Source organism: Saccoglossus kowalevskii, chromosome 6 (assembly GCF_978046115.1).
Source record: "Saccoglossus kowalevskii chromosome 6, keSacKowa6.1, whole genome shotgun sequence".
Classification (NCBI taxonomy): Eukaryota; Metazoa; Hemichordata; class Enteropneusta; family Harrimaniidae; genus Saccoglossus; species Saccoglossus kowalevskii.
In genome coordinates, this window is record NC_140646.1 from 38956531 (window position 1) to 39100709 (window position 144179).

The window sequence follows — 144179 nt, forward strand, 5'->3', positions numbered from 1 at the left end:
GCCTGACAACCATCATGGTGAAAACAATATTTTGGGATGGTTGTTGACACCCCCCTGAACAGTGTAACAAGATTACTCCTGCATATGCAACATATTTAAATTTTGTTGTTTAGGATTTCTTCAAAGTTAAGTTTGTGCTGTTTTCTCGATTTTAGCTATTTTCATCGGCCTTTTAATCAGCATTTCACAGCAGCTCGCGCAGAGCCCATAGAAATACATGGTAGAGTGGTGTACATCTTAAATAACAACGTGGAGCGTCTTGTGACTTAGCTCCTCCTCGAAGATTTTGATAGCTTGGCCAAGCGCATTGAAGAAAGAAGCAATATGATTGGCTGTTTGTAAACCGATTCTAAACTGTGAGGGCATTGTCATATACACATGGTCCTAACGAAATACTTCAAGGTGATAGTGGAGTGCTTTGCCGGGACATTCACCTTGAAAATTCAAGATGACATTGTAGGGCTAAGTAGGGATGCAATGTGATAAGGCTTATAACCTGTGATGACCATTTAGTTCCATTTATTTATGATGGGCGAGATACACTGAATCCAGTAAATGAATGGAATTCTGTTACACTGGTTACAAGGTAAATTCACAGCTATATATATGTTATAATTTATAGAGGTACCATATTTAATAATACCCCTTAATTAAAATGGTGATACATTTTTGGGATATATATATTTAATTGGAATATGTATTTATATCCATTACATAAAAGATAACAATATTTAAGGACAGGCTGATAAATCATAACCTTGTATAGGTTCATTGTTTGCAGTTCAGTCCATGGTTAGTTGATTTGTGATGAATATATATTCATTTTTGGATATATTATAAGTGGTATATATTATACAAATGTAATCTAGAGCAGTACAAAATGAACCTGATATGAGATACACCCCCCCCTCCCTCACAATGCAACATGTCAACACAGTAGTATTTTCTCCCTAATTCCTGGTACAATGTACAATCTGACATCAACAACACTGCTGGCAACTGCAAACAACATGCACAGCATATAGCATAGGGCATCAAATACACTCATCAACAGGAACTGCACGAAATGTCCCAAAGATGGCAGCTTGTATCAACATTCTTGCATAAGTTTGGCTATGAAGCATTTATTCTTTGTTTTGGGGATGTCTGGAGAAAAGGGGAGGATGTGGCATGTTTTATCACCAAAATCATTGTTTATTACTCATGCAACATTGCATGACATGGTATCAACATCACTCATGGTAACCGGAACAACATCACTCATGATAACCTCGAACAACATCACTTCTGGTAACCTGGAACAACATTACTTCTGGTAACCTGAACAACATCACTCATGGTAACCTGGGACAACATCATTTCGGGTAACCTGAACAACATCACTTCTGGTAACCTGGAACAACATTACTTCTGTTAACCTGGAACAACATCACTTCTGGTAACCTGGAACAACATCACTCATGGTAACCTGGAACAACATCACTTCTGGTAACCTGGAACGACATCATTTCTGGTAACCTGGAACAACATCACTCATGGTAACCTGGAACGACATCACTATTGGTAACCTGTTACGACATCACTTTTGGTAACCTGGAATAACATCACTTCTGGTAACCTGGAACAACATCACTTCTGGTAACCTGGAACAACATCACTTCTGGTAACCTGGAACAACATCACTTCTGGTAACCTGGAACAACATCACTTCTGGTAACCTGGAACAACATCACTTCTGGTAACCTGGAACAACATCACTCATGGTAACCTGGAACAACATCACTCATGGTAACCTGGAACAACATCACTTCTGGTAACCTGGAACAGCATCACTTCTGGTAACCTGGAACAACATCACTTCTGGTAACCTGGAACAACATCATTTCTGGTAACCTGGAACATCATCATTTCTGGTAACCTGGAACAACATCACTCATGATAACCTGGAACAACATCACTTCTGGTAACCTGGAAAAACATCACTTCTGGTAACCTGGAACAACATCACTTCTGGTAACCTGGAACAACATCACTTCTGGTAACCTAGAACAACATCACTCATGGTAACCTGGAACAACATCATTCCTGGTAACCTGAAACAACATCACTCATGGTAACCTGGAACAACATCACTTCTGATAACCTGGAACAACATCACTTCTGATAACCTGGAACAACATCACTTCTGGTAACCTGGAACAACATCATTACTGGTAACCTGGAACAACATCACTCATGGTAACCTGGAACATCATCACTTTTGGTAACCTACACGATGTGGTATCAAGCATTGCTGCAAACATCACAGCAACAACATAGTCTTTATTCAGTATTGCACGATAACGTCTTCAATTCATCATGATAAAGTTAGTTTTACAATGAACTGCAATGAAACCAGTCAAAGTCATGATTAATACACCTGGTATTTGAGAAAACCTGTGATGACAATTTTATAATATACTCTGCTCACAGAATGGAATCAAGTTATCAATTAATTTGTTCAACAAACAGAGATCATGTATACAAATAACAATGAACAGAAGCCTTGGATATTCACACAAGATAACAATTGACTGAATTAACATTACAAAGCAGCAAAGCATATTACATATTCAACATGTGCAGTAATATCTTTAGCACCATGTTTGAAATGGTTCCTAAATCGTGTATGCAATAAATAAGTTATGAGTCCTGGCATTACTTTAGAAAAACTTAGAAACTCTAAAAAACATTTTGTCTGTGTAGGGGGGTTGATTTCACCGTGTAAACATTTGATAGATCATTAGAATGCCAGGAACCTGGCAAACCAGCAAATAAATACTGCGAGCTAGAAGTCAAGACCCCCCCCCCATTCTCGCACAGAAACTGATGGCGTTAACTGATCTATTCATGTACCGTACTTGTCAAACTGTGTACAATCAAACACATTGGATAAAGAAAGATAATGATAAATATCTTAACCTTGACTGTTTTCCCCACAGATCCTAATAATTTTTACATTGTAAATTTTAATGGTACATAATTAATATTGTAATAAAATCAGCGTATTTTTTGTGACCATTTCTGTTTTTTCATTGTAATAGTGTTGATATAATATTCCCCCCAAATCTGGCACATGGTGACATAAAATTGTCTTTTGCATAATGGTTAATGCTGAGTGGCCATCTCCCTAAACAACAGGATTTGAGTTGAGTACCCTGGGTGCTAAGTTGGATGAGTACAGTAAAACTGTTTGAATGCATGCAGAACAATGACACTTAGAATAAAACACCTACAGATTAAACAAGAATACCTATAAATTCTGAGACTGGATCTTTTCCATCTTCACTTCTGAGAGTACCAGTGATATCCTCATTCTCAATAATAGGTAAAAATAACTGTACAAACTCAGAGGTATACGGTGGAGCAATCATATCAAGTACCTGCCAATGAATGGATAAACATATATTTGTTTGAATCCACATGTGATAGAAAATACTGGTTTAAAAATATGTTTTTTGGCCGATTGTTTTTTTAACATATTGAGGTCCCAAGCTTTTAAATGTCATAAACAAGACATGCCTGTGAAACTGTTGATGATACGCCAAATGATAAATGTAGATTTTGGTGTTTTGGGACAAAACTGGCCAGCAGCCAGTCAAAGACCAACCAAACAAAAAACAAATCAATATATATCGATTATGCTAAATTTTAACATAATTAGAAATGATGTAAAACACAAATAGCGGTATGTACCGATGCACGGACGGATGGATGGATGGATGGATGGATGGATGCTTACATATGCACATGCCATTAATTTTCACAGGTATTTACTTTCAGTAAATGATATTAAAGATTTGCCAAACAATGAGATCAATTTTACATGTTCATGTGGATTTACTTTTTATTGGATTTTGCTTATCAGCATAACTAAAAATCTGTGAATAATTTTCTGGATGATGCAGCTGTCAGGGTAACGGTCATCATCGGATTGGTATGATACAGTAAGTTGAGAAGTAACATCCAATAAGATTGGAGGACATGCATCTGATATTAGATGAAATGAGATCTCATTATGAGTGAGAGAGACATAAGACCATTTTTTCTTCCTCAAATAGTGATCCATTCTATCACATCAGCATTTCCACTGCTCCCCTGATCTACATAGCCATGGTGATTGGAAGAGTGAACACGATGACAACGTAATTCAAGTGGGCATTGTTCTGGTAACCTGAACAACAGGTGAAACGTATAATGTTCTAAAATTGGTATTTTATATAAGCAGTAAATCTTTTCTCAAGAATTCAGTCATCAAAGTGTATATAACTTTGGTCAAAGTTTTTCATTACATTGGTCATTGTGACAGCATGTAACGGACCACTATGTGACTGGTTTCACATTGGTAACTCTTTTGGCATTGAGTCTATCATGTATATTGTTCATATTATGTTATTTCTATAGGATCAGTGATTTGCTGTTGAACAATGGCAGAGTGCAGCTGAATACAAATGTTCCATATATGGTAATACTACTGTAGCTATAAAATGATGTACATACTTCTGTAACAAAGTGTCTTATAAGTGAGATATCTGTATCTTGTTTCTCCACACATTTCTTGATATATTGTACTACATATACCACATATCCTCTGCTTAATAAGTGCACCATTCTATCCAGTACTGTTTTCTTCAGTTCCAACTGTTGTACAATAAGAAAATAATATGAGGTCATCACGAGAATACTGCAAAGTATGCACAAAGGCAGTATGGTGATCATATTAGCTGACGTGTTGCAGAGTTGCCTAAGTGCATACTTTCTGGTATTCTCATGATTATTTATATACATCTTTTTTCTGCTTGTAGTAATAATTCATTGAGAGTTATAGCCCGAAATGATGAAAACATTTTGCGCTATGTGAACGTTTGGATGTGTGATTCAGCTATAGCGCGTTCAATGCAAACAAATGAAAACTAGGTTTGTATACTTCTAAAAACAGTTGTAATAATTTTTGTAATTTCTAATAAAAGAGCAAACATGGATAAACATTGACACAAACATTGAAAATGCTAAATGATGGACAAATTCATAAAAAAGAAATGAGATGAGATGGATGGATGAATGGATGAATGGACTGCACCCTTTACATCATAGCTGTACTGTAAAATGTGTATTAGAAGCCACAGTTTATATTAAAATGGTACAAAGCAACAGAGGGGGTGTGGCTTCTATTAGATCTACACAAATGAGAAATTGTGATTTTTTGGTTCTCAATTGTTCAAAAAGATTGGGTGCGACTTCTATTCAGGATGCAGCTTCTAATACAGACTTGACGGTACTATGGTATGATTGGGGGGTACGATACAATAAGATAGTCTCTTACCTCAAGTAATACATCAAGATCTGGATAAATTTTTTCAAATAAATCTTTGAGTAGTTGTAAGACAGTGTCATGGTGCAGAGGATGACAGTTACTAACCTGTAAGTAAGACACTATGTTTTTGCTGTTGTTTCATACGAATTTAATGTTAGATTTATTAAATATGTATTTTAAGTTTAAAACCTCACTTCAGTGGTTGTTTTTTCAGTCACTATTTCCTAACTGTGAGCAATGTGACAACAAATTTCTTAACTGTGATGTCTTGCTATAAGGACTCCAGTGATATGTTCATTACAACTTCCTGTCTTAACCCTTTGCACACCATAGATACTTTGTTGCAACAATGTTGCAGGGCCCATTACTAATTTGCATATTTGTACTCCCATTACCCAAGACTTTTTACCAATTCAGTGTGAGCCAGGTAGGTTGACATGTACACAGGGAAAAGAAGACTAGGACACTGTAGTTTCATTTCATTTAAAAAAAAAACACATTTTATTTACAATTCACATGGTTTCTAATTTATGATAACACCGAAATAGGCACTCATTTCATCTCTGTCGGTTTCAGACCAATGCCGGTCTACGCGCCCGGTAGCTTCCTGTCTATGTCTAGCGTATTTATTTGTTTCCCCGACCAACAAATCCAAAAAATCGTCCGTAAAATATAATTTAAAAAAATCCAGTGGTTCCCCGTCGAAACCAACACCATGTCTTGGTCCTGAAAACTGGTCGTCATGTGCTGGAATGTTCACGTCGGTCCTTTCATTTGACCAGATGTTTGGTGTATCGGCGATGTCATCGGATTCACAGTCAATTCGTCCCAATTCACATTCGTCCCAACACATTCGTCCCACAAGTCGATTCGTCCCAATTCACATTCGTCCCACAAGTCGATTCGTTCCAATTCACATTCGTCCCATTTCACATTCGTTCATTTTTTTTAATTTTTGGTCAGCGATACGATCTTGAGCAGGGTCAATTTCTATGCCAACTGTTACTGACACGCTAACTAATAACTCCACGTTGCGTGTACGGTGTATTTGTATTTATTAACTAATAACTATGTTGCATGTGCGGTGTATTTGTATTTATTAACTAAAAACTTGTACGTTGCGTGTACGGTGTATTTGTATTTATTAACTAATAACTTGTACGTTGCATGTACGATGTATTTGTATTTATTAACTAATAACTTGTACGTTGCGTGTACGGTGTATTTGTATTTATTAACTAATAACTTGTACGTTGCATGTACGATGTATTTGTATTTATTAACTAATAACTTGTACGTTGCATGTGCAATGTATTTGTATTTGTTAACTAATAACTTGTATGTTGCGTGTACAATGTATTTGTATTTATTAACTAATAACTTGTACGTTGCACGTACGGTGTATTTGTATTTATTAACTAATAACTCTACGTTGCACGTACGGTGTATTTGTTTATAACGTCGGCAAAAACAAAATTGCATAATGAACAATTACGCATGCCAGTGCATGACGTGTACGTGAACAGTTCGTTGTTTGGATGTGTTTGTGCTTATTTGGCGAGTTAGTAGTGGGCTAACCTTAAATCTGACGAATCGATCAACTTGTGGGACGAATCGACTTTGGGACGAATCGACTTGTGGGACGAATCGACTTGTGGGACAAATCGACTTTGGGACGAATCAACTTGTGGGACGAATCGACTTTGGGACGAATTAACTTGTGGGACGAATCGACTTGGGACGAATGTGATTTGGGACGAATCGACCGTCCCCCATGTCATCGGCATCAGAGTCAGAGTCACTGTCGGCATCGGCATTCAGCAAGTCTAACAGTTCATTAGAATCGATGTCACTGCCACTGCCACAGTTGGTATTTTGGCATAGCAATTCATATCTCAATCTCCCTTCGTCTATTTCTTCCACTGTAAAGCCTTCAAACTCAGTGTCTGAATCAGACTCATCGAAAAATCTCAGAATTGCGTCACGATCAGTTTGCGATGACAGCTCCGAGTCGGCCGGTTGTTGTGGCATCCCGGTACTGGGGCCCGCAGTCTGCTGTTCGCTCACAGTTTGGAAATTCATCACTGAGTTAAAACTTTAAACGTATCACACAAATAGTTGTGAATAATTGCATAAAAAATCCAAAAATACTCTACAGGAATTTAATTCGTTCGATTACAAGTCAGCTGGGTTTACAAACAAATGCAAATACGCAGTGGAGGTCAACTGAATGATCGTGTCTGTCAACCACTGAAAAACCTTGCATATTCCCGCCACAGTCAAATTAGTGTGTAATTTATTCATATATTCGGAAGAAGTATTCCTTATTTGGCAGGATTCTTTATTAGGAATATACATATGGAACAGTAGGGCGGGAATTACCGGGGCAACGACACAGTGATCGTGTATAAATATTCAAACCAACGGTAATTGATGACAGTGTCGTTTGGCCTACAGAGGTCATTGGATATTCCCGTTTAAAACCCCCATTTTAAAGCGATATTTGAACACTGTGAATGAAAAAAATACATGGATATCCAGTGGAAATACAACAGAGGCGAAATAAGGACTTGCAGTGAAAAATAGCAACGAAACTGGGATGCCTTTTTTACGGAACCAGCGACTACGGCAATTTTCACGTGTTGACCTCTGCTGGCACGCAAGACTGATTGCGATGACAGTCGATGATTTTTCGACATTAAAAACTCGCCGACAAGGAAAAACAACATTTTATATAGGTAATTTATTTAAATAATGTTTCCAGTTCAGATGAATATAAATTTTATATGTATTATGCGTTTATTTCGGATAAAAACTGCGGTAGAATAAATGAACTTTCACCAAACATTCCGCTGTGTTTGTTTATTTATGCAAATTGTCACAGCTCTTCACAGACACCGTCCGAAAAACCCGTTGTACAAGAAAAGTACGAGGACAATTCGTATATAATTTTCAGTCTGAACGTACCTGTATTTCTAATTATTTTCATCAACAATTTATTTTTTCATGCAAAGATCATGGGAGATCAGAATCAACTTCTGTTTCAATCTATGAAATACCGGCCGTTTACGGCCGCATTGGGATTTTGACAGTGCATTAACAGGTGGCCTTTTACGGCAGAATTGGGTTATCTTTGGTCAGAAATAAGCGGCCGTATATGGCCGCATTGGGGCGCAAAGGGTTAAGGACCCCAATGCAATATTCAATGTGAATACCTGGCTCAAAATACCCAAATCAAATCAAATTAGCTGCGACTATCTGGTTTGAGAACTCCAATGCAATATTCACTGTGACTCCCATACCCAAGGAATCCAATGAAATATTTGTACACATTTCAAATACTAGTTATTTATATTTCTTTCATCATTGTTAAATTTCAGGCTATAGTAAAAAAAAAAATGAACCGTATTTACTTCGTCTAACAGTGCAAGATGTAGTGGTGTGTGGTCAGTCATCCTTTGGAAATAACCAGGGTCTGCTACTGTTTGTTTAACCCAAAACAAGACACCTACAGCAACTATGGGATACCTAGACAAAAATAAGATACCATATTCACTCTATTAGAAGTGAATCACCAATAGAAGCACACATAAATTAACAAGCAGCCAGTCGGCTGAGATAGCTCATTACTAAATGAACAAATCTGAGAGAGGTCCACATGTAGTACCTATATATGTAATATCAAAGCAATTGGACTTGCGGTTTTCAACATGAAGTCGAAAATATCACTTTTTATCAAAAATGGCAAAAATATTAAGCAAAATTAGAGAATTGAAAACATCATCATGAAATGAACAAATCTGAGAGAGGTTCACATGTAGTACCTATATATGTAATATCAAAGCAATTGGACTTGTGGTTTTTAACAAGAAGTCGAAAATATCACTTTTTACCAAAAATGACAGAAATATTCACCAAAATTAGAGAATTAAAGATATCATTACAATATGAACAAATCTGAGAGAAGTGCACATGTAGTACCTATATATGTAATATCAAAGCAATCGGACTTGTGGTTTTTAACAAGAAGTCGAAAATATCACTTTTTACCAAAAATGACAAAAATATTCACCAAAATTAGAGAATTGAAGATATCAACATGAAATGAACAAACCTAAGAGAGGTCTACCCAAGGTACATATACACCAAGTATCAAAGCATTCAGGCTTGTAGTTTTCAAGAAGAAGTCGAAAAAGTAAAACATTGACACGGACGACGGAGACGGACAATCACTCATATGATAAGCTCCGCTCGACAGTTCTTGCATTGAGCTAAACATACCTTATACACTGATAAAGTACTTGTATTTCTGCTGTCAATTCCTGAGCGCCTTTACTTTCATTACAACATAAATGATGTACTCTTTCTATAGCCTGTGATGTAGCTTTTAATTCATCTTTATTGATGGAGAGTCTCCTTCCCTACAAACACATACAGTACTATTTTAATGGACATAAATATATCAGACCCAGAATAAAGCCAAACAGATTCCAAAACTCAATGTTGGCACATGTTTTTAAAATTGTGTTTATTTTTAAAAATGAATTTTTCTCTAATCTTGAAAAAAGCTGCACACAATTTCAACAGATGCCCATGATGACTAGAAACATGAATAGTTTTTGTCTTGGCCTTCTAAGATAACAATTTTGACTATACTTAAACTATCCAACATTTAAGTTTAAACTCAGCACAAAAATTCAAATGATAGTGCACACTAAATCTGCATGTTATATACACATTACACCTAGGGAAAGGAAACTCTTTATGATATTTTGGCACAACCTGCTTGTATAATAGATAGAAAGTGCATGAGAGATAAATTATGAAGTGCCAATGACATAATATATCAATATGGAAGTGATGACATATATATATTAATGAGTTAGATGAGAGAACAACTCACTTGTTGCCAAGACTCATGTACACAGACAGCATATGCCAAGACGTAGACATATTTACTGCGATGTTCTGGATTCACTTTAGCTCCAGGTTTAAATAAAGAATGTATAAAAATAATAAGCAACTGAGGTATTCTTATCAGCTCCACTGGTGGTGGATCAGGACTACTGTACATCTTGAATAACTACAGGGTGAAAACAAATCAGAAGTTGTCATTAATGAGTAACATAATCAGCAACTTTAAGGATTGTAGTTGTTTGCTCACCATGTGTTTGAAGTTTTCATCTGATTAGCAATTCAATTACATACGCTTACATTTCATTCTATAATATATGCAAAATAAATTATGATTTTGATTTTGATTTTAGAGATAAATTTGCAGCCTTGTAGAATTTTCATAGCCCAAATGCCATCTATGACTGTAAGACTTTTGAAATTTTTACGAATACTAGATTAGTGGAAATGGTATGCCTTACATATAGGACAGTCTGCACATGCGAGTTCTCATGGTAATGTACTGACATCATGGACACAGCCAACCATTGATGACATAGAATTCTGTGTTACCTACATAGTTACATAGTAACTCACTACTGCCTAGAATTCTCCGGGCTCGAAGTCATAATCATGTAACTCAGGAGGGCTGTTACTCGCCTCTCAATTTCTATTCAATCAAAAATTTACACTTACAACTGTTATATCAGCTGGGTTGAGTGCATGTCTTGACAACATAGAAGCAATGGCCTGACAGGCTCTAGGATAGGCAGCTGCATTCGTTAGAGACAAACTTAATGAATCAACATCATATCCTCTATAAAAATACAAAAATCCAGATGTCACAAAACTTGCGTGTGCATAAGAATATTGTTGATTGTGTATTTATAGAACAATCATTTCATCACTTTGTCTCGGCAGTATTCATGCTACAAGCTAAAAAATGTTAAACTTGTCACGAGTTTTGACTGAGCAGATGGTCTACAATTTGACTATTATGTAACAATAGCAGCTAATTCACTTCAATGACTGTGATATATAATTTGGACCCATTTTGAAGAGAAATGACACAAGACATAACAGAAATATACAACTCTTGTGTAATATATTTATATATACCGGTACCACATATTTATTTATTTTTAAAACAGAATCGAGTTTTATTGTTTTGTCAATGCTTGCTGCAATATGGATTGGTCCACAGTGGGTGAACCCCAGCTGCCACAGACCACCCGTTTAGTCAAATGAAAAATTGTCAGTGATTCAGTGAGCAAGTGGCTGCTTGAAAACTTCTGAGAGTTGTGAAAAGACAAGAGTAGTGCTGACTAGCAAGAGACAAGACATGATTCAATATCATTAGCTTTGTCATCTGATACTCCTATACAACATGGTCTAAAACTGTAGGACTTAAATCACTGCCTAGCACATACAAGATTCTGAAGCAGCTCTGAGTCAACACCAATATTGTTATGACCAGTCATTTATACGACTTTGTTTGTCTCAGTTTAACACATCCTATGCTGAAGTCCATCAGAAATATCTGAGAATATTGTATGAGTGAAAAGTACACATTTCAAACTCAATATGTCTGGTATAAAACTGATGTTGGTTTAGTAAAATATCTGCATATTTCTTGTCTTATGTGATTGATATTGTTGTGCATTCATTCCAGAGACATCATAATGCAGCCATTGAGCACTTACTTTTCAGATGCTGATTTCTGTACTTCTTCACTAATTCTCCTAATAACAGAGCCAGCTTGTGGATCAATACCCAATATCTGCAGTAGTGCTTGACAGTATAAATAGGTATGTTCACCATGACATACCATTTTCTAGACAGTGAAGATAAAATCAAAGAGACTTTAGAAAAAAAACCTTATAATCAAAGGGTATTCCAGGCAAAGATTGAAGCAATGAGCAGATATTAAATTTCGTCAAAAATGCTTAAACTATACTTATACAAATTTAAAATTTGGCTGATTATTATGCAAATTAAGTAATAAATATGCATGGTTTTCAAATCAAAACTTATTAGATTTATTGATTAACCAAGAGCAACAATGTACCAAGTTTCATTGAATTCTGATGAGTGGTTGAGATAGCTGAATACTGGCTAATTATGCAAATTAAGCAATATTCACAGATTACATGTACATAGGGTTCAAACCCCAGATGTTTGACAGTATCGTTGAAGATTTAATTTAGTGAAAATATGGAATGAGTGAGGTTATTCAAGGAGGTGAAAACATGTGCTGAAAATATACCTGAACGCTAGAAAAAACACATTGGAATGAATGCAAATAAATATTTTCACAGACTCACTCATTTGTTCAGTCTGTCTTGCGAGTTGTGTGATCATCTCAAAATTCACACGACTTCAATTGAATCACGCTAGTTGCATACACGTATCTTAAAAATCCTTAGGACTACAATACCTAAATCAGTATTAGAATTAAACATATTCTTGACTAAGTAGGATCAATACATGACCTCTACTTACAGTGAATTCAGGCAGCTGCTTGTCAAATTCTTCAGCTCCTTCTAGTAATTTAACTACTGAAGTCCTCAAAACCCGAGAGAATATTTCAACTTGATGGCAGGCTGTAGAGATGTTTGCAATTTCACCTTGATAACCAGCATCTGAAATAATCTGTAAGTATGAAAGTGATTAGTCCAATAATTTCAGAGAAGTATACATTTTTAGATTGGCCAATAAACATAATATAATGATTTCTCAGAAATAGATGCAAAATTCTACAAAGAAAGTGCAATGATTTCATGGGTAGCCAACTATTTCTGTAGAAATTTCACAGTGCATCCAACAGTGATAAGAAACATAATACCTTTATTGTAAAATTCAGCATGAGGCAGTCTGGATATTGTTCAGCTAGTTTATAAAACAATGATCTCCAGGTCTGATGTTGAATCATGTTCTCCAACCAAGAGGGGGTCTGTAAAAGATATGAAAAACAAGTCATTGAAAATGACACAGTCCCAGTTAATTTTTGAAATTTCTCTTTGTGCTCGTCATATTAAAGTGGAGGGGTTATCGTGAGCATGTCCTTGAAACTTGAGTCTCAAGTGGCGTATACAACAGATTGTTTATTTACATAAAATTCGAACATGTGTTGTGTGACGACTCCTCCAGTTTAAGACATAGCAAAGAAAAACATAGATCACAAGTGAAAGCATGTCCAAGTTATAACATTTTAAACAAACAAGATGGCCGCCAGTCGGCCAAATTTGATCAAATTGCAAATTGAATTGACATGTACATGTATCCATTTATGACATGCTAAATATCAATGAAAATGATACATGGATGACAGAGATAAAGTAATATGGCCACAAATAAAAACAGCCGTTATTCGGCCATCTTTGATCTGATTATGAAACAAAATGACATATATGATGTATGTGCCAAATACGAATGAAAATGGTACATAAATCTTGGAAATACATGTATAGTAGTAAGGCCAAAAAGCATCCTGTCGGCTGAGATAGCTCTGCTGTTAGCAATGCACATTTCAACAAGTCATTGAAAGTGACACAATCCCCGTTAAATTTTTAAAAGTTCTCTTTGTGCTCGTCATATTAAAGCGGAGGGGTTGTCGTGAGCGTGTCCTGGAAACTTGAGTTGCAAGTGGCGTATACAACAGATTGTTTATTTACATCAAAACACGTGTTCCACGTAGTAGTAATATGGCCAAAAATAAAAACAGTCGTTATTCGGCCATCTTTGATCTGATTATGAAACACACTGATGTGTATGATGTATGTGCCAAATAGGAATGAAAATGGTACATAACTTGTGAAAATATAGTAGTAAGGCCAAAAAGTCAGATGGCTGTCAATCGGCCATCCTTGACCAGATTTTGAAACAAATTGTCAGACATGCATCCTAACATGTATAAAGTATATGTGCCAAATTTGAATGAAAACTGACAAAGCACGTCCAAGATACAGCATAAAAAAAAAAAACAAGATGCCTGCCAGTCGACCGACCATCTTTGATCCAATTGCGAAATAAATCGTCATGGACATGTATCCTAACATGTATAATCTATGTACCAAGTTTGAATGACAACTGACAAAGCAAGTCCAAAATACAACATTTTCAAAAAACAAGATCAGGATGGACGCACAGACGCACGGACGGAGACCGAATTATAAGTACCCGTTTTCGAACTTCGTCCGAACGGGGACTAAAAAATACTGCAACTCAGACAAGTAAATAGCCATTACATTAACCAAACACCAAAGTCAATATTTGAAGTTGTTTTTCCATATTTTTTTTCTAAACTTTTGATGGACAGCTGTAACCCATGTGAAATTATTTTAATTTGGTTCAAAATTAACAGAAAAATACATAAAATGTTGCACCAAAAATTTGGTGAAAAAAATGATGGTGTTTGAGAGTTAATGGCAAACAGAGTAGTATATAAGCACATAATTGAATATAACCAAAGACATAAGATGTATTTGATATAACATTGGTAGAGAATTGAGATGAATGATTTGTGGGTTATGCAACTGGTTTATCGTATTCATCTGACAGATAACCCTGGGTGATGTTTTTGATATTGGGTCATATTTTGGGAGATCACCAAAACATTCATCCTAATATTGTTTTGTACAAACAACTATTTTCAGCTCTATGTGAGGCATCAACATAGATCAATTTTCTTATACAGTAATTTGATCAACACTTGGTACCGTAAAAACTATTAATTTGCAGACTCTTCTAATTCGCAAACTAGAATCAATGACAAATTTAATTCACGCTCTAACTTTTTATGCAAAACATAGCATGGATATTATTATTGTTAAAGGCCCAATTCACTTGCCCCGGGCAAGTGTGAATTAGAGGTGCGGCTATGCTAATGAGTGTTGTTAATCACTTGCATAGCCTATGACGCATCCTGTTTCAGCGGTCCAACATGTGACTTTGATTGACAGTAGTTAATTATTCAAGATTAGTAGAGCGTCCCTTTCCCTGGTTCGTGTTATTGACTTTTATCTGCCAAAATCTCAGTTTGTACACTATTTATTGTCATAAATACCACACACAGTCACTGCTGTGATATTTATAGTCACATACATCCACTTCAGCACGACATAATCGACCTGTAAGTTCGAGAAAACGCGTTTTTTACCGGAGCTTGGCTCGAGCTGTTTAATACAGCGTGACAAGCAAGGAAATAATCCCTATTGTTTAGGAGCGTATTTATAGTATACCTGGGCCTTTAAGCGATTTGAAAAAAAAAATGTGTTGTAAAACATAACCTTCTGATGTATGTCACCCCAGAGATCGCAACACATCAGTGACGATTTCAACAAAATGTGAACTTCAAACTTTTTCACTCACAACATACGTACATGTAACTATAGGGATGTGGCAAGGATAAAAGTGCGTCAAAGCAATGAAATAGATCAGAACATTTCCTCAGTTAGTGTGGATATATGGATGCCATGAGTGAGCCGCTGCATGAATTCACATCTTTGATTGGATAGCTGCTCGACCTTGTAGTGCCACTAAAAACTCGCCAAATCAACAAAGATTTCAGTAGAGTAATTTTGAATTTCAGTTTGCATCTTAAATTACTCAAACAAAGAACTATTTTTTTAGCATAACATGGATGTCACAGCACTATTTTTTGGCAGAATTGAATACTTTCTACAAAGCTCCATTGTTGTGCACATGGATTTCTCACTGAATCTGTCGATGCTGACTTGTATCCTATTTATTCACGGTCTTGAATTATTTTTTTCTAGTATTGTTTTTGCGGCACAAAAACATCATCCATGTCAGTGCTGAAACTACCATGGGCGATCTTACAGATAATTATTGTATATAATGAGCAATTTGGGTGATCCTCTCATATGCTTGTCGATAGATTGACATCTCATCTTGTAGTTTCATTCACCAAGCCAAAATTGGTGATTCACACAATATTTTGCACAATATTTAATTCTAGTTCAGATATTAGCTTCATTCTTTAGTGATCCACTGGCCAGAATACTGATCTAAGGAGTTTTTAGAGTGATCAACAGAGTTCCCTGTAATCACCATAGATACTATGGCGATATTACTCTGACTAAAAAGCATGTTATATAAACCATGTGAAATTTAGATATATAGTTCATTTTTTCATAATCTCATCACATTGCGATAACATAATAGTGACTATTTAAACATAATAGTGACTATTTAAAAATAATTACCTCTCCTTCATCACTGAATATAGAATCAGCTTTTTTAGGATCAAAGTGCTTTACAATCAATGTTTTCAAGTGTTTTTCCACCATTTGTTGAACCTCAACAGCATTAACACCTGTAATGGAGAACATTTCACCTCTTAGTTACACGAATCAAGATTTCAGGTTAGGGTTAGGGTTACTGCAAATTGTCATGACACTTGTTTAATTGAATTGCTGTATTTGTTATCAGTATAGATGAGCAGATATTTACCAAGTCTCTGTTTCAAGAAAATTTTCAAATGTATGAATCAGGACTAGGTAACACATGTGGTTGTGGAAGTCTGTAGTCATTCACACATTTTCAACACTATCCAGTGCTAGCACTCAACATCCAAAATTGTGTCTTAGTAAAAGAAAATTTATACACTTAATACAGTGAAAATATGTCCTAAAATGATAGGTTGATTACTTACTGTGTCAACAAATTCTTACAATCAGCATAAAATATTTAAGTAATGTCCAATCAATGATACACAATTAATTTAAAGACACTAAACATTGCTGAAAAATTTTTGACATTTTAACTTTTATTTTTTACTAGACACATTTGACAATGAATAATATCACATTCATAGCAAGACATGTATCAACCTCCAGTAATGGTTACTCATTCCACTAAGTTTTAAAAAAATCTAAAAATAGTTAGCAGTTAGTCATCTTTGATGTGTGTCATGTATGTATGTCTGGAATAGAATTGGTCAAAAATAAAACAGATGCCAGTCTGCCATTTTGAGTAAACTTTGCTAATTAATGGTCAATTCTTTCACCGAGTTTGAAAAATATTAGACAATGCATGACTGAAAATCTGGTTTTAACAACAAATTGTCAGCAGTCAGCCATCTTTGAACGAATGACAAAATTTATGTATGTGCAGATATATACCATGATGTACTGCAGTAATTCAGAAGCTCACCAGACCTGCTAGTATTTTTTTCAAAATGTCCCAATTTTTGTTCAAACAATTCGGACAAAAAGCCCAAACTTTTTCTGTTAAATTTACAGTTTTACAAGCAAAATATGACAAATAATTAGAAATACAACCTGACACTAATTGGCATTTGGGAGAAAATGTTCCAAGCTAATTTTGAGTCAGGACATGTACAAGATTATGTCTGGAATGGAATTTGTCAAAAATAAAATGGTCACTGCCTATAATAGTAGTTCACGCATAATTTAGGTAAATGCATTTATTGTATGTGTTACTAATATAGTATGTAATGTAATTAGTTTGTAAGAGTAAAAGTGAAACAGTTGCTGTACAATGTGGTACGTGGTGAACACGATTGGAAACATTTAATTTATTATAATATATTGCTATGATTGTTGTGACTACATGACTTAGCCATAGCTCCAATAACTGGCGGCATGTCTGCCTATGGTACCAACCTGTTGATATGAGCCACTCTGCAAAAAGATTAACAGTCTGGGCAACAGCTGTATAGTTATCAGATAATAATTCCACTACCTGTTCTGGGGCACCACCAGCTCGGAAATATCTATAGACAACAAAGAACTCTATAGTGACTTTCCAACTTATAGAATTTTACATTACATATTTTGGGTTTTGCAATACAAACAAGCAGCCTATCGGCTGAGATAGCTCCGCTGTTAGCAATGCACATTTCAATTAAAGAACTGAAGACATCATTAGAAAATGAACAATATGTATAGTATCAAAGCAATCGGACTTACAGTTTTTAACAAGAAGTCGAAAATATCCCTTTCTACCAAAAATGACAAAAATATTCACCAAAATTAGAGAATTTAAGATATCATCACGAAATGAACAAATCTGAGAAAGGTCTACATGTAGTATCTATATATGTAATATCAAAGCAATTGAACTTTTGGTTTTTTAACAAGTCGAAAATATCACTTTTTACCAAAAATGACAAAAATATTCGCCAAAATTAGAGAATTGAAGATATCATCACAAAATGAACAAATCTGAGAGAGGTCCACATGTAGTACCTATATATGTAATTTCAAAGCAATCGGACTTACAGTTTTTAACAAGAAGTCAAAAATATCATTTTTTACCAAAAATGACAAAAATATTCACCAAAATTAGAGAATTGAAGATATCACTACAAAATGAACAAATGTGAGAGAGGTCCACATATAGTACCTATATATTTAATATCAAAACAATTGGACTTGTGGTTTTTAACAAGAAGTCGAAAATATCACTTTTTACCAAAAATGACAAAAATATTCACCAAAATTAGAGAATTGAAGATATCATCATGAAATGAACAAATCTGAGAGAGGTCTACCCAAGGTACATATACACGAAGTATCAAAGCATTCATGCTTGTTGTTTTCAAGAAGAAGTTGAAAAGTAAAACATTGACACGGACGACGACGACCGCCGACGACGAACGACGCCAACGAACAATCACTCATATGATAAGCTCCGCTCGATGAAGTCGACCGCGGAGCTAAATATACCTTCAAAATACTGAGAATATAAATAATTTGCCATAAACAATTTATGTCTGAAATGTTAGTGTTATAGTTGATGAGATATGGTAAACAATACATTTTCAAAGTTTGGTGAGCTAGCTATTTAGGTTTGATGCGAATATCGTCTGTGGCGAATTTCAAAAATATTTTAAACTTGTATGTATTTATATTCCAGAATATTAGAATTGCAATCTGCAATCACCATAATGCAATGTAAATATGAGAACCATTATGACCTTAGCTGTATAAATATAATCACTAAACAAGTGAAAATAATATTAACAGTAATGTTGGTTCAAAGATAAATAAAACTGAAATGAGTCGGCCATTTTTAATCTGAACTTGAAACAATGCATGTTAATATGTGCGACATTATGTATAATGTAACTGTAAAGTTTGATTGCAATCAGTAAAGGCATGTCTGAGACATGGCCATAGAACAGAATTTGTTAATACTAAATTTCTGTTTAAATTTTTGTTGTTTCATGTTATTTCAAGTTTGAACAATATTTGTCTATGTATGACCTTTGTAAATCTTTAAAGACACCAGGCTCCATTATATAATCTTTACTGGAAAAATTATCCAAGCATTCCTGCTGTATCAAGGCATCATTCTGTTCCTGATCTTGCTCATCTAGATAACTACCGGAAACCTAACAGATAAGAACAATCACAAAGGTACAATTAATTTAAAATACCAGCACATACAAACTAAACCAAAGCCTTTCCTTGTGGCCATGAGTTGATCATGCTTTTCTGTTTGCAGTGCTGCATATTGCAAATAAAACTAAAAAGTGAAATTGTTTTGTTATGTATTATTTGTTCAAATATATCTTTTGCATCAGTCATTTCGGTCATACGTTGTGCCGAAGGCAGACTTTCATGCCAGTGTCTTATACTAGTATATTAAAACACCATATATTTGTTTTCTTTTACTAATAACTAATGTGTTCAAGAAACATAATTTATTTTTGTTAGCTAATATGACAAATTAATCAGCAAATCATATTTTAAAGAAAATGATTATATGCTATTTATATTATTTCAGTATGACGTTTGGCAACATGATAGTTACATGTATGTTATAAAGCATATGAACAGCTATCTTCTGCACAATGTATAGCCGAAAAGTCAGAGGCCAGAAATGCAGGCAGAAAGTTTTGTGATATGCATATGAAGTAACATATGTCATAAATGCAACAGTAGATCAGAAGTTTCCTGGCAATTGTCGAAAATTATTTGTAGATTATTTTGTGTTTTCTGATAAACTACATGAACATGACCTATATCACAAAATAAAAATTTGAGATTGGTTGCAATAACAGGCTTCCTTTTAAATTGATCTTGCCACTGCATCTGAGCACACTGCAAATATTTAGGCAGAGCTCCAGAAGGAGTACCTACACTTTATGCAAATTTTTTAAAATTATGCTAATTTATTCATGACGTAGCAGTTTCTGTGCTCATGAATATTCATTAATTTGTGGCTCAATACATTTTAAAAGGGGCGATATATTATTTTTGGGGGAAGAGTTAGAAAGGGGGATTAGCAATCCTTAGGGGGTCAATACAAAAGAAGGGACCCATTTGGAGAGCAGCCATGCTCCTCGTGTCTGTTGTTGCACGTGACCTACAGCTGTCAACAGTGTTCGTTCTTCGACGACTTCGACTGGCTTCCATGTGGGGTAGTATTCTTGTGTTCTGTTTTCCTGACTTGAGTTTTTGAAACCGCTGTTTATGTTTTTAACGTCTTTCATGTCTTTTGTAGGAGCGTCCAATCCTTGATTCGAACTTGCGATCTTTGAGTTCCCAGCGCACTGTCTTGTCCACTGTACCACGAGTGTCTTCACACAGGAGTTTGGATTTAAGTCCTACTCATAGGAGCACTGTCTTCACTAGCATTCAAAAATCTAACTAAACATACTGGATTCGAACCAGCGATCGCTCACATTGCTGACATAGTACAAATCAACTGAGCTATGTGGGTAGTCATGCAAATTAAATAATTTGTTGTCATATTTAGCTTTATTGCCAAATGGTGTTTGCGAGAAAAAGATGGGCAGGCAAGGGAATTGAACCCAGGTCCTCCTGATCACTATGTAAAGAACTGACCCACAAGACCACAATGGATTAACTGGATGTGTTTGCATTTGATAAGACTATATAGTGTGTATATATATAGAAATACAACATATTTCTATTATTGAGTTACAATTGTCCAAAAAAATTGCCAATTTTGTGTTTTTACTTGTGTAAACTATATGCATGCCATAACCCGTTAGTGTACATCTTGCCAATTGGGTGTTTGCCATTTGCGTTGCCCATACCTGACCCGACCCTAACCCTAATGTCAAGACACGTTCCTGTTAATAATTCCGTTGCCCATACCTGACCCGACCCTAACCCTAATGCCAAGACACGTTCCTGTTTATAATTGCTCAATAATGATACTCTGTTGTGCACTGTCTGCGGGTACTGTAAAATGACTAATTTTCATTGGGTTTAATTTTCACTGATTTACCATTTCAGGCATATTAAGTGGGTTTTAAATTCACGGTTTCGTCATTTAGATAATGTGTTCTATGCTAAATTGTACATATTCACTGTGTTTTAATTTAGCGCATTTTCCAGTCAGCGAAATAAGCTAAATTAAAACCCAGTGAATAATTACCCCATTTACAGTAAGTTGCATTGATGTCAACTGATTAAACAAGTCGCATTTAAGTAATTTCCACTATTAACAAGTGGTTAAATTGTGACAATAAATGTGTGGACAAATATTTGAGATTAATTTTGGTGTAGACAACTCTCGTTTAATTATTTTACACCATTACAAGTTGTTAAATTGAGAGAATAAATGTCTCAACAAATATTAAATACTTAGTTTGATGTAAACAACTCACGTTTGATTAATTCCCACAATTACAGGTTGTTAAATTGAAAGAATAAATGTGCGGACAAATATTTTAGACTTATTTTGGTGTAGACAGCTCTCGTTTAATTATTTTACACAATTCCAAGTTGTTAAATTGAGAGAATAAATGTATGGACAAATATTTTAGACTTATTTTGGTGTAGACAGCTCTCGTTTAATTATTTTACACCATTACAAGTTGTTAAATTGAGAGAATAAGTGTGCGGACAAATATTTTAGACTTATTTTGGTGTAGACAGCTCTCGTTTGATTAATTCCCACAATTACAAGTTGTTAAATTGAGAGAATAAATGTACGGACAAATATTTTAGACTTATTTTGGTGTAGACAGCTATCGTTTAATTATTTTACACCATTACAAGTTGTTAAATTGAGAGAATAAATGTATGGACAAATATTTTAGACTTATTTTGGTGTAGACAACTCTCGTTTAATTATTTTACACCATTACAAGTTGTTAACGTGAGAGAATAAATGTATGGACAAATATTTTAGACTTATTTTGGTGTCTACAGCTCTCGTTTAATTATTTTACACCATTACAAGTTGTTAAATTGAGAGAATAAATGTGCGGACAAATATTTTAGACTTATTTTGGTGTAGACAGCTCTCGTTTAATTATTTTACACCATTACAAGTTGTTAACGTGAGAGAATAAATGTATGGACAAATATTTTAGACTTATTTTGGTGTCTACAGCTCTCGTTTAATTATTTTACACCATTACAAGTTGTTAAATTGAGAGAATAAATGTGCGGACAAATATTTTAGACTTATTTTGGTGTAGACAGCTCTCGTTTAATTATTTTACACCATTACAAGTTGTTAAATTGAGAGAATAAATGTGCGGACAAATATTTTAGACTTATTTTGGTGTAGACAACTCTCGTTTAATTATTTTACACCATTACAAGTTGTTAAATTGAGAGAATAAATGTGTGGACAAGTATTTGAAACTTATTTTGGTGTAGACAACTCTCATTTGATTAATTCCAACAATTACAAGTTCTTAAATTGACAGAATGAATGTATGGACAAATATTGACCATTATATTTGTGAGTAAATACCTGTTGTTTAATTAATTTCCACCTCTACAAGGTTGAGAGAATAAATGTGTCGACAAATATTTGATACTTATTTAGGTGTAAGAACTCGTGTTTGACCAACTTCCACCATTGCAAGTTGTTAAAATAATGAAATAAATATACTGGTATCATTGGATATTTGATTTAATTGTGAAACTTTCTAACAAAATGTTAACTGCTGGCTTCGAACCCTCAATCAACAATTCCGCAGACACGGTATAAATTCCACAACACCACAGAAGATATTCGTCTGTTGCCTGAATTGTTTTCGTAATATAGGGAACGCCATCGACACTTTAACAAAACTTACCTTGACTTGGGTCTTGTTTATCTCTTGTCACAATCTGGAAACTGTTGAACAAATTGCGCGTCGTCCAGTTTAAGACGTTAGTTATTTTATTATTTATTCATTCAGTTTTGTATGGTGGAGTTTTGTGAGGTTTATTATTTTTTTGCGACGTTCTTTGTTTACTTGTTTACGGTTTGAGAGATTTCAGTTTATTTGATTTACGTTTTTACGGTAGCTCTGAGCGGGACTCGAACCCACTGTCTTTTCAAGCTAATTTTGTTTTATTTTGATGGCACGCTTGTGTACCACGCCACGACGTTGGTCGTTAAGTGGTGTTCATTTTTCTAACTACTCCAGTGTTCCGATGAGTTGAACGGAAAAGCCAAAACGATTGCTGGTTTCTGATTGCTTCGGTTCTGGTGAGTGTGTATCTAGTGTGATTCGAACCCATGTCGTTTGTATTGGGCGTTTTTTTATTTCCCATGTTGGCTACGCCGTAATATGCAACCAGTTCCCCGTTTTATTGTGATTTTGAGTGTTTAATGATGTCTTCCTCACCCGTAACGCCATGACCCAGTTTCAACCACACGGCCATTTTGCAACACAGTTCGTGACCCTCGGCGTCACCCGACTGACTGTATGAGCGTTCTGTTCAACTGTTAAGCTAGGATTTATTACCGTTATTATCATTATATTGTCACGTGATTTGTTTTACCTTATGTGTAATGTCTTAAGTATCTTTATTGTAATTTGTATATACCAATTCGTATATACCGAGGAAACGACCCCGATTGAAGGTCATGTATTTTATGACGTCACCAATTCGTGTGTAGGTACTGCTTCTAGATCTGTGCCAATATTTAACACACATTTAACAGGTAACCCAAATCAGAATTCAATACAGTAAAGCATAACAGGATTTTAGGTTGTCTAGAAAAAAATTCAGCATTTGACGCGCATAATTTACAAATACGGTGTTTACTGAAATACGTTCTTGGCGTAATTTCGTTCATTGACACTTTTGATGGCGTTTGTACAAACCAAAGACAATAATGTCTTTGTATGAACTTGCTGTAATGAAATCATGCTTATTAACACCATGGGAAGGAAAGCAGCTTTGTGATTGGTCAACATTGTGCGTTTGAATGCTCACTTTTGAATATTCGCGATTTACAAAAAAAAAATAAAAAAACATTTTTCGTGTGTAAATTTTTATAACAAATACGTCAATATTGAAATCCGAATGGCGACCGAATCTGTGAATCGACTATATATGCTACAATTCCAGACGCTTTATAGCTTTACCTCATTTTCGTCATCCCAATTACTGTATTCATTGTATTCACCGTATAATTCGTCGTCCATCCTCTCAATTATTCTCCAAAATTACCAATATTGTCTTGAAGGAGTGAAAATTTCAACATAAGACAACACTCGTGTTGAAGTTTCTCATCAACAACTCTAAGTTCAGAGGTCATGGAAATCCAATCAAAAGAGGCTTTTCTTTTATTCATTGCTCCAATACGCGTTTTGTGATAGGCCAATTGTCAACGTGCCCTCTACGTACATGTGTACGTACACTCATCGTCGGTGTTGTTGTGTTTGAGTTGATTCTGTTCCTGATCTGATTTTCTATCTGCGAAATCCTCCACGTAATACGCCGCAATCATGGTAAGTTTTACTACAAACGATTGTTAGATATACATACTATTACTTCCAATGTCAATTTTTGGAAAAATTATTAATTTACAACGGATGTTTGAATGCAAATTCGTGTGACTGTGTATTTGTGAAAGTAAACGATGGCTTCACTATACACTGGCTTTGTTGATATACTTGTATTTTCGTAAAATGCGGGTATAATCAGCATTTTCCTTCTCTGGATGTTTTGCTAAAAGGGCAGTGTTCATCTTCGGGTTCTGACCTTAATAATGATCATTTTTAAATATATATACAAACCACTATTTACAATACTAGGGGAATCTTAGAACCTTGTCGCTTATTGCTACTCATTTTCTGCCAAGTTTCTCGCCATTCATTCGCCACTACAAATGAATACAACCCTGAAGTAATTTATTGAGCTGCTTTAGAAAGGGGAGATGATTTAACAAAGTTAGGTTGGTGTAACTGTAGGTATGAACACATAAATGCTTGGAAGTTTGCAAGAGCCTGTATAAAAAAAAAAAAACTGTATTGAACGTTCGTCGGAGTAGAGCAAACAATGGCTTAAGTGAATAAAAGTTAGTTTCTTTTCGGAAAAGATTTGGCCAGTAAAACAGTTATGGATGGTACATACAAGAAACAGGCTGGTATAAACAAATGTTGATCAAATGTTATCACCATACAGGTGAATGTATTGAGATCAACCTGCAATAAAACAGTTCCAGTGGGTGCAACAAGAAAAATTGCCAGCTTTATTCAGTGTGTTTAGAGGACAGTATTATCGCACATTGGTGTGTGGACAGTTAGGTCACCATTATATTTAGAGTGACCTCAGACCACTATTAAATTATTGGTCTGAGGAGTGACCTAACTCTACACAAGGGCATTTATTGTCCATTGTAAATAACAGCAATCTTATTAATTGGAGTGAGAACATGAGAGTAAGATTGATTGAATGCTAAATGAATTGCATCCTCATTGATTCCGGTAACACTTTTACAATGAAGAAACCGAAATGATCACAATAACATGCACATTTTATTACAATATTATTTACATTATTTACCATCAGAATTTACAGTGTAAAATTATTAAGTCAAAATCAAGAAATTCATCAGTATTTTTGTTGTTTTCGATTATACGTAAACAATTTCTGCCATGATGTTATTAAAAGATAGTATTTGTAGAGTGAAAAAGAAAGGTTCCTAGTATACCACAGTACATGATGTAATGAAGATTTTTTTATAATCTTAGTTGGAGGCATATGGTGGCATTAAAATGTATGAATTTAAAACAGATCTATTAGATTATCTGTAATCGGAATAACATCAATTTACTGTCATATTCAGTGTCAGAAATTTATCTTTATATTATCTGTTCATTCATTGTACTTTTCACTTTTTCAGACGGTGGGCAAGAGTTCCAAGATGTTGCAACACATCAACTTTCGGATGAGGATAGCCATTCAAGATGGCCGGATATTTATTGGGACTTTTCTTGCATTTGATAAACACATGAATCTCATACTTGGAGATTGTGAAGAATTCAGAAAAATTAAACCAAAAAACACAAAGCAACCGGAAAGAGAGGAGAAAAGAGTTTTAGGACTTGTTTTATTGAGAGGGGAACATTTAGTATCTATGACAGTTGAAGGACCTCCCCCTGCGGTGGTAAGTTTATACACTATAAAGAATTGACTGCTACACATTGCATTTTGCTAGTACTGCTATGGCTTGTCTGCTATGTTCTTTCCAGAATTGCAGGTAATTTGCATACTATACGATTCGAATATTTTGATTGAAATAATTAAATTAATGACCTATTGTGATAAAACGGTATAAGTGGTTGTTATCGGTGTTTACCATTTTTTCTCTTTGACTATTAAAAGTATCAGCAGTAATGTAAATGACAGGTGTTTTTTTGATCTAAATATGATGCATTTCAATGTTGTATCATACAATAAATGCAATTATTTAGTTTATTTAGACCTCTAATAGAGCAAATACAGTAAGTGTTCTATTATATGGTATAGTCACATGTGCGCAAATTATCAGTTGAATCGTAAGAGATAAGTTTATGCAATAAAGATTGAAGTCGCAGTTTCCTGTGATTTTATGGGATTTAAATTCACTTTATTCCATTAGCATAAGGTCCAAACTTCTTTGATCTTTGTTTGTATAAAGCTTTAATGCAGGTTATCGACACACATAATTTTTGCTCTTAGAGTATTTTGGAGGTTATTAGATTATGGCTCCTGGAAACCAGACACACCTAATCTGTGATCTAGTTTCAACTTGTTATTCAGAATTCTCAGGACTAGTCAAAAACGTTGAAAACGAGTGACTTCATTTTACTGGCATAAATAATGCGAAATGTAATTGATCAATGATTGTATGTATTCATATATATGTGCAATACTTACAGGAAGGTTTACCCAGAGTACCAATCCCTGGTGCTGCTCCTGGTCCTGGCATGGGTCGTGCAGCAGGGAGAGGTGTACCAGCACCATCATCACATGCGCCAGCGGGACTGTCTGGTCCAGTCAGGGGAATAGGTGGCCCATCACAACAGATTATGACACCACAAGGCAGGGGTGCAGCATTATGTAAGTTCAATTTATCTAGTCTTGTGACTGCCTGCTAATGCCTGCTCACTGAATTTCATATTCCAGCTGAGCAGTTGATGTTCAATATGTCTTTCTAAATCTATACAAGAGTTATAGCCTTACGTGGTGGCACAGTCATCATTTTGCACTGAAGAGTTGCATGTGTAGGAATACTGTAAAATACTGTATTTTCACATGGAATTAATTTTCGCTGAAGGAATGATTCAGTGAATATTAAATCCAGCGAATATATCTGTTCCTCTATATTTTACATTCAACTCATCAAAAATCAGTGAAAATGAATTCCATACAAAACACTAAAACAAATCTTTTCACCGAAAAATAATTACAGCAAAAGTATTTTACAGTAGTACATTTTGGGTGTTTCAGTACAGAATGTGGTACTTGTATTGCATATTTTGCTACTCGCTAATATTTTCTTGAATTCCGCAAGTTCTTGTAGCAATGTATGGTTATGTTAGTGGAACAGACAAGTATTGATGCCAAAACTTATTGCGTAATTATTGATGGTGATTTCCAAGAGAGCAAAATATAAATAATTTGTGTGCATTTAAAAAGATTAAATGAAAAGAAAAATTAGGGAAAAACTGGATATAAAGTTTGTGACATGAAAAACTCTTGCAACTGATAGAATAGATACGATTAATGAGCAAATTAGGTCACCTACCTGCCATGTTTGAAAACACTGCAACTACCACTATATACTATGCATTTCTTGTCTTGCATAATATTTACTATACATCTCTTATTTTAACTTTAGCTGCTCCCCCACAACAGTATGCACCACCAAGGCCAGGTGGACCACCTGGAATGAGAGGCCAAGGTAGGTGTCGCATGTCGTATTGTCATTGTTGCTAACAGCATGATGTTGTCACAACTGCATGCATTCAGATTTTGCGTAACAAACTAGTTGTTTACATTTTGCCTGTCATGCAAGTGACTGATAGCTGAATTACTCAAAGATCAGCTCCAGCTCACAATCTTTGATGACAACTTTGCCCATAAGTTGGTTCATTACCAGGGACAAGTATATGTAAATTTGACAGGCAAACCAATCACTGCATACGTACATGTGCACAAAACAAACAAATGTGACAACCTATGTTGCTATGTGTAGTATGGGCCCCTATTTGAATGCACACGGCTGTGACATCCTCTCAACTTAATATTATACACTTATTCATCAAAATATACATCGTCGGATGTATAATAGATGCATGGATGTTTATTGGTTAATTTTTTATATTTTTCAATCAATGCAATACTGAGCAAAAATTGTGGTTCCTCATTAACAACTGCGCAAGATAAAATATTAAAGCTGGAAATATTTACATTTGTAAGATAACCCTTTTCCGGTCAAGTCGATGAAAAACCGCCGTCAATATGGCAGGGTTCTCCCCACGCTGGACGGCGGTGGACGGCGCCGTCCGGCACTCAGAATTAGCGACCGGCACACGTGGCTGCCGTCCGGCACTATTGTTTTTGTCCAGGACGCAACAAACGCTCTGAGAGACAAAAGAATGTTTGAGAGGGCAATAAGCTTGGGTTGTGTCACCAATTAAAAAAAACAATGGGCGTAAAACTCAACTCAACGAGTTAGCGACGTAAGAGGCCCAGTGGCAATCGACACTAGTAAGTGTGGAACCCTACTTAGCATGGCGGTAACGCATAGAAAAGTGGATTACCGTACCCATATTTATACTGCCAGGGTGACGTCAAATATATAAAATCGATATCGGTAAAACCATTCGTCAAAATATAAGGTCAATGGTTAAAACCAAGTTAACGCCATGACTTGTAGTGGCAACATCGTCACCGCCGAGCGGAACAAAGGCAGCCATGCATGATCTGTAAACGTTGAGTGGAAACCCCGGAAAACACTAAACCTGTCGAAAAACACTAAACCTGTCGAAAAACACTAAACCTGTCGAAAAACACTAAACCTGACAATAAAAACACTAAACCCGAGGTAAAGGGTGTATTATGGGTGTACCATAATCGTCCAGTGAATATTTGATTAAAAGAAAGCGAAAACATGAAACAGAACCCACGACGGCAGCTGATTTCACAAGGGCGCCCTCAATGTAATCTAAACCCTAACCCTAACCCTAACCCTAACCAATTGCCAATATGCCAATTGCTGTGTTCATAATTTGTAAATATATAAATAAATAAAATAAAATGTTTGGTTTGGGGCGCGATATACTAGTATCTAACATAGAGGGCGTCCTGCTGCCAAATCAGCTGCGGCCCTGGCCTCGATCATAAAGGGATTTTTTCTTTAGCTTTCTTTTCATAAATACTCAACTGAACGATCATGGTATATCCATAATTCGCCCTTTACGAAGGGTTTAGTGTTTTTTCAACAGGTTTAGTCTTTTTCAACAGGTTTAGTCTTCTTCAATAGGTTTAGTGTTTTTCAACTGGTTTAGTTTTTTCCGGGGTTTCCACTCAACGATCGGTAAACGACCAGCACAGCCGACGTACCATCACAGACATTGTTGATCACCAAGAAGTCCAGACGAATGCTTGATTAAAGATGTGAATGTTTATATTTTGACGTATGTCACTATTTAAAGTTGAATTTTCTTTAAATCACGATTTAAAAACCCCGGTGAAACGGCCATGCTTTCAACTCGCATCATAAGTGGAGGAAATAAATTCACTTGTGTTCTTCTTGGATCAAACATTCTGATTGGTTGTTTTTCGCGTCAATGCGTGGCTTTGTCCAATCAAAATCATCGTTACGTAGTATCAGGATGCACACAGTAAAATTAACTGTTTCCAGGTCATAGCTGTTTTCAACGAAGCAAATATCAACAAACTTTCGATTCGAATGAAAATTATTTTTTAAGTATGTATTTTATACATAATGCTATTATTTTTGCTAGAAACTGTTAACTGCAGATCAAAAATCTTCTATTATGTAGATTTTATTACATTTGATCATCTTGCTTTTTGGCGCCGATGACGCACATTCATGCAAGTTTTTTAATGAACCGAACGTTTGTGCGACAACATAAATTTTATATTGCCACGTCCAAATGAGTAAAAAAATACAGAAAATAAGTTGGCTGACTTCATAAAACATTAGTTTAAAAAAAAACGAATTAACATCAACAAATAGTAATATGATTTCATATTGTAACTGTTGTAAATATTTTGTGCTTTCAATTAGTTATGCATCATGTCTTCAAAGATGATTTGTTTGTGTATTATTTATCCTGTGTTGTGTTGTGATGTTTCATACTGTATAATAAATATCAATACATATGACCTGTCTTCTTGCCAGTATGTGGCCATTTTGAATATTAATTAGTTCATGCATATTAATGAGTGAATATTCATGAATATTCATACCGTCCAGCACTCTCTGTCTGCTGGGGAGAACCCTGATATGGGTATGCTAGTATTTACCACTCCAGCTAGCTAACTGGTTAAGTCGTTGAAAAACGCCCTGCTATTTAGGTTGCTCAGACGGTCAAGCGTTTATAATACGTTGTACGGAACCTGATATTTTACACTTGCGAAATTATGAAGGGAGAGAATTTGTTTTCGATTCCGTCAAGTCAAATAAATTAACCAAGTAATAAAGAATGTAATTCTATACACTTGTCTGCTCATTTCACTATTTTACCGTCACAACGCGACGTTTGCGACGACTTAAAAGAAACTCCTTGACCACATTGCTAACTGCAGCATTACAACCGTATTTGAACCACACTATTCACGATTATAACGGTAGTAACGTATTTTGACCAGCTTGGCAAATAGTCCCGGCACTTAGAATGAATAGCATGACGGATTCCAACGGCTGAGCTTGGAATGTCGGGAATCACCAACGTAAAATGACCGGGACAGCTGGTGGGAAATATTCAAGTCCTCGTGATTTCATCGTCTGAGCTAGCATATGCAATTTTATGTGTATGCAAATTGTAACAAATCTGTGTTCGAAAAAATAACATTTATTTACATAACAATAAATATTCAAATTGTGGGGAAATGCAGTCTTGTGGACATCTGGTCGTTCAGTATAAATATGGCTGAAGAAAGTGAGATAAAGCCCAGACTCGCTGTGTGCCTCCTTTCCGACACGTACATTAATATGCCGTCCTATACAGATAGGAAGTGTTTTATGAAGGCAAGAAGGAAACTGAAGAAAACACGTCAATCGTGCAGTGGCACGGGGAGTGATAAGTTTGACATTGACACGACAGATTTTTCACCAGCAAAGCGTGGGAAAAGAAAGTAATCCAAAGCAAAGGAAACATTTGACGTCTGAGTTACCAGCCGAACGTACCATGGACACCAGTGATAATAGTCCACTCAAGAAAAAGCGTAAAAAGAATAAGAACAAACGCAAGTCGGAGACAGTCTCCTCTGTCAATGAACATGCGATTACAGAAGAAAGCCGTTTGAAGGACTGCGGGGGCAAACCAGGAGGCAAACGTAAATCGAAGACGAACCGTAAAGTGGTTGAATTGCCAGCTGCCGACAAAGCAGATGCCGAAGAAACGGAAGATGGTCACGCTGAAATACAACGTGCCATCGAAGATGTGATACAATTTTTGCAAGACAATGTTTGCGATTCAGAATCGTCGACATCCGCCACAACTGCCAACGCAGAAAAGCAGGGGCCTGAACATATCGACCCAGCGAGTATGCAACAAAACGTCGATGTCACCAAAGAAAATGGTACAAGAAAATGTATGCGATACAGAACAATCAACACTTGCGAGTTTCCCCGAAAAACAAACTATTAAAAATGTGTTGTGTATGCACACGCATGGCCAATGGGACATGCGTGATGATGAACTTGTATTGGACGAAAAAACAAGTGAACTACGACAAAAAATACCAGATGACTTCATAGTTGCAAATGACGACGATACAGATTCAGAAATCGGTGAAGATCGGGCTGAGAATGACGATTTTTTTGAGCAACGTTACCTACCTGTACTCGATAGCGACATTGAAATTGAATCAGACACAAAAATTGGTGCTACATTCGATTATGTTGCCTCCGGCACTGATAAATGGAGAATGGCCATGGAGGAAGACGGCGATATATTTACTATTCCAGTTTTTGAACACGAACCTGGACCAACTTTCGAACTGCCTTCATATGCTCGTGAGGTGGAATATTTCTACAAATTTATCCCACCAGAACTGATAGAACTGTCTTCCATCGAGACTAATAAATACGCCAAATATCATCAAAAATACATTGAAAAAAAATTAAATGCCCGCTGGCGTAATACAAATTTCAGTGAAATGCAAGCATTCTTTGGTGTGATATGTATGGGTGTTGATCACAAATCAGCAATCGACGATTATTGGTCGATTGACCCCTTTCTGCAGAAATTGAGTCAGTAATGACTCAGGCCAGATTTCAAATGTTAATGCGTTATTTTCATTTAGCTGATCCAGTAAATGACCCACGGCGGGATCCTGACATTGAACGTCGTCGTCAACGATCAGAGGCCGACCCGTTGTATAAAATCAACTCGTGGCTGAAACCCGTACTCGAAAATTGTCGGCGATACTACCAGATGGGACAGGAAATTTCGATTGATGAGGGTATGATTAGATTCAAGGGACGGTCCAAGTTTAAGCAGAGATTGTCCCACAAACCTGACCGTGATGGCTTCAAAATATGGCAGGTGTGCGACTCGACAACGTCTTACATTGCAAACTTTGAACCATATTTGGGGGTGAAATATAAAACAATTGAGGGGAGAAGGAAAGAAACTGGGACAATCAAGAAGACAACACACCCGTTGCTACAGCCCTTCACAGAAAAAAATCATTTTCATTTCTGTGATTCGCTTTTTACGTCAGTTAACACAGCCCTTGAATTACAAGACAAGAAAGTGTACATGGTCGGTAGTTTTAGCAGACGAAATCGGAAAACCATGCCGTCGTAATTAATTCCTGAGGGGGAAAAGCAAGAAGCTGAAATTGAAAATTGGTGAAATGAAAGCAGCAACTAGACCGGACGACACTATCAATATTACTGCATACCAGGATGATAGCATGCAAATATTGATTTTAAATACAGTCTATCCCCCACTGGCTACGTCGGCAGAAGTAGTAGATGACGAGAGACGCGTGCCTGTATCGTTACAATGTTACAGACATCACATGGGTGGCGTGGATCGTTCTAACCAAAGGCGAAAATACTATCACACGGGCAAAAAAACAATCGTTGGTGGATCTGCATGGCCTGTTACCTCATGGATGCTGCATTGGTCAATGGCTTATGAATGTTTCAAGGCATTGAATCGCACGACTAAAGTAACGCACAAATTCTTCAATATCCGCACAGGTAAACAACTGATTGATGGACACTTGAGTAGAATTCCAAAATCCATAAGAGAAGTTGGCTCTCTTCCAAGTAACACGTCATTTATTCGTAGTGAAAACATGGATTTGCACGAAATGTGCAGACTATCCGGGCGTCAAAAATCGTGCAAGCAGTGCAGCAAGGACGGGAGAAAAATGGTGTCACACCCAACGTAATATTACCATAATTGGTATAGTACAGGTGTGATGGTTCAAATACCAAAATGGCAACAGTAACAAAAAGACTTCCCTGGCGGCAATGATAAAATACGAACACTAAGCCAACAGACGAGGTTTCAACTGGTACTGGTACTGGTATTATTATACTCTGCAAACATCAAGTACAATAACGCAGTAAAACTCCACTACTCCAATAACTAGATACTTAAACTCCAATACAATTCAACGAGATCTCCAATCTGATCTCGGTGCTGAACAACTCCCCTATATATACCCACACTGTCTATAAATAGACCATTACATCAGCATACATAATGAGTTTGGAACCTACTACAAATTTCTAGAATGTTCCATTACCTTCTATTGCCTTCTACAGTGTCCTATTACCTATTCAACCAACTTCTAAAAATTCCACCCAGACACAGTACGGTTCTAGAACATTCTCAGTGACACGGGAGTGGTAAATAAGTCGTATGCGACAAACGGCGAGTGGCCGATTATCAGAAACATCGAAAGGATGCCCAATTTGTAATGTTCACCTTCATGCGGGTGAATGTTTCGCTGCTTTTCATCACAACATGGCACTGAGGGGAAAATGCACCATGGGAACACAAACACGAAGTACGGAAGAGCAGCCCTCGACATCAGGCAAACGCATGGGAGCAGCCCGCCAGGGTGGACGACTAAGAAAGGCGTACAACAAATAAATTTGGGACTTATTACAGCGTCACACACTGTAGTACAATAGTTTGAGTTGGTGAAAATACGTTATCGTTAATTTAGTTTCATGCTCACTCGGTATTTATACGTTTTAATGCCAGGACAGCTCATCGGGTCTAGTCGGTGGAAATACGTTTCTGCGTGAGTATATATACACGGCAAGTCCCTGCAGTTACGTTCTTGCTAGTTTGTTTTATTTCAAGTCGTTAAATATACTTTAAAATATTTAGTTAGTTAATCGGGTCATGATGGTGAATATACGTTTCCGTGTGAAGGTAACCCCGATCAAGTCGTTGCAGTTACGTTCTCGTTCATTTTAGTCTCAGTTTGAGTCGTTAAATGTACGTTGTAAGTGTGGGCTTACTCGTACGGTCAAGTCGGTTAATATACGTTAGAGCTAGAATATAACATCACTTAAGTCACGTAAAGTACGTTGTAATATGTTACACATGTAGTTCAAGTCTTTGAATATACGTTGCAATGTGAAATGTACGCTGACAGGTCGAGTATGTCAAACATGTTTTCCCCCGTACATGTTCCAAATATCCCCATACTCGCACGTTTTTTTTCTTCTTACTTCGAACTTGCATTAATGTAGTGACCTTGTACTTGCTTGTAATGTGTTTTTAATTAAGCAGTATTTATTTCAATGTTTAACACGTGTTTATTGAGACTGTACAAAGGGCAAAACATCGTTACTTAACGACAGTAAAAAATGTGTATTGAAATAAAACAGTGATTTTTTTGAAAGGACAGTGTGTACAATTGGCAATGTCTTGTGTATCCCTACAGTATGTATATACTATACTTTTTTTCTTTTTTTTTAGTGCCGCCAGGAATGCCAGGCAGAGGAGGCATGCCTCCAATGATGGGTCCACCACCAGGAATGAGGGGAATGGGAGGACCATTAATGAGAGGTCCACCGATGGGAGGTAGACCACCCCCGGGATTGATGAGAGGAGGTAAGATAGGGTTGCTTTGTTAGAAGACAAGCTTAGGGAAAGTGTAGCTATGAAGGTGGGGGCTGGAAGAGGAGGGAGATGGATTTGTAGTCCTCATTTCAAGCCATTTCTAGGACATGCAATTGACTGACTACTAAGAATTGTGGTAAAGACGCCATCAATTTTGTTCTTGATTTGGCCAAAAAATAAGACATTTTGGATGGGAAATGGTCCTAAATCATAATAACATCTTCACTACTGAATCTTGGATGACTTGGCCAATAGCAATCAAATTTGGTATAATACATATTGGATTGCAGGTGTATGTTATTTTTTCAAGATTTAAGGTGGCTAACTGATGGCCATTTTGGGAGTAGGAAAGGAGGGTTACATTAGAATTAGTTCAGAGATGGGTGGGGTAGGAAACAAGAGGGGATAGTAGTTTGGCTCATTACAACTGAGGGTAGGAAAGGGAGGGTGATTGTGGGTTAGAAAGAGATAGAAAGAGTAGATGTATTTCTAAGTTGTTTCATTATAAGTGAAGGCAATCTAATATTTCAGATAAAATACTTAAATTTTTGTTGGTTTCAATTTGTAGGTCCTCCACCCGGAATGAGACCACCACCCAGACAGTAGTAGACTGCCATGCATCAAAGATGGATGACTTTGTAAATAAAACTCGCAGAACAAGGACCTGACAAAAAAATTACAAGAGATCATAGGCCTTCATGGTGTATGAATAAAGCCCATTCCCACATGTCAAGTCATGTACTGCATATATCGATATGGCCACTTTGGCACATGTAATATGCAGTTATGTATGTGTTAACAGAAGTACTCAATTCACAAGTCTTTTATTTAAGAGAATCTATGGAGACTGAACAGGGTTTGGTTTTAGGCAAGTTTCCACAGGTTTGGACAGTTTTTAATTTAGTAAAGAGAATGCATTTGTAGATTGGGGACCCTACCAGAGATAAATTGTAACTTGCATTATTTCTCTGCATAAAGTTCCAGCTGAGCCTTGTATGAAATTAGTGTTCAACTTGTATTTTTTGTGTCGTCCTTGCATAACTGACATATCGGTAATTGTTATGTGTATCGGGTGATAAGACTGAACAGAACAGATAAAACATGATATTAGTCATGGTTGAAGCGATTAGTTTTTTTTTGGGGGGGGGGTATAAATATCTTACTTTTTATTTCTACACAATTAAAGGTTTTACAAAAAATTCATTGTCATTATTTCTTGTTCATGTACGGAGAGTGAGAGCTAAGTATTCTAACATCATTCTCTGAACAATTGTACTAGTGAAGCAGTGTACATGTATTTATATACTGCCTGTCAGCGGTTTTCAAAATCGTTGTCAAGCTCAAACTTCATTACCCATACCTGTGCCCGCTTGCCCCTGACAAAAAGTTGATTGTTATCAACCAGAGTTACTGCAAATGTGGCATCTCATTGCTATCTTCTGTTGGAACTCTAAGGTAGACTGAAGTAATACTAGCTCTGCAATTGCATAGTATTTTGTCTGTCATACTTTTCCGCTGTGCATTTAATGCAGAGTATCAAATCAAACTGGGCTAACCATAAAATCTGCAACCTGGGTATGGTAAAGTGACAAGTTAGTTTTTTTTTGTGATATGCATACTAATAGTATAAAAATTAGGTTGTCCGAAAACCCAAGGAAATGTGTATTCCTTTTGAGTACCAGTTGCATTTGTTTTGAAATGTTTTCTAGTATTGACAAACTGCACATAATCTTTGATATTTTGAGTTTTTATACAGTCTCTATCGTATGTGATTGTTTATTTCAGTGTTTGCAAGAAGGGGCGAGTTTTTACATCCTGGTAATGCACATTTCGTCAACCCACGCTCACAAGGAGAATTAAGTTACTGGGATGCCCAAATGCCCCCTCCCCCTCCCCGGATTCTCTGAAATGCCACCAATCTAAAATGGAAGTTCTAACACTACATATACTGAGAATTAAACAAAAAGAGCTATTGTAGGATTTTCCTCTTCAGATTTTGGCTGATAACCTAACTGGTGACATTGAATCAAGATTAGTTGGGGTCTAGTTTTAGGAAGATGGGAAGCAGTAGATCCCAAAAAAATGATATATTATCCAGAATCCAAAGTGCTGAGCAGGTGCCGATTCAAAGTAGCTTTTACAGGAGACTTTTGGCAGATAATGTTGCCAATATTAAGAGCCTGGATTAAAAACTTGAATCATGACACTGATTCAAACTCTGGTAGAAACTGTTAAACACCAGTTGTAGAGTTTTCTATTTAATTGCGTTCTAGATTGTCTTTAAGTGTTTCTACGAGTTAATGGGTAAAGAGATTTCATTAGTCTAAATTACTAATGATTACACAACCACTACAGATCATTATATGATGGCCTAGCATAAATATTCAGCGATGCAAATGCAGTCCCGTTTACTGAATTTCTCATATTTGTTCACTCAAATTGCACATGCAGATATTTGCAATGGATCTCGCATTTGTTAATTTAGGTGATCATTTGCATCAAAAACGATAATTTGTAACTGTCCCATGCTTTGATACCTTAGCCGACCCCACGATGTTAGGTGGGTTCATTACATGCGTCTTGCTGCATATCTAAGACAAGGTTATAATAGTTTGCCTAATGTTTACATAATGTATCTTGGCCATGATTACTTGAATCCCTGGGACGTGATTGAGATTAGATTTTATCACATTTAGCAATACCATAATCGGTGAAGGAGAATTTTCGCAAACATCAATTAACTTTCAATTAAGTTTGTCTAAGAGTCAAAATATCTCTATGGGCAAGTGGATTTATGAATCTCTGCCGTTTTTGGAATTTATCCACTATATCATGTGGAAAATGTAGTGATCGTGTCAGTCAATGACCTAAGTGCAACAAAACTGGTGTAGGTTTCCGTAACCACAAACTATGTCGTTTGATGCATTGCTGTTTCTCATACGAAATACAAGCAATTAAACAGTTTTAACGTGACAACTTTTGATTATTGGGAATTATTTTTATATGACACAAACGTATAATGCCTATTTTGAACATCGAAAATTTTAATTGTTTTTCTCTGCTTTGTGCAGAGCAGCCAGCCAGCACACAGAACGCTTCATGGGATTTGGTACCCCGCATGTTTAATGTCAAGATTATTGGCGATTCGCTCCACTAAAAAATCATTTTTGTGTGTCTGTCTGTGTCAATGATTTCCCGGCCCACCGGCAATAGCCAAATAGCTTCAGCCAAATGTAACTCTTCCTACAAACCTAGGACTCGACGTAGCTCTTCCTACTCAGCTTGAAAGTGGGCGCAAAATTACTTTTTTTTTAATATCTTTTTTCATTACCAAGAAATTTGGTCTCAAAATTTTGGTAACTTTTCACCAGTAACGGCATTTTAACTCTTCTGTGATTTTTTTTTGGCTAGGCTGATTTTGTTTATACTTGGTAGGCAGATCATACCGTCACTCATCGGAAAGAAATCCTGGCCCACCGCTGCGATGGCAACAGTAAAAAAAAAACTTATTTTTCAATACTTTCGCCCAAATGTATTAGCTCCCACCAGTCTTGAAATGGCAGTGATCAAATGGTCTTCACCGGCGCAACGTAATCCCAACAGGCACAAATTTGAACTTTGAATGAACTGTAAATGTTGCGTTCAACCAAAGAATTTAAAAAATGCAATCGCAAAACTGTCGGAAATAATAACAGCAGAATACGCGCTAGTGATGAAGTGAAGTGACTTCTGAAGACTGAATGCTCTTTGGGAATTTCGTATACGGGGCTCGGTTTTAGTATTAAACTGACGTTAACTTAACTTTTAAGTCCTACCAGGACAACAGCCCAAAACGTATTGTTTGTATTTTTAGCGGAGCAAGTTGCCAACCAGCCGCCGGCTTGTTCAAGTAGGACAACACTTCGTAGTACGTCTTCTACTTGTTTTATTTGGTTCGAACCTACAAATACTATGGCCCGTTTCGTCGAAATAAATCAGACAGTTGGGGCTTGGATAACTATTTAAAACATGTACAGTGATATCGTTAGAGAGTTTCTGGAGTAATGAACAGCATATTAACAAACTTGCTCACTAATTCGCTGACGATTTTGAAGAAAAAATAGATTTGACCATCGCAAACAAATTTGAATACTTTTCAGCCCTGTAACTACTGTAAATTAATAAGGTAATTCTAGCATTTGATAGTGACAGAATTGAGGGTAATATTATAATTTTAGGTCATATATTTTAGTCAAAACCAAAACCAAAGTCGGTGGCGAATTAGTGAGCAGGTTAGCTAAATTTCTACCGTTATACTTCTGAGACTCGCTGTTCATCGTATCATGTGATGGCGCTTCACGATTCTTGGATGATTCAATGTGTCGTGTTAGATCGCAGTATGTTGTGGAAATATGGAAGAATATAAATGCATGTTGTTCATATTACAAAAATGTTTATTTTACGAAGCTTCGTTATATATATATATATATATATATATATATATATATATATATTATAGCCACGTTATTGACGAGTCGACAGATAAACGCATGTTGGCGCTGTTGAAGTTTGGTTCGATTGGGTGTTTGTCGCCCTTTTATCACAAACTAGTCATAGTAATAAAATAATTATATATTCATTATTTACTGATCTTTAATATCTATTAAATATCTATTGAATATATTCTGTATTGTTATAACATAGTAAACATATGATAAAGTATGTAGTTATCGTAGTATTATCTGCATCCACACTCCTGTATAACCATGCCTTCGTGTTCTTTTACCACGATGTTACCTCGTTCATAATATAACATGCTTAGTGACGACAACTTAGTAGGTACACAGCACGGCAGCGGAACACGATCTGGATTGGATGTGTGCACCATATTTTGGATAATGGCATGGTTATTTGGATTATGTTCGCCGTCAACAGGACCAGGGCAAGAACCAACGCACTGATATGCGTCGAACTTCTTTGGAAAAATAATCCAACTTCCCCAACCAATCTTATCAAAGTCTACTATTAGTTCTACCCTTTCGCACGGATGTTGGTACACATCTGTCGCTTCGTTTGTCTTACTGCCTCTGGTTCCTTTCTTTCTGTCCTTCTTTTTCCTACGTCTGGCATCACCGGCAGCTCGTCTGTTCCTCGTCGTGTCGCTATTCGCATTGTCGTTTCTAACATTCTCCTGTGCCTTAACATTTTCACCAAAGTCAATGTACTTTTTGCGTTTCTTTTTCTCATCTAGACTGTTTTCTTTTTTTCTTTCTGTCGTCATTTTCTTCTGTTTTTTGTTTAGGTTGGTGTACGTAAATGTAACTAACAATGCTACATCGTCAACCACTTCTTCCACCACAATGTCATCGTAGGATACGCTGATTTCCATAATGTGTGCGCCATTGCGTGACTTCAACCACCGCTTAACGTTGGATGTTACCTGGAATACGACCATGTTGTCGTCACCGTTAAGATCGCCGGGCTTCACCCTCTGCGTTGATACAGCTTCTCCGCGAAAACACGTATTGTTGGTATTTTCCTGGCAACGTGTTTCGAAAAGTTGATAGAGTGTGACGTGAACTCGCTTCTTCTTTATTTGTCCTGGAAACGGGAATCTCATCTCCGCTAAACGCAGTTTATCCGCACGATTCAGTACACTGATATCAAAAACGTAACGGTGTCGTACTTCAGACGTTGGTTTATGTCGTGTAACACCTGTATCAAGTAAATTGTATATACATTTATTAGTTAAGCGTGGAAAGGGTGTATATTCGGATACAAATCAGTTAAAACGCCAACTTGGGAAGGCTTATACGGGGAAGATCACAAACATCTCAGTCCACTATGTGTTCTGAGCATGCGTGTTTGACAAATGAGAATCGACATAAAGGAGTGATGGCCGTCGTTGATATACGCCGTCCAATATCGAACACCATTGGTCACTTTGTCCAAGAATGTAAAATAATGGCGAACAATGCTTACCGTCAAGCTTTGCAGAGAAACTTCTAATAGTGTCTGATTTTCGAATAGCTCTCTTTCCATATTTCAAATTACGCCCGTTGTGGTCCTGTAGAGCGTTGTAAAGTTCCAGCATATACGACGCTGAAGCAACATGTTGCCTTGGCAACGTCTGATTGAACTCCACCGTTAATGTATCGATCGACCCAGCAAAGTCCTTCATCTGAGCGGTGCCCTTCTGTTTTGAATTAACTGATGTGTCATCGTCCGAGTAGATAAGGATGTCCTCTATATTGCCGAAATAAAACGGCACAATTGCGTCCGCGGAGGCGGCGATTAAAGCGTGTGTCACGGGGACGACTATCACGCATAATACAATAACGGCTAACATTGCGAATGTTGCTACGGGTGAAACTGACTCATAATGACTGAATCAAATTTACTCTGAAGCTTATATATGGTATAACAGTCTGTAAAATACTATACACACGGGATAACATAATTGAGGCAGACAGACCATTTGCACTCAGGTGACCGACGGAAGAGGCTAGACGTGAAGAGGTGTGAATATGGCGAACGAGACCGAATTGAATAATACATCTATAAAATCACTGTTACAGGTACTAATGAATATGTGAAAATATTGTCTGCTTTACTTGTATCCACATAGGACTTCGCTGTATTTTTATTTTTTGGTGGTGAACCGAGCCAAACCGAACCAAATTGGTATATACATAAATGATCGTGTGAAGCAGTGCCCTTGTTATGTGTCGTACAACATTATTATTCTATTTATTATTCTAATGTACCCGTAAGTAAAGAACCTGTGGATGGGCACTTATTTTTGTCATGCGGTGAGGAAAAAGTAGCATTTATTTTGCTAAACGAATTTGGAACAACGTCTCGCAAAAATAACTTTGATGGGTATTTGTTCAGTGTTTGTTATGTTCGCGATCATATTCGGGAAAAAAAACATGCAACCTAGGGTATTGTTCTTGTTGTTTTCGTCTGAATTTCCAGTTTGCCGCGACATCACCGTGACTAGGTGTGAATGGGTGGGCGGACATGCACGTTAATGTAACATAGTCAACGTTGACCATAGAAACAAATATATTTATATGGGTTATGGGTTCTTAACACAATAGGTTAGTGTGCATTAAACGGTCTATGGTGATATATTTGTTTTATATCGCACCATGAATTGATCTGATGAAGCAAAGTTATAAATGTCTAGACACTGTTTCTGCCTTTTTCTGTCTAGTTGCCGTATCGTGCTGGCGTTGGAGATTATTTATAGGCGGCGATCAACAATTAGTCAAAAGTGGCACGACTCATGTACTGCTCCAAATAATTGTATTATATCTTGTCTCGTCGGGTACTTGTCATATCACCAAGATATCATAAACGTTGACATTCATCTGGTAACTTCGTGTTGTAAACTACGAACATTCTACTGCAACTATAAACACAAATCACGACAATGTTTTATTTTTATTCCTCGGGATTGGCGGCAGATTCTCGAGAGAACTTAAGACATAGAAATTGAAAAATAACCCTTTCTGCGTTCATCTTATTATTTTGAAAAAACAAAATATTTAGTTTTTCGATAACTCTGACCAAAGAACTTGCGGAGTTTGTGAACCACCCTTAATACGATTTTTTTTTGTGTTGCAGCATCAAATTCCAATTCGAATGTCCCTCCGGGAGTAAGAGACCATCGGAGAGATAGAGGCTTAGCTTTCCAAAATGGCGACGTATTTGACATTTTGCCCACAGCCTATTGTAGCGCAATCCCAGAGTTTCGTTTGAGTCCTACAATACGAGTCGAATAAAACATCGTGTAAACTATAATATTAGCTATTTAGTGTCGTTTACACAAATGTACGTCATTGTATGTAGATATGGTGTGCGACGGAGTCACTTTACAATGTGCTTAGTTTTAGACACGTTCACACGGCGCACACATAATTGTGTGGTCGTTATAAATGCCTACCAATGGCGATCAGTGACGAGACATTGTCGTGACGTGTTGTGTCGTGTCTATGATCTGTCGTTATTGATTTATAACATCAACAAAACACATACAATGCGGGAACAGTATGATAAATATAACAATCAACTGCAGAAAATGTGTCTCAACGAATCTCAACGAATAATCTAGATGTATAGTTTTTAATCACACGAAGTGTAGGGAGATGTTGTTCTATATCAAATGCCAAAAGAAGTTGAAGTCAAAACATTATATGCTGTAATTCAGCTCAAAATAGGATTAATATTTCATTTATTGGTTGTGTCGAGTGTCTGGCAAAACCATAAAAAAGCGCCATCAGTCGACAACTCTAGCGCCGGCTTGCAACCTGTTGATGCAATAGAGGGCGCAACTCACCGAGGAAATCACACCCCAACCGAACATGGCCATTCTCAACGCCATCTCGAAATCAAGCTTACCAAGCTTGCCATTCAATCCGCTCTGTCCTAACTGTAAATCATGGGAGTCTATATGTAGTAGCTTTTCTCAGGCTGCAGATCATTGCCTCAAACATACATCTGTTATGTCATAAAGGTGGTTATTTAATCTCAAGTTTCATTTTGAGCTTAAACTCTGTGTTGGTGTTAATTTGTGTCCTTTGAAAATCTGATTACCATGAGTAAACGACACCGGGCAGCATTGTATTCACTGTCATTGGCTAATTTATTTTAATAGATTAACACATTCATGGATCTTTTATGACCTCAGTCCGACGGAATACACGTGATTGTCACCAAGTGCGAACACGTGACTCATTCTGGATGCTAATTTCATTATGAGTCATAAGTGGGATGCCAACGATGGACATATATAACAACTGATTTGCATAATTAGTTCTCTTACGTCAAACTGTATTTGTTATATCCCGGAATAATTAATCTAACTCGGGTATTCTATCAATTTGTGACCATATATATATTTTCGCCTTTCTCTCAGCCAAGTAAATTTATACACATGGTCAGGAAAAGATGAAATAAGCGTTGACTATACGAAACAAATTATCACAGTGTACAGGTGCTTCACTGGTGAGAATATCAGTGGTGGATCTAGGGGGTTCTTGGGGTCCGGACCCCCCCCCCCCCGTTGAAAATCAATTTGTTTTTGTATAATATAAAAAATCATTAACTTAGTCTGGCGATTTTAAAGTTTGTCCCCCCCCCCCCTCATAAAAAATCCTGTATCCGCCTCTGAATATGATTCTACTTTTTTAAGGTGTACGAAACTGAATATACCGACCAATCATGTCTGTGCATTTACAAGTCATATGTTTATTCTGCTGCCAACATGAATACATTTCCGGAGATTATTTATGCAGAATGACGCCAACCACGTATAACACATTGTATGGAGTGGACAGGTGAGATTATTTATGCAGAATGACGCCAACCACATACAACACATTGTATGGAGTGGACAGGTGAGATTATTTATGCAGAATGACGCCAACCACGTATAACACATTGTATGGAGTGGACAGGTGAGATTATTTATGCAGAATCACGCCAACCACATACAACACATTGTATGGAGTGGACAGGTGAGATTATTTATGCAGAATGACGCCAACCACATATAACACATTGTATGGAGTGGACAGGTGTGATTATTTATGCAGAATGACGCCAACCACATACAACACATTGTATGGAGTGGACAGGTGAGATTATTTATGCAGAATGACGCCAACCACGTATAACACATTGTATGGAGTGGACAGGTGAGATTATTTATGCAGAATGACGCCAACCACATACAACACATTGTATGGAGTGGACAGGTGAGATTATTTATGCAGAATGACGCCAACCACGTATAACACATTGTATGGAGTGGACAGGTTAGATTATTTATGCAGAATGACGCCAACCACGTATAACACATTGTATGGAGTGGACAGGTGAGATTATTTATGCAGAATGACGCCAACCACGTATAACACATTGTATGGAGTGGACAGGTGAGATTATTTATGCAGAATGACGCCAACCACGTATAACACATTGTATGGAGTGGACAGGTGAGATTATTTATGCAGAATCACGCCAACCACATATAACACATTGTATGGAGTGGACAGGTGAGATTATTTATGCAGAATGACGCCAACCACGTATAACACATTGTATGGAGTGGACAGGTGAGATTATTTATGCAGAATGACGCCAACCATATACAACACATTGTATGGAGTGGACAGGTGAGATTATTTATGCAGAATGACGCCAACCACGTATAACACATTGTATGGAGTGGACAGGTGAGATTATTTATGCAGAATGACGCCAACCACATACAACACATTGTATGGAGTGGACAGGTGAGATTATTTATGCAGAATGACGCCAACCACGTATAACACATTGTATGGAGTGGACAGGTGAGATTATGTATGCAGAATGACGCGAACCACATACAACACATTGTATGGAGTGGACAGGTGAGATTATTTATGCAGAATGACGCCAACCACATATAACACATTGTATGGAGTGGACAGATGAGATTATTTATGCAGAATGACTCGAACCACATATAACACATTGTATGGAGTGGACAGGTGAGATTATTTATGCAGAATGACTCGAACCACATACAACACATTGTATGGAGTGGACAGGTGAGATTATTTATGCAGAATGACGCCAACCACATATAACACATTGTATGGAGTGGACAGGTGAGATTATTTATGCAGAATGACGCCAACCACGTATAATACATTGTATGGAGTGGACAGGTGAGATTATTTATGCAGAATGACGCCAACCACGTATAACACATTGTATGGAGTGGACAGGTGAGATTATTTATGCAGAATGACGCCAACCACGTATAACACATTGTATGGAGTGGACAGGTGAGATTATTTATGCAGAATGACGCCAACCACGTATAACACATTGTATGGAGTGGACAGATGAGATTATTTATGCAGAATGACGCCAACCACGTATAACACATTGTATGGAGTGGACAGGTGAGATTATTTATGCAGAATGACGCCAACCACGTATAACACATTGTATGGAGTGGACAGGTGAGATTATTTATGCAGAATGACGCCAACCACGTATAACACATTGTATGGAGTGGACAGGTGAGATTATTTATGCAGAATGACGCGAACCACATATAACACATTGTATGGAGTGGACAGGTGAGATTATTTATGCAGAATGACGCCAACCACGTATAACACATTGTATGGAGTGGACAGGTGAGATTATTTATGCAGAATGACGCCAGCCACGTATAACACATTGTATGGAGTGGACAGGTGAGATTATTTATGCAGAATGACGCCAACCACGTATAACACATTGTATGGAGTGGACAGGTGAGATTATTTATGCAGAATGACGCCAACCACGTATAACACATTGTATGGAGTGGACAGGTGAGATTATTTATGCAGAATGACGCCAACCACGTATAACACATTGTATGGAGTGGACAGGTGAGATTATTTATGCAGAATGACGCCAACCACGTATAACACATTGTATGGAGTGGACAGGTGAGATTATTTATGCAGAATGACGCCAACCACGTATAACACATTGTATGGAGTGGACAGGTGAGATTATTTATGCAGAATCACGCCAACCACATACAACACATTGTATGGAGTGGACAGGTGAGATTATTTATGCAGAATGATGCCAACCACATATAACACATTGTATGGAGTGGACAGGTGAGATTATTTATGCAGAATGACGCCAACCACGTATAACACATTGTATGGAGTGGACAGGTGAGATTATTTATGCAGAATGACGCCAACCACGTATAACACATTGTATGGAGTGGACAGGTGAGATTATTTATGCAGAATCACGCCAACCACATATAACACATTGTATGGAGTGGACAGGTGAGATTATTTATGCAGAATGACGCCAACCACGTATAACACATTGTATGGAGTGGACAGGTGAGATTATTTATGCAGAATGACGCCAACCATATACAACACATTGTATGGAGTGGACAGGTGAGATTATTTATGCAGAATGACGCCAACCACGTATAACACATTGTATGGAGTGGACAGGTGAGATTATTTATGCAGAATGACGCCAACCACGTATAACACATTGTATGGAGTGGACAGGTGAGATTATTTATGCAGAATGACGCCAACCACGTATAACACATTGTATGGAGTGGACAGGTGAGATTATTTATGCAGAATGACGCCAACCACGTATAACACATTGTATGGAGTGGACAGGTGAGATTATGTATGCAGAATGACGCCAACCACATATAACACATTGTATGGAGTGGACAGGTGAGATTATTTATGCAGAATGACGCCAACCACATATAACACATTGTATGGAGTGGACAGGTGAGATTATTTATGCAGAATGACGCCAACCACATATAACACATTGTATGGAGTGGACAGGTGAGATTATTTATGCAGAATGACGCCAACCACATATAACACATTGTATGGAGTGGACAGGTGAGATTATTTATGCAGAATGACGCCAACCACGTATAACACATTGTATGTAGTGGACAGGTGAGATTATTTATGCAGAATGACGCCAACCATATACAACACATTGTATGGAGTGGACAGGTGAGATTATTTATGCAGAATGACGCCAACCACGTATAACACATTGTATGGAGTGGACAGGTTAGATTATTTATGCAGAATGACGCCAACCACGTATAACACATTGTATGGAGTGGACAGGTGAGATTATTTATGCAGAATGACGCCAACCACGTATAACACATTGTATGGAGTGGACAGGTGAGATTATTTATGCAGAATGACGCCAACCACGTATAACACATTGTATGGAGTGGACAGGTGAGATTATTTATGCAGAATCACGCCAACCACATATAACACATTGTATGGAGTGGACAGGTGAGATTATTTATGCAGAATGACGCCAACCACGTATAACACATTGTATGGAGTGGACAGGTGAGATTATTTATGCAGAATGACGCCAACCATATACAACACATTGTATGGAGTGGACAGGTGAGATTATTTATGCAGAATGACGCCAACCACGTATAACACATTGTATGGAGTGGACAGGTGAGATTATTTATGCAGAATGACGCCAACCACATACAACACATTGTATGGAGTGGACAGGTGAGATTATTTATGCAGAATGACGCCAACCACGTATAACACATTGTATGGAGTGGACAGGTGAGATTATGTATGCAGAATGACGCGAACCACATACAACACATTGTATGGAGTGGACAGGTGAGATTATTTATGCAGAATGACGCCAACCACATATAACACATTGTATGGAGTGGACAGATGAGATTATTTATGCAGAATGACTCGAACCACATATAACACATTGTATGGAGTGGACAGGTGAGATTATTTATGCAGAATGACTCGAACCACATACAACACATTGTATGGAGTGGACAGGTGAGATTATTTATGCAGAATGACGCCAACCACATATAACACATTGTATGGAGTGGACAGGTGAGATTATTTATGCAGAATGACGCCAACCACGTATAATACATTGTATGGAGTGGACAGGTGAGATTATTTATGCAGAATGACGCCAACCACGTATAACACATTGTATGGAGTGGACAGGTGAGATTATTTATGCAGAATGACGCCAACCACGTATAACACATTGTATGGAGTGGACAGGTGAGATTATTTATGCAGAATGACGCCAACCACGTATAACACATTGTATGGAGTGGACAGATGAGATTATTTATGCAGAATGACGCCAACCACGTATAACACATTGTATGGAGTGGACAGGTGAGATTATTTATGCAGAATGACGCCAACCACGTATAACACATTGTATGGAGTGGACAGGTGAGATTATTTATGCAGAATGACGCCAACCACGTATAACACATTGTATGGAGTGGACAGGTGAGATTATTTATGCAGAATGACGCGAACCACATATAACACATTGTATGGAGTGGACAGGTGAGATTATTTATGCAGAATGACGCCAACCACGTATAACACATTGTATGGAGTGGACAGGTGAGATTATTTATGCAGAATGACGCCAGCCACGTATAACACATTGTATGGAGTGGACAGGTGAGATTATTTATGCAGAATGACGCCAACCACGTATAACACATTGTATGGAGTGGACAGGTGAGATTATTTATGCAGAATGACGCCAACCACGTATAACACATTGTATGGAGTGGACAGGTGAGATTATTTATGCAGAATGACGCCAACCACGTATAACACATTGTATGGAGTGGACAGGTGAGATTATTTATGCAGAATGACGCCAACCACGTATAACACATTGTATGGAGTGGACAGGTGAGATTATTTATGCAGAATGACGCCAACCACGTATAACACATTGTATGGAGTGGACAGGTGAGATTATTTATGCAGAATCACGCCAACCACATACAACACATTGTATGGAGTGGACAGGTGAGATTATTTATGCAGAATGATGCCAACCACATATAACACATTGTATGGAGTGGACAGGTGAGATTATTTATGCAGAATGACGCCAACCACGTATAACACATTGTATGGAGTGGACAGGTGAGATTATTTATGCAGAATGACGCCAACCACGTATAACACATTGTATGGAGTGGACAGGTGAGATTATTTATGCAGAATCACGCCAACCACATATAACACATTGTATGGAGTGGACAGGTGAGATTATTTATGCAGAATGACGCCAACCACGTATAACACATTGTATGGAGTGGACAGGTGAGATTATTTATGCAGAATGACGCCAACCATATACAACACATTGTATGGAGTGGACAGGTGAGATTATTTATGCAGAATGACGCCAACCACGTATAACACATTGTATGGAGTGGACAGGTGAGATTATTTATGCAGAATGACGCCAACCACGTATAACACATTGTATGGAGTGGACAGGTGAGATTATTTATGCAGAATGACGCCAACCACGTATAACACATTGTATGGAGTGGACAGGTGAGATTATTTATGCAGAATGACGCCAACCACGTATAACACATTGTATGGAGTGGACAGGTGAGATTATGTATGCAGAATGACGCCAACCACATATAACACATTGTATGGAGTGGACAGGTGAGATTATTTATGCAGAATGACGCCAACCACATATAACACATTGTATGGAGTGGACAGGTGAGATTATTTATGCAGAATGACGCCAACCACATATAACACATTGTATGGAGTGGACAGGTGAGATTATTTATGCAGAATGACGCCAACCACATATAACACATTGTATGGAGTGGACAGGTGAGATTATTTATGCAGAATGACGCCAACCACGTATAACACATTGTATGTAGTGGACAGGTGAGATTATTTATGCAGAATGACGCCAACCATATACAACACATTGTATGGAGTGGACAGGTGAGATTATTTATGCAGAATGACGCCAACCACGTATAACACATTGTATGGAGTGGACAGGTGAGATTATTTATGCAGAATGACGCCAACCATGTATAACACATTGCAGACCATTCACATATTTATAGCATAATAGTATGTCAGATAAACTATGAATTAAGTTACCATAGTGATAGCAAATAATGTCAGGTCATCATTCTCCCTGAACACTAGCCTGGCACACACTCATGTTTGCCGCTCAAGGATGTAGTAGAGGTTTTCAGGAAGTACAATTCACACTTATTTTTTTTATAGAAAACGTGTTTAAATCATATCAAACGGTATACTTCATAAATGGTAATAATTTACACTAATTAATAGCCGATGTTATGAGTACTGTGTAAAAAACAAAATGAATAATACATTTTTTTTCTGAAAATGTAGAATAAAACATGAGTAACAAAATAGTCACATTGATTTGATGTATTTTTTTTCTTTAAATATATATTTTTGCATTTTCAGCAGAATATTTTGTTCGTTTTTACATTCAAATTGTGAAATATTTAGTATGATTACGTAAATTTAACAAAAGTCACCGTCCAAGTATTATTCACATATACTACATCTACAATGTACGAAAAAAGTAAAATACAAGAATAGCCGAATTGATGCATTGATGTTTGAAATGGTTAAAAATCATCTGTGATCGATGTTTTGACATCACAGTAAATATTATATGATTGGTAAGCATTCACAGATGTTCTAAAATTACTTCATACTTGATAGAGTGTTTTATTAATTATTTAAAAAACAGGAGAATATGCAAATTTAGTCATCACAACAATATGGATTGTTAATTAATTTAAACCACTGTTTTAAGTATTTTCCATTTATGATAAGGCTCTGAAATATTTGTAGACTATAGAGTGAGTGGTTGTGATGATTTAGGAATCACTTTAACGCTCATGTGACAATTTAAATAACTTCAGTGTACGTATCAATTTATTGTTACTAACGCATGTAAAATATCGGCCATCATCAAGCGTTCGTGTGTTAGTGTATTTGATCCGTACTGGTCCCAGGACAAGAAAATAATAAAAATGAGCTGATTGGTGATCCGCCGGGAGACGCAAATCATTGTCAAATGTTGTCTCCTTACTAGACTGCAGGTGGGACCAGCTTATCAAGTTTGAACAAAACCGGTCCAGACAAAAAAAATACAGAAAAGTTAATACGTACAAGCCGGTAGACTGAAATGCTATGTTAGGGCCACTACTAAACTACGATTCGCGATTTACAATTTCAGATTTTAAAATAAATTGCAAAGGCAGAGGCATGGCACAGGTTACCATGCATTACCCATTCTATGATCCAAAGCTACACAAACTTCGAGTAAATATTAATAAATCGCAAATCGCGGTTTATAGGTGAACCTCTGCTAGGCCTGACATTGGACAGACTTCAGAAAATTGCTTAATGAACTTGCTTGTTAGACTGAAATACTCGATGGACTCAATCAACTCCACGACTCGGTAAAGTTGAATGCTTTTTGGAATTGAACATTTCAACGCTTGACGAACTAAGAGTTGAAATATTGTGTGATTCAGAAATTTTGTATTATGGTAATTTGGTAAGGGACGACGTCAAAAGATCGATGTCGAATAAAAACTTATTTGCTTTAGTTTGGGGGTGGAGGGTTTGACCTCAAAAAGTTTCCATCCTACAAAAACGATTTTATTTTTTAATGAAGTCCAAAAAAATCTTGTAGTTCATTTTTTTTCTATCCAGTCATGAACAAAAATAACAGAAAATGAAAAAAAACACATCCAAGACGAGAAAATGGTTTGGTCCAAGTGTAAATATGTGCGTCAAATGAGGCATGGGCCTAGAACATGCCCAGAACCCAGAAAAGTAGTTTGCGCATGCGTATATTCCCCTCTTGAACGGCTGAAGGTTGCTGGGTTTTTGGGCGTGAGTTGGTACGACGACAAGATCAATATTTATCAATTAAGTTTCAAATAATGCACAGTGACAACCCAGTGGAAGCACTGGCCTCAACTCAAAAACTAAATAGTAACTTTGGGCACATACTAAAGTCACAGCCATAGAGGGACTTTGTTCAAGCAATGTTGAATGAGTTATGGTTGTTTTTTTTACTCAGAGACTTGTTTTGTGCGAAGCTACCGCCACAAATTCAGGTTTATAGGTGTTACCATAGCAACGGTATGACAGGATTTTTTCCACCAAATTTTCCACCTGCAGGTTTGATCTACCTGTCAAGTTTGAACAAAATCACCAAAAAGTTAAAAAGCGTTTCTCTGAGGAAAATGTTACCTCAACCAGGTCAAATTTCTTGACAAGGATGAAAGATATCAAAAACCCAAATACTAAAATTGGGCATGCACTCGAGCAGAATAGAATGAGACGTGTCAGATTTACCGAATGTTGCCATGACAACGGCGAGTCAAGATTTGTTTTCAAGTGTGACCTGCCTGTTAAATTTGAACGTAATTGGCCCAACCAAAAAAAACCAGAAGCGTGGGCAGACAGACATGTGGACGGACGTAGTGTTTATAAAGGCTATCCTAGCTGAGAGCGGATCGTCAAAAATAATAATAAATGAAAACAAGCCAGTAGGCTGGTTGGCGATCCGCTCCGCTCAAAAACAAGCACCATCTTTTTGGCTGTTTCCATGGTGTGACATAAACGTGCAGCTAACGTCGGTTTATAACTAATACGAAGTTCGCAAACACCATTCAGGCTTTAGAAGTCACTAAGTTTATTACTAGAACCACATTCACTCTCCTCGTAGAGTGACTGTGCTAGAACGTATTCTGCTGTTACATTTATTATTTCCAACCGTTTTGCGATAGCATTTTCTAGAATGAAGCGTTTCCTGTAAATGCTGGAAAGCGAAATAATGAAATAACGAGATGGTAAATATTTACCTAAAGTACAGTGTGTTGACCTTCATAATAATATACTTCATAATGCAAAACATTAGTCACGGTGAGTTATTTAAATATACGACTCCTAATCGAAAAATATGACCACAGTCCAGAATTTCAGACGGATATTAAGAAACCTAAGAGCATATCAGAAGCATTTACTCTAAAATATAAAAAAAGAACTGCAGTCAAAAGTCAAGAATGCCAGCAAATAAAGGACTCTGTCCCACAATCCTTTGTGCGCGTTATTACGGACACGCGCAAAAAACTGTACCACGCTTGTCAAATCTGGGTCAAATATACAGTACGCTACTATCTTGCCACAGTGGAGTGTTCGGTGACGGGGACATCCCAGTTGTCCGAAGGTTCACGAGACCGAAGGTTCACAAGACCGAAGGTTCACAAGTCCGAAGGTTCACGAGACCGAAAATAGATAATGCGATTATTTAAGGGGTCTACCATTAGAAATTCTGTGGGAGATGATGGCAGAGAATCTGCGCAAAAAATGTTTTCGATTTGCGCAGCGCTGAGCCCCAAATTTTCTTCTGCGCGGATTTATGTAATTCTTTCTGTGTGTTTTTTTTCAGTTTGGATTTTCTGCAGAATTGTTTTCTGTGCAGGATTTGTTTTCCATTTTTGCCATGATGTGAGGTTGTTATAAAGGTATCTTGGAACCATCGTATATATTTGTATGAGTTAACATAACTATATATACAATAAATATAACAAACTTTTATTTGTTTATTATGAGTTTTCACAAGCAAATTATTTGGAAATAATGGTACAATTATCGTAGAACTTATATACATTTATATATAATAAATACACGTATATTACATTGATTCTAAATAATTAGAATTTATACCGCTCCTCGGTGTATCAAAAAAGCCAAAATAATAGGTTGTATTTGAAATTTGTCACCTTCAAATTTACACAGAAATATTGTTGGTAATAGCAGTAAAGCATTGCTCGTTCGTATATGTCGTTATCCTGTGCTATATCGCGTAGTATACGCGCCGGGCGATGTTCTTGGAGAAAATTGTGATTAAAAACATCCAGTACGGCTGTAAGTGAGTACGTGCAGGGCCGCTTATGCATCATGTATAAGATAAAGACTGAATAGAAGGGCTTTTCTGGAATATAAAGTTCGAACCAAAAATAAAATGGCCGCAGGCCGAAACATTTTATTGCGGGAAGGACTTTTATCTCAGAAAGCCCGTGTACGAGGTCTTTTTCATACTTAAAACTGAGCAAACTAAGGGATTCGCCTAAAATACGTAGCTAGAAAAACGCTACTATATTTATCTCATGAATTTTCAAATGTTGGGTGTTATAGAAATGCCATAACAAAAGGAAGCATTTTATCGAATTCGTGCATAGCTGATCAGTTAAGTGGACAGTATTGCGAATCAATATCCTGAGTTCGAACCATGGTTGTGGCATTTGTGATAGTAAAAGTGAAGTGTTTTGGGGGTAAAGACGGTTCCTATAAAATGTCCCAGGTCTTGATAAATAAAGTCCTAGAATGTTTATATACCACATGTATCATAACATGTCTGTGCTGCGGTAATTTGTAATAACGACGCGTTTTGTAATAATTTTGACGCATTTCGTAATAAAAAACGTATTTTGTAATACCTTTCGATGCGTTTTGTAATAATAAAAGTCTATGCGTTTTGTAATCACCGTCTACGCATTTTGTAATAACATCGTTATGCATTTTGTAATACAAAAAGTCTACGCATTTTGTAATACTAGTAACATCGTTATGCGTTTTGTAATACAAAAAGTCTACGCATTTTTTAATAACATCGTTATGCATTTTATGCAATAAACAGCCGTTAAATAAAATATGCTTGCATCAAGTTAATGTAAATTCGACAAATATGTGTACTTTTCTTTCTCGCGTATTTTTAAAACAATCATATAGGTGAGAATATTTTTTATATAATCTTACCTTTGATTAACTACTTTGTCAGCATCAGTAGGAGTGACGGCTAAGTATAAATCTAAACCTGTTTTTAACAGCTATCTTTACCATGTGCATTTGACCAATGCGGGGTGATATGTTACCACATTCAGCGGCTACGTTTCGGTTGAAAAGAAACAAGTTAAACTAGTATTTGCGTAAAATACCACCATAAATGAAGCAAGGTGACAATATTTCTGACGTCGACCTTTCAATATGTCACCTGATGTGTGTAAGATCGCATGCTACGAATTGATGGGCCAATTAAAAGTAGTCCATGAGTATTCAATCATTTTTTACATGCGACTGTCTATTTAAATAAGCATGATTCATACATTTGTGTTACAATTTGGTTATTTTCAACCAAAACGTAGCCGCTGAATGTGGTAACTTATCACTCCGCATTGGTCAAATGCACATGGTAAAGATAACTGACAAAAACAGGTTCAGATTTATACTTAGCCGCCACTCCTACTGATGCTGACAAAATAGTTATTCAAAGGTAAATTCAAAATCGCTGTAGAATACCGATTGACCAATCCGGGGATAGTATAGTTCAGTCTTCATAAATAGAGTCATGAGTCACGTCGAGTCAGCCAATCACCCTCCGAATGCATTTCAAATTAAGTGGGCGTGCATGATTGAAGTATGCGTGCGCATCGGTGGGCATTGCTCTGGGCCAATCACAACTACCCATTAGGATTTGAATGAAAACAAGACACCAATGTTTATAAATACTTACAAACGCGTTTAAACATAAACTGTAGCTCATTGCAACAGATAGTAATTAGTGTTTACTTAATTAATAAAGAAACATTTAATTTGTTCATACTGAACATTGCTCTATAGTTGGTAATATAATATTACCGAGCTAAATGCAGATGGTTATATAATACACTCTGGGGTTATGGTAGATTTGCCTCCAATTTGTTTTATATTTCACGTAAAGTTGAGCAAAATAATTTTTTCGGCACGGGTTTCTGCAGATTTTTCTTAACTTGTTTATATGTCAAATCATCATTAGTTCCCAAACCTCATATGACAAAAGTATTTATGTATGACTCAAGTTCTTCCCACTTGACGTTTCGCTCACCATAATTATATTCGACCTATCCCGACTTTGTGAAATATATTTAGAAAATATTTCCATTATCAAACATAAAAAACGCCACAATTAAAGAAATGGACAGATTTGGATAGAATACTAAAAATAAAAATCAGCTAGACAAATTTAAGTATAACGACTTGCATAAAATGCACCTATTACTAATAAATACGCCTGTAGATTGTGCGTGTTTCATCATGCTATTTTGTAATGTTAACACTCTTAACATCAATAAAACTCGAAAAGGTCATTGAAAAATTAAATTAAAGAGGCAATATGGATAACTGTGAGCATTGTTTAGCATTTTAAATAATCTTCCTTTCATTATGCATTCCTCAAGATATCAATATTATATGGCTCATCGTGAAATAACAGTGCACTTTGTGTAGCGATCTTAGAAGTATTCCGAGACGTTCGCGGAAAAAGGCAAAACATTTAGTGCGCCTGTGCTAAAGGAATTACCTATATGTATAGGTAAATCAAATTAGATTGAGTGTCGCATTCTGGAGATATGTATGCGAATAACGTGATGTCCAGCATTTTCAAAAATCACAAACGAGTAAAGATGTGGACTATCGATATTCTCGACAAATAAAACGAACATTTCACGCTTCACCAGAGGACATAGAGTCACAAATGTTAAACTTGAGATAAATATAGCAAATATATAATAATGTATGCATTAACGACGGGCCGATATCTCGTTATCCGCACACATTCAGAATGACAAACATCACTCATATAACTCAGTATATGCTGCTTAAAAACTCTGCAAACTTTAAAGTGGGTGTCTTTAAAACGAAGACCGAAGATGGAAGACCCCCTCCCCCTAAATCGCGACATTATACACACAACTGAGGTCTAGGTTTAAAGGGAAATTGGGATTTTACACACACAAATGTCTCAATATATATTACGAACTAATTCATGTGTGTAAAATCGAGATTTCCGTTTAGGTCTTCGTTTTACAGATTGGGTGGGGTAATCTTTAGAACGAAGACCCTGTGATAACTCGCTAATATGAACCATTTTTCGTAGAGTTTATTTTAATTAGTGCGTAGTTGGTAGATACGGACATAACAGTACTAATATATTCATATTGGCGGCATTCATGGTGTAAAATCGAGATTTCTTTTTAGGTCTTTGTGTTGATAGATACGTAGATAGCAATACTAAAACATGTTTCTTTGGAGACTTTTGTGTGCGTAAAATTCCAATTTCCCTTTGAACCTCGACTTCAGTTGTGTATAAAGTCGCGATTTAGGGGGGGGGGGTCTTCGATCTTTGTTTTAAAGACACCCTCTTTAAAGTATTTCAAACAAAAAATAAACGTAACAAAATAGATGGAATGTTCTAGACGATATTTATCCATCGAAAAAAAAAATTATAGGCAGTTACGTTGCAGTTGGGGTGGTGAGCTGCCACATGCATCGTTCTAAATATATAGGAGTTTATATTCTAGACGATTTTTAATCGCTCGAAAAGAGTTTAAACTGCATGTGTTGTGTTTATCCATGAATGTGAATAACGTCCCTGGTTTATCTTTATTAGCTTATATAGTTTAGACGTCAAAGGTAATGTACGTAGTGAGGCTACACAGTCGATACGAAGACACATTTTCGCACCTGACTCCAATGTCTATGATTTTTTTTTTCGAATGTTCGGTCTCGTGGACCTTCGGTCTCGTGAACCTTCGGTCTCGTGAACCTTCGGCCTCGTGGACCTTCGGACTACTGGGCTGTAGCCTTCGGTGACTATTGAATTAGCCCGTGATTCATATTTTATGTGTATTAATTTATTCATCAATTTTCGTGACTGACAGTACCACAGGCGCTCGGAACGTTTCTTGGCTAATAAAAAAATGACCTAAAGTGTGATCGGCATAGTTAGTCAGTCGCCGGTACATTCCCCTACTACTCATATTATATTATATTAGGTCATTTTTTATTAGCCAAGAAACATTCCGAGCGCCTGTGGACAGTACTGCCCAAATTTTAGTCAAAAAAACGCAACTGGTGAAACGGAAGAGCATTGCCAGGCGATGGACGCGGGGCTCTTTGGCGACGACCGCATAGAGGTCAAAATACGCGTTCTATTTTTACGCGTTAAATATGGCTCTTCCATTTCGCCCCCTCCGGAATGTTCTACTTTCACAGCCTAATCGCAGGTTTTTCGAAAAACGTCGAAAAAACACAAGAATTAGTAGAAATGTTCCTGTTTTGGGCGGATTATTGATGGAGAATAATGTCTTTATTACAAAAATGCTGAAAAACCGTGAGTTGTTGCCTTAGTTATTTTTTTATTGGCGAAAAACTGCGAACTCGGCAAATTTGGTTGCACAACTTCCCTTTATCATATACACCCAGCGACACCGATAAAACTGGTAGGAGGTAATACATTTGGGGCGAAAGTATTCAAAAATCAGTTTTTGGATGTTGCAATGGCAATGGTGGGCCAGGATTGTTTTCCAATTAGTGACGGCACGACCTACCTGTGAAGTATGAACAAAACCGGCCGAGCCGAAACAATCACAGAGGAGTTAAAAGCCGTTGCTGGTGAAAAGTTACCCCAACTTTAGGGTCAAATTTCTCGGTAATGAAAACAGATATCAAAAATTCAAATAGTAACTTTGTGCCCACACTCAAGCTGAGTAGAATGAGCTATGTCTGAAGTGTTTTATCCCAAATTTGTAGGAGGAGATACATTTGGCGCGAAGCTATTCAAAAATCAGTTTTTTGGCTGTTGCTATGGCAATGGTGGGCCAAAATTTTTTTCAGATTTTTCCTTATAACTAGGGTGAAGGTGTGACCTACCTGCCAAGTTTGAAAGAAATCGGCCAAGCCAAAAAAATCACAGAAGAAATCATACGTGAAAACACTGGAAATGTACACACACAGACACACAAAACGACAAAAGTGATTATAAGGGCAATCCTAGCGGAGCGGATCGCCAATGATTAGTTGAGTTTGTAAGAAAACTTACCACATCGGCGTCTCGAGGAACTACAATGAATATACGCACACAACTCAAAGAATATGAGAAAAATTGTATTTATTTTAGAAACTCCCTCGACCAAGATAATATTAAATCTGTACAGCTTTGAATCTCGGTTAAATAAAAAAATATGCACTATTAAACAAATGCACCCGTCTCTGTCACCTGGACACGGCTTAGCCTCGCATCCTATCCCCGACTGCTTTAAGTCCTGCAGTGTACACATTGGGTGGACGGTCCACCTATACAACAACACAACATATAAGGTATGGTAGACACATGTCTAAATATGATATCTATATGTGGGGGCCACTTAAATATATATTATATCTTTTCATAGTTAAATATTACTATTTTAATATTTTGTAATATACTCAATAGTGCTTCTATTGTTAGGATGTGTACAACAAACAAACAAACACACACACATGCACACACACCCACGCACGCACACACGCACGCACGCACGCACACACTGATCACATGTTGGACGACAGACTGTTATACAGCAGTCGGACTAAAGCTGAATACTCTTTTTACTTCGTGATTTACACAAAGTGTACTTGGAATATCAAATTCCAGTTTAGAGCTAAATGTAATTTCGAAATCAAGCAATGGTGTGCTTAAACATGCGTTGCCAATACAATCAAGTAATAATACCATTGAAATTTTATATTCAGAAATATTTCTTTTATAGCTTTTCGTTTTCAGTTTTATCAATTTTGAAGCGTAAAACACTCACTAGTTTAGAAGATTATTGATAACTTGACCAACGAACATCTGGAAGTTGTCGTATATATATATGAATTCTTTTTTTATATTGGACATAAACTACTAGCACAGTGTCCACTGTTCCACAAAGCACCCAAACATTTAACGCGCCTTGACGTTGTTCTGAAACCACTGTCTACTTGCATGAAAACATGGCTTTCAACATATTACGCTGACAAGAATATGCAATAAGTAGAAGCGGGTGGGATAGTATTTCTCAATAGGTTTCGAAAATAAAAGGATAATCACTTTTTAACTTAATCTAAATCAATTAGTGCATGACCAGCGTAAATATTTCCATTTAGAACGCGTTAATAATCTGCGATTTCTAAACAGGCGTTCCTGTGAAAACGCGCACGAGAATGGCTACATCGAAAAACGAAATTGATTCAGTAATGATAGTCATAAGGACTGACTCAAATACATTGCAATCAATTAAACTAAGCGTTCGCAAGCGAAGCTAACACATGAGAATAGTATGTGCAAAAAATATGATAACTGGAAGCCACTGTTTTCAATAATAGGCATCATATCGCGGATTGTCCCATCCGTCGTGTCGGTGTCTTGGTTGAACACAGCTTCATCTGTTAGATGGTAATTGTTGTTCACCGCATTCAACAAATCTCTTGTAAGAGATCTGGTTGTATTCCCCGCTCAGCTGAAGCAGCAAAAACAGTGAACGAATGAATAAGTATACTCCTCCTAAATAAGTGCGCTTATTGAATGCTACGCGTTTGGCGGTAACGCTACCATTGTCTGGTGGTGTCCTGCGTGGTAGGTGACTGAATTGTTGCCAAAGTAACCATCTTCTGAGGACGCGTATCCAGACGTCACCTGCGATGGACCGTATCTAGATGACGGGGGAGCAATGTAACCACCAGAACGACCATTATGGTGCATCTGTGTCGCGTAACCTGGACCGTGTGCAGCACCGTTCATGTTGTTATTGTACTGACACTGATTGTTTCTGGAACGTCGATTGGCGCTTCGACAGCAACAATAGACGATAACGGCGATGGCCACAATTAGGACTACTGCAAATGCTACAACAACACCGAATATAGTTCCCATCCACGTCAACCACGTAAACGACGAATAACTGTCATCATTTGGATCATCTGTTGAAATAAGTTTAAAATCTAATTAAATAAATGGCTATAGTTTTGCAGAATTATGTTTAACTTCTCTCTATTCTACTATCTGCACGGCATCTACGTGTGTGTGAAAACAACACCATGCCATGCCATGACTTCCAATAGCGGACCCTGACGGCGAATGACAAGTTACGCGATATGACTGGCATATTGCAGTGACAGATAAGTCATGTGCTCTGATGGAAAGAGACAGTGCATATTATAGTTAGCCAACAGACACCTATGGCGACGCTTCTGGCTATGCAGTACGTTTAATTGAATAGTATCTATAATTAAGCTTTACAAGAAAGTTTAATTCGATGAGTAAAACGTACAATACATAATGTCTCATAGATTGTGATTATGTGTCCATCATCAGTGTTACGCCATCCAATGATATATCGGATTGAGAATAACATTAATTAATTCCTCATTCATCCATTTATATTTATATAAATATATGATGTATATATCTATATATATTTATTTATTCAATCTGGGAGATTCTGAAAAATTGGCAAGCATAGAGAAAATAAAACCAACGTAATCTTTGTTGTGACCATCACAAAAACGCTCATCTTAAATCACATACTGTAAAAGGGTTAATTATTCACTGGGTTTTAATTTTACTTATTTCGCTGACTGGAAAATGCGTGAAATCAGTGAAATTTAAACCCAGTGAAAATTAGTCATTTTACAGTAATCTTTTCATGATGTACAAATCAATTTTGTCATATAATTCTAACTCTCCTCAACTGATTTTAACTTTTCAGCCTTGTGTCGTTTTTGCTTTCACTGTGATTAATGATGACACATCATCAGAAAAAGTTCAATGAACTTGTCACTACTTGCACAATCATATTATCACCCTCGTTTTCCGGGGATGAGTCAGGAGAAATGTGAACAAATAATTATTATTACTAGTCTTGTTGCTAGCCCAACAACAAAAAAAGTAGTCGTGCTATTTTCGCCTTCAGTAATCCGGAGACGACAGACTGACTGACTATGAATATCGATGTCACATTAGTATAAAAAAGAACAATCTGACTGATATATGTTGTCTATAGACGATGTAGACAAGACAATCTTACCGAAGCAAAGTGCGTACTCTTCGTCACTAGAATCAAGGCAGTTTTCCAGTCCATCACAAACTAAGCTGTTATCAATGCACATCGATCCGTCAGTGCACATGAAACAGTCTGAATCTTCACCTGCAAAGAACAAGAGATAACTAAACGATTACATCAACCCATGTATCGTCCTCTAAACAGTCATACTGTATGTACAATCGTAATCATGTGTTTTGAACAAACAAAAGTAACATTCGTTTGTCAACTGAAATAAAAATTCACAGATCTATCAAATCTTATCTTTCAGGAAGCTGTCTTCCAGTTGCTATTTTTACTGTAATAATACGTGAACTTTTGACTTTCACCCTCGTTCTCAAATAATATCAAACGTTTCCATACTATATTAATATTATAATTATATTATTTGTATAAATAAAAGCTATTATAATCTACTTATTAGCCGACATTATTTTATGATTTGGAAATAATAACTGTTGTTCATTTGATCAATGACAAAGATTGCATGTGTCTATCAGATGTCTAAATTCCAATAGAGACGAACATCATTACAACAAGGAAAATCCAAATTTACTAACTATATTTTGTTTCATGCACGCAAAGCGCTATATTGTCAACCTCTCCATTTGCATTTGAAAATCTATCATAGTAGCCCGGTCAAGGTCAGACAATACCTTGCGCGCAGTTATAAGGATTCCCTTAATGTTGTCTGAAATGTATATCCTGTCAAACGATGGCGTGTGACAATGCCTGCATATTCAATATTATCTTCGCTGTTTTTGACAACTGTGATGACAATTACGATGCATGGTTCTTTTGAAAACAGTTACAAAATGCTTTTTTTTTTTTCATTTCTTATCGAGGAGTGTGTCAGAGGTTTCAAACGTATATGATACGTGTATTTACCAGTGTGGTGACGAGCCGTCATAGTGTTGCATCATGGGGGATGTACATGAGAGAACCAATCACAACAAGCTAGGTCATGTTTTGACATGTTTGATGTGCGCACATTGAAATGTATAGCCCCCACTGCGTATATTGTCTTACATTAATACGTACAAAATAGCAAATGTCCACAATATGTATATCGTTTTAAATATGGAACAGTCGCAATCCAATCTAACTGCCTTCATTGTCTCCAAATCGGAATACAATATTGGAGATATAATTTACAAATCTCTATATATAAATATTGCGTTGCATCTCTTGTCAATTGGGCAAAACATGGATTATCAGATGGCATGTCCTTCAGAAATTACAATATGGCAACATTGGGGCATAGTGGCTAATTGTGTAAATTTGTAATTATCACGGCTACGGCTCTGCTCGTAGGTCAAAATAATATAGAGAATTTGATTCAAAAATATCCTACTAATAACACATTGTAAAGTACATACGACATATTTAGATAGGCGTATATTTAATTTGCCAATTAGGCAGAAACTGGAATCTACTAGTAATGTATGCCTCAAATTAAATCCAAATGTTGCATCTTAGTATGTTATAGACTGGGACATCGAAAACATGGCGAACATAAATTTGTAAAATCCGTTCCAAGAGTTTGTTCATCTTTAAATACTGCTTGACTATAATATAAACCGGTAATAATTAACAGTATTATTTTGCTTGATTTAAAAATAAATAGGACACTCCTCCGCATAATGGGGCGATACTATATATATGTGTGTGTGAACGCGCTCAGCTGGCGGAGATGTCTATTTTTTGTTTAACTGAATAAGGGAAATTATGATAAATTAATGAAGAGTGGCTAGAGCATGCGAGGTCGGCGATCAGAGACATGCGTGACTTCAATTGAATGTCAGTCTCGTGACATAGCCGACCGGTTTTCAATTCACTGCGACATCTGCCGTCAAACACTGTGCACTTTTCCCCAGTGCATGTCGCTTTATATTAGAACGCATTGCCAAGCAATATAATAACCGCAATTGGTTGCCGGCGTAGCGGTACTCAACGATCTTCGCTACCCGGTGGCGAATGGCCCAAATCAAACAAAGTACCACCCATAACGCATAAATATGGTACATACAAAAATGTTGACGCAGGAATTCCTACTTAAAAACTACACATACTGTATATAGCAATACTGGTGTGTTTAACGGTCTCTTGTGGTTGTGTGTTAGATTGGTGCACTGCATGACTCTGGACGTTCTGTTATTGTAACGTTGCTGGACTCCTCAACATGTCGCGGCCTCCATAGTTGAAAAGGAATTGTCGTAACTGGTTCGCAAATTAAAACACGATGAATGGAACACCATTTGAAACTTATTTTATTTGTGCTCATCTGATAACAAGGAGGAGTAATTATTTTGTCATGCATTGACTAAACCGCTTTTATCCATAGATCGCCTAACTGTAGCCATCTTTTCATAAGAAAGCCTCTATTTATTTAGCTATTGTGTTCAGGCATACACCCGGATAATTTGGTCTTTCTTCGACGCTCTCCATGTGTCTTTGAGAATTGAGCGAAGAATGTGTGACAGGCTTTGCACCCCATCGTTACCATTCTAAGCCCTTTGTTAACGTTTTAGCACACCCTTTAGCCAAATGAATGCCAATACATGTTGTGAAAACATGCAAATTGACCACCTTCTCTGTCCCTCTACTATTGTCTGCAATTGAATGCGTGCACTCAGTTCATAGTCTAGATCATAGAGGGACAGTGTCTACATGGTGACACGGTAAGGAAATAAAAATGAATGGATTAGTCTAAGATATAACCACAATTTCAAGAATGAAGCGCCCGTCTTACATAGAGCCAGGGCATATGAAGCGATAAAAATAGATCTAAGAAAATTACCTGTCAGTTCTTCGTCGGGAACAAAAGTAGTGTAAATGAGAGAGAATCCCTGGTTATCGGACACAATGCCGTCGGTGATAAACCGCACCGTAACAATATTTCCCGAGGACACCATTTCGGTATATTGTGGCGGCATACCATTTCCGCATAGTCCATACGGAGTGCCACTGAGAAGCAGACTAGAGAATGTTTTACCATCGTAGACCACCACCTCGTCCTGGTAGCAATTGATAGATTCTGTCAGATCAAACGTCTCGAATCTCACATGAATCCTCTTCCTGTGCTCTGTAGTGATGGTAAGCTTACAGTCTGCGTTGCTGGCATAACCTCCGTAGCCCGCATGCGAGTACACAAGTCCTCCCCTATATCGTATATATTGCCAGCAGTTACCGTTTAAGTCTTCTTGTATATACGCTGCATACAGCAAAGTAAGAAATATGTTAGATGTTGAGGACTACAATCATTACCATAGCAAATTTACAAAACAGTTTCTCTTTCTCAAGTGGTACAAGTATCCGCGGGGCTCGCAATCTATGTAAATTTACGGCGTATCAAGTGCATCCGTACTATTGGAGCAGTTCATTTTGTAATGAATAACCAGTTGGCTCAGATAAATATTTTTAATATTAACAATAACAGGGTGATCACTGGACACGATCATTAGGAGATTTGAAGACATTTAAAATGTCTCTGAATACTAAGAGTGGAATTCGACGTTTGAGTTTGAGCACGCAGCGTAGTCATCATAAAAGCGACAGGCGATGTGACGAAGTGTATTTAGTAAAATAAATACGAGTAAACCTACACGTGACTGTATTCTATTTTGACAATTCCGCAATGTTTGAATATGTTTAGAATGTTATCCTTAGGAGGTGAAATCAGTCACTGGGTATGTATAAACACAACGCCGTATGCAGATGTATAGTTACTGAATGTGTTCATATATTATATTATATTAAATACATTTGAATTTGAATTCATCGGCTATCTACAGATAGTTCACAAAGTGCACGTAATTTATCGCCAACGACGCACAAACCAAATAAAGTCGCGTGCAGACATCATCAATAGAACGTTAAAAGGAAATCCTTACAATTCGACGTTTTAGTCAGAGTATGAACGGTGAATTCAAATTAATTCAAGCGAATCTGAAAAGTGCTGACCCACCCATCGACCGCCCATCCAATTACTAACCAAAAGTGTCAACGTCAATTCACGCTCGGATTCGACACGCGCTTCAATAACCATGGCATTGCAACTCCCTAGCTTCGTTCTACCAACCCATTGGTTTTAAACAAGGACTTCGGTTGATTGACCCGTATAGGCCATGTTTGACCTCGTTTAGCTGTATTAAAAGACGCGGTGCCAAGCTACATATTGACTAACATTATTCGCTGTTATCGATCTACCGTCAATTTATGCTCTAAAACAATCCGGTTTTGCTGCCCGTAATGACTTCCTCCACTCCTCCTCAGCTACAAATTATATTGGACGATAATAAAAAAAACTCAGATAATATTAGTCAAATGAAACCGAAAATCGATTTCACAATTTGAAAGCTGCCATTGGCAATGACATACACCAATCTTATCGTCGTATCTTTTCTCGCCGGTATTATTAACCACAGTGATTAAGAAACACGGTCTAAATAACACGGGTTGGGACGTAAGAAATTCTGCCTGTAAAACGGGACGGTATATGGTCATATCGCTAACTTGCGTATGTACGAGTGTTTGCATTGCAAACAACCAAAGGGGGAATTAGCAGTCAAAGTAAATATTGAATGTAAAGGGGTCGCATTGGATCGTTCAACAATGTTTTGGTAATTGAATATGGCTCCGCCTTCATCTTCAACTAAAGCGTGAAATCGACTATCGACGTCGTCTATACCGGTCACATGTCCATTATGTGTGTGTGTTAACCCATGAGTAAAACGATTTGGCAAGACTTTGAGTAGGGGTAACAGTTAGATGACGAAACAAGACGAATTTATATAGCGATGTTTTAAGCCATGAAAACACATGTGAATGGTATGTTATCATAAGTGGGATGTTGATCAGCTGATTGCTGCTTCCAAAGCGGGTGTGTACTTACTGATATTGAAAGCTGCCGCCGATGGAGTCAGGGCAAAACAGACTTGACACACGAGTAGCAAGGTACCGTATAAGACTGTTCTGTCGTTGGAATTGCTGGCCATCGTGCTGGCCGCCATGATCACTGCTGACTGAGGTACATACTAAACTGTATTCACCGCTTTTACCGAACCGCACAAAAGATGTCATCAATGAATGGCAATTCTATTCCTGTCGTCCACCCCCGCCGGATGCTTATCTGAAAATCTCGCGTGTCCTGTCAATGTAGTAATTGTGCGAACAACACAAGGACAAGAAGCCGGTGACATGCACCGAATACAATCAATGTTCTGACGTTTACGTGCCGCTGAGCTGCCTGTCAAATTGATAATTGAGGGCTGTCTAGGGGGGTGCGACGTAAACGAGCACGGCCCCGCAATTTCATCTCGCCCCCAATGAGAAGGGTGAATAATTGTGTTCTCTGGCCACCGCGACTGCTTACGTAAGTGTGCATGCCGGTCGTGTTTATTACGGCGTCTTACAACAGCTTTTAGGACTCGTACTGAGCCCGAAATCAAGCACAGGGGATATGTTCCAGTGATTGCAATGGAGCGTAAACTTCCCGTTATACTTCAATCTGTAGCAATTTGCTATATTTTGTATACTTAAAATTATAACACGTCTAAAACAGTATTTTGAAGGCTGTCCATGCCAGGTATTAGCATTGCCACTGCATAGTTGAGTGGCATGTCATGTATCTCACACTGGTTTCAGCACTAAAGGTCACTTATAAACATTTATATTTTACTTTATCTTAGTGCATTCGCTGACAGATCCCGTAGCGAACACTGTGACTTTCGCTCTATGCAATTCAGTGTGTTTATTTTACAATGTTCTTGGATTGCCACAAGTCAGTTCTCAAGCCTGAGTGTGGTTCATCTTGGTATACCATACAGCATACATCCCGAAAAGAACGACCGAGTCAGAAATTGTTTTTTTTTTTTACTTGAATTAAATCTGACATTGACCACAACATGACATATTACATTCATTATACACGTGCTTGGAACCGACACTTGAATTCAGTGCATGTTTTTAATGTTTCCTGACTAGTTTTCAATGTTAGGGACAGCATTATTGGGGTCCGTCGGAATTTGTGAATTTTTAGTCTGATTAATGCACATCTTCGAGCATTTTCTAACTAAAATAACCGTTAATTAAGATATACCGTTATGAGGGTAATAACAAAGCGTGTGTTCCCATGGAAACAACCACAGACAAACACATTTTTAAAATTATATTTTGTCACTATATTGATAAAAACAATCGTTTGGCACCGTTTCCGTAGCATACAGTGTTGCCTCATTTTACCACAGTCAGTGACGTCACTATCACGCAGAATAAGAGATTTAGAGAAATGTCGAGAGTGAACCTTCTATTCACTAAGTGAGGGCATGCTATTGAACGAGCTGCCACTTCATTTAGTCTTATGAAAAGCACTGCAACACAAATTACTGCGTGCAATACAATAACGCAGCGAGTGGGCCACGCGGAATAGTCAATATAAATGTCAGACAGCCTAGATCAATGTCACTACATGGCATAACGTTCAAAAACAACCGTGAACGCCAACATTTTCTTTCCAGTTTATTTTATCGTAAAACAAAACGTTCGAGATTTCGTTAGTCGGATCATCAAGCTATTTGTGGTGCTACATGTAGGGTAAAGTGGTCCATCTTGTCGGAATTTATGTTTTCAAACCTGAAATTGTTCACTGGTATGAATCACGTGGAGATTGTCATATCCACTAGATATAAAGCTTCACGACTTCAGAAACGTAGAAACGGACAGGATACTTGTTTGTATAACACAAACATATTCTGACATGGTTCATACAATCATCGCACCATATAGAACATTTCCATACTAAATTGGCGATCGATATATTAATTATTTCTCTAGGATATTTTGTTAAAAAAAATATTTTAATATGTCATTTTTTTTGTCTAAAAGCGTTGGAAGTGAGAAAATATTATGAGCGATTCACATGACTGTAGACTACGCTGTAGTTTTAATTGGCTTAACTTAGAATTATTTCATTATAACTACACTGAATTGGACGATATCCACCAACATTATATCAATGGGAAAATATCACACAGTCACGAATCTTATCATTCGGTCGGTTCTAGGTAATTGACCTTGGTTAAAGTCATTCCCAGAGTGGGTCGGTTCCAGGTAATTGACATCGGTTAAAGTCATTACCAGAGTGGGTCGGTTCCAGGTAATTGACATCGGTTCGAGTTATTCCCAGAGTGGGTTGGTGCCAGGTAATGGACATCGGTTCAAGTAATTCCCAGAATGGGTCGATTCCGGGTAATGGACATCGGTTAAAGTCATTCCCAGAGTGGGTCGGTTCTAGGTAATGGACATCGGTTCAAGTCATTCCCAGAGTGGGTCTGGTCCAGGTAATGGACATCGGTTCAAGTCATTCCCAGAGTGGGTCTGGTCCAGGTAATGGACATTGGTTAAAATTATTCCCAGAGTGGGTTGGTTCCCGGCAATGGACATCGGTTCAAGTCATTTCCAGAGTGGGTCGGTTCCAGGTAATAGACATCGGTTCAAGTCATTCCCAGAGTGGGTCGATTCCAGGTAATTGACATCGGTTCGAGTTATTCCCAAAGTGGGTCGTCTCCAGATAATGGATATTGGTTCAAGTCATTCCCAGAGTGGGTCTGGTCCAGTCCATCGTTCAAGTCATTCCCAGAGTGGGTCGGTTTCAGGTAATGGACATCGGTTAAAGTCATTCCCAGAGTGGGTCGGTTCCAGGTAATTGACATTGGTTCAAGTCATTACCAGAGTGGGTCGGTTCCAGGTAATGGACATCAGTAAAGTCATTCCCAGAGTGAGTCGGTTCCAGGTAATTGTCCATCGGTTCGAGTTATTCCCAGAGTGGGTTGGTTCCAGGTAATGGACATCGGTTCGAGTTATTTCCAAAGTGGGTCGGTTTCAGGTAATGGACATCGGTTCAAGTAATTCCCAGAGTGGGTTGGTTCCAGGTAATGGACATCGGTTCAAGTAATTCCCAGAATGGGTCGGTTCCGGGTAATGGACATCGGTTAAAGTCATTCCCAGAGTGGGTCGGTTCCAGGTAATTGACATCGGATAAAGTCATTCCCAGAGTGGGTCGGTTCCAGGTAATTGACATCGGTTCGAGTTATTCCCAGAGTGGGTCGGTTCCAGGTAATTGTCCATCGGTTCGAGTTATTCCCAGAATGGGTTGGTTCCAGGTAATGGACATCGGTTCGAGTTATTTCCAAAGTGGGTCGGTTTCAGGTAATGGACATCAGTTCAAGTCATTCCCAGAGTGGGTCGGTTCCAGGTAATGAACATCGGTTCAAATCATTCCCAGAGTGGGTCGGTTCCAGGTAATGGGCATCAGTTCAAGTCATTCCCAGAGTGGGTCGGTTTCAGGCAATGGATATTTGATCAAGTCATTCCCAGGGTGGGTCGGTTTCAGGCAATTGATATTTGATCAAGTCATTCCCAGGGTGGGTCGGTTTCAGGCAATGGACATCGGCTAAACTCATTCCCACAGTGGATTGGTTCCAGGGAATGGACATCGATTCGAGTTATTCCCAGAGTGGCTGGTTCCAGGTAATGGAAATCAGTTCGTCATTCACATAAAGTGTCGGTTCCAACTATTGGACACTCTAGACTTGGTGCAATATTTTAATATAAAACAGTCCTGGCTTACATTGAAAAAACAAACAATTCGCTATTTTTTTCAAATTGTGTTAGTTAGGGACGACGTCAAAAGATCGATGTCAAAAACGATTTTATTTTTTAATGAAGTCAAACAAATCTTGGAGTATTTGTAATTCGTTTTTTTTTTATCCAATCATGGACAAAAATAATAATAAAAATAATAATATTTTTTTTTTAAATTTAGTTTTAAATTTAAAAAGAAATAAATCGCCCAGACTGTTCCAGTTTAAAGAAAGGTACAAATAAAGCTTGTTTTTCTTTTTCTTTGTTATTGTAAAGTCTTTTTACACCCACCCAATAACCAGCTATGCCATACTACTATCTGATTATCAATTTGTATTAAATAGTGAATGTAGTCTGACGCCATGATCAATATTTATCAATTAAGTTTCAGTGGGGTGGGGGAACTAAATGAGTTAAGTTTTTTATTCTACATTGAACTTTTGATGTTGTCCCTCATTAGGTTATATGAGTAATTACCGGTATGTGTGTACGTGATTAACGGAGTACGTGGTTCCTTACGGAAATTACGGAGCCACCCTCTACGATACAAAAACCACAGACCACCTTGTCGATATACAGTACGAGGAAACTTCCCAACGGGGTACGGTGTCTTATTTGTCAGCCTGCTTTGTATTAACATTGCCCAAAAAGCAATGTACCCATTGCCACCGTCTTCTCATGTCATATATTTGGGAATACTTTTACAAAAAGCAATGTACCCATTGCCACCGTCTTCTCATGTCATATATTTGGGAATACTTTTACAAAAAGCAATGTACCCATTGCCACCGTCTTCTCATGTCATATATTTGGGAATACTTTTACAAAATCCGACAGTTATCTATCACAATTTTAGGGTAGGTAAATAATTGAATTATCTTAATTCAATGACATGGCGGAAATTCTGTGTATTCGTGTTATAGCCTGTGGGATGGAGCGAGTTGTCAAGCACAGCACGTGACCCACACAGCGGGCTCCCCTTGCCAATGGCATAAACAAAATTGAAAGTAGATAATTGACAGTTGAATTAAATGGCGGGGGGTATTTTTGGTTGTACTCTTCCAACCATCCCCATCGAGGTTCAAGTTGTTACGAATAGGGACTGCATATTGCACGAACCACGGCGTCGGCCCAAATCACGTACGCGACTTTCATCTCACGTGACTTGTCTCGAAGATTCAAGAGATTACATGAAGTGATTCCGCGTAATATTTCCGTCCAATTATCTCACGTGCCGCCATACACATCTTATCACGATTCATGTATATCCCTCTATTTGGGATTGATAAACCTGTAGACTAGAAACCAATGAACGTAAGCAGTTAATCTTACTAGTAATTGCAAAGTTTTCTATAAACACGTTTATTTTACAGATTATGAATGTCAACGAGAGAATTTGTTGCATCAACATTTCTCGTGTAATTTCAAATGAAAAACTCGTCGTATGTCATTACTACTTCAGTCCCCAACTGTGTAAAGTCCGATGTCGTGTACAATTGCAAAATTGCGCCTTATCTGCCATAAAATGGGCATTTGGACCCAATTCATCTCAAAGACAATAAGTATGCTTGATTCGGTGGTGATCATTACGGTAACTTTTAAACCTTTTTGTTCTTTACGAAATGCTCTCGCACAGTTCTTGCAACTGTTCACGTTATTCAATGTGGTCGACAACCATGACAACTTTTCAAACGTATTTCTGTCGCTGTTACCTGAATGTGCCTATTTGTCAATTTACTGTTGTCCTTGTAAATGTTCCTCAAGAACGGTGGTAATATGTAATAAGAGGATTTAATAGCGGAATCGCACGACGTTCATTGGGGATGTGTGTTGCAGTATTGGATTGACAGCTTTTGGTTGACCGGAGACTATTTGGAGGGTAATCAATCGTCCAGAGCGGTGTCACAGGTTCTACTGATAGTAAAAGAGAACGACTTACTTAATTTAGACAGGTTATGACGCAGTTTACAGTTAATTGTTACAAATTTACGATAAAAAAATCACCAAGATGTTTGGCCGATCATGTGTAAAAATACGAAGTGACGGGTTAATCAAACTGTGATAAGTTGTTACCATGGCAACAAATGTAACTCTTTTTGCGCTTATGTGGTGGATGGAAGGGACAGAATTGTTGCGCATATGGCTGAACTAGTTACGTTTAGACGACTTTAGAGGAATTCCTCATTAGAATTGTAAAGCAGGCCTAAAAGGGAAGTGCCATTTAGTATAAAATATATAAACACAGAAAGAATGTTAAAATTAGAAGACCTATTTGTTCTGAACATTGTCGCAATTCATAAAATTATTAATTGCGTCAGATGGCAATCTCCTTTTCATTAGACGGACAATAATGGTCGCCAGGCTATAGCCGTAGACACGCGATGACCGTGTGATTTGTTTAGTTTGGTGGATTGAGAATGAAATGCTACATGAATTGAGAAAATAAATGACAAGTATAGAATGGAATACTTAGTTCATTCATAACACAATTGCTTTTCATACTCGGTTAATATGCCCCTGTCAATGGGACAATGGATTCTTTTATTGCCAGAGCTTGTCAATCAAAAAACAGAGAGAAATTAGCTGTTCAATGTGCGCACATGCAATAAGAAGAAACACAGTCACATATAACGGGCTCGACTTTGAAAACCAATACACGGTCGATTCAATTAAGTGTTTTCTGTCAGTCAAACTTGAAAACAGCCTTAAACGAGCCCCTATTAAAAAAAAGTATGCATACATTTAGCGAGAATAAAAGACTGCGTCTACTGTGTTCGTATTTTCCCGGTTTCGATAACAATACTACTGGCCCTGTTATCAGTTTCTCTCATTCGCTTCAATGTCAATTACATGTGATCACGTGGTGGTTGGGGGTTGCCACCCTCTGGGTATTTGCAAACAAAATGACAATATGACAGCTGCCAATAACAAGGGCAACTACACAGAAATAGAAATAACGTGCCACGGAATTAGCCGCCTATATGTACAACGTTCGTTTGTGTCCGTGTAACGTTTGACAGATGTTTCCCTTTTAGCGTTTTTACATCCAATTTCCGCATGCAGTTGTTACCTAGGAGATTATATATTATTTAGAAAAAATGGTGATTATGAACAGTCTGTAACGAAGGAGTGTATAAATAAAGGTTATATATATACTAGCGTACAGTCTACAAATAAGGGTATATGGTTATATATATATATATATATATATATATATATATATATTAGCGTACAGTCTACAAATAAGGGGTATATAGGTTATTTATACTAGTGTACAGTCTACAAATAAGGGTATATGGTTATATATATATATACTAGTGTAAAGTCTACAAATAAAGGTATATGGTTATATATATACTAGTGTACAGTCTAAAAATAAGGGTATATGGTTATATATATATACTAGCGTACAGTCTACAAATAAGGGGTATATGGTTATATATATACTAGTGTAAAGTCTACAAATAAGGGTATATGGTTATATATATATACTAGCGTACAGTCTACAAATAAGGGTATATGGTTATATATACACTAGTGTAAAGTCTACAAATAAGGGTATATGATTATATATATACTAGTGTACAGTCTACAAATAATGGTATATGGTTATATATATATATACTAGCGTACAGTCTACAAATAAGGGGTATATGGTTATATATATACTAGTGTACAGTCTACAAATAAGGGTATATGGTTATATATACTAGCGTACAGTCTACAAATAAGGGTATATGGTTATATATATATACTAGCGTACAGTCTACAAATAAGGGGTATATAGGTTATATATATACTAGTTTACAGTCTACAAATAAGGGTATATTGTTATATATATACTAGCGTACAGTCTACAAATAAGGGTATATGGTTATATATATACTAGTGTATAGTCTACAAATAGACTATATTGTTATATATATATATATACTAGCGTACAGTCTACAAATAATGGTATATGTTTATATATATATACTAGTGTGCAGTCTACAAATAAGGGTATATATAGGTTATATATATACTAGCGTACAGTCTACAAATAAAGGTATATGGTTATATATATATTAGCGTATAGTCTACAAATAAGGGATATATAGGTTATATATATACTAGTGTACAGTCTACAAATAAGGGTATATTGTTATATATATACTAGCGTACAGTCTACAAATAAGGGTATATGTTTATATATATACTAGTGTACAGTCTACAAATAAGGGTATATGGTTATATATATACTAGCGTACAGTCTACAAATAAGGGGTATATGGTTATATATACTAGTGTACAGTCTACAAATAAGGGTATATGGTTATATATATACTAGCGTACAGTCTACAAATAAGGGTATATGGTTATATATATATACTAGCGTACAGTCTACAAATAAGGGATATATAGGTTATATATATACTAGTTTACAGTCTACAAATAAGGGTATATTGTTATATATATACTAGCGTACAGTCTACAAATAAGGGTATATGGTTATATATATACTAGTGTATAGTCTACAAATAGACTATATTGTTTCATATATATATATATATATATACTAGCGTACAGTCTACAAATAATGGTATATGTTTATATATATATACTAGTGTACAGTCTACAAATAAGGGTATATATAGGTTATATATATACTAGCGTACAGTCTACAAATAAAGGTGTATGGTTATATATATATTAGTGTACAGTCTACAAATAAGGGTTATATAGGTTATATATATACTAGTGTACAGTCTACAAATAAGGGTATATTGTTATATATATACTAGCGTACAGTCTACAAATAAGGGTATATGTTTATATATATACTAGTGTACAGTCTACAAATAAGGATATATGGTTATATATATACTAGCGTACAGTCTACAAATAAGGGGTATATGGTTATATATACTAGTGTACAGTCTACAAATAAGGGTATATGGTTATATATATACTAGCGTACAGTCTACAAATAAGGGATATATAGATTATATATATACTAGTGTACAGTCTACTAATAAAGGGTATATGGTTATATACATACTAGTGTACAGTCTACAAATAAGGGTATATGGTTATATATATACTAGCGTACAGTCTACAAATAAGGGATATATAGGTTATATATATACTAGTGTACAGTCCACAAATAAGGGGTATATGGTTATATATATACCAGTGTACAGTCTACAAATATGGGATATTTAGGTTGTATATACTAGCGTACAGTCTACAAATGAGGGGTATATGGTTATATATATACTAGCGTACAGTCTACAAATAAGGGATATATAGGTTATATATATACTAGTGTACAGTCCACAAATAAGGGGTATATGGTTATATATATACCAGTGTACAGTCTACAAATATGGGATATTTAGGTTGTATATACTAGCGTACAGTCTACAAATGAGGGGTATATGGTTATATATATACTAGCGTACAGTTTACAAATAAAAGGTATATATTTTGCATATATACTAGTGTACAGTCTACGAATAAAGGTATATATTTTGCATATATACTAGTGTACAGTCTACAAATAAGGGATATATAGGTTATATATATATATACTAGTGTACAGTCTACAAATAAAGGGTATATGGTTATATATATATACTAGTGTACAGTCTACAAATAAGGGTATATGGTTATATATATACTAGCGTACCGTCTACAAATAAGGGATATATAGGTTATATATACTAGTGTACAGTCTACAAATAAAGGGTATATGGTTATATATATACTAGTGTACAGTCTACAAATAAAGGGTATATATTTTGCATATATACTAGTGTACAGTTTACAAATAAAAGGTATATATTTTGCATATATACTAGTGTACAGTCTACAATTAAGGGGTATATGGTTATATATATATACTAGTGTACAGTCTACAAATAAGGGGTATATGGTTATATATATATACTAGTGTAAAGTCTACAAATAAGGGGTATATGGTTATATATATACTAGTGTAAAGTCTACAAATAAGGGGTATATGGTTATATATATACTAGTGTACAGTCTACAAATAAATGGCATATGGTTATATAAATACTAGTGTATAGTCTAAAAATAAAGGGTATATGGTTATATATATATACTAGTGAAAAGTCTACAAATAAGGGTATATGGTTATATATTTACTAGTGTAAAGTCTACAAATAAGGGGTATATGGTTATATATATACTAGTGTACAGTCTACAAATAAAGGGTACATGGTTATATATATACTAGTGTAAAGTCTACAAATAAGGATATATGGTTATATATATACTAGTGTACAGTCTACAAATGAGGGGTATATGATTATATATATATATATATACTAGTGTAAAGTCTACAAATAAGGGTATATGGTTATATATATACTAGTGTACAGTCTACAAATAAGGGTATATGGTTATATATATACTAGTGTAAAGTCTACAAATAAGGGGTATATGGTTATATATATACTAGTGTACAGTCTACAAATAAAAGGTATATATTTTGCATATATAATAGCGTACAGTCTACAAATAAAGGGTATATGGTTATATATATATATATACTAGTGTACAGTCTACAAATAAGGGGTATATTGGTTGAATATATATTAGTGTACAGTCTACAAATAAGGGTCGGATAGTGTAAAACATGTTAACCATATATGTACAAGCATTAAACTCGGCAAATCCGGCGTAAAAATACATCATACTATAAAGAAAAAGATTAGGAAGATATTGACAGTGTATAAACAAAAATAAACATGAAAGCATATCTAATTATTCAAAAAAATCGTCGAAGAAGCCTGAGCATAGTTTAAAGCAAGATCATATACCCCAGGTTTAGCATTTTTCTTGCTTGGCTTCGCGAACGAAGATTTAATGGCGTTGTCCACGTCTGTCGCAGGCGCGCATGTGGCTGACAAGGCGATTCTTGACAGATACATCCGGCCACAGGGACAGCAGAGGAATGACGAATCTGGGCTTGGTACTATGACGGTGCGGTTCTTCCACCGTTTGCGCCTCTCTTCAAGGGCAGCTGCGTTTGTTCTCAAAGGAAGAGACTGACTGGTGAACGGCGTTTCGCCAAACCCCTCCGTCCGTCAGCAGAAAAGGCTGACTACTGACGCTGATCGATGTGGCAGATGACAAGTATTTCTTCAAAGTGTCTTTGAATCTCTGCTTTGGTGCTCTTTTGTCGCGGTGTCCAGCGGATATTTCACCATAGAGGAAGATCTTGGGCAGGCGATGATTCACCATTCTGGAGATATGCCCTGCCCAACGTAGCTATGTTTTTATCAGCATGGCCTCGATCTTGGCGATCTTCGTTCGCCCCAGCACTTCAACATTTATGACGTAGTCGCTCCAGTGGATGTTGAGGAAGGATCAGATACATCGTTGGCAAAAAAGTTCCTTAAGTCGTAGATGGTGTATATGTATGTGACCCATGACTCCGATTCGTACAGAGGGGTTGCCAGTACCACTGCACTGTTGACGCTGACATTTTTTCAACCCACAAAGGTATCACACCAAACCTATATTGTGCCAAGAGTTACCTTTCTAGGTCCAGATAAATGTATTTTCTTTACAAATCTTGCGTAAGAACGCAGCTTTGGTTTATTTATTTATTTATTTATTTATTTATTTATTTATTTATTTATTTATTTATTTATTTATTTATTTATTTATTTATTTATTTATTTATTTATTTATTTATTTATTACATTATTATATCAGCTCTCAATTCACTTCTATATTCAAATTACATATTTCAGCTGAACGGTTCCCAGCACATAGCGAGTTATCCCAAATTAAAATGTCAGTCTGTTTTTGTCCACGCCCTCAAGTCTGTTAAAATAACAGACCATCTTCTCTCATCTACAGGTAATACACACATCTCAACCCGTATTCCTATACAACGGCCAGTTTGGGTATATATTTGGGAGCTAATTCGAAGGAAGCACAAAGGCCTATTTGAAGGCCACCACAAGTGATATAATAACCATAAGCTCAGATGACAACACAATAATGCCAAAATACAGATTAGTAAACTTTTTAAACCGAAAAGTGATCAACAACTATGTACAAATCATACAAACATCTCTCAAGTGAGCATGCTAGATCATGTTGCCGAAAAATGTAAAAAAAAAATCATCAACTAGATATTAATATCTAGAAGCGTAGTCAATGTTCCCACTCCCGATGGGGAACTTAAAGTTACTGCGAGAGATTTGATATTTCTTGCAGCGTACAATTTAAATTAAATTCAACAAATTAATTAACCATTAATAGGAGATGGATTTGTAAAAAAAATATGATTTAGTGCTTTTACACGAGAATTGGACATTGGGCAGTCATATTGAATCAAATTATAAAAATAATGTTCATGTTGATGTATTTATTGGTATACTGTCTTTGTACAAATTTTAAACAGAAATGTTCATTGTATTCATGGGTAGACATGGGTATCATGAAAAACAAGATGGCCACCAGTCAGCCATATTAGTTTGAATCACAGAAAAATATGACATGCTATCACCCTATATGTATGATCATCATACCAACTTTGATCCAAATTGGCCTAGTCATCTCTGAGAAACAGCCACGGACATGCATAAATGACGATATATAGTGCTTTTACATGAAAATCGGGCATTGGCCGGCCATATTGAATCGAATCACAAAAATAATGTTGGTGCGCATATATCCCTTGGTATACTATCTTTGTACAAAATTTAAAGAGAAACGTTCATTGCATTCAAGAGAAAGTAGCATGGGTACCATGAAGAACAAGATGGCCGCCAGTCAGCCATATTTGTTCGAGTCACGGAAAAAAATATGACGTGCACCTATAACCCAATATGTATGATCAACATATCAACTTTGATCTAAACTGGCCTAGTCATCTCTGAGAAACAGCTCCGGACATGTAAAAAATGACAATTTAACGCTTTTACATGAAATTTGGGCGTCGGTCAGCCATATTGAATAGAATCACCAAAATAATGTTGGTACACATGTATCTCTTGGTATACTATCTTTGTATAAAATTTAAAGAGAAACGTTCATTGCATTCAAGAGAAAGTAGCATGGGTACCATGAAAAACAAAATAGCCGCCAGTCGGCCATATTTGTTCGAATCACGGAAAAAACTATGACGTGCACCTATAATCCAATATGTATGATCATCATACCAACTTTGATCCAAATCGGCCCAGTCATCTCCGAGAAACTGCTGCGGACACGTTTAGGTATCAGAAATAGCAAATTTTACATCCAAAATGGCCGCCAGTCAGCCATTTTTTCTCCGATCATATATGTATTGTCTTTATGTAAAGTTTGAATGAAATCCGTCAATTGGTGTCCAAGATATAGCTCCGGACGTACGTGCGTACGTACGGACGGAACGAACCCAAATTAATTAATTAATTAATTAATTAAGCTTACTAACCATGATATAAATAAATTGTGCTATGTATGTGTTTGATAAGCTTACCAACCATAATTTGCATACATTGCAATTGTTGTGTGTCTGAGTTTAATAAACTAACCATGATATGGAAAAATTGTGGTGTAATGGATTCGTTAAACTTACAATTTGGTATTATTATCAGGGGGATAATTCTCTTCTCTCGGGTTCTCCACACTTGTCAGGGGGGAAACTCGTCTCGTCTCTCTATCTCGTCCCCTTGAGGTACGGGATCGGGGAAGTCACTTTTACTTTACAGTCAAATAAGACACACACAACGAAATACGTTTCAGCTCTCGTCCAAGTCGATCTTTTGGAGCACTCTATAAGACACAGCGCCCTGGGGAAAAGTCTCAAAGACTCCCTTAGACTGAACCAAGACTCGCCCAAGACTGGACTGCGTCAAGGCTCGCCCCTGGACTCTCTCGGACTCAGTCTGTCGTGGAGTATTCGCCAAGACCAACTCAAACTCTCTTTATTCATTTTCAAAACTCTAACCAATTACAAAACAGTAAAAGACTCTAGGGCGTAACCTTCAATCATAAAGCCAATCACACTAAGTACTGAATACGTCATATCTTTTGATTAATCGTTCACTACATTAATAACTATGGATGTAAACTGTCAGAATGAGTAGTCTAAAAAGCGGTGGTTATCTGGTAATAAGTTCCAAATCACTGAGCCAAGTTCCGTCCAAAACTTCAAATAGACCTGAACGATGACAGACATAACACAGCAATTCAGCTAATAATCAACTAATTAAGTCGGTTAACAGATACGCAAAAACAAATTCATGACATTATAGCCACAGTTTATTATGGACACAATTAATCAACTACGAAGACAACAACGATGACGACAACGACGCCAGACAGACTACTTATGTAGTCTCCGAATAACTGCTATAATATGAAAAACTGTGCAGATTGAATAGTATCGTCTATGGGAAAGTGTTAACTTCATATTGGGTTTTGCACAGGATTGTGGAACCGAAATTCGAACTAGAGAGGAAGTAACTCGCTATTTTTCATACAGACCTGTGCTGAACTGTAGCCTCTCCTGTCTTCAAACAATGCGTTTTTTTTAAAATTTGTATGGTAATGTTGTTGGACTTTCAATTAATTTTACTGGGAAGTTTGTTTTATTATTTTCCATATCGCAGTGGGAAAATATGCATTTATCTTGTCTACTTAATAACAAGTTTTGGTTGACTTTAAACCAGTTTTAGAAGACATTTTAAGTGTGTGGTGACAGTTGCGACAGCCATGCCCCATTCTGAGGTCCTAAAATTAAGTCTCTAGCTGAAAGATTAAATCCCAGTAACAGAATATAACTCAACATGACATTCATACATTAACAATTCATTACACAGACACAAAATAAATGTTGAAGTCCTCCATTTAATGGAGGACACCTTATACGCGCTTTAAGGAATATTTACACATAACGGATTACAGCTTTCATTCAAATTCAGATAAATAATTGTAATCCAAGAGCTAAACTTGACCCATATTGCACACGCCTTTAAATTTAAGTAACCCAATAATATTAAAGTGCCTGTGAAATGGCTGATATTTTCTCGCCTAAAATCTTTCATTGTACATCAATATTATTAATTGTTATGTTTCTGAGCATAAAATACTTTTTTAAAGTGAAAAAAATGCGTTTCAAACAAAATCTACAGCAATTTTATTTTTGTGTATTTTAAAACGAGGCACATTTCTTGTACAGTTTTATCATCTTTGACTAAATATCCAGTTATGTACTTGTTCGTCGAGGAAGAATAAACCATAATGAACACATAATATCAAGTTTGTCGCATAGAATTGAATTAGATCCGAAATATGTCTTTTCTGGCGTAGCTGGCCACCGTGATCGTTACCGTCACCGGTGCACGTTTGTACACTGTCGCTGGACCCCGGCACTGGATAACAAGCGAGTTGGTAAGAAGTTAGAAAGGACTAAAACGGGGTTGGTCTGGACTACACAATACAACACCATTTGTGAGTTAGTCAACTGAAATTATGACGGACATTTTTAGTTATTTTCATAAAACAGCTACATAGTCGCACAATGTTAAAAACACTTTGATGTTTACCGCAGTTGCGCGTCTTTCCTACTATACTGTCTATGATTCTAAGTAATCCACAAGTTCATTGCAATTATACTAGCAATTTTATTCGAAATTATAATTCAGACAAAGAAATTCGAAAGCGTACCACGTGACGACAACCGTACTTTTAAACACTGGATGCATCCACCACAACGTTGCCGCAACGTGACGAGATATCATTGTTTTATTTTCTGTAACACTTTATTTCTTAAAATGTCATTGACGTCCGGGAACCCTATGTCTGTCATGTCACCACCTGGCAGGGTCAGGTACACTTTCCCGTTTGTTGAGTCGTCTTCCAAACACTTTATGACTACGTTTACAACGTCAGTAATGCTGAGAAAAAATGAAAAGTTATTTAAAAAAATCCACCAGGCAACGAATGTGTGAATATAGCAACAATGTGCGCGAGGGAACCCCACCTTGCTTCGGGTCTGTCTTTTTTTTCTGCTTTTGTTTTTATCATTTGTTCTGTATATCTTGTACCAGTAAATGCCACACTCCTTTCCAATGACGTCATCACCATAATAGGACATACTGCCACGACCCGAATATTATTATCCACAACGTTTGGTTCTTCCTATATTTACAAAATATAAACACATAAAGCATAATCTGATAAAATGTACTGATAATTCTGCAATTTAAGAAGATTTCCTGGCACGCTGGTGGTGGTATGACGTAACTTACAGCCACGCTTCGAGAAAATCCTATGACGCCATGCTTACTGGCTGCGTAAGTTGGTAAAAACTTATTTGGCTTAAGACCTGCAATTTGAATTAAAACGAAATTTAGTAATTTTCAAGGTTGGATGTGATTGGAGTTCCAAAACGATTACTACGCATGGAACTCACAAATACTGTATACTGTATAAATACTATGAGGTTATTACGAGGATACCTCAAAGTATGCACGAAGACAGTCTGAGTACAGGGGGATGCGACGGCGCACTGTCTGAGTGCATACTTTGAGGTATCCTCGTGATAACATTATTATTATACATCTTTTCCCTCCAAAGACACCTGCATCACGGGAATGCCGAAATCCAAAAAAATTAGAACAGAATCAGCGAACTTCTTTGTGTGGAGTCCGGTCAAACCCTGGTGGCAGCCATGTTTGTTTTTATTATTAGAGGACGCGTACGCGCGTAATTATTCCATATTTGAAATTCGCATTTCCTTATATGGTAGAATGAAAATACCCCGTAAAATACTGCAAAATTACGGCACGCTGTATAATAATGAGTAATACTGTGCGGTGCTTCAACTGTGGTTCTTCAGTGTTTCATCGACATCCCCTGAGTGGTATACATCGATTAGTGAACGTGTAACATAATCTCTTAACAACTAATACTGAAATGCTTAATGACCAAATACTTAGTAATACAAAATGGTTGTATTCCTTTCTTTTAAGTAGCGCCATCCAGCGACGAAGAGCTTCAATTGTGTCAAAATGACGTACATGGGTTTTTGTCGTCTTTCGCAATTTAGATTCTAATAAATCTCTTTTTTATTGAGTTATCAGGTGCGAATCCGGGAAAGAGTGGTCAGTGGGTTAGCTAGGATCCCCTAAATTATGAAGATGTGATTTTATGTCATCCCTTTGGACGACTATAGATAATGTAGGCAGTGAACGATTAACGTCACAAAAGCCAGTCCCCGTTAGAGGGCGCAATTTTATATGGATGGTGTATTGATCACCGTTGCTTGAAGAAACATTTATAACAGTTCCTCCAAAGCCGCCGTGCTGGGTTCCCATAAACTCCAAGCCAAGATATGTGCCTTCGATGACAGCAAACTGAAATGAAATAAACGATATTGTTTCAGTTGCACCGCCATGCAATCTGGGGGAGTGTAAACTGTATGACGTCTTTCATCAACAATCCGCATGTGACAACTTCTTAGTTATTTTTCAAGAATGATAATAATGATATCTCGTGTCGTGTATCGTATACAAAGCATCTTTGTTTACCATGCCCTCTTACACCGTTGTTTATTTTATCTCAGGCGAAATATACTGTGGATCACGAGCATGAACCAAAGGTTTAGTTTAAATCTATATAGTTTCCATAATTATATAAAAACTAGTAACAAATAAAATATTATAAATAATTTACAGAACGACACAAGTGCAATACGACGTGATGGCAATATCGAGTACGTACCAGATTAACGTGCATCATCGTTTGCCATTCTAGCTCATTAACAATTCCGGCGTTATTACATACAATATCAATTCGATCATAGCACTCCTTAGTTTTCTTGAAAGCATCTAAAACCCAAATATGAAAAACAAATTTGATATTCTACGTGAAACAAACACATTACCGAAAATACTGAGTGAAAATATAGTGTGACAAACTCACCTCGCAGCGACGTCTTCGATGTGACGTCACAATGTATGAACAGCGTCCTTCCATGACCAAATTGTGTTTTAAAATATTGAGTCGTCTCTTCTCCGAGATCTTTATTGACATCTATTATGCAGACACCCTGATTAAACCAGACAGATATGTTAACTTGTAATGCCTCATGAGGTCATGACCCTGACAGGCAATCAATTCGCGCATTATAGATAAACAATTTCTAATGTTCTACCTTCATGTAGAATCTTCATACAGGATTTACGTCAATAGCTCGTCAATATATGTAATGACATCTTTCTCGCATATGATTTCGCTTGTCTACTACGTAACTGGACAGACAAGGTCTAGCTCGTCTGATTTGATCCTGCATCGTAGAATTCTGTTTTTGAAGTTAAAATCTAAATCAAATTTACATGGCGGAAAAGAGTTCTTTGGAAATAAACCTAAAACAAGCCGTAACTATTTGACAGCAGCGCAGTTCAGTATTTTGACTATTTTACGGAAACGCCGGGGAGGGATAATATAAAGCTTTTTTTCAAGGTAAATCTGTTAAAACCAGGGGATTGCATCAATATGATGTTATTAATGATGTCATACGCCACGAGTAGAAGGGAATAGTCTTCTATTTCATGAATGAATTATAATGGCACAAGTAGAAGTGACCAATCTAATAGTACTGCAGCTTTGTCATACACCATGAACAGAGGGTACCAGTCTACTATTGTAGCTACGGTATCATGGGACATGAGTAGAAGATGCAGTCTACTGTGGTAGCTTTGACTTCACAGGTCACGAAGAGAAGGTATCACTCTATTATTATGGTTATGGTGCCATATGTTACGAGTATACGGTACTAGTCTATTGTTGTAGACTATATTGTCATAGAGGGTGTCATCATCCCTTACTTTATGTTTTTGTTATAACTGTCATAAAGTTGATTGACAGGTCATACTTGTTTTCAACTCTGGAAGACAGTGGGTTCTACCAGGGGTGGTTGTAATTTACATAACAAAGGGTGTTTACAACTTTGGAAGGAGAATTGGAATCTACCAGGTGTGTTGTTATTTGAATAACAAAGGATGTTTATGATCTACTGAGTTGCCTATGTGACACAGCTGCTAGCAAGACCACATTATGATTGGCTCATGTGGAAACCCAGGTGGTGTCACTGCCTATAAATTGGACAGACTAAAGACAGTTTGGGTCGATAATTTCAACTTGCTTTACTGTGTGTTCTGTTACGATACGATATTACAGGCTACAACCATCATTCTGTGAGACTTGTATGAACTGCTCTGCGATCTCCTGCTTTCAGTGGTGCCCTCCAGAATACCAGCATTCCTCTGCAAGCAAGACTCCTGTATTTCTCCGTTGTTGTGTCGCAGAAGCCATTGACTGTCGTCCAATAATACATCCTGGAACTGTGAGTTATCACCAATGCACACTTCCCTAAGCAATACCCTATTTTAGTGACTTTATTCATTGTATTTTTCTGTGCTTTATTTCTTGTAATTATTTTGAGAGGTATTAAAGCCAGGAGCTTTAACTCGATATTTTGGCGTATGTGTATTTCATTTCCAGTACTATCGTCTTGTCTACCTCATACTAGCAGTGAAAGAACCCCCTGTCCAGTGTGAGTTCTGTGGGTGGCCCTCTCAATTTCGATAATCAGCCTTACACTGTGACAGAGGGTAGTACTCCCCGGGGGTCACTCTATATTAAAACCTTGCACCATGTGCGTTCTCGCTAAAAAAAATAATAGGCCCCTAGGGCTGGCAGCACATTGGCAAACCATACTCCCTATTGCGGACGCAATGTAAATTTGTACCCCCTAGAGCAGACATATTGAAGAAAAAAACACCCCCCATTTCAGACACGTATTGAGAACATCCTACCCCATATTGCGAGCATTCTCTGCCGTTTTTTTTTTTTTTGCAATCAAGTGGAGTGTAATCAACTCAAACAAGTTACTATGTATGCAACTCCTGTTGGTGTCATTCGTTGTTTGATGAAGTATGTCTGAAACAAGGTCTGACACGTACGTGTCTTGTTAGCGAAACAAACCATTTACTAACTAAAATCCCGTTATTTTCGGCAAATGTTTTATGTTATTGTATACACTACTGAAAGCTAAATATATTAGTCAAGTTCCCACCGACAGTTGCAATTTTGTACGTGTAAGTAAGTACCTTGTTTTGCTAATTACAGATTTGTGATTATCTGTAATTAGCGAAACAAGCCATATACGTATTAAATATTATTTTCGGCAAATATTTTGTAAATATTGAGCATATAAAACCCATATTCACTGAATACAGTTCAATTGTTATTATGTGTGTTATCCTGTTTCGTTTTGTTTCTTATTACAATAAGTCTTCTCCGTATGCTCGTGTTGGAAGTGGCGGGCAAGTCCCAGTGGGAAAGTTAACGCGGACGTTTGCGGCCTAGTCGGGGCCGGGCTATGGGTCCGCCAATTCGGGGCCTAGGGCGGTGTATGAGAGTGGTTGTTGCGAGAGAGGGCCTACAGCGGGCGCAGCAACCCTGTGAGTTTATTTCTAGAGGCCTATTGCAGACATTAGCATTTTAAAAGAGGCCTATTTGCCTCCCGCGCGGGCCCGCTCTGGAAGGTGAAAAACGCCCAGCTTTCCCGCTAAATTTGGAACGCACATGGGGTAGTAACAGCATATAGAGTGAACTCCCACCCGGGGTAGTACTGTTGTAGACTATCGAAATGAGCGACCGAACTAGCAGACGACATATTGGAAATCACACGATCAGGTGACGAGTGACGTCATCCCCGGGCACTAGTTGATGTGTAGTCTCCCTAGAGAACTAGTAATTTCCCTGGCGCTACTATGGTAATTTAGCAGATAACACGTGATCCCGTTTTGACCAATTACAGTACAGTATTACAGTATTACATGTAACGAGTGATGTTATAAATTGTCATGGAGGGCAGTACTATTGTTGACTATATTGTCATGGAGGGCAGTACTATTGTAGACTGTATTGTCATGGAGGGCAGTACTATTGTAGACTATATTGTCATGGAGGGCAGTACTATTGTAGTCTATATTGTCATGGAGGGCAGTACTATTGTAGATTATACTGTCATGGAGGGCAGTACTATTGTAGACTATATTGTCATGGAGGGCAGTACTATTGTAGATTATACTGTCATGGAGGGCAGTACTATTGTTGACTATATTGTCATGGAGGGCAGTACTATTGTAGACTATATTGTCATGGAGGGCAGTACTATTGTAGATTATACTGTCATGGAGGGCAGTACTATTGTTGACTATATTGTCATGGAGGGCAGTACTATTGTAGATTATACTGTCATGGAGGGCAGTACTATTGTAGACTGTATTGTCATGGAGGGCAGTACTATTGTAGACTGTATTGTCATGGAGGGCAGTACTATTGTAGACTGTATTGTCATGGAGGGCAGTACTATTGTAGACTGTATTGTCATGGAGGGCAGTACTATTGTAGACTATATTGTCATGGAGGGCAGTACTATTGTAGATTATACTGTCATGGAGGGCAGTACTATTGTAGACTATATTGTCATGGAGGGCAGTACTATTGTAGATTATACTGTCATGGAGGGCAGTACTATTGTTGACTATATTGTCATGGAGGGCAGTACTATTGTAGACTATATTGTCATGGAGGGCAGTACTATTGTAGATTATACTGTCATGGAGGGCAGTACTATTGTTGACTATATTGTCATGGAGGGCAGTACTATTGTAGATTATACTGTCATGGAGGGCAGTACTATTGTAGACTATATTGTCATGGAGGGCAGTACTATTGTAGATTATACTGTCATGGAGGGCAGTACTATTGTAGACTATATTGTCATGGAGGGCAGTACTATTGTAGATTATACTGTCATGGAGGGCAGTACTATTGTTGACTATATTGTCATGGAGGGCAGTACTATTGTAGACTATATTGTCATGGAGGGCAGTACTATTGTAGATTATACTGTCATGGAGGGCAGTACTATTGTTGACTATATTGTCATGGAGGGCAGTACTATTGTAGACTATATTGTCATGGAGGGCAGTACTATTGTAGATTATACTGTCATGGAGGGCAGTACTATTGTTGACTATATTGTCATGGAGGGCAGTACTATTGTAGACTATATTGTCATGGAGGGCAGTACTATTGTAGATTATACTGTCATGGAGGGCAGTACTATTGTTGACTATATTGTCATGGAGGGCAGTACTATTGTAGATTATACTGTCATGGAGGGCAGTACTATTGTAGACTATATTGTCATGGAGGGCAGTACTATTGTAGACTGTATTGTCATGGAGGGCAGTACTATTGTAGACTGTATTGTCATGGAGGGCAGTACTATTGTAGACTGTATTGTCATGGAGGGCAGTACTATTGTAGACTATATTGTCATGGAGGGCAGTACTATTGTAGACTATATTGTCATGGAGGGCAGTACTATTGTAGATTATACTGTCATGGAGGGCAGTACTATTGTAGACTATATTGTCATGGAGGGCAGTACTATTGTAGACTATATTGTCATGGAGGGCAGTACTATTGTAGACTATATTGTCATGGAGGGCAGTACTATTGTAGATTATACTGTCATGGAGGGCAGTACTATTGTAGACTATATTGTCATGGAGGGCAGTACTATTGTAGATTATACTGTCATGGAGGGCAGTACTATTGTTGACTATATTGTCATGGAGGGCAGTACTATTGTAGATTATACTGTCATGGAGGGCAGTACTATTGTTGACTATATTGTCATGGAGGGCAGTACTATTGTAGATTATACTGTCATGAAGGGCAGTACTATTGTTGACTATATTGTCATGGAGGGCAGTACTATTGTAGATTATACTGTCATGGAGGGCAGTACTATTGTAGACTATATTGTCATGGAGGGCAGTACTATTGTAGACTGTATTGTCATGGAGGGCAGTACTATTGTAGACTGTATTGTCATGGAGGGCAGTACTGTTGTAGACTATATTGTCATGGAGGGCAGTACTATTGTAGACTATATTGTCATAGAGGGCAGTACTTTCGTAGTTATCACGAGTAGAATGCATCAGTCTACTGTTGTAGCCATGGTAACACATTTTACTAAATCGAATGTACTAGTGTAATAGGCCATGGAGCTAAAAAGATCTTTTTTTAGCTCCATGAATAGGCCAACGCTGATCCGTCTTAACGAAACCTATGTCTATCCACGGTTACTAGAAGAACTTCTAGTAACCGTGGTCTATCTAACTGTAACTTCAGTGGTAACACGGTCACTAGTAACTGCGGTGGTACACGTACTCACCTTTATGCCGTTCATTAGAAGCCTTTCCGCGATTCCCCGACCGATGCCTTCAGCGCCTCCAGTTATAAGTCCAACCTTCTCGCTGTATTCCATTATACAACCGAACTATACTGACTGTGAGTACGCATGTAGGTCAATGTGTTATTACGTGTACATACTGCGCCATCAGGGGGTGTCAACAAATAGAAAATACCCGTATTCTACATATACGTATCAATGGTTCAAAGGTCATGTTGAATAGTGTACGCTGGCGAGCCCGCCGTAGCATGGAGATAAAAACAGATCCATGACCGTAGGGACATCTGTTACGTGCTCAATATGTTTACCTATAGTCTTTCATTTGCATATACTTTTAAACGATATACATTTTTCGGTCGGCGTTTTTTTTTCTTTTTTGTTGTCTATTTTATTTTCATTTTTTTGAGAGAGACAGTTTTTAGATGTTGTGTTGTGGGCAGTTGCAGTGAAACGTATAACCATAGTGTATGTATTCACACGTTTCTAATCGATCCAAAGGTGCGACATCACTTAACCTTAGATTCATTCAACTGTTTTCGTCCATAAAAAAACGACTAGGTTTAAAGAGAAACGCCGACAACGTAAACCTGGCGCAACACTTTTGAAAGAAATAGATTCTGGATCAGCCCATGATCACCGAGGCGGATTTCAGAAGAGAGAGAGACGTCCGGCAAGTGTTTCAAATGAGTTGACTTTTTTGGATCGTGATTAGCAATAATTTTGACAGTGACACGAAAACGAAGCGTCGACAAACAGGAAATTACACAGCCCTTACACACTGCTAATTGTTTTCATTTTCGAAGGCTAAAAGTTTCTGAATTGTTTGGTGGTGTTGAATGTCGAATTCACACCACTGTTCTTTTTTTACCTCCATGCTTGCAGCTTGATCTGCGTAATAATTTATGAAATAAGAATCCGGGCTTGGTCAATGTGTTTCCACCAAATAAAGTGTTAATACGATGTTATAATTATGACAATCACGCCATGGATCAAGCTAACTCGAATCCAGTCTAAATTTATCTGTATGTGTGTCGATCTCGATTATTTTTGTTATCCAATTAAACGCCGCTTTTAACGCACTTGCCCTAGCCGTGACCCTACGCGTTCACCTATTTCAACAAAATGTCAATTCATTTCCACGCGGCTGTCATTTATTTAGTAACTGTGATTTGTCGTTTTTTTTATAATTATTTTATAGTGATCACTATAGTCTAATGTTTAGAATGTCAAAATATGTTCTCTTTCATTTTAATTTTGAAAGTTTTACACAGACGATCGATGAAATAAAACAGTGTAGTGACGTGCCTAGTAACCTGCTAAATAACGAGATAATTCCGACGTCAATTTCTATTTTGTCCAGCAACAGTGTACAAACGTGCGCCGGTGTCGGTGACGATCACGGTGACCAGCTACACCAGAACGGACATATTTCGCATCTAACTCAATCCCATGCAACAAAAATTGATACTATATGTTCATTATGGTCCATTCTTCCTCGACGAACAAGTACATAAGTGACAATATAGTCAAAGACGAGAAAACTGCACAAGAAATTTGCCTTATTTACACGTATCGGCAATGCAAGCTGCCATGCGACTTCCCCTTCTGACGTCACAAGGGGAATTTCTGTATACAAACGAGGAGCCTCGTTTTAAAATATACAAAAATAAAGTTGCCGTAGACTAAGTTTAAAACACATTTTTTCATTTTTATGAAGGAAAAGAAGTCAATATAGTTAAAGATTTCAATTATCTTGACTTAACTATGAGTCCAAATGGTAAATTTAAAGATGCAATGAAAAACCTAAAAAGAAAAGGAATAAAAGCCTTATTCTCATTAAAGACCAAAATTGGATCTGGTAATCTGGACATGTCCATACTACTGTCACTATTTGATAAACTTATCAGACCAGTTATTGTGTATGGGAGTGACATTTGGGGAGAAGAAAGCTCTACAAAATCAATTGTAGAGGATGTTCAGCTTACATACTATCGGTACATTCTTGGTATCTCAAAAAATACACCAATCATGGCAATATATAGTGAATTGGGAAAATTACCTCTTGACTCTTTTATTAAGAAACAAATGATAAAATATGCCAATCGTAGTGCAAATTCCACAAATACTCTACTTCAAGAAGCATACTATGTCAATAAAATTATTAAAAGTAAATGGTTTAAAAAACTTGATCTGATATTAAAAAATATTAACCATTCTTATCTTTTAAATGAAACAAATATTATCTCATTATCAAAATTAAAAACAATTGATGAGAAATTAAAAGAAGAGTTTACAACTGAGTGGAAAAATGAAATAAATAATGACAATAGGAAAAAATCAAATTCTAAAAATAAACTAAGAACCTACAAACTTTTTAAAACCAAAATAGAACAAGAAAACTACTTAACAATTATGAAAAACAGTGAACTTCGCAAATCCTTAACAAAATTTAGACTTGGCAACCACTGTCTAAAAATTGAAACAGGCCGGCATACAGGATTGGATTTTAAAGACAGAGTCTGCAATATGTGCGACAATGACCATGTTGAAGATGAACAACATTTTGTCACAAATTGTCCTCATTACAATGAAATAAGATTAAAACTTTACATTGTAGCTAATAAACGTATACCAAATTTTGACAAATTTAGTAATGAAAATAAATTCATATCATTACTAAGTGACGAGAAAATGTCTATTCCTTTAGCGCAATATTTAAAAAACTGTTTTAATACAAGACAGCAGCACCTACATAAACTAAGCCAGTAATACATTCCTTGTATTCAAATTATTATCTTTTTTTTTTTTTTTTTATGCCTTTTTGTTCCCTTACTTTTTATGTGGTTATTTTTCTTTTACTAATATCTGATTTGTAACCCTTTTCATCCCCTCCGGGGGATGTTGTGTGTTAATAAATAAAATATAACTATGGATTTTTTCACGTTTTGTTTATCGGACATTCTGCAGGTAATAAATAATGCAATGACAAACAATGTAGCCTCTTATAAAGTTATTAAGACGATCACATCTCTGGGTCAAACATATTGCAACAAACAATTGTCGACATATTTGCGTTATTATAAAATCCTCATAGTTCTGCAGCAATCTGATATTTTTTCAATACCAGAAATGCGTAATGTGTGCAATATTGCGATACGAGTCTTTGCGGTTAGTGTATGTGTATGTGTGTGTGTGTGTCTGTTCCAATGATATCTCAAGAACCAATATTCAGATGTTGATGAAACTTGGTATATAGATGTTCTGGGGTGATGCACATACCTGATTAGTTTTAGGTTGAAATTCGTACATATTATTACCTAATTTGCATATTAGACAATTTTAAACATCTTCACTTGTTTCTCATGTGCTATTAGTATTAAACAGATTTAAATGAAAGTTGATATATAGACAATACGCAGTGTTGACTAGTTCTGGTTTAAATCCCATGCATATAAATTATCTAATTAGCATATTAATTAGGTAAGTTTAAGCTTTTTAACTGTTTCTCATGCACCATTAGACAGATTTCAATGGAACTTGAAACATAGATGTTCTGGGATAATGCTCAGTACTGATTAGTTTTGGTTTAAATCCTGTGCATATTAATCCTGTGTATATCAATCAGATGACAATGGTGAAGAATCTTTTAAAAAATATCCTCAAAGTAACTGGATCTAGATCTCTTAAAATCAAATGGCTTGGTTCATGTTTGAAAGACAGCTTTTGCTTAAAACTCGACATTTGGTTTCATTAATTTTATTCGTAAATATTTTGTTTCCATGGCAACAAGATCCAGATCAACCTCTTACTAATTGGTACCTGTTGTCATTAGATTCCATCTATAACTCTTAGTTTGAATATTTAATCATTCAAGAAATTGTTTTTTCCATGGCAACCAGATCCACATCTTTTGTAAAATATAATTGATACTTGTTTCCATGGGAAACCTCTGCTAAAACTTGTTGAGTCATAAATGAAAAATCATGCCCGAAATATCCATTTCCATAGTGACTGGATCAACATCCCTACCAACATTTAATGAATTGGTACTTGCATCAAGCGCTACTTCTCCAGCAAATCAGTCCCTGATTTGACTTGTAAATCAATAATTTTCAAAATTGTTGTTTCCATGGCAACCATATTTGAATCTCTACCAAAATCTAATAGATTTGTATTATATTTCAAGGGTGGTCTCTCCTGAAATTTTATCAGAATACATCCATAATTTTGAGTTATAAATGAAAAATCAATAGGAAAATTGTTTCCACGACAACTGTATCTGAATCTGTCCATATCAATAACTAAAAATATTTGAGTTGTAACTGAACTATCATTTCCAAAATTGTTGGTAACTGTACCCATATCGATTTAAAAAACAGTTTTTGTGTCAAGGGCTCTTCTTGAATATTTACAGGAATTCTTAAATAACTTTTCAAGTTATCCTGCTAAAGCTGAAGACATAACATTCGTAATAGAGGTTTTATTGAATTAATCAGGAATTTGTTCTAATTAACTTTTTTAATTTATTCGTCAAGCAAGAAATCAAACTAAAATACAGATAAATATAATATAAAGGGTTATCAAAAAATATTTAAAAAAAAAAAAAAATTGGAGCCTCATACCTACATCAGATTTTAATCAGATTGTGAGATCCACATATACCATTGCGTTCTATAGTAGTTATAATATAGCAATTTTCGAAAAATATTTGATCTATTGATAATATGATAATGCAATATGCAACAACATTTTTTTTTAAGAAGATTGATTTGAAACAATGTTAAAATTACTTTTTATCATTAAATAAATGTATTTATTTCGATACAATAACAAAATTATATCCATTTGGAAGCACAAGATTCCCTTCTTGTTTTTCACTATTGACAGCACTGGCATAAAACAGAAAAGATAAAACGCGTTGAATATCGACCGGCGATGCTGTCTTTCTGAAATTAATCTTATGAGTGAGAAAGTCAAGAACTAAATTCCCGTCTAGGGAGTTCTCGTTACAACAAAACTCTATGGTGAAGTCTGACTTGATCACATCAACTGTGGTGGTAATACTTTTCAAACGTGCTTCAATGTCACTTCCTTGAACACTCTGCTTTAAATATGTACCAATAAGATCAGGAAAATGTTCCCACAATCTCGACAAAATGTTATTATCTGAAAGAAGAAAATAGTATGACTCGCAATATTGTAAGCAGAAATATGCTGGTGTGTTTACTGTAGTGTGAAACTTGTACCTTCTTGACATAAGCATCTACTTTCGAATATATTTAAACATTATATATGATTTGTCTATGATAGCAACCAAGAAAAATGTTCGGTTGTTTTAGATACATTCTTGCAATGTTAGGAGTCCTGACGAGAAAATGAAATGGAACTTGCAATATATTCTGTGTACACATAGGATATTGGGGTTCGGGAAGCAGAATATTGAGTTAAAGCACTCCCACAATGCAATATATAAATGCCCTGACAACAATAGCTTCACATTCACTACAAGTAAAACAATTACCGGTAACTCAAACTTTTTACCTTCATTAAATTATGAGAAATATTACATTTTATATTAATAAATCTGAAGAAACATACTAGTACATGTATGAGGTTCAAGAATATGGTACATGTAATTAATTGTTCATACTATATTTTGATCAACACATTGAAACATGCAGATGTGTAACACGTTAAATCATTTTTGAAGAACTGAGCAGATACATGGTCAGTCAGTGTTGTGTATACCTGCAGAGACAGTTAGTATAGCTGTACCATTGTCAGCTACACTGTTACATATCCAAGCCAACATATCATCTACATCATTAACATATTCCATCACATTCATCATAGTAATCAAATGAAATTCTTCTTCTTGGTGAGATTTTTTATATGTATCAATGTCCACCATAATCCAGTCAAAGGTCACATCTGACAGTTCTTTATTATCTTCTACTGTTTTCTGGAATGACTCTATCATGTGTTGTGACGGTTCAACAACAGTCGCATGGATACTTTTAAACTGTTTAGATAACTCTTTTAATAATATCAAATCGGTTGTACCTGCAAAATTTATTTGTTTTCAACATTAAATTTTTAATGTAACAAGAGAATAGTGAAATACAAAGTTTGAAATCAATTAATTGCGATCCAATTAAATTCAATGTTGCTAAAGTTACATACTTATACCAAGGTATGTACCAACTTGACAATACAGAATGACTTACCTAATTCACTACCTATACAAAGGTATATACCAACTTGACAATACAGAATGAATTATCTAATCCACTACTTATACAAAGGTATGTACCAACTTGACAACACAGAATGACTTATCTAATCCACTACTTATACCAAGGTATGTACCAACTTGACAACACAGAATGACTTATCTAATCAACTACTTATACAAAGGTATGTACCAACTTGACAATACAGAATGACTTATCTAATCCACTACTTATACCAAGGTATATACCAACTTGACAACACAGAATGACTTACCTAATCCACTACTTATACCAAGGTATGTACCAACTTGACAATACAGAATGACTTATCTAATCCACTACTTATACCAAGGTATGTACCAACTTGACAATACAGAATGACTTATCTAATCCACTACCTATACCAAGGTATATACCAACTTGACAACACAGAATGACTTACCTAATCCACTACCTATACAAAGGTATGTACCAACTTGACAACACAGAATGACTTGCCTAATCCACTACTTATACAAAGGTATGTACCAACTTGACAATACAGAATGACTTATCTAATCCACTACTTATACCAAGGTATGTACCAACTTGACAATACAGAATGACTTATCTAATCCACTACTTATACAAAGGTATGTACCAACATGACAATACAGAATGACTTATCTAATCCACTACTTATACCAAGGTATATACCAACTTCACAACACAGAATGACTTATCTAATCCACTACTTATACAAAGGTATGTACCAACATGACAATACAGAATGACTTATCTAATCCACTACTTATACCAAGGTATATACCGGTACCAACTTGACAATACAGAATGACTTATCTAATCCACTACTTATACCAAGGTATGTACCAACTTGACAATACAGAATGACTTACCTAATTCACTACCTATACAAAGGTATGTACCAACATGACAATACAGAATGACTTATCTAATCCACTACTTATACAAAGGTATGTACCAACATGACAATACAGAATGACTTATCTAATCCACTACTTATACAAAGGAATGTACCAACTTGACAATACAGAATGACTTATCTAATCCACTACTTATACCAAGGTATGTACCAACATGACAATACAGAATGACTTATCTAATCCACTACTTATACCAAGGTATGTACCAACTTGACAATACAGAATGACTTACCTAATTCACTACCTATACAAAGGTATATACCAACATGACAATACAGAATGACTTATCTAATCCACTACTTATACAAAGGTATATACCAACATGACAATACAGAATGACTTATCTAATCCACTACTTATACAAAGGTATGTACCAACATGACAATACAGAATGACTTATCTAATCCACTACTTATACAAAGGAATGTACCAACTTGACAATACAGAATGACTTACCTAATCTACTACTTATACAAAGGTATGTACCAACATGACAATACAGAATGACTTATCTAATCCACTACTTATACAAAGGAATGTACCAACTTGACAATACAGAATGACTTATCCAATCCACTACTTATACCAAGGTATATACCAACTTGACAACACAGAATGACTTACCTAATCCACTACTTATACAAAGGTATGTACCAACTTGACAATACAGAATGACTTATCTAATCCACTACTTATACAAAGGTATGTACCAACTTGACAACACAGAATGACTTATCTAATCCACTACTTATACAAAGGTATGTACCAACATGACAATACAGAATGACTTATCTAATCCACTACTTATACAAAGGAATGTACCAACTTGACAATACAGAATGACTTATCTAATCCACTACTTATACCAAGGTATGTACCAACATGACAATACAGAATGACTTATCTAATCCACTACTTATACCAAGGTATGTACCAACATGACAATACAGAATGACTTATCTAATCCACTACTTATACCAAGGTATGTACCAACTTGACAATACAGAATGACTTACCTAATTCACTACCTATACAAAGGTATGTACCAACTTGACAATACAGAATGACTTATCTAATCCACTACTTATACCAAGGTATGTACCAACTTGACAATACAGAATGACTTATCTAATCCACTACTTATACAAAGGTATGTACCAACTTGACAATACAGAATGACTTATCTAATCCACTACTTATACAAAGGAATGTACCAACTTGACAATACAGAATGACTTACCTAATCCACTACTTATACAAAGGTATATACCAACTTGACAATACAGAATGACTTATCTAATCCACTACTTATACAAAGGAATGTACCAACTTGACAATACAGAATGACTTACCTAATCCACTACTTATACAAAGGTATGTACCAACTTGACAATACAGAATGACTTATCTAATCCACTACTTATACCAAGGTATATACCAACTTGACAACACAGAATGACTTACCTAATCCACTACTTATACAAAGGTATGTACCAACTTGACAATACAGAATGACTTACCTAATCCACTACTTATACAAAGGTATATACCAACTTGACAATACAAAATGACTTACCTAATTCACTACCTATACAAAGGTATGTACCAACTTGACAATACAGAATGACTTACCTAATCCACTACTTATACAAAGGTATGTACCAACATGACAATACAGAATGACTTACCTAATTCACTACCTATACAAAGGTATGTACCAACTTGACAATACAGAATGACTTACCTAATCTACTACCTATACAAAGGTATGTACCAACATGACAATACAGAATGACTTACCTAATCTACTACCTATACAAAGGTATGTACCAACATGACAATACAGAATGACTTACCTAATCCACTACTTATACCAAGGTATGTACCAACTTGACAATACAGAATGACTTACCTAATCCACTACTTATACCAAGGTATGTACCAACTTGACAATACAGAATGACTTATCTAATCCACTACTTATACAAAGGTATATACCAACTTGACAATACAGAATGACTTATCTAATCCACTACTTATACAAAGGTATGTACCAACTTGACAACACAGAATGACTTATCTAATCCACTACTTATACCAAGGTATGTACCAACTTGACAACACAGAATGACTTATCTAATCCACTACTTATACCAAGGTATATACCAACTTGACAACACAGAATGACTTACCTAATCCACTACATATACAAAGGTATGTACCAACTTGACAATACAGAATGACTTATCTAATCCACTACTTATACCAAGGTATGTACCAACTTGACAATACAGAATGACTTATCTAATCCACTACTTATACAAAGGTATGTACCAACTTGACAACACAGAATGACTTATCTAATCCACTACTTATACAAAGGTATGTACCAACATGACAATACAGAATGACTTATCTAATCCACTACTTATACAAAGGTATGTACCAACTTCACAATACAGAATGACTTATCTAATCCACTACTTATACAAAGGAATGTACCAACTTGACAATACAGAATGACTTACCTAATCTACTACTTATACAAAGGTATGTACCAACATGACAATACAGAATGACTTATCTAATCCACTACTTATACAAAGGAATGTACCAACTTGACAATACAGAATGACTTACCTAATCTACTACTTATACAAAGGTATGTACCAACATGACAATACAGAATGACTTATCTAATCCACTACTTATACAAAGGAATGTACCAACTTGACAATACAGAATGACTTATCTAATTCACTACTTATACCAAGGTATATACCAACTTGACAACACAGAATGACTTACCTAATCCACTACTTATACAAAGGTATGTACCAACTTGACAATACAGAATGACTTATCTAATCCACTACTTATACAAAGGTATGTACCAACTTGACAACACAGAATGACTTATCTAATCCACTACTTATACAAAGGTATGTACCAACATGACAATACAGAATGACTTATCTAATCCACTACTTATACAAAGGAATGTACCAACTTGACAATACAGAATGACTTATCTAATCCACTACTTATACCAAGGTATGTACCAACATGACAATACAGAATGACTTATCTAATCCACTACTTATACCAAGGTATGTACCAACATGACAATACAGAATGACTTATCTAATCCACTACTTATACCAAGGTATGTACCAACTTGACAATACATAATGACTTACCTAATTCACTACCTATACAAAGGTATGTACCAACTTGACAATACAGAATGACTTATCTAATCCACTACTTATACCAAGGTATGTACCAACTTGACAATACAGAATGACTTATCTAATCCACTACTTATACAAAGGTATGTACCAACTTGACAATACAGAATGACTTATCTAATCCACTACTTATACAAAGGAATGTACCAACTTGACAATACAGAATGACTTACCTAATCCACTACTTATACAAAGGTATATACCAACTTGACAATACAGAATGACTTATCTAATCCACTACTTATACAAAGGAATGTACCAACTTGACAATACAGAATGACTTACCTAATCCACTACTTATACAAAGGTATGTACCAACTTGACAATACAGAATGACTTATCTAATCCACTACTTATACCAAGGTATATACCAACTTGACAACACAGAATGACTTACCTAATCCACTACTTATACAAAGGTATGTACCAACTTGACAATACAGAATGACTTACCTAATCCACTACTTATACAAAGGTATATACCAACTTGACAATACAGAATGACTTACCTAATTCACTACCTATACAAAGGTATGTACCAACTTGACAATACAGAATGACTTACCTAATCCACTACTTATACAAAGGTATGTACCAACATGACAATACAGAATGACTTACCTAATTCACTACCTATACAAAGGTATGTACCAACTTGACAATACAGAATGACTTACCTAATCTACTACCTATACAAAGGTATGTACCAACATGACAATACAGAATGACTTACCTAATCTACTACCTATACAAAGGTATGTACCAACATGACAATACAGAATGACTTACCTAATCCACTACTTATACCAAGGTATGTACCAACTTGACAATACAGAATGACTTACCTAATCCACTACTTATACCAAGGTATGTACCAACTTGACAATACAGAATGACTTATCTAATCCACTACTTATACAAAGGTATATACCAACTTGACAATACAGAATGACTTATCTAATCCACTACTTATACAAAGGTATGTACCAACTTGACAACACAGAATGACTTATCTAATCCACTACTTATACCAAGGTATGTACCAACTTGACAACACAGAATGACTTATCTAATCCACTACTTATACCAAGGTATATACCAACTTGACAACACAGAATGACTTACCTAATCCACTACATATACAAAGGTATGTACCAACTTGACAATACAGAATGACTTATCTAATCCACTACTTATACCAAGGTATGTACCAACTTGACAATACAGAATGACTTATCTAATCCACTACTTATACAAAGGTATGTACCAACTTGACAACACAGAATGACTTATCTAATCCACTACTTATACAAAGGAATGTACCAACTTGACAATACAGAATGACTTACCTAATCCACTACTTATACAAAGGTATGTACCAACTTGACAATACAGAATGACTTATCTAATCCACTACTTATACCAAGGTATGTACCAACTTGACAATACAGAATGACTTATCTAATCCACTACTTATACCAAGGTATATACCAACTTGACAACACAGAATGACTTACCTAATCCACTACTTATACAAAGGTATGTACCAACTTGACAATACAGAATGACTTACCTAATCCACTACTTATACAAAGGTATATACCAACTTGACAATACAGAATGACTTACCAAATTCACTACCTATACAAAGGTATGTACCAACTTGACAATACAGAATGACTTACCTAATCCACTACTTATACAAAGGTATGTACCAACTTGACAATACAGAATGACTTACCTAATCCACTACTTATACAAAGGTATGTACCAACTTAACAATACAGAATGACTTATCTAATCCACTACTTATACCAAGGTATGTACCAACTTGACAATACAGAATGACTTATCTAATCCACTACTTATACAAAGGTATATACCAACTTGACAACACAGAATGACTTATCTAATCTACTACCTATACAAAGGTATGTACCAACATGACAATACAGAATGACTTACCTAATCTACTACCTATACAAAGGTATGTACCAACATGACAATACAGAATGACTTACCTAATCCACTACTTATATCAAGGTATGTACCAACTTGACAATACAGAATGACTTACCTAATCCACTACTTATACAAAGGTATGTACCAACTTAACAATACAGAATGACTTATCTAATCCACTACTTATACCAAGGTATGTACCAACTTGACAATACAGAATGACTTATCTAATCCACTACTTATACAAAGGTATATACCAACTTGACAACACAGAATGACTTATCTAATCCACTACTTATACCAAGGTATGTACCAACTTGACAATACAGAATGACTTATCTAATCCACTACTTATACCAAGGTATGTACCAACTTGACAATACAGAATGACTTATCTAATCCACTACTTATACAAAGGTATGTACCAACTTGACAACACAGAATGACTTACCTAATCCACTACTTATACAAAGGTATGTACCAACTTGACAATACAGAATGACTTATCTAATCCACTACTTATACAAAGGTATGTACCAACTTGACAATACAGAATGACTTATCTAATCCACTACTTATACCAAGGTATGTACCAACTTGACAATACAGAATGACTTATCTAATCCACTACTTATACAAAGGTATGTACCAACTTGACAACACAGAATGACTTACCTAATCCACTACTTATACAAAGGTATATACCAACTTGACAACACAGAATGACTTACCTAATCTACTACCTATACAAAGGTATGTACCAACATGACAATACAGAATGACTTACCTAATCCACTACCTATACAAAGGTATGTACCAACTTGACAATACAGAATGACTTACCTAATCTACTACCTATACAAAGGTATGTACCAACTTGACAATACAGAATGACTTATCTAATCCACTACTTATACCAAGGTATGTACCAACTTGACAATACAGAATGACTTATCTAATCCACTACTTATACCAAGGTATGTACCAACTTGACAATACAGAATGACTTACCTAATCTACTACCTATACAAAGGTATGTACCAACTTGACAATACAGAATGACTTATCTAATCCACTACTTATACAAAGGTATGTACCAACATGACAATACAGAATGACTTACCTAATCCACTACCTATACAAAGGTATGTACCAACATGACAATACAGAATGACTTATCTAATTCACTACTTATACAAAGGTATGTACCAACTTGACAATACAGAATGACTTATCTAATCCACTACTTATACCAAGGTATGTACCAACTTGACAATACAGAATGACTTATCTAATCCACTACTTATACAAAGGAATGTACCAACTTGACAATACAGAATGACTTACCTAATCCACTACTTATACAAAGGTATGTACCAACTTGACAATACAGAATGACTTATCTAATCCACTACTTATACCAAGGTATATACCAACTTGACAACACAGAATGACTTACCTAATCCACTACTTATACAAAGGTATGTACCAACTTGACAATACAGAATGACTTACCTAATCCACTACTTATACAAAGGTATATACCAACTTGACAATACAGAATGACTTACCAAATTCACTACCTATACAAAGGTATGTACCAACTTGACAATACAGAATGACTTACCTAATCCACTACTTATACAAAGGTATGTACCAACTTGACAATACAGAATGACTTACCTAATCCACTACTTATACAAAGGTATGTACCAACTTAACAATACAGAATGACTTATCTAATCCACTACTTATACCAAGGTATGTACCAACTTGACAATACAGAATGACTTATCTAATCCACTACTTATACAAAGGTATATACCAACTTGACAACACAGAATGACTTATCTAATCTACTACCTATACAAAGGTATGTACCAACATGACAATACAGAATGACTTACCTAATCTACTACCTATACAAAGGTATGTACCAACATGACAATACAGAATGACTTACCTAATCCACTACTTATACCAAGGTATGTACCAACTTGACAATACAGAATGACTTACCTAATCCACTACTTATACAAAGGTATGTACCAACTTAACAATACAGAATGACTTATCTAATCCACTACTTATACCAAGGTATGTACCAACTTGACAATACAGAATGACTTATCTAATCCACTACTTATACAAAGGTATATACCAACTTGACAACACAGAATGACTTATCTAATCCACTACTTATACCAAGGTATGTACCAACTTGACAATACAGAATGACTTATCTAATCCACTACTTATACCAAGGTATGTACCAACTTGACAATACAGAATGACTTATCTAATCCACTACTTATACAAAGGTATGTACCAACTTGACAACACAGAATGACTTACCTAATCCACTACTTATACAAAGGTATGTACCAACTTGACAATACAGAATGACTTATCTAATCCACTACTTATACAAAGGTATGTACCAACTTGACAATACAGAATGACTTATCTAATCCACTACTTATACCAAGGTATGTACCAACTTGACAATACAGAATGACTTATCTAATCCACTACTTATACAAAGGTATGTACCAACTTGACAACACAGAATGACTTACCTAATCCACTACTTATACAAAGGTATATACCAACTTGACAACACAGAATGACTTACCTAATCTACTACCTATACAAAGGTATGTACCAACTTGACAATACAGAATGACTTATCTAATCCACTACTTATACAAAGGTATGTACCAACATGACAATACAGAATGACTTACCTAATCCACTACCTATACAAAGGTATGTACCAACTTGACAATACAGAATGACTTACCTAATCTACTACCTATACAAAGGTATGTACCAACTTGACAATACAGAATGACTTATCTAATCCACTACTTATACAAAGGTATGTACCAACATGACAATACAGAATGACTTACCTAATCCACTACCTATACAAAGGTATGTACCAACTTGACAATACAGAATGACTTACCTAATCTACTACCTATACAAAGGTATGTACCAACTTGACAATACAGAATGACTTATCTAATCCACTACTTATACCAAGGTATGTACCAACTTGACAATACAGAATGACTTATCTAATCCACTACTTATACCAAGGTATGTACCAACTTGACAATACAGAATGACTTACCTAATCTACTACCTATACAAAGGTATGTACCAACTTGACAATACAGAATGACTTATCTAATCCACTACTTATACAAAGGTATGTACCAACATGACAATACAGAATGACTTACCTAATCCACTACCTATACAAAGGTATGTACCAACATGACAATACAGAATGACTTATCTAATTCACTACTTATACAAAGGTATGTACCAACTTGACAATACAGAATGACTTACCTAATCTACTACCTATACAAAGGTATGTACCAACTTGACAATACAGAATGACTTACCTAATCTACTACCTATACAAAGGTATGTACCAACTTGACAATACAGAATGACTTATCTAATCCACTACTTATACAAAGGTATGTACCAACATGACAATACAGAATGACTTACCTAATCCACTACCTATACAAAGGTATGTACCAACATGACAATACAGAATGACTTATCTAATCCACTACTTATACAAAGGTATGTACCAACTTGACAATACAGAATGACTTACCTAATCCACTACCTATACAAAGGTATGTACCAACATGACAATACAGAATGACTTATCTAATCCACTACTTACTGTAAAAGGCTTAATTATTCACTGGGTTTTAATTTTGCTTATTTCGCTGACTGGAAAATGCGCTAAATTTTAACCCAGTGAATATGTAAAATTTAGCATAGAACACATTATCTAAATGATAAAACCGTGAATTTAAAACCTACTGAATATGCCTAAAATGGTAAATCAGTGAAATTTAAACCCAGTGAATATTAGTCATTTTACAGTATACAAAGGTATGTACCAACATGACAATACAGAATGACTTACCTAATCTACTACCTATACAAAGGTATGTACCAACTTGACAATACAGAATGACTTACCTAATCTACTACCTATACAAAGGTATGTACCAACTTGACAATACAGAATGACTTACCTAATCCACTACCTATACAAAGGTATGTACCAACTTGACAATACAGAATGACTTACTTAATCTACTACCTATACAAAGGTATGTACCAACTTGACAACACAGAATGACTTATCTAATCCACTACTTATACAAAGGTATGTACCAACTTGACAATACTGAATGACTTATCTAATCCACTACTTATACAAAGGTATGTACCAACTTGACAACACAGAATGACTTACCTCATCTACTACCTATACAAAGGTATGTACCAACTTGACAACACAGAATGACTTATCTAATCCACTACTTATACAAAGGTATGTACCAACTTGACAACACAGAATGACTTATCTAATCCACTACTTATACCAAGGTATGTACCAACTTGACAATACAGAATGACTTATCTAATCCACTACTTATACCAAGGTATGTACCAACATGACAATACAGAATGACTTATCTAATCCACTACTTATACAAAGGTATGTACCAACTTGACAATACAGAATGACTTACCTAATCTACTACCTATACAAAGGTATGTACCAACTTGACAATACAGAATGACTTACCTAATCTACTACCTATACAAAGGTATGTACCAACTTGACAATACAGAATGACTTATCTAATCCACTACTTATACAAAGGTATGTACCAACATGACAATACAGAATGACTTACCTAATCCACTACCTATACAAAGGTATGTACCAACATGACAATACAGAATGACTTATCTAATCCACTACTTATACAAAGGTATGTACCAACTTGACAATACAGAATGACTTACCTAATCCACTACCTATACAAAGGTATGTACCAACATGACAATACAGAATGACTTATCTAATCCACTACTTACTGTAAAAGGCTTAATTATTCACTGGGTTTTAATTTTGCTTATTTCGCTGACTGGAAAATGCGCTAAATTTTAACCCAGTGAATATGTAAAATTTAGCATAGAACACATTATCTAAATGATAAAACCGTGAATTTAAAACCTACTGAATATGCCTAAAATGGTAAATCAGTGAAATTTAAACCCAGTGAATATTAGTCATTTTACAGTATACAAAGGTATGTACCAACATGACAATACAGAATGACTTACCTAATCTACTACCTATACAAAGGTATGTACCAACTTGACAATACAGAATGACTTACCTAATCTACTACCTATACAAAGGTATGTACCAACTTGACAATACAGAATGACTTACCTAATCCACTACCTATACAAAGGTATGTACCAACTTGACAATACAGAATGACTTAACTAATCTACTACCTATACAAAGGTATGTACCAACTTGACAACACAGAATGACTTATCTAATCCACTACTTATACAAAGGTATGTACCAACTTGACAATACTGAATGACTTATCTAATCCACTACTTATACAAAGGTATGTACCAACTTGACAACACAGAATGACTTACCTCATCTACTACCTATACAAAGGTATGTACCAACTTGACAACACAGAATGACTTATCTAATCCACTACTTATACAAAGGTATGTACCAACTTGACAACACAGAATGACTTATCTAATCCACTACTTATACCAAGGTATGTACCAACTTGACAATACAGAATGACTTATCTAATCCACTACTTATACCAAGGTATGTACCAACATGACAATACAGAATGACTTATCTAATCCACTACTTATACAAAGGTATGTACCAACTTGACAATACAGAATGACTTATCTAATCCACTACTTATACAAAGGTATGTACCAACTTGACAATACAGAATGACTTATCTAATCCACTACTTATACAAAGGTATGTACCAACTTGACAATACAGAATGACTTATCTAATCCACTACTTATACCAAGGTATGTACCAACTTGACAATACAGAATGACTTACCTAATCCACTACTTATACCAAGGTATGTACCAACTTGACAATACAGAATGACTTACCTAATCTACTACTTATACAAAGGTATGTACCAACTTGACAATACAGAATGACTTATCTAATCCACTACTTATACAAAGGTATGTACCAACATGACAATACAGAATGACTTACCTAATCCACTACCTATACAAAGGTATGTACCAACTTGACAATACAGAATGACTTACCTAATCTACTACCTATACAAAGGTATGTACCAACTTGACAATACAGAATGACTTATCTAATCCACTACTTATACCAAGGTATGTACCAACTTGACAATACAGAATGACTTATCTAATCCACTACTTATACCAAGGTATGTACCAACTTGACAATACAGAATGACTTACCTAATCTACTACCTATACAAAGGTATGTACCAACTTGACAATACAGAATGACTTATCTAATCCACTACTTATACAAAGGTATGTACCAACATGACAATACAGAATGACTTACCTAATCCACTACCTATACAAAGGTATGTACCAACATGACAATACAGAATGACTTATCTAATTCACTACTTATACAAAGGTATGTACCAACTTGACAATACAGAATGACTTACCTAATCTACTACCTATACAAAGGTATGTACCAACTTGACAATACAGAATGACTTACCTAATCTACTACCTATACAAAGGTATGTACCAACTTGACAATACAGAATGACTTATCTAATCCACTACTTATACAAAGGTATGTACCAACATGACAATACAGAATGACTTACCTAATCCACTACCTATACAAAGGTATGTACCAACATGACAATACAGAATGACTTATCTAATCCACTACTTATACAAAGGTATGTACCAACTTGACAATACAGAATGACTTACCTAATCCACTACCTATACAAAGGTATGTACCAACATGACAATACAGAATGACTTATCTAATCCACTACTTACTGTAAAAGGCTTAATTATTCACTGGGTTTTAATTTTGCTTATTTCGCTGACTGGAAAATGCGCTAAATTTTAACCCAGTGAATATGTAAAATTTAGCATAGAACACATTATCTAAATGATAAAACCGTGAATTTAAAACCTACTGAATATGCCTAAAATGGTAAATCAGTGAAATTTAAACCCAGTGAATATTAGTCATTTTACAGTATACAAAGGTATGTACCAACATGACAATACAGAATGACTTACCTAATCTACTACCTATACAAAGGTATGTACCAACTTGACAATACAGAATGACTTACCTAATCTACTACCTATACAAAGGTATGTACCAACTTGACAATACAGAATGACTTACCTAATCCACTACCTATACAAAGGTATGTACCAACTTGACAATACAGAATGACTTACTTAATCTACTACCTATACAAAGGTATGTACCAACTTGACAACACAGAATGACTTATCTAATCCACTACTTATACAAAGGTATGTACCAACTTGACAATACTGAATGACTTATCTAATCCACTACTTATACAAAGGTATGTACCAACTTGACAACACAGAATGACTTACCTCATCTACTACCTATACAAAGGTATGTACCAACTTGACAACACAGAATGACTTATCTAATCCACTACTTATACAAAGGTATGTACCAACTTGACAACACAGAATGACTTATCTAATCCACTACTTATACCAAGGTATGTACCAACTTGACAATACAGAATGACTTATCTAATCCACTACTTATACCAAGGTATGTACCAACATGACAATACAGAATGACTTATCTAATCCACTACTTATACAAAGGTATGTACCAACTTGACAATACAGAATGACTTACCTAATCTACTACCTATACAAAGGTATGTACCAACTTGACAATACAGAATGACTTACCTAATCTACTACCTATACAAAGGTATGTACCAACTTGACAATACAGAATGACTTATCTAATCCACTACTTATACAAAGGTATGTACCAACATGACAATACAGAATGACTTACCTAATCCACTACCTATACAAAGGTATGTACCAACATGACAATACAGAATGACTTATCTAATCCACTACTTATACAAAGGTATGTACCAACTTGACAATACAGAATGACTTACCTAATCCACTACCTATACAAAGGTATGTACCAACATGACAATACAGAATGACTTATCTAATCCACTACTTACTGTAAAAGGCTTAATTATTCACTGGGTTTTAATTTTGCTTATTTCGCTGACTGGAAAATGCGCTAAATTTTAACCCAGTGAATATGTAAAATTTAGCATAGAACACATTATCTAAATGATAAAACCGTGAATTTAAAACCTACTGAATATGCCTAAAATGGTAAATCAGTGAAATTTAAACCCAGTGAATATTAGTCATTTTACAGTATACAAAGGTATGTACCAACATGACAATACAGAATGACTTACCTAATCTACTACCTATACAAAGGTATGTACCAACTTGACAATACAGAATGACTTACCTAATCTACTACCTATACAAAGGTATGTACCAACTTGACAATACAGAATGACTTACCTAATCCACTACCTATACAAAGGTATGTACCAACTTGACAATACAGAATGACTTAACTAATCTACTACCTATACAAAGGTATGTACCAACTTGACAACACAGAATGACTTATCTAATCCACTACTTATACAAAGGTATGTACCAACTTGACAATACTGAATGACTTATCTAATCCACTACTTATACAAAGGTATGTACCAACTTGACAACACAGAATGACTTACCTCATCTACTACCTATACAAAGGTATGTACCAACTTGACAACACAGAATGACTTATCTAATCCACTACTTATACAAAGGTATGTACCAACTTGACAACACAGAATGACTTATCTAATCCACTACTTATACCAAGGTATGTACCAACTTGACAATACAGAATGACTTATCTAATCCACTACTTATACCAAGGTATGTACCAACATGACAATACAGAATGACTTATCTAATCCACTACTTATACAAAGGTATGTACCAACTTGACAATACAGAATGACTTATCTAATCCACTACTTATACAAAGGTATGTACCAACTTGACAATACAGAATGACTTATCTAATCCACTACTTATACAAAGGTATGTACCAACTTGACAATACAGAATGACTTATCTAATCCACTACTTATACCAAGGTATGTACCAACTTGACAATACAGAATGACTTACCTAATCCACTACTTATACCAAGGTATGTACCAACTTGACAATACAGAATGACTTACCTAATCTACTACTTATACAAAGGTATGTACCAACTTGACAATACAGAATGACTTACCTAATCCACTACCAATACCAAGATATTTGAATACAATAATATTTTGTTGATCATGACATAGATTTGTAACAACACGTCCTGGAAATAAATCAGTGCACAGTTTGTATGTACCCTCAAAACGGTCAGTTGAACCAATATAGGCCTCAAAAGCTTGTTTATAATGGTGACCTTGAACTGATGAGACTCCTATTGATTCTGACTTATCCATCTTGGTGTAAAATCTGTGAAATAAAAAAAAAATTACTTTTTGTGTTAAATACCAGGTTAATATCTAAATTTGAAACAGATTAGATATGACATAATAATGTTGTGTCGGCTCAAATCACTACGAAGATCACTATACACTACATTTCCACAACTTCATGTGGTATTCAACACAACTGTTATTTTTGGGGTCTCTCGGCTTTTTTTTGACACAGTGTTCAAACGAAACACTCAAAACCAGCATTTGATAGTACCCGGTAGATGTTTTGCACTTATTCTTGTCTGCTGTAGTCAAATGTATCTTGAAAATTATACATGTCACAGCAAAACTTGGTTTATGATGTTTCATAGGGGTTGATTAGATTTTCAATACTGAAGAAGAAATAAATGTTGAATTAAATTTTTACCAATATCTTTAAGAATGTACATGCAAGGCTTAAGTCACGCACTGGTTAATAATACGTCACGCACTGGTTAATAATACTACATGTATAACAAAACATATTTGGTTTAACACACAAATGGTTCACATTATTTGCCCACAAATTTTTCTACCGTTTGTTTGACTTGAAATACTTCAACCTCGCTGTTTCCCCGCTAATTAGTTCAGACTGTGTTTCAACCAGTTAATACAGAATGGCATGCTGACATCATTATTTCCACAAACTTACATGTATCACAGGTCAAGCAGCTTCACTCAGGAAAAAACAAACTCTTGACAACTCTGACATTACAGTAATATACCGACTGTCTGTTAGTATTATGAATGTAAAAAAACACTTCCATACAAATTATTGTATGTAATGCTCATATGGTAGCCTAAAAAATATTCTAATTACACGTTAATTCCAGTCATCGTGACTGATGATTTTTTTTTGTATCTTATTCGTGCATAAGGCTTTTGAGTTATGTCAAAGGGATCTTTGATTGTACCGATACTTTGCTTGATATTCTTGTGGTGTTTGTTCCTATTTTGGAATTTCAAGTCTGTGGTGAAGCAAAATGGGGTGCTGATGTTCTAGAAGGAACACAAAGTGGATAGAGTATGCCCTAGAAGTAGATGGAAAGTGAAACTTTAGAGAAGCAAGTTAAAGAGGGGCATTATACTAACATGTGGATTAATAATATCAAGAGACCAGATGCCAAATTCAGATCTTATAGTCTACGTTAAAAGTGATATTAGTCCAGCTAAATACCTACAACTGTTAAATAATAGACAAGATATTAGACTACTGTCTCAATTGAGACTTAGTTGTCACAAACTCAAAATAGAAGTAGGCAGACATAAAAGACCTAAAATCCCATTAGAGAACAGGATTTGTGTAGGAGCGACAGTATTGAAGACGAAGTTCATTTTATTACAGACTGTAGCTATTACACTGATGAAAGGGATATTATGTGCACTGAATTTACCAAGGAAATCCCCACTTTCCAGTCTGAAAACAATATCAACAAATTTATTATCCTTATTGATACTAACCATCCTAAACTAATTAGACATGTGACACGGTATCTGAAAGTATGTTTTGAAAAACACAAACTACATTAATTTTTTACTACCTAATCTTATGTTATTTTAACGTTCTGTTTTTTACTTACCTTACCTTTTATTACTTTCAGCCAAAAATGAATTTGTAATTTCATTACGGTGTAATAAAACTGTATTATTATTATTATTATTATTATAGTGGATGCAATCAGAGATGATCTTGAGTTTGGAGTTCAAATATCCAAACATATTTTAGTATATTAAAGGTAGTAATATATAGTTTGAACTTAATTAAACATGTCAGAAATGTGAATCCAGAAGAAGCTGATGCTTGATTATGATGATTTTTTAACATTAGAATGATTGACCATCAATCATCATATATCAGATCGTCAAATGAGTATTTGTCCATATTGAGAGATATTGTTCTGGAATAGCATTAATTAAAATGAAATGGCCACCAGCCGGCCATTTTGAATTTGAGGGTCAAACCAATACTTCTTTAGGATAGGATAGGATATTTTATTTGGAACGTACACAAAAACAATGCTTGAGTAAAGTCCAACGTAAGAAACATACAGTATCACAACTAATCTAAAAAAATTTTAAAATCTGAAAAACAAAATTAGCTAAAATACTACAAATATATTTGTCTACACTAGAGAAAACATTAATAAACAATTCTCCATTTGGTAATGTTTGATAGTCAGGTGAGTATTTAAACAATGTATAGAGGAATTTTTTTCTGTGTTCTGGAAAACTGTCACAATGAAAAAAGTACTGTTTTTCATCACCCACATCCTTAGAGTCACATTTGTTACATACCCTGTCAATTTTATTTATTCCCCTGTGACGACCTATTTCAATTGGCAAGAAGTGGGCTGAAATACGAAATTTGGTTAATGCTAGTCTGTGTTTTTTGTTTTTTATATCATCCAAGTATTTTTCAAATTTATAATTATTTTTGAATGTTTTATAAGTACTTAGTTTATTATGACCAGTTTTGTTCAACTGACTTTCCACATTTGTTGAGTAAATTTGGTTTAACCTTTCTTTAAACAGATTGCAAAAATTTGTCTGATTAGTATCCGTGTTTGTCATATTTGTAATTTGTAGAAGTTTTTGGACAAATTTATACCAGGGATCGTATTTAAACCCACTACTTTCTTTAAAAGCAGCTTCGATAATTATGTTGTTTGTTTTCTTACATGACAACCTTTGATAAAATTTTATGACAGTAGTACAAACATCAATCACAAGTGGGAAACGACCTAGTTCACCTCTACAAGCAATATTCGATGCCTTCCTATGTACTCCCAAAACTCTCTTACAAAACTTTATATGAAGTTTTTCTGGTAATATTTTGTCAGAGAATAGCTTTGATACAAAAACAGTATTATCAATCTCTGATTTGCTATTGCCAGTTCCCCTAAATAGATTAGTCAGAAAACTACCCCAGACTTCTGACCCATAAAGAATAACTGGTTTAATAACAGAATCAAACAGTTTACAGGCTAGACTCACTGAATGACATTCATTTGAATCCCAAAGCATTTTATACATTTTAAATGATGCTTTGTGAGCTTTTTCATATAACCTTGCTGTGGCTGCACTAAATTTCCCATTTGATTGGAAAGTGATGCCAAGGTAGTTATAATAATTCACACATTCAAGTTGTGTTCCATTAATATAGAATTGAAATTTGTCTTCAAGGTTTTTACCAGTGCTGTTGAAAACTATAATTTTAGATTTGTTTGTGTTAACCTTTAATTTCCATTTCTGGCAGTAATTTTGAATGGCATCAATGCCCTTCTGTAGACCATCATGACTAGTAGATATTAACAGAAGATCATCTGCATATAAAATACAGTTAAATTTCACACCATTCAGATCCACTGGGTCAAAATTGTTAACAACATCACAAATACCATTGACATAAATATTAAACAACTGGGGACTTAAGTTGCAGCCTTGCTTCACACCTCTATTAGAATCAAAGTATGGTGTAATTCCCCTATTCATTTTTATGCTATAGTGTGTATTTTTATAGATTGACTTAATTGAATTATAGAAGTTCCCCCCAATGCCTAAATGCAGAAGTTTATATAGTAAGCCCTCACGCCAAACCGAGTCAAAGGCTTTGGAGAAGTCAACAAGCAGCCTGTCGGCTGAGATAGCTCCGCTGTTAGCAATGCACATGGCAATTAAAGAACAGAAGATATCATTAGAAAATGAACAAATCTGAGAGAGGTCCACATGTAGTACCTATATGTATAATATATCAAAGCAATTGGACTTGCGGTTTTCAACAAGAAGTCGAAAATATCACTTTTTACCAAAAATTACAAAAATATTCATCAAAATTAGAGAAATAAAGATATCATTATGAAATGAACAAATCTGAGAGAGGTCCACATGTAGTACCTATATATGTAATATCAAAGCAATTGGACTTGCGGTTTTCAACAAGAAGTCGAAAATATCACTTTTTACCAAAAATTACAAAAATATTCACCGAAATTAGAGAATTAAAGATATCATTACAAAATGAACAAATCTGAGAGAGATCCACATGTAGTACCTATATATGTAATATCAAAGCAATTGGACTTGCGGTTTTCAACAAGAAGTCGAAAATATCACTTTTTACCAAAAATTACAAAAATATTCACCAAAATTAGAGAATTAAAGATATCATTACAAAATGAACAAATCTGAGAGAGGTCCACATGTAGTACCTATATATGTAATATCAAAGCAATTGGACTTGCGGTTTTCAACAAGAAGTCGAAAATATCACTTTTTACCAAAAATTACAAAAATATTCACCAAAATTAGAGAATTGAAGATATCATTACAAAATGAACAAATCTGAGAGAGGTCGACATGTAGTACCTATATATGTAATATCAAAGCAATTGGACTTGCGGTTTTCAACAAGAAGTCGAAAATATCACTTTTTACCAAAAATTACAAAAATATTCACCAAAATTAGAGAATTAAAGATATCATTACAAAATGAACAAATCTGAGAGAGGTCCACATGTAGTACCTATATATGTAATATCAAAGCAATTGGACTTGCGGTTTTCAACAAGAAGTCGAAAATATCACTTTTTACCAAAAATTACAAAAATATTCACCAAAATTAGAGAATTAAAGATATCATTACAAAATGAACAAATCTGAGAGAGGTCCACATGTAGTACCTATATATGTAATATCAAAGCAATTGGACTTGCGGTTTTCAACAAGAAGTCGAAAATATCACTTTTTACCAAAAATTACAAAAATATTCACCAAAATTAGAGAATTGAAGATATCATTACAAAATGAACAAATCTGAGAGAGGTCGACATGTAGTACCTATATATGTAATATCAAAGCAATTGGACTTGCGGTTTTCAACAAGAAGTCGAAAATATCACTTTTTACCAAAAATTACAAAAATATTCACCAAAATTAGAGAATTAAAGATATCATTACAAAATGAACAAATCTGAGAGAGGTCCACATGTAGTACCTATATATGTAATATCAAAGCAATTGGACTTGCGGTTTTCAACAAGAAGTCGAAAATATCACTTTTTACCAAAAATTACAAAAATATTCACCAAAATTAGAGAATTAAAGATATCATTACAAAATGAACAAATCTGAGAGAGGTCCACATGTAGTACCTATATATGTAATATCAAAGCAATTGGACTTGCGGTTTTCAACAAGAAGTCGAAAATATCACTTTTTACCAAAAATTACAAAAATATTCACCAAAATTAGAGAATTGAAGATATCATTACAAAATGAACAAATCTGAGAGAGGTCGACATGTAGTACCTATATATGTAATATCAAAGCAATTGGACTTGCGGTTTTCAACAAGAAGTCGAAAATATCACTTTTTACCAAAAATGACAAAAATATTCACCAAAATTAGAGAATTAAAGATATCATTACAAAATGAACAAATCTGAGAGAGGTCCACATGTAGTACCTATAAATGTAATATCAAAGCAATTGCACTTGCGGTTTTCAACAAGAAGTCGAAAATATCACTTTTTACTAAAAATGACAAAAATATTCACCAAAATTAGAAAATTGAAGATATCATCATGAAATGAACAAATCTGAGAGAGGTCTACCCAAGGTACATATACACCAAGTATCAAAGCATTCAGGCTTGTAGTTTTCAAGAAGAAGTCGAAAAAGTAAAACATTGACACGAACGACGACGACGGACGACGACGACGACGGACGACGACGGACAATCACTCATATGATAAGCTCCGCTCGACAAAGTCGACAGCGGAGCTAATAAAGTATGACAATAAATAGTTTTCTGTTTTTTTACGTTTGTTGTTTACATATTTTGTAATCAAGGATCTCAAAATATAAATGTTATCCGTTGTCCTATGATTTTTCTTAAAGCCAAACTGGTTATCTCTGTTTTGATTGTTTTCATGCAGATAGCTAGTTAACCTGCTGTTTAATATCATGGTATAAAGTTTGGATAAACAGCTGGAGATGGCAATGCCTCTATAATTATTGCAATCTGCTGGGTCTCCTGATTTAAAAATAGGGATAATTAAACTGCAGTTCCATAATGCAGGAAATTTGCCTGACTTTAAAACTAAACAAAATAATTTGGCAATTGAATTAATGAGATATGGTGCACCATGTTTTAACATTTCATTTGAAATCATGTCATTACCTGAGGTTTTATCTAATTTAAGTAATTTAATATGCTTTTTTACTTCATCACTTGAGATTTCATAATCAAGATTAATTTTATTTACATTCTCCCTCTCCAGTGTACTGACACTATTCCTAACTGTATGGGTAAAACTACTCTCATCAACATTAGATTCACTGTTTAGACTTTTAAAGTGATCTAACCAATCGTTTACATTAATGTTGTCACTGTTACTGTTTATTTTGTCAACATTTCCAAGTTCCTCTAACAGTTTCCAGAATAATTTAGGATTTGTTTGTTTAAGTGCCATAATTTTGTCACACAACTTATCTTTATATTCTCTTTTTTTAATTTTAATTAATTTTTTGTACTTTTTGTTGATGCTGTATCTTTCCTGTCTAATAAGGTTATCTCTTGGAAATTTGTCAAGTAAGCGTGAGCAATGAATTAATTTTTTACGCATTGAGGTAACATCGTTATCAAACCATTTTTTATTTTGGGGTTTATTATTTCTTTTCTTTACCCTGGGATGAATTAGCTTTAATGAACTTTTATATATATGACATGTATGTATAATGAATATAAAAAGTTTGAATATAATCAGTCAAGGCACTAGAACCACATTCATTAAAACAAAATGGCTTCCAGTCGACCATTTTGAATCCGATCTGAAAACCAAAATGAATTGCATCAAGATCCAATAATGTGCAAATGTACCAAGTTTGAACAGCCGAGATCTGATTTTTCAGCATAGAGGCTATTCAAACAAATTGTGCATATGTTTAATATTATGTATAATGTATATGTTAGATTTGAATGTAATCGGTCCAGGCATGTCTAAGATGTAGGTACGCACACACAGAACAGAGATCAATTCATAAGTTCTCGTTTTTGGACAGCATTCAAACGAGTACTAAAAATGCGGCTGAAATGTCAGAGTCGAAATGGGCAGGCTTAAGCTTCTGCTGCCGAAACATCCATCCAACTCTGCAAGTACAAGCATCTGTTTCTCTGAGATTCTGCATTTAGCTAGTTTATATTTAACTGAAAAACAAATATTTTGTAGTTTATTTTTAAATTTCCAGATAACATGACAATTTCAAGATCAAATTAGGTTACTATTCCATTAGAAACACTTACTTGCAAGTGTGATTTTCATTTTTGCCCAAATTAGTAGTAATAGTAATATTTTATTGCATCTTTAGAAAAAGAACATTTCCACCAGTTGTTAGCAATAATGTTCATATTGAGAAATATTGCTCTGGAACAACATTCAAAATCAGCCATTTTGAATACATGTATATATATATATATAACATGATGTATAACGAATATATAAAATTTGAATATAATCAGTCAAAGCATTTAAGAGATATAGCTCTAGAAGCCCAATCATTAAAACAAAATGGCCGCCAGTCAGCCATTTTGAATCCAATCTGAAAAATAAAATGACATGCATCAGGAACCTGTAATGTCTAATGTGTGTTTATAATCCATCCATAAATGCAAGAAATGCTTTATATTCGAGGATTTTTTAGCACAAAAATAGCACACTTTGAAAAGAATATATCCGTGACAAGATGTATAATGAATATTAAAAATTTGAACATAATCAGTCAAAAACAAGTCAGACATATGGGTCTGGAAACCCATTCATTAAAACAAAATGGCCGCCAGACAGCCATTTTGAATCTGATCTGAAAAAATAAAATGACGTGCATCAGGAACCCGTAATGTGTAATGTATGTACCAAGTTTGAACGAAATCCATCCATAAATGCCAGAAATGCTATTAATATTTGATGATTTTTTAGTACAAAAATGACAACCATTCGGCCATTTTGAATAGGATCGTCAAACCAATATATCTGTCTATCTATGACATGATGTATAAAGAATATTTAAAATTTGAAAATAATCAGTCAAAACAAGTCGGAGATATGGCACAAGAACCACATTGATTAATACAAAATGGCCGCCAGTCGGCCATTTTGAATGTTATCTGAAAAACAAAATTATTTGCATCAAGGTCCCATAATGTTTAATGCATATACCAAGTTTGAACAAAATCCATCTAGAAACAGCCGAGAAATGGTTGATTTTTATGATTTTTTAGCACAAAAATGGCCGCCATTCGGCCATCTTGAATCAGATCGTAAAACAAAATGATGTGCATCAAGGTCCTATAATGTCCAACGTATATACAAGGTTTGAACAAAATCCATCTGTAAACAGCCGGGGAAATGCTTGATTTTTAAGATTTTTAGCACATAAATGGCCGCCATTCGGCCATCTTGAATCAGATCATTAAACAAATTGACGTGCAAATGTATGATATGATGTATGTGTGAAGTTTGATTGTAATTGGTCCAGGCATTTCTAAGATACAGGTCCGGACGCATGCACAGACGCACGCACGCACGCACAGAGGTCAAAACATAAGTCCTCGTTTTCGGACTGTGTCCGAACGGGGACTAAATATATTGGTACAAAAACTAAAAAGTACAACATGTACAAATAACATCAAAAACAAAATTATGCAATTTCATTTCATGTTGTGAAGCACCTGTTTAGAAAACTTCCAATGCTTTATGTCATTTCCTCATCTTTATTTTTAAGTAGATATATAAATTTCTGGAATGATATTAATTAATAATGGAAGTTCTTCTACTTCAGCTCTACAGTGAATTTGTTTAGACACAGTAGTTGCTTGTAAAATTTCAAGTGAATTTTTTCAGTTGGGGTTTTATTCCATTTAACATTAGTGAGAATTTCAGTACCACAAATATCTGAACCCTATAGTAGGATTGGCTTTATGTAGGCCTTGAAGAGATGTAGAAATGTTTTACAGTTCTCTTGGAATCGATTGTTTTAGTTTTTATAGGGCATGGGCAGCTTTACTTGTCAAGTTATTTCTTGTTTCAGTAAAACAATCATTTGAGTGAATCGTTACATCGTTGTTTTGTTGTTTTATTTTGTCATATTTACTAGTAGCTTCCATTTTTGACAGGAATTGTTTAAGGCATTTAGCATACCTGTGTTGGTTGCAGAGATTAATACAAGATTATGCATAGAATGAATTTATTTTATTGCCTTTTAACTTAATCTCCTGGGGGGGGGGTATCTATATGAACTATGCAGGTCATATCTAGGTTAAAACGGAATAGGACTACCGGTAACAACTCATCCGTGTCGGACTCCTTTTGTTGTCTCAATGAATGCTGTATGTGCAATATGGATATCCATGACATGAAGACGAATCAGCAAGGTATGATGTTCATTAATAACCAATTTGAAGAAATGAGAAAAAGAATGGAGAAACTTGAATTAAGTAACACAAACCTGGCGTGAGAGAACATTCAATTACGTGACAGAGTTGGTGTATTAGAAAAGGACTTCACGATTAAGATTAATAAACCTGTCAAAGTAACCTAGAAATCAATGGAATTCCAGAAAGTGAGAATGGCAAGGAGGATACGGAGCAAATTGCGTTGTCTGTATTCCGCAAAATAGATCCGGCCAACATTGACATCACACATTGCATTGGTAAAAAAGACACCTCAACCAACCTACGCGTACGAGATCAATTATTGTTCGCTTTGCAGCCAGGAAAAAACGGAATGTTATTTATGAAAATCGTCGCAAACTACGAGACATTACAACAAAAGATATCGGATACCGTCGCTCAAACTACATACCGGTATTTGTGAATAAACACGTCAGCTGTTATCAAGGGTCAATCGCGCAAGAAAGGAAGCAAACTATCAGTATCTCTGGATTTATAATGGGCGCATATATGTAAAAAAGGATAACACTGCAATGTCCATCATAAACCACACTGAGCGGGATATCAAAAAAATTCATTAATTGAACATTGTATAAAATAACTCCCGGATTGTGAACTGTTAATTAATGCTTCAATAAATGACACAAGACACAAGGTTTTGGCAAAAGTGGAAGGGGGAGCGAATTGCCGACGCAGGCGTCGCAGCGAACAGCTCCATGATGCGACTCGCCTGTGAATTGCATCATGACGCTGAGCGCGTGGTACCTGGTTGCAACCTTCCACCAGCAGAGACTGTACAGGCAGGCGTCATGGCTAGCGTCCCTCTGGCAGGAGCCTGCAGATAGACTCACAACCCCAGAAGGATTGGTCTGTGGTGGAAACCCCCAAATTTAAAGGCAGGATGATGTGTTGCGGGAGGTGGGCTTTACACGAAGAGTAAAACTAACTGAAAATTTACCAAAAAAAAAATACGAATTGAAAAACTTGCACAGCTAACATACTGAACATAACGAACATACTGTAAATAAGAAAAAGAAAAACGCTAAAGAAACTGATAAAATTACAAAGTCTATCGCGATAAGATAAAACAAACCATGGTTAGACCAATAAAACATTAAACTAAATACACTGCAAATACACGTAGCGAAAACGAAATGAAATCTCAAACAAATGACGAAGATACAGTTAAAAGAAGAGCAGTCAGCAATGGACAAGTGACCCGGACCTGATCGGATAATGCTGGGGGGTGTGCTAATGTCGGTCTGGTAGGCGTCGCTGCACACCTGCCCAGTGCCTTGATCAACCAGTCCGGGAGATTTGCGTCGGCAGCTGTCGTGGCTGCACCACTGCGGAAACTGTGAGTAGTGTAACAGTTAACATCTGGCACAGATGCGCGAGTGAGAAGGTCTTGAATGTGGTTGCTAACAGCTTGGCGCATGAGGAAAGTACTGTTGGCGAACTGGAATGCAGGTAGGTGAGCGACAGAACTATGTAGTGCTTTGTACGCCTGGTATGCCTGCACAGCGCAGACCGATGACTGTGAGGGTGCGATGATGATGTTACATCCCCGGCGGAATGGGTTTGTCTTAGAAGCCTTGAGCGCAATGACGAGGTCTGTGTTGCAAGTGATGTCTGTCGTCAGTAAAGTGCATTGTGGGTCGAAGGTGGTTGACGCGGGTGCGACAAATTCGCTGACTCTCAAGAAGCCGAAGAACGCCAGTGTGAAGGCAGACCACAAAATAGCTTTGTCATGGTTGCAAATAGTGGGATGGTTTGCAACGGTGTCCTTAAGAATTCGCATCAGTGCAATGGTGATTGGGAGTTTTACACGTTTTGGCACGCCGTGATGTCTTTTAATGCCTTGCATAGTGAAGTGAAGTGAAGCAGGAGGTCGTCGCGTATTAATGAGGTGAAGCCAGCTTCGATGTGTGCACGGATGATAGCTGCGAGGTAAACTTTTAGCCTACCATAGGTAAGTGACGACGTTGAGAGATGTGTCATAAACAGAATCGTTGAGCGTTGCGTTAGTGGATAAGGATTAATTCCATACATGCGACAGAAGAGAAGATAGCGAGTTTGTCCTGCATGATATGTCCATCGTGTACCTGGTGCAATGCTCAGATTGATGTAGTGGCAGGCTTGTTGTGTGAGGTTGACGGAACTACGTCGCACATCGGAACCGTTAAGAGGGTGCACAGGTCTGGAGTTTTGGTTGGGACCCAACATGAAAGTTATTAGATGCTGCAGTAAAGAACAGCAGTCGGACAAGTTGCATAATCCGTGGACATGATGAGGAGCCTTTTTTCCATATTTGGACGACTGATATGTTATCGCAGTGAAACCGTATTCCAAGACCATACCACAAGTGGCCCCAAATTAAGGAAGATGGTTTTTCGTCTCGATCGCGGTGGCTAGTGGCAGTGTGGCCTGCAGAGTGGCAAGACGAACAAATGTGGAGACGATTATACCGGCATGGAGTTTCGCAGCGATCTTGATTGAAATTACGGCACGCTGTATTGTTATAATTGTCAGCAGATTCGTTCACCCATGTATGAGGATTCCTGCTTCATTGGCATTCCTGTTTGGTATGACCTTTTTTATGACAGTCAGGACATGTTGGAATGAGCAGATGGAGTTTTTGTTGACAGAATTTGTAATCAAGTTGGTTGTTAGGCAAACTCCAGTTCCGTAGGCCAGGGTAACGTGAGTAATCTAGACGGAATTCCTTGTCATAGGTGACCCATGCTTCTGGCTTGAACTCAAGAGCTCGGCTGGCGATGTGACGCTGGTAGTTGAATAGATGTACAGCCTCATGGGGGAAAATAATGTGCCCTATAGACAGCAAATGTTGACCAACATTCTAGCCAGTTTGCTAGATCGCGAATTTCATTCTTTTTTGCATGTTTTGAGAGAACAGCGACTGAGGGATCGTCAGAGTCCAAAGCCACTCGGGTGTTTGAGATCTGGGTGGCATTTGGTTTTCTTGAGTCAGGGTGTAAATCGGACAAATCAACAAACTTACCCCGGTTTGCTAGTTGATTGAGTATTTGCTGGTCGACGTATGGTAAAAACAAGTCTGCAGGTGGGATGATAGGAGGAACTGCAATGCTGGCATTGTTCATCATCGGCATCGCCTGTGTCGCAGTGTTGATACCGGAAGCGGAAGTGAGAATGCCCTCACCAGCGAAACGTTGTATGTGAGCGGCCATGTTGGTTGCGTTGAAATGACCCCCGGTAGCAAAACTTTGTTGACTAGGATTAGCGTGAGCTAGCGATGCTTGGCTTGTAGTAGCTGGAAGTTGTTGGTGAAACATCGAATTGTCTTGATGAGCGGTATTATTGTGTACGATCACATTATGTTGACTAGCTATTGGCAAGGTCATCGGAAGGATGTTATTTGTGAGAGAGTCAGTTGCCATAGAGCTTGATGGTGTTGTTTGGCTTGGATCGCGTGATGACGCGAGGTTTGCCAACAGTTGTGGAGCAGCGGGCCGTTGCGAAATATTCGGCTGCGTCTGACAGTTTCCTTGCTGTTGTAGGCTACGAACGAGATCTGCGAGTTTGCTTCTGCTAACTGTGATGACATCGCTGGGGGAGTTTGTTGACTGTACTAGTACAGTGGGATCTCCATTGCGTGCTGTGGATTCTTGCGGCAGTGAGTCAGTTACGTCTATACTCTCAACATTTTGGAAGCGAGCTGGAGTACGACAATTTCGTTGAGACTTGCGACCGCCACAGTTGGTTTTAGATCTTCCGCGTCCTCGAGGCATGTTGGAACTGGATGTCGTGAAGAAAGACTGGTATTTGTGACAAATGAATGGCTGAAATGCTTTAGCAAGGAATTCTGCTGAGACGATGTGTATCGTACGGTGCGGCAAAACGAACTGATGCTTGAAGAGGATGCGAGCACAGATAAGCAAATGAACAGTCTGGCGTTAATTAATGTAAATCCGACTGAAGGACGAAATGTGAGCAAAAATTGCATGAAGTACAATGTGGCATGGGAGGTGTCAAAATATGAAAGGGGGATGCCAGCTTGGTCAATGCATGTCATAATTGAGCATTAACACAGATTATAAATTATATTCATAATCATACTATAATATGTATGTTACAAAGCCATGTAATACATTTGATTTCATTCCAAATTCCATATTGTAATTGCATACTATATGGTAATTTGTTGTTACTACTACATTTATTATCAGTTCTTTCTCAAGCTGTAAATTTCTATGATAATAGTGAATTCAAATAGTGAGGAATTTGACACACATAATAGCTGCAACCCTTATTCCTACATTGCATTTCTTCCATCGCTCATGTCGATATAAGATCGCTAACTAAAAACTTTGATGAATTAAAATTATTTTATGACACAATTCCTTTCAAATTTAAAGTTATTGTACGTTCAGAAATATGGCAAGTCAAAAATAAAGATATGTTCAATCTATATAATTACTCAGACAGAACATAAAGACAGAACAAATCAAAGGGGTGGTGGAATAGGGGCCTTTATCCACACCTCTTCAAATTATAATTTGATTGATGTCGAGGTACATCACACTGAAACATTGTTGGTTGATTTTAATGTTGGTAGGAATAAGTTGCTCGTAATTGTCATAATATACAGAAAACACAAATGTTGTTGAGTTTTTAGAAGGTTTAGATCATTCAGTATTTCATAATTTACCAATTAATTCCGAATGTGTCTTAGTTGGTGACTTAAATATTAATTCAAACAATTTAGACTCTAGTCATGTTAGAAATCTTTGTCACACATTGTCATGCTACAACTTTAAACAAATTATTAATGTACCCACACGCATAACAACTAACTCGCACAGTGTAAGTGACCATTTATTCACAAATATACATTCAAATTTTGTCAGTAACTAGCCAATAGAGATGGAAATAACCGATCACCTACAAATCTTTGGAGTTTTCCAAGACTTAAAAACATACTTTCTGGAAACTGGTAAAATCTCATTTCGAGACTACTACAAACTTGATTATATAAAATTTTAAAATGAACTAGAAAATCAGAACTGGTCCGATGTGTATAGTAGTAACGATGTTGATAATGTATATGAAGCATTCTCTGGCACATTTTTGAATGTTTGTAACAAACATGCCCCTCTCAGTACCACACAAATTGGTTCCTACACTATCCCCCAAAATCCCTGGTTAACTATAAAGTTAAAAAGAGCTATAACTAAAAAATATAAATTGTTTTCAACAAACAATGAACTGTTTATCTGAATAAATTCAATATATTTAATTCTAAGCAGTACAGCTTTAGAGAAAAATTTAGTACAAAACTCTCTGTTATGGACCTAGCACAAAAAGTATTAGGGAATGTAGTTCTTTGAATTTTTTAGATCTTAGAAAGTCGTTTGACACTGTCAATCACTCAACTTTCTGAATATGGGATTTGAGGCCTACCCTTGGGTTTGATCGAAAGCTATTTAAAAAACAGGGAACAACATGCGAGTGTTAATTGAATTAAAATCAGATAATAATAATAATAATAATAATAATAATATGCAGTGTTCCCCAGGGGTCTGTACTTAGTCCTACTTTGTTTCTTTTTTATTGTTATGTAAATTGAGTTTGAGAAGTGTGGCAGGTTGGTAGGGTAAACGAGAGGTGTGCATTCGACTGGTCAACAAAGGTGACTACGGGCAAGTTAGTGAAAAGGCAAGTCAGTCAACCAAGTATTTGATGGATCAACGAGACTGATATTGGTATTGCATAGGGTCTGGTGAGAGTTTTATAACTGAGTTAAGGTAATTGCCTTTGTGTTGACGAAATTGCCGTGTGCAACAAGTGAGAACTGAAATGTCGTCCACGAGAACATGTGTATTGAGGTACATTGCTAATCTAATTAACTGAACTTTCACTACGTGAATATTGTGTATGCCGAGTTTGCAATAATGGTGTTGTTCGTTGGATATTACCACGTCTGTCTACAGTAATTTAGTGGAAACTGGGTTTGAATAATTACGCGAGTATATTACGGTTACGTGACACTGTTACGGAATGCAACACACTGCCCAAGGGTATACTGGGATGAGTGTTGCAACTACAGCTTGCGGGATTGCCTCATTTGGATTAATTACTGTTTCGTCGCTGTCTGGAATATTGTGTGCTTAAGATTAACCACAGTTTATCGCAATTGTACCGTTATAAGGCGTTTGTCTTCATCCAGTATGTCTGCGTACTCTGACGGTGAATCGTCACGTGTGGCCTTTGGACGAAATTGTATAATATTGTATTGTTTTGTGTCGTCTATTCATGATTGTATCTGGGGTCTTGGTAAGCTGGGACTATTGACTTTTCAGATAAGTATTTATTGACATTAACGGTGGAATTGTATGTATTATAAATCTTGTTATGCTCCAGCATTTTGCTTGTAGCCTTCCAGTTAATTTATCATATTCAATATATGCATTTTGCAGTAGTACATTTTGTCGTTAATGACATACACCCATTCTGTAATATTCTGTGTACCAATTTCGTATTAAATTTACTATGCATTTGTATTAGATATACCTCATAGTCCAGTATTTATTCATTTATACGCCAGGCGTTAGTTTGATTTCGGCCTTCATAACAATGCCCTGACATTTATATTAATGATATTGCATTATCATCTACGTACTTATCCGTTTGTTTGCAATCACCACCAGTTTATTTCATACATTCCAATCTGGGAACAGTATTAAATCAAATAGTTTACTGGTGCGATTGTAATAAACTGACAATAAATACTAACAAAACTGAATATATACTATTCAGAGGTAAAAATACAAAAGTAGCAACTTTTGGGAATTTGACAATTAAAAATCAAATTATTTGTGAGGTAGAGTGTACTAAATATATGTTGGTGTGCTGCTCGACCACAAGTTAAATTGGAAAAAACATATTGATCATGTGATGAGCAAAATAAGTGTCAAAGCAGGTAACATATATAAATTAAGAAAAATTGTTCATTTATTTTGCCACATATTTCATATATGTTGGAAACCTGGGGAAATACCTGTCACAAGGTCTGTATTAAAATACATTCACTGTGATCAGTTAAGGATAAGACCAACTATATGACAGCGAGGTAGGATATGACAGCTGAGATAGGTAGATTTTATTATTTACATACCCACATGAAAGGTGTAAGCTGGCGGCCGTATTTGAAATGATACTTTACGGGAACATGGATGTCGCGATCATTTCATCTTCCCCAGTTTAGAAAGATTGTTATCTTTACGTACATTCAAGACTCGTGACCTGCACGTGATGGAAATCAAGTCACAGTGACTTTGGAACCCTGTTTGAGGGATCATCGGAAATAACTGTAAAGCCACCGGGGTGGCAGTCTGAACTGGAGAAATGCTACATGCATTCTCATATACACAGCAATCGTTTTGAATTGACTTCCAGTAGTTTACTGCGAATGTGTGGAACGTGACACTACATTGTGTAATTGAGTGGTGTCAATTATCCCTGTGCATCAAATGGTTCCGCCGTTAAGTTCCAGTGTATTGTGATGTTAATCCCAGGTGTACGACTATATAATGCGTGAATGCCACGTCATCGCGGTTGCTTCTTCAGACATCACGGTGGAGGAGGACCCTTGACAAAGTTGGTCCCAGATTCTTGAAGTTGTGGTGACACACATGGCTGTTCGAATATTTCCTGAAGACTAACTAGTGCTTAGTTTCTGTGAGCGAATGGTCTCGATGCGTAACACCGTTCCTTCGTCAATTCTGCTATCCTGGTGGTGACTACACTTCGTTCTTCGTGAGTCGTATGCGCCCCACACCCACACTTTCCATTAGTCTAGGGCACTAGCTGTCAGGTGTTTAATTATTGTATTTTAGTGAAACGCAAATTGTATGTTTTATGACTATTCTATTTTACGTGCACAAACCTGTTAATTAAGACAACAATTGAAATGGGGAATGCCGTATTTTGTTTGAAAGTTGTGTAGCTACACCATGAAGTCTATTTATTATTAATCTATCATTTATTATAAGTTACCCGCTTGTGCTTGTGAACTCTGGGGCATTTTTCCATTACATGCACTGGTGCTCATAACCCCGAGCGAACCGTATATATTTATTTCCCTTGTTTAGGGAGTGAACCGTATATATTTATTTCCCTTGTTTAGGGAGTGAACCGTATATATTTATTTCCCTTGTTTAGGGAGTGAACCGTATATATTTATTACCCTTGTTTAGGGAGTGAACCGTATATATTTATTTCCCTTGTTTAGGGAGTGAACCGTATATATTTATTACCCTTGTTTAGGGAGTGAACCGTATATATTTATTTCCCTTGTTTAGGGAGTGAACCGTATATATTTATTTCCCTTGTTTAGGGAGTGAACCGTATATATTTATTTCCTTTGTTTAGGGAGTGAACCGTATATATTTATTTCCCTTGTTTAAGGACTGAACCGTATACATTTATTTCCCTTGTTTAGGGAGTGAACCGTATATATTTATTTCCCTTATTTAGGGAGTGAACCATATATATTTATTTCCCTTGTTTAGGGAGTGAACCGTATACATTTATTTCCCTTATTTAGGGAGTGAACCGTATATATTTATTTCCCTTGTTTAGGGACTGAACCGTATATATTTATTTCCCTTATTTAGGGAGTGAACCGTATATATTTATTTCCTTTGTTTAGGGAGTGAACCGTATATATTTATTTCCCTTGTTTAGGGAGTGAACCGTATATATTTATTTCCCTTGTTTAGGGAGTGAACCGTATATATTTATTTCCCTTGTTTAGGGAGTGAACCGTATATATTTATTTCCTTTGTTTAGGGAGTGAACCGTATATATTTATTTCCCTTGTTTAAGGACTGAACCGTATACATTTATTTCCCTTGTTTAGGGAGTGAACCGTATATATTTATTTCCCTTATTTAGGGAGTGAACCATATATATTTATTTCCCTTGTTTAGGGAGTGAACCGTATACATTTATTTCCCTTATTTAGGGAGTGAACCGTATATATTTATTTCCCTTATTTAGGGAGTGAACCGTATATATTTATTTCCTTTGTTTAGGGAGTGAACCGTATATATTTATTTCCCTTGTTTAGGGAGTGAACCGTATATATTTATTTCCCTTGTTTAGGGAGTGAACCGTATTTATTTATTTCCCTTGTTTAGGGAGTGAACTGTATATATTTATTTCCCTTGTTTAGGGAGTGAACCGTATATATTTATTTCCTTTGTTTAGGGAGTGAACCGTATATATTTATTTCCTTTGTTTAGGGAGTGAACCGTATATATTTATTTCCCTTGTTTAGGGAGTGAACCGTATATATTTATTTCCCTTGTTTAGGGAGTGAACCGTATATATTTATTTCCCTTGTTTAGGGAGTGAACCGTATATATTTATTTCCTTTGTTTAGGGAGTGAACCGTATATATTTATTTCCCTTATTTAGGGAGTGAACCGTATATATTTATTTCCCTTGTTTAGGGAGTGAACCATATATATTTATTTCCCTTGTTTAGGGAGTGAACCGTATATATTTATTTCCCTTGTTTAGGGAGTGAACCGTATATATTTATTACCCTTGTTTAGGGAGTGAACCATATATATTTATTTCCCTTATTTAGGGAGTGAACCATATATATTTATTTCCCTTGTTTAAGGACTGAACCGTATATATTTATTTCCTTTGTTTAGGGAGTGAACCGTATATATTTATTTCCCTTATTTAGGGAGTGAACCGTATATATTTATTTCCCTTGTTTAGGGAGTGAACCGTATATATTTATTTCCCTTGTTTAGGGAGTGAACCGTATATATTTATTTCCCTTGTTTAGGGAGTGAACCGTATATATTTATTTCCCTTGTTTAGGGAGTGAACCGTATATATTTATTTCCCTTGTTTAGGGAGTGAACCGTATATATTTATTTCCCTTGTTTAGGGAGTGAACCGTATATATTTATTTCCTTTGTTTAGGGAGTGAACCGTATACATTTATTTCCCTTGTTTAGGGAGTGAACCATATATATTTATTTCCCTTGTTTAGGGAGTGAACCGTATATATTTATTTCCCTTGTTTAGGGACTGAACCGTATATATTTATTTCCCTTGTTTAGGGAGTGAACCGTATATATTTATTTCCCTTGTTTAGGGAGTGAACCGTATATATATTTATTTCCCTTGTTTAGGGAGTGAACCGTATATATTTATTTCCCTTGTTTAGGGAGTGAACCGTATATATATTTATTTCCCTTGTTTAGGGAGTGAACCGTATACATTTATTTCCCTTGTTTAGGGAGTGAACCGTATATATATTTATTTCCCTTGTTTAGGGAGTGAACCGTATATATTTATTTCCCTTGTTTAGGGAGTGAACCGTATATATATTTATTTCCCTTGTTTAGGGACTGAACCGTATATATTTATTTCCCTTGTTTAGGGAGTGAACTGTATATATTTATTTCCCTTGTTTAGGGAGTGAACCGTATATATTTATTTCCCTTGTTTAGGGAGTGAACCGTATATATATTTATTTCCCTTGTTTAGGGAGTGAACCGTATATATATTTATTTCCCTTATTTAGGGAGTGAACCGTATATATTTATTTCCCTTATTTAGGGAGTGAACCGTATATATTTATTTCCCTTGTTTAGGGAGTGAACCATATATATTTATTTCCCTTGTTTAAGGACTGAACCGTATACATTTATTTCCCTTGTTTAGGGAGTGAACCGTATATATTTATTTCCCTTGTTTAGGGAGTGAACCGTATATATATTTATTTCCCTTATTTAGGGAGTGAACCGTATATATATTTATTTCCCTTGTTTAGGGAGTGAACCGTATATATATTTATTTCCCTTATTTAGGGAGTGAACCGTATATATTTATTTCCCTTGTTTAGGGAGTGAACCATATATATTTATTTCCCTTGTTTAAGGACTGAACCGTATACATTTATTTCCCTTGTTTAGGGAGTGAACCGTATACATTTATTTCCCTTGTTTAGGGAGTGAACCGTATATATTTATTTCCCTTATTTAGGGAGTGAACCGTATATATTTATTTCCTTTGTTTAGGGAGTGAACCGTATATATTTATTTCCCTTGTTTAGGGAGTGAACCGTATACATTTATTTCCTTTGTTTAGGGAGTGAACCGTATATATTTATTTCCCTTGTTTAGGGAGTGAACCGTATACATTTATTTCCTTTGTTTAGGGAGTGAACCGTATATATTTATTTCCTTTGTTTAGGGAGTGAACCGTATACATTTATTTCCTTTGTTTAGGGAGTGAACCGTATACATTTATTTCCTTTGTTTAGGGAGTGAACCGTATATATTTATTTCCTTGTTTAGGGAGTGAACCGTATATATTTATTTCCTTGTTTAGGGAGTGAACCGTATTTATTTATTTCCCTTGTTTAGGGAGTGAACCGTATATATTTATTTCCCTTATTTAGGGAGTGAACCGTATATATTTATTTCCCTTGTTTAGGGACTGAACCGTATACATTTATTTCCTTTGTTTAGGGAGTGAACCGTATATATTTATTTCCCTTGTTTAGGGAGTGAACCGTATATATTTATTTCCCTTGTTTAGGGAGTGAACCGTATATATTTATTTCCCTTGTTTAGGGACTGAACCATATACATTTATTTCCCTTGTTTAGGGAGTGAACCGTATATATTTATTTCCCTTGTTTAGGGAGTGAACCGTATATATTTATTTCCCTTGTTTAGGGAGTGAACCGTATATATTTATTTCCCTTATTTAGGGAGTGAACCGTATATATTTATTTCCCTTGTTTAGGGAGTGAACCGTATATATTTATTTCCCTTATTTAGGGAGTGAACCGTATATATTTATTTCCCTTATTTAGGGAGTGAACCGTATATATTTATTTCCCTTGTTTAGGGAGTGAACCGTATATATTTATTTCCCTTGTTTAGGGAGTGAACCGTATATATTTATTTCCCTTGTTTAGGGAGTGAACCGTATATATTTATTTCCCTTATTTAGGGAGTGAACCGTATATATTTATTTCCCTTGTTTAGGGAGTGAACCGTATATATTTATTTCCCTTATTTAGGGAGTGAACCGTATATATTTATTTCCCTTGTTTAGGGACTGAACCGTATATATTTATTTCCCTTGTTTAGGGACTGAACCGTATATATTTATTTCCCTTATTTAGGGAGTGAACCGTATTTATTTATTTCCCTTGTTTAGGGAGTGAACCGTATATATTTATTTCCCTTGTTTAGGGAGTGAACCGTATATATTTATTTCCCTTGTTTAGGGAGTGAACCGTATATATTTATTTCCCTTATTTAGGGAGTGAACCGTATATATTTATTTCCTTTGTTTAGGGAGTGAACCGTATATATTTATTTCCCTTGTTTAGGGAGTGAACCGTATATATTTATTTCCCTTGTTTAGGGAGTGAACCGTATATATTTATTTCCCTTGTTTAGGGAGTGAACCGTATATATTTATTTCCCTTGTTTAGGGAGTGAACCGTATATATTTATTTCCTTGTTTAGGGAGTGAACCATATATATTTATTTCCCTTATTTAGGGAGTGAACCGTATATATTTATTTCCCTTATTTAGGGAGTGAACCGTATTTATTTATTTCCCTTGTTTAGGGAGTGAACTGTATATATTTATTTCCCTTGTTTAGGGAGTGAACCGTATATATTTATTTCCCTTGTTTAGGGAGTGAACCGTATATATTTATTTCCCTTGTTTAGGGAGTGAACCGTATATATTTATTTCCCTTGTTTAGGGAGTGAACCGTATATATTTATTTCCCTTGTTTAAGGACTGAACCGTATACATTTATTTCCCTTGTTTAAGGACTGAACCGTATATATTTATTTCCCTTGTTTAGGGAGTGAACCATATATATTTATTTCCCTTGTTTAGGGAGTGAACCGTATATATTTATTTCCCTTGTTTAGGGAGTGAACCGTATATATTTATTTCCCTTGTTTAGGGAGTGAACCATATATATTTATTTCCCTTGTTTAGGGAGTGAACCGTATATATTTATTTCCCTTGTTTAAGGACTGAACCGTATATATTTATTTCCCTTGTTTAGGGAGTGAACCGTATATATTTATTTCCTTTGTTTAGGGAGTGAACCGTATATATTTATTTCCCTTGTTTAGGGAGTGAACCGTATATATTTATTTCCCTTGTTTAGGGAGTGAACCATATATATTTATTTCCCTTGTTTAAGGACTGAACCGTATATATTTATTTCCCTTGTTTAGGGAGTGAACCGTATATATTTATTTCCCTTGTTTAGGGAGTGAACCGTATATATTTATTTCCCTTGTTTAGGGAGTGAACCGTATATATTTATTTCCCTTATTTAGGGAGTGAACCGTATATATTTATTTCCCTTGTTTAGGGAGTGAACCGTATATATTTATTTCCCTTATTTAGGGAGTGAACCGTATATATTTATTTCCTTTGTTTAGGGAGTGAACCGTATATATTTATTTCCCTTGTTTAGGGAGTGAACCGTATATATTTATTTCCCTTGTTTAGGGAGTGAACCGTATATATTTATTTCCCTTGTTTAGGGAGTGAACCGTATATATTTATTTCCCTTATTTAGGGAGTGAACCGTATATATTTATTTCCCTCGTTTAAGGACTGAACCGTATATATTTATTTCCCTTGTTTAGGGAGTGAACCGTATATATTTATTTCCCTTGTTTAGGGAGTGAACCATATATATTTATTTCCCTTATTTAGGGAGTGAACCGTATACATTTATTTCCCTTGTTTAAGGACTGAACCGTATACATTTATTTCCCTTGTTTAAGGACTGAACCGTATATATTTATTTCCCTTGTTTAGGGAGTGAACCGTATATATTTATTTCCCTTGTTTAGGGAGTGAACCATATATATTTATTTCCCTTATTTAGGGAGTGAACCGTATACATTTATTTCCCTTGTTTAAGGACTGAACCGTATTCATTTATTTCCCTTGTTTAAGGACTGAACCGTATATATTTATTTCCCTTGTTTAGGGAGTGAACCGTATATATTTATTTCCCTTGTTTAGGGAGTGAACCGTATATATTTATTTCCCTTGTTTAGGGAGTGAACCGTATATATTTATTTCCCTTGTTTAGGGAGTGAACCATATATATTTATTTCCCTTATTTAGGGAGTGAACCGTATACATTTATTTCCCTTGTTTAAGGACTGAACCGTATACATTTATTTCCCTTGTTTAAGGACTGAACCGTATATATTTATTTCCCTTGTTTAGGGAGTGAACCGTATATATTTATTTCCCTTGTTTAGGGAGTGAACCATATATATTTATTTCCCTTATTTAGGGAGTGAACCGTATACATTTATTTCCCTTGTTTAAGGACTGAACCGTATACATTTATTTCCCTTGTTTAAGGACTGAACCGTATATATTTATTTCCCTTGTTTAGGGAGTGAACCGTATATATTTATTTCCCTTGTTTAGGGAGTGAACCATATATATTTATTTCCCTTGTTTAGGGAGTGAACCGTATATATTTATTTCCCTTATTTAGGGAGTGAACCGTATATATTTATTTCCTTTGTTTAGGGAGTGAACCATATATATTTATTTCCCTTGTTTAGGGAGTGAACCGTATATATTTATTTCCCTTGTTTAGGGAGTGAACCGTATATATTTATTTCCCTTGTTTAGGGAGTGAACCGTATATATTTATTTCCCTTGTTTAGGGAGTGAACCGTATATATTTATTTCCTTGTTTAGGGAGTGAACCATATATATTTATTTCCCTTATTTAGGGAGTGAACCGTATATATTTATTTCCCTTATTTAGGGAGTGAACCGTATTTATTTATTTCCCTTGTTTAGGGAGTGAACTGTATATATTTATTTCCCTTGTTTAGGGAGTGAACCGTATATATTTATTTCCCTTGTTTAGGGAGTGAACCGTATATATTTATTTCCCTTGTTTAGGGAGTGAACCGTATATATTTATTTCCCTTGTTTAGGGAGTGAACCGTATATATTTATTTCCCTTGTTTAAGGACTGAACCGTATACATTTATTTCCCTTGTTTAAGGACTGAACCGTATATATTTATTTCCCTTGTTTAGGGAGTGAACCATATATATTTATTTCCCTTGTTTAGGGAGTGAACCGTATATATTTATTTCCCTTGTTTAGGGAGTGAACCGTATATATTTATTTCCCTTGTTTAGGGAGTGAACCATATATATTTATTTCCCTTGTTTAGGGAGTGAACCGTATATATTTATTTCCCTTGTTTAAGGACTGAACCGTATATATTTATTTCCCTTGTTTAGGGAGTGAACCGTATATATTTATTTCCCTTGTTTAGGGAGTGAACCGTATATATTTATTTCCCTTGTTTAGGGAGTGAACCGTATATATTTATTTCCCTTATTTAGGGAGTGAACCGTATATATTTATTTCCCTTGTTTAGGGAGTGAACCGTATATATTTATTTCCCTTATTTAGGGAGTGAACCGTATATATTTATTTCCTTTGTTTAGGGAGTGAACCGTATATATTTATTTCCCTTGTTTAGGGAGTGAACCGTATATATTTATTTCCCTTGTTTAGGGAGTGAACCGTATATATTTATTTCCCTTGTTTAGGGAGTGAACCGTATATATTTATTTCCCTTATTTAGGGAGTGAACCGTATATATTTATTTCCCTTGTTTAAGGACTGAACCGTATATATTTATTTCCCTTGTTTAGGGAGTGAACCGTATATATTTATTTCCCTTGTTTAGGGAGTGAACCATATATATTTATTTCCCTTATTTAGGGAATGAACCGTATACATTTATTTCCCTTGTTTAAGGACTGAACCGTATACATTTATTTCCCTTGTTTAAGGACTGAACCGTATATATTTATTTCCCTTGTTTAGGGAGTGAACCGTATATATTTATTTCCCTTGTTTAGGGAGTGAACCATATATATTTATTTCCCTTATTTAGGGAGTGAACCGTATATATTTATTTCCCTTGTTTAGGGAGTGAACCATATATATTTATTTCCCTTGTTTAGGGAGTGAACCGTATATATTTATTTCCCTTATTTAGGGAGTGAACCGTATATATTTATTTCCCTTATTTAGGGAGTGAACCGTATATATTTATTTCCCTTGTTTAGGGAGTGAACCGTATATATTTATTTCCCTTGTTTAGGGAGTGAACCATATATATTTATTTCCCTTGTTTAGGGAGTGAACCGTATATATTTATTTCCCTTGTTTAGGGAGTGAACCATATATATTTATTTCCCTTGTTTAGGGAGTGAACCATATATATTTATTTCCCTTGTTTAGGGAGTGAACCGTATACATTTATTTCCCTTGTTTAGGGACTGAACCGTATATATTTATTTCCCTTATTTAGGGAGTGAACCGTATATATTTATTTCCCTTGTTTAGGGAGTGAACCGTATATATTTATTTCCCTTGTTTAGGGACTGAACCGTATATATTTATTTCCCTTGTTTAGGGAGTGAACCGTATATATTTATTTCCCTTATTTAGGGAGTGAACCGTATATATTTATTTCCCTTGTTTAGGGAGTGAACCATATATATTTATTTCCCTTATTTAGGGAGTGAACCGTATATATTTATTTCCCTTGTTTAGGGAGTGAACCATATATATTTATTTCCCTTATTTAGGGAGTGAACCGTATATATTTATTTCCCTTGTTTAGGGAGTGAACCGTATATATTTATTTCCCTTGTTTAGGGACTGAACCGTATATATTTATTTCCCTTGTTTAGGGACTGAACCGTATACATTTATTTCCCTTGTTTAGGGAGTGAACCGTATATATTTATTTCCCTTGTTTAGGGAGTGAACCATATATATTTATTTCCCTTATTTAGGGAGTGAACCGTATACATTTATTTCCCTTGTTTAAGGACTGAACCGTATACATTTATTTCCCTTGTTTAAGGACTGAACCGTATATATTTATTACCCTTGTTTAGGGAGTGAACCGTATATACTTATTTCCCTTGTTTAGGGAGTGAACCATATATATTTATTTCCCTTATTTAGGGAGTGAACCGTATATATTTATTTCCCTTGTTTAGGGAGTGAACCATATATATTTATTTCCCTTATTTAGGGAGTGAACCGTATATATTTATTTCCCTTGTTTAGGGACTGAACCGTATATATTTATTTCCCTTGTTTAGGGACTGAACCGTATATATTTATTTCCCTTGTTTAAGGACTGAACCGTATATATTTATTTCCTTTGTTTAGGGAGTGAACCATATATATTTATTTCCCTTGTTTAGGGAGTGAACCGTATATATTTATTTCCCTTGTTTAGGGAGTGAACCGTATATATTTATTTCCCTTGTTTAGGGAGCGAACCGTATATATTTATTTCCCTTGTTTAAGGACTGAACCGTATATATTTATTTCCCTTGTTTAGGGAGTGAACCATATATATTTATTTCCCTTGTTTAGGGAGTGAACCGTATATATTTATTTCCCTTGTTTAGGGAGTGAACCGTATATATTTATTTCCCTTGTTTAGGGACTGAACCGTATATATTTATTTCCCTTGTTTAGGGAGTGAACCATATATATTTATTTCCCTTATTTAGGGAGTGAACCGTATATATTTATTTCCCTTGTTTAGGGAGTGAACCATATATATTTATTTCCCTTGTTTAGGGAGTGAACCGTATATATTTATTTCCCTTATTTAGGGAGTGAACCGTATATATTTATTTCCCTTATTTAGGGAGTGAACCGTATATATTTATTTCCCTTGTTTAGGGAGTGAACCATATATATTTATTTCCCTTATTTAGGGAGTGAACCGTATATATTTATTTCCCTTATTTAGGGAGTGAACCGTATATATTTATTTCCCTTGTTTAGGGAGTGAACCATATATATTTATTTCCCTTGTTTAGGGAGTGAACCGTATATATTTATTTCCCTTATTTAGGGAGTGAACCGTATATATTTATTTCCTTTGTTTAGGGAGTGAACCGTATATATTTATTTCCCTTATTTAGGGAGTGAACCGTATATATTTATTTCCCTTATTTAGGGAGTGAACCGTATATATTTATTTCCCTTGTTTAGGGAGTGAACCGTATATATTTATTTCCCTTGTTTAGGGAGTGAACCGTATATATTTATTTCCCTTGTTTAGGGAGTGAACCGTATATATTTATTTCCCTTGTTTAGGGAGTGAACCGTATATATTTATTTCCCTTGTTTAGGGAGTGAACCGTATATATTTATTTCCCTTGTTTAAGGACTGAACCGTATATATTTATTTCCCTTGTTTAGGGAGTGAACCGTATATATTTATTTCCCTTGTTTAGGGAGTGAACCGTATATATTTATTTCCCTTGTTTAGGGAGTGAACCGTATATATTTATTTCCCTTGTTTAGGGAGTGAACTGTATATATTTATTTCCCTTGTTTAGGGAGTGAACCGTATATATTTATTTCCCTTATTTAGGGAGTGAACCGTATATATTTATTTCCCTTGTTTAGGGAGTGAACCGTATATATTTATTTCCCTTGTTTAGGGAGTGAACCGTATACATTTATTTCCCTTGTTTAAGGACTGAACCGTATACATTTATTTCCCTTGTTTAGGGAGTGAACCGTATATATTTATTTCCCTTGTTTAGGGAGTGAACCGTATATATTTATTTCCTTTGTTAAGGGAGTGAACCGTATATATTTATTTCCTTTGTTTAGGGAGTGAACCGTATATATTTATTTCCCTTGTTTAGGGAGTGAACCGTATATATTTATTTCCCTTGTTTAGGGAGTGAACCGTATATATTTATTTCCCTTGTTTAGGGAGTGAACCGTATATATTTATTTCCCTTGTTTAGGGAGTGAACCGTATATATTTATTTCCTTTGTTTAGGGAGTGAACCGTATATATTTATTTCCTTTGTTTAAGGAGTGAACCGTGTATATTTATTTCCCTTGTTTAGGGAGTGAACCGTATATATTTATTTCCCTTGTTTAGGGAGTGAACCGTATATATTTATTTCCCTTGTTTAGGGAGTGAACCGTATATATTTATTTCCCTTGTTTAGGGAGTGAACCGTATATATTTATTTCCCTTGTTTAGGGAGTGAACTGTATATATTTATTTCCCTTGTTTAGGGAGTGAACTGTATATATTTATTTCCCTTGTTTAGGGAGTGAACCGTATACATTTATTTCCCTTGTTTAAGGACTGAACCGTATACATTTATTTCCCTTGTTTAGGGAGTGAACCGTATATATTTATTTCCCTTGTTTAGGGAGTGAACCGTATATATTTATTTCCCTTGTTTAGGGAGTGAACCGTATATATTTATTTCCCTTGTTTAGGGAGTGAACTGTATATATTTATTTCCCTTATTTAGGGAGTGAACCGTATTTATTTATTTCCCTTGTTTAGGGAGTGAACCGTATACATTTATTTCCCTTGTTTAAGGACTGAACCGTATACATTTATTTCCCTTGTTTAGGGAGTGAACCGTATATATTTATTTCCCTTGTTTAGGGAGTGAACCGTATATATTTATTTCCTTTGTTTAGGGAGTGAACCGTATATATTTATTTCCCTTGTTTAGGGAGTGAACCGTATATATTTATTTCCCTTGTTTAGGGAGTGAACTGTATATATTTATTTCCCTTGTTTAGGGAGTGAACCGTATATATTTATTTCCCTTATTTAGGGAGTGAACCGTATATATTTATTTCCTTTGTTTAGGGAGTGAACCGTATACATTTATTTCCCTTGTTTAAGGACTGAACCGTATATATTTATTTCCCTTGTTTAGGGAGTGAACCGTATATATTTATTTCCTTTGTTTAGGGAGTGAACCGTATACATTTATTTCCCTTGTTTAGGGAGTGAACCGTATATATTTATTTCCCTTGTTTAGGGAGTGAACCGTATATATTTATTTCCTTTGTTTAGGGAGTGAACCGTATACATTTATTTCCCTTGTTTAAGGACTGAACCGTATATATTTATTTCCCTTGTTTAGGGAGTGAACCGTATATATTTATTTCCCTTGTTTAGGGAGTGAACTGTATATATTTATTTCCCTTGTTTAGGGAGTGAACCGTATACATTTATTTCCCTTGTTTAAGGACTGAACCGTATACATTTATTTCCCTTGTTTAGGGAGTGAACCGTATATATTTATTTCCCTTGTTTAGGGAGTGAACCGTATATATTTATTTCCTTTGTTTAGGGAGTGAACCGTATATATTTATTTCCCTTGTTTAGGGAGTGAACCGTATATATTTATTTCCCTTGTTTAGGGAGTGAACTGTATATATTTATTTCCCTTGTTTAGGGAGTGAACCGTATATATTTATTTCCCTTGTTTAGGGAGTGAACCGTATATATTTATTTCCCTTGTTTAGGGAGTGAACCGTATATATTTATTTCCCTTGTTTAGGGAGTGAACCGTATATATTTATTTCCTTTGTTTAGGGAGTGAACCGTATATATTTATTTCCCTTGTTTAGGGAGTGAACCGTATATATTTATTTCCCTTGTTTAGGGAGTGAACCGTATATATTTATTTCCTTTGTTTAGGGAGTGAACCGTATATATTTATTTCCCTTGTTTAGGGAGTGAACCGTATATATTTATTTCCCTTATTTAGGGAGTGAACCGTATATATTTATTTCCCTTGTTTAAGGACTGAACCGTATACATTTATTTCCCTTGTTTAGGGAGTGAACCGTATATATTTATTTCCTTGTTTAGGGAGTGAACCGTATATATTTATTTCCTTGTTTAGGGAGTGAACCGTATATATTTATTTCCCTTGTTTAGGGAGTAAACCGTATACATTTATTTCCCTTGTTTAAGGACTGAACCGTATACATTTATTTCCCTTGTTTAGGGAGTGAACCGTATATATTTATTTCCTTGTTTAGGGAGTGAACCGTATATATTTATTTCCTTGTTTAGGGAGTGAACCGTATATATTTATTTCCCTTGTTTAAGGACTGAACCGTATACATTTATTTCCCTTATTTAGGGAGTGAACCGTATACATTTATTTCCTTTGTTTAGGGAGTGAACCGTATATATTTATTTCCCTTGTTTAAGGACTGAACCGTATACATTTATTTCCCTTATTTAGGGAGTGAACCGTATATATTTATTTCCCTTGTTTAAGGACTGAACCGTATATATTTATTTCCCTTGTTTAGGGAGTGAACCGTATATATTTATTTCCTTTGTTTAGGGAGTGAACCGTATATATTTATTTCCCTTGTTTAGGGAGTGAACCGTATATATTTATTTCCCTTATTTAGGGAGTGAACCGTATATATTTATTTCCCTTATTTAGGGAGTGAACCATATATATTTATTTCCCTTGTTTAGGGAGTGAACCGTATATATTTATTTCCCTTGTTTAGGGAGTGAACCATATATATTTATTTCCCTTGTTTAAGGACTGAACCGTATACATTTATTTCCCTTGTTTAGGGAGTGAACCGTATACATTTATTTCCCTTGTTTAGGGAGTGAACCGTATATATTTATTTCCTTTGTTTAGGGAGTGAACCGTATATATTTATTTCCCTTATTTAGGGAGTGAACCATATATATTTATTTCCCTTGTTTAGGGAGTGAACCATATATATT

General features: G+C 36.0%; 6 protein-coding genes across 6 annotated transcripts; 1 reads left to right on the top strand and 5 right to left on the bottom strand.

The window, feature by feature from the left end:
* Positions 1-502: 502 nt before the first annotated feature.
* LOC100377941 (negative elongation factor D) lies at positions 503-24773 on the bottom strand. The gene is made up of 15 exons (XM_002739496.3): positions 24591-24773; positions 19501-19628; positions 17896-18005; positions 16474-16583; positions 13092-13199; positions 12749-12898; positions 11950-12080; positions 10943-11063; positions 10257-10436; positions 9635-9774; positions 8767-8881; positions 5363-5458; positions 4540-4680; positions 3293-3422; positions 503-2383 (listed from the first exon to the last, which is right to left on the bottom strand). Exons 1-15 carry the CDS (start codon positions 24648-24650, stop codon positions 2349-2351), a joined length of 1755 nt encoding a protein of 584 aa, XP_002739542.1. The 5' UTR covers positions 24651-24773; the 3' UTR covers positions 503-2348.
* Positions 24774-24800: 27 nt separating this feature from the next.
* On the top strand, positions 24801-36790 carry LOC100377492 (small nuclear ribonucleoprotein-associated protein B-like). Its single transcript, XM_006822439.3, has 6 exons — positions 24801-24956; positions 26354-26617; positions 27372-27552; positions 28334-28396; positions 35646-35780; positions 36358-36790. The coding sequence occupies exons 1-6, from the start codon at positions 24954-24956 to the stop codon at positions 36393-36395; spliced, it is 684 nt and encodes a 227-aa protein (XP_006822502.2). The 5' UTR covers positions 24801-24953; the 3' UTR covers positions 36396-36790.
* Positions 36791-40401: 3611 nt separating this feature from the next.
* On the bottom strand, positions 40402-42135 carry LOC100313681 (nodal A protein). Its single transcript, XM_006822438.2, has 2 exons — positions 41751-42135; positions 40402-41483 (listed from the first exon to the last, which is right to left on the bottom strand). The coding sequence occupies exons 1-2, from the start codon at positions 42115-42117 to the stop codon at positions 40507-40509; spliced, it is 1344 nt and encodes a 447-aa protein (XP_006822501.1). The 5' UTR covers positions 42118-42135; the 3' UTR covers positions 40402-40506.
* An 18819-nt stretch (positions 42136-60954) lies between these two features.
* On the bottom strand, positions 60955-68220 carry LOC100377643 (uncharacterized). Its single transcript, XM_002739494.4, has 4 exons — positions 68072-68220; positions 65978-66391; positions 63163-63282; positions 60955-62056 (listed from the first exon to the last, which is right to left on the bottom strand). Exons 1-4 carry the CDS (start codon positions 68187-68189, stop codon positions 61665-61667), a joined length of 1044 nt encoding a protein of 347 aa, XP_002739540.1. The 5' UTR covers positions 68190-68220; the 3' UTR covers positions 60955-61664.
* Positions 68221-83439: 15219 nt separating this feature from the next.
* LOC102803162 (15-hydroxyprostaglandin dehydrogenase [NAD(+)]-like) lies at positions 83440-91257 on the bottom strand. Its single transcript, XM_085500884.1, has 7 exons — positions 91100-91257; positions 85762-85888; positions 85561-85667; positions 85097-85193; positions 84087-84163; positions 83819-83976; positions 83440-83732 (listed from the first exon to the last, which is right to left on the bottom strand). The coding sequence occupies exons 1-7, from the start codon at positions 91190-91192 to the stop codon at positions 83573-83575; spliced, it is 819 nt and encodes a 272-aa protein (XP_085357010.1). The 5' UTR covers positions 91193-91257; the 3' UTR covers positions 83440-83572.
* Positions 91258-123635: 32378 nt separating this feature from the next.
* Positions 123636-124340, bottom strand: LOC102806038 (uncharacterized). Its single transcript, XM_006825761.2, has one exon. It carries the CDS (start codon positions 124338-124340, stop codon positions 123636-123638), a length of 705 nt encoding a protein of 234 aa, XP_006825824.2.
* Between the last annotated feature and the right edge of the window lie 19839 nt (positions 124341-144179).

Excerpts from the sequence above, each read along its gene's own strand:
- LOC102806038 (XM_006825761.2), bottom strand. The coding sequence starts at position 124,340 with ATGCAAGGCATTAAAAGACATCACGGCGTGCCAAAACGTGTAAAACTC.
- LOC100377643 (XM_002739494.4), bottom strand. The coding sequence starts at position 68,189 with ATGGCGGCCAGCACGATGGCCAGCAATTCCAACGACAGAACAGTCTTA. Across the intron at positions 66,392-68,071 it reads GGCGGCAGCTTTCAATATCA|CGTATATACAAGAAGACTTA; the intron begins GTAAGTACACAC and ends TGCTGTATGCAG. Across the intron at positions 62,057-63,162 it reads AGAGTACGCACTTTGCTTCG|ATGATCCAAATGATGACAGT; the intron begins GTAAGATTGTCT and ends TTATTTCAACAG.
- LOC100313681 (XM_006822438.2), bottom strand. The coding sequence starts at position 42,117 with ATGTTAGCCGTTATTGTATTATGCGTGATAGTCGTCCCCGTGACACAC. Across the intron at positions 41,484-41,750 it reads TTTCTCTGCAAAGCTTGACG|GTGTTACACGACATAAACCA; the intron begins GTAAGCATTGTT and ends TACTTGATACAG.
- LOC100377492 (XM_006822439.3), top strand. Across the intron at positions 27,553-28,333 it reads AGGCAGGGGTGCAGCATTAT|CTGCTCCCCCACAACAGTAT; the intron begins GTAAGTTCAATT and ends TTTTAACTTTAG. Across the intron at positions 35,781-36,357 it reads CCCGGGATTGATGAGAGGAG|GTCCTCCACCCGGAATGAGA; the intron begins GTAAGATAGGGT and ends TTCAATTTGTAG.
- LOC102803162 (XM_085500884.1), bottom strand. The coding sequence starts at position 91,192 with ATGGAATACAGCGAGAAGGTTGGACTTATAACTGGAGGCGCTGAAGGC. Across the intron at positions 85,889-91,099 it reads TTCTAATGAACGGCATAAAG|GGTGTCTGCATAATAGATGT; the intron begins GTGAGTACGTGT and ends TGGTTTAATCAG. Across the intron at positions 83,977-84,086 it reads GATTTTCTCGAAGCGTGGCT|GAAGAACCAAACGTTGTGGA; the intron begins GTAAGTTACGTC and ends TTGTAAATATAG.
- LOC100377941 (XM_002739496.3), bottom strand. The coding sequence starts at position 24,650 with ATGGACGACGAATTATACGGTGAATACAATGAATACAGTAATTGGGAT. Across the intron at positions 10,437-10,942 it reads ACCCAGCTGATATAACAGTT|TTATTCAAGATGTACAGTAG; the intron begins GTAAGTGTAAAT and ends TTCACCCTGTAG. Across the intron at positions 4,681-5,362 it reads ATCTTGATGTATTACTTGAG|TTGGAACTGAAGAAAACAGT; the intron begins GTAAGAGACTAT and ends ATTGTACAACAG.